Source organism: Schistocerca nitens, chromosome 4 (assembly GCF_023898315.1).
Source record: "Schistocerca nitens isolate TAMUIC-IGC-003100 chromosome 4, iqSchNite1.1, whole genome shotgun sequence".
Taxonomy (NCBI): domain Eukaryota; kingdom Metazoa; phylum Arthropoda; class Insecta; order Orthoptera; family Acrididae; genus Schistocerca; species Schistocerca nitens.
In genome coordinates this window covers 802,115,110-802,219,403 of record NC_064617.1, presented here as the reverse complement: position 1 = coordinate 802,219,403, position 104,294 = coordinate 802,115,110, and the positions used below count along the sequence as shown (strand labels likewise).

General features: G+C 43.3%; 1 protein-coding gene across 1 annotated transcript; it reads right to left on the bottom strand.

Annotated features, from left to right (window-relative positions):
• Window positions 1-1,492: 1,492 nt before the first annotated feature.
• Window positions 1,493-97,166, bottom strand: LOC126252581 (mite allergen Der f 3-like). The gene is made up of 7 exons (XM_049953482.1): window positions 97,086-97,166; window positions 87,109-87,312; window positions 81,691-81,809; window positions 61,106-61,241; window positions 44,990-45,106; window positions 37,446-37,601; window positions 1,493-1,636 (listed from the first exon to the last, which is right to left on the bottom strand). Exons 1-7 carry the CDS (start codon window positions 97,164-97,166, stop codon window positions 1,493-1,495), a joined length of 957 nt encoding a protein of 318 aa, XP_049809439.1.
• Window positions 97,167-104,294: the final 7,128 nt, after the last annotated feature.

Genomic DNA, 104,294 nt, shown 5'->3' with positions numbered 1-104,294 from the left:
TGTTCGGTGCAGTGTGTTCACACACACACTTGTACTCTGCCCAGCATTAAAGTCTGACGTTAGTTCCGCCACAGTTCGTCGCCTGTCCTGTTTTACCAGTCTGTCCAGTCTTCGACGTCCGTCATCTGTAATGATGACTGGCGCCCAAACCCACGACACCTGGACGTGGTTTCACCTCGATTTCGCCATGTGTTGAAGACACTCAGTCCGCAGCTCGTGGTCGTGCGGTAGCGTTCTCGCTTCCCACGCCCGGGTTCCCGGGTTCGATTCCCGGCGGGGTCAGGGATTTTCTCTGCCTCATGATGACTGGGTGTTGTGTGCTGTCCTTAGGTTAGTTAGGTTTGTAAGTAGGCTGATTATGTTTTCTTATTGGTAACGCCACGTAGCGCTCTATATGAAAAATCACTGGCTGTGCTGTGTGCAGTATGTGGGTAGTTTGCATTGTTGTCTGCCATTGTAGTGATGGGCAGCGGCAGCTGGATGTGAACAGCGCGTAGCGTTGCGCAGTTGGAGGTGGGCCGCCAGCAGTGATGGATGTGGGGAGAGAGATGGCGGAGTTTTGAAATTTCTAAGACTGTCATGAACTGCTATATATAATATGACTATTAAGGTAAATACAGTGTTTGTTCTCTATTAAAATCTTTCATTTGCTAACTATGCCTATCAGTAGTTAGTGCCTTCCTTAGTTTGAATCGTTTATTTAGCTGGCAGTAGTGGCGCTCGCTGTATTGCAGTAGTTCGAGTAACGAAGATTTTTGTGAGGTAAGTGATTTGTGAAACGTATAGGTTAATATTAGACAGGGCCATTCTTTTGTAGGGATTATTGCAAGTCAGATTGCGTTGCGCTAAAAAAATATTGTGTGTCAGTTAAAGCACAGTCTTGTATAATTGTTCAAAGGGGACGTTTCATAGGTTTAAGTAGTTCTAAGTTCTAGGGGACTGATGACCATAGATGTTAAGTCCCATAGTGCTCAGAGCCATTTGAAGACACTCACTATAGCACCCCTCCAACATCCGAAAAGTCGTGCCATTTCAGAAAAGCTCGTTCCGAGCCTCCGGACCATCACAATTCGCCCTCAGTCAGATACATCACGCGCCTTCTCCATTCTACACACGGACAGCACTCTCACTGATACTACAGGCACCGTGCGTGTGTCTGACTAGCAAGCATTCGTCGCTAGGTGGCGCTGCTATCGCCTGCGCGGGTTTATATCGATAGGAGGTCGGTGGTCATAATGTTCTGCCCGATCTGTTTATGCAGACAGTGGCTGCCTTACTACAAAGTCCTCCACATACTTTTTTAGTTGTTTTAATAAATTCATCTCTATAAGCAGGAAAATTTGAGTTTTATTGTAGCAGGAAAAAGGATGTACAGTATAAACGATTACATCAACAGAGACTTTTAAATTCAGTGAAAAAGCGGGGAGGTTGGGTGAAGAGGCCACAGCACTGCTTTCGCGCACTTGCTGCGTCACCCAGTGCTGCACTTTTCTCACTGTATGTGCTGCATTATCCAGTCAACATACGAGGCGACACGCGTGAAGACGGCCGGGAAGTTGCGCCGGGCGCAGCCATATGAGAACGACGTAAGCCCCACCAGCACGCCGTCGACGAACAACGGGCCGCCCGAGTCGCCCTGCAAACCGAACAGTCTTAGCTAGAGCCTGAAAACAAGTGGCTGGACACATAACTGGTTATGGGGAAAATCAGTGAGCGTCTATACTTCAGAATGCCAAATACTTACTTTTCTTCTTTGCTTGTCGATTCAGCTGATACCAAGTCAGGATGCAGTACATTACTTAACGGCATGTGGTCCATATCAAGTGTATCTGTATAGATTAAACAGTTAACACAACGATATCTGTTCGTGGAGTCATATGGGAACAGCTGATCTCATCGTTACAAACTGTAATACGTATCTAAACGAATCGACCCCCATAAAAATTTTAAGATATCACTGGCGGTGGACGACATATAAAGTACTAATACGCCCCCCTCCCCTGCCCTCACTCATCAGTTCTTGCACACTATATTGTATTTTGTGCGGTGGGCCATTGACACTCTGTTGTATTTGAGAGCTGCTGTCAGTGGTTATACTTTCTTTTGTTTTTGGTTAACGTCCTTTGAAGAATTGTGTAGTTAGGGATCGTTGAATACCTCCATTAGCTTCCGGCTGTTGTTGTTTTCAAGGTCAATGATATTGTGCCTTTGTTAGCTGTTGTTATTAGACTATCGGCAGGGACAAAGAATTTATTACTCTTGGTTGTTGTGCCTATGTATTTTTGCTTGAGAGGAATTCGTTTGGCATCTGTTACACTGTGGTTAGCGTTGCTGTAGTTTTTATTTAAATATTCGTGTGATTTAATTTCGGTGTCAATTAGCCTGGGACCTATTAAGTCTGGAGTGCTGACGATACGTCGTTGTCATTCCACTGTGTACAAGTCTGCCGGTGTTAGTAATATTCACGAGGACCAGATTACGTCCCCGTATAAGCATATCTGTCGAAGGGGTTTGCTTTTTGCTGCAAGTATCTCCTTAAACTGCGTGTTAATAAATAGAAATAGCTAGACATTGCTTGTGATTAGATTGCAGTGCATTCAGAATTGAGAGGGCTTAGTTCACCAATTTTTTCTAATAGACCGCTAGCTATTGGTGCTCATATTTATCGTTTTATCACTAAGTTTGAGCAATTTTTTTTTGCTTCAGTAGGTTTTCCAGATTAGGTTTAACAGGGGCCATTTGTTTTTAAATTTTTAAGCAGGGCAATCACTGAGGTATCCAGCCGAAGATGAATTCTGTTGCAATGTTAGAGTTGTTGTGATAGTTTTTTCTCTTTTTAATGTGTCAGTGGTTGTTATTTGTAGTCCATGTTTAGCGGCCTTAAGAGAATTCTGAATTGTAGTGGAGCTAATTCCCAAAATATATCATAGTGGTTGAAGTGTCTCAGTTGCTGTATTTTCTTGTTGTCTCCATATAAGGTTATACTTCAAAAATGTTAAAATGTGTGTGAAATCTTATGGGACTTAACTGTGCAACACCCCCGTTTAAATTCCTTATTGGGTTTTGTGTAATTTACCGAAGCCGCCAAACAGTTAATATTTATGATTAAATGACCGTGTGCTTAATGGATGAAAGGCTATCGGTTCTTCTGCTGTGGTTACGGGAGTATTTGAACCGAGTGCGGCTGTTCTGAGACGGAATAGTTAATGATTGAAAGTTTGTCTATTATTGAAGGCCATCAATGTTGCGATGTACAAACTGATATATATTTTCTACTAACACACAAATTCTGAGGCAGTTGCTACCTTCGCCTTACACGTCAAATTACGGTTATATCTTTTATTGGCTGCTGATTGTAAGTACTTCGTCACACGCAATGATGATGGTTAACATTCACAACAATCCTCACTGCAGTCCATGGTTGTTGCTGACCGACGCGGTTGATGCGAAACACGCAATTCGGTACTTCTCACTTTTGGTTTCATATCACTCGCGAATCGGTATCGATGACGGTCAACCCCACGACGATCAAGGGGACGCGCTAATGTGTCATACTCCGGTGACTTTACCGTTTACTACTCACTCGACTACCATTCTTGCCCGTCTCTCCAGTACCACTTCTCACTCGACACTCGTCTCACTGCCTCCTGAAGCACTCGACAATCGACTCCTGTCTGCTATCGACGTGGGCGTCGGATACTAGCATCTATGTTCGTGGGATCACGGATCCCTTACAACTGCTAAGGTCATCAGTCCCTAAGCTTACACACTACTTAACATAAATTATCCTAAGGACAAACACACACACACCCACGCCCGAGGGAGGACTTGAGCCTCCGCCGGGACCAACCACACAGTCCAAGACTGCACCGCTAATGGGGCTGGCCTTCTGGCCAGCGCAAGGGAGTGGAACTATGATATTTGAAAGACACATCCCATGTCGTGGCTGCGGGAGAAGTGCAACTGGTTCAATTTCAACCATTAAGCGCAGACAGCTTCCATTTATATGCTGTTGCTGTTGCTACAACTAGTATTTTAAGGAATTCAACATAGCGAATTCAGCTCAGCGTCCATTACAATTTGTCACAATTGTATACAGATTCTGCAGAAGGCAGCACAGTCTATACTTTTGTATATAACACTAACAGATGGCGCAAGAGTCTCTTACTCCCCAACATCCTCCTCAGCCTGGTCTGTCTCAAGCGGGAAGACAAGCTGTACTGGTCGATAGATCTTCATGCCGTCTGGCTGCTAGGGAATAGTACACCTTATTTTATTGTCTCAGACGTACCACATCTTCTCCACCACTGTTTTCTCCCGCAAGAACCATGGTTTGGTATCCTCCCTGAAGTAGAACGATTTCTCCCTCTGTTGGTTTTCTTCTTGAGTGATATCCTTCGCCGGCCGGAGTGGCCGAGCGGTTCTAGGCGCTTCAGTCTGGAACCGCGCGTCGCAGGTTCGAATCCTGCCTCGGGCATGGATGTGTGTGATGTCCTTAGGTTAGTTAGGTTTAAGTAGTTCTAAGTTCTAGGGGACTGATGACTTCAGATGTTAAGTCCCATAGTGCTCAGAGCCACTTGAACCATTTTTTTATATCCCTTCACCCTCTTAGCAACAGGAGGTATTAATTTTCCCAACTATGACAAATGTCCTTGTTGACCTTTTGTGTTATTCAAATATCCTTGGCAAGATCCCTCCTGGTTGTTGGTTCTGGTACACATCGAATGGTTACTAGTTTGTCACCCTTTAGGAAGTGAGCTGGCATCGATGCTGTATCACTCTCTCCTTGAGTGAAGGGTCGCGAGTTTGTTGTGGCTTCTTTTTCCACCAAAATGGTGTTTAGACGCTCTTCATCCAGCTGACAGCGACTAAGTATCTTTCTCATGAAACGCTCACAGAGCCTATCATGCGTACCCACCAGCCTCCTAACCAAGCCGCCTGCAAGAGTGTGTAATCGCAGGTGATTCCATGGTAGGCATAGTAGTAATATACGAATGTCCACATGGTGGAGAGTTTTGAAGAACTCAAGCATCTTTGTGTTTTCTGCATGAAATATTGTGACATTGTCTGAGTAAACAGTGAGTGGTAGGCTTCTACGTCCTTTAAAGCGTTGCATGGCCATCATAAGCTCAAAAAATGGCTCTGAGCACTATGGGACTTAACATCTGAGGTCATCAGTCCCCTAGACTTAGAATTACTTAAACCTGACTAACCTAATGACGTCACACACATCCATGCCCGAGGCAAGATTCGAACCTGCGATCGTAGCAGCCGCGTGCTTCCGGACTGAAGCGCCTAGAACCGGTCGGCCACAACGGCCGCCCATTATAAGTCTACCGGTGGAAATATCAGTGATAAGTTCAACGTGAATTGCACATGTTACGCCGCATTTGGGACCATGTACGACTTCTTGATTTGGTGGCCAATTTTGTTCTACAAAGGTGTAACCAAATCAATTTCTGTTGCTGCGAACGGTCTTATGTTTGAACTCCGTCTACAGTTAGTGGAGCCTCCATTTCTTCATATTGACGACTGTGTATTATCTTGCAGGGCAGGCAAGAGTGAAGAACTCTGAACAGCTTGTCCTCAGGAAATCCATACAAAGGCAGTTATGAGAAGTATTCGTAAGCAGGAACTAAAGTTTGCAATGTTGAGTAGTGTTTTGGTGACGGTGAGCAGAGTGATATTTTGGCTCCTGGCATTAGTGTAAGTGGATCTGGGATGTCCAGTGGCCGTAGCTGCCTGTCTTCTGAAAGCCATGGACCACACCACCAGATGCCAAGTGTTACTAGCAGGCTTGGCTCCAATCCCCATTTGAGATGATCTGTAGAATTTTGAGTTCCAACATTGACTGGATGTAGTGTACATCAGTATGTCTGGGTGAGTGAGTGTCTGGCCTTAAGTTGTAGGCAGCTACAGGTAAAAGCCGAGAGTGACATTAACAGTTGCAGATGGCCAAAGCTAAGGGTTGTTCGGAACTACCAAGACTCTGAAGATAACGAACACTCTAATAACTTAAAATGAGACGAGAAAGATAAGGATTATATGGGAGTCCAAGAAATGCAATCTTATGTACACAAGCACCAACTTAATGCAAAGTATAACTAGACTCTACGCCATAAATGTTTACATACTATAAATATCAAACATGGCTGTCTTACAAGATAGGCATAATATCAGATAATGACACTGCACAGTAGTCATTATAACGAGTAGCAATGGAGATTATATTATTATTAAATACGCCATGATAATAAGTTTCTACATTAAGTATGCCATACCAGAAAGTACTCTACACTTATAAATGAAGCAGTACAGTTACTAGTATATCAAATTAATTTAACATGTTAACCTTGTCGGCGGTATCTTATTGAAAGTGCGATAAACACACGTTCTTGTCTATTCAAATCATACCTTTACGTTTAAAAAAGAATAATAATCAGTGTCAGGAGACAAAGCATCAAATGAAGTTGCATGTAACACATATAAATTAATTGTAGATTTGTTAGTGTAGACATTGTGGTCTAGTTGCTATTAAATTTACATTTCCGGTTCATTTCCATAACATTTCAACTGCACACGATGTGTCAAAGTGTTGTAAGAAGTTCTTTATGTGGTGGGCAGCTACTTGAGATCTCATTGGCTAAAGTTTCGGATATTGTTGGAGGTGGTAGTGGAACATACGCTCTTGGGAGCTGGTGAAATGCAAGGGTGGAGCGTCATGAGGTGGCTACGCAGATGGGAATGTGGTGCTCCCCATACATTTCGCACAAGTTGCAATTACCTTTCAAAGATCTGATTTTTGTTGTGGCCACGTCTAAGACGTAAGAAGCAGCGGTCGATTTTCTTCAGGGTATCTACTGTATTCTAGTCTTTAAACTTGCTACCTTTCTGCAGCATTGGCCCCAGTGCTATCTTTCTTCGCAGTATACATGGAAAGTGTCTGAATTTTGTTGTATCTTCTTCTTGCCAGCCTTCGTTTTAACTTTTACATGAAAGGCAGATGCGGTACGTACGTAATTCTTCCGTGGAGCAACATCTTCACGTATTTTGCGTGTGGTTCTGGCTCCCTCCCCCTCTTCGCTGAGAAACTCCATAAGCTGTGTGAGATTCCCATCTTGGAACTTCTGTCTTCGTGTGTGGACAAGCCAGTTTCTGGAAATTTCTCACAGAAATGCATGCAGCAGTTTTGGGGTAAGCACAGTTGCATAAGAATCCACATTCTCGCCCAGTGCTCATAGCGCTTGAATCCATTTATGACACTCAATGTAGATGGTGTTGAGAACCTCTGGACTGCTTGGAATAGAAGCATTAATGTTCTCCAAGAAGTCAAGGTGGCTTTATATAATTCTTTCTTGTCGCCGTATTTGGTTTTTAAAATTTGCTTCGCTGTAATAGCAGTCCCATCGACCAAACCTCCGGGTTCCCAATCTAAAGACCCACGGAGGAATCTGTGCTTATTCACAAGCTACACCACGGGGTTTTCATTTGTGAAGTCTGTGAACTGCTCCTAGAATCGTGGCCATGCTTCTGTGTCACCTGAGGAAGGATGCAGTTTGAGTTGATGTCCACGTAGGGGCGTTGGTGAGCTGTTGAGGTTGACAAATGGTTGTCATCTCTATTTTTATCCCCTGAACGTGCTCCTCCTAAAATCCCTTTCGCCTGTCGGATGACACGTTTACATTTGACGGCCTAGTCTTCACAAGTTTCTATGTCGCCTCGTAATCGGCACTGATCAGCTCTTACAGTGTTCCTGCAGGCGCTCCTGGCAGTATACAACTTTCTCTGAAGGCGTAGAAACATCTAACACGTTTATCTGGCTTACCAATCGAGTGGCGTTTAAGGATAGAGTGGTCCGCTTGCAGTTCGAGCAGGATCGTAGCTGATGCCTCCGCAATGGCAATTTTTGCTTGATTGCCGCGAGGGTGCATCTGGCCTTGTCGCGGCCGGCCGTTGTGGCCGAGTGGTTCTAGGCGCTTCAGTTTGGAACTGAGCGACCGCTACGGTCGCAGGTTCGAAGGTTCGAATCCTGCCTCTGCCTCGGGCATGGACGTGTGTGTTGTCCTTAGGTTAGTTAGGTTTAAGTAGTTCTAAGTTCTAGGAGACTGATGACCTCAGATGTTAAGTCCCATAGTGCTCAGAGTCAGTTTTGAAACTTTGTATAGTTTAAATAGTACGCCAAATGCACAATATTGCTCTGCCACCAAGAAGCATGAATCAAGTGACACCATAAACAGCAGGATCAACCAGTAATGTCCTTGTGAGAGTTGTACAGCAATGCCGCGAAATGTCTGCGTGTGCCGAATGTAGCGTGGCGTGATCATATTTCGAGATTTAAGTCGCTCAGAATCTTCGATGTCGACTTGAACGTATAATAGCACTTAGTCTCTTTATATACTCCTGGGTTTCGGCACTAAAATATTGTTACTCACTAATATTTTAAGGTATTTAACGCAGCAACTTCAACTCACACATTTATTCACAGTGTCCATCACAGTTCGTCACAACAATACACATAAGCTGCAGAAGGCAGTACAGTCCACAGCTCTGTACGCAACACCTATAGATGGCTTAAGAGTCTCTTATTTCCCAAAATTTACGTTGATAACGATCCAATTTGTGAGTTAGTGGATTCTGGCAACTTTGTAACGACGTTGATTCAGGAGTGTGTTATTAGAAGTAGTCGTTGCAAACAGATAAATAATGAACCGGACTCAATGCAAAAGCAGCAGTTAGCAACACCCAAATGGAGATCAGACTATTTCTGTTATTGGCTCGGACGTTATAAGGAAAATCGGGGTGGTCGCTGACTAGGCAGACAGAATTTATTATTTTAGATTTCCTCAAAATCTCAGGTTTTCTTGTATGAGCATGATCGTGGTGAAAATGAGTAAATACAAGGATATATTCGAGAGGTGGATGGGAAGGCAACACCAATAAGTAAGATGTCACTGAGAAATTTGGAGCATTTGTATAATCAACAGAGGCTGCAAGGTCACAACCTTTGTGCATGCTTTAGTGACGTCTTGATCGCACAATTGCGAATCACTTCGCTTTTGGAAAATAAAATAGAGCTCGAAGGTCAAGTTCTAGTTAGGAAGACAATGTATCCATTATCACCAACACTAAAGGAGCTTAAAATGCACTTTGAGAAGATGTTTGAGAAGGGGTCATTACACTGTCACCTAATACGTCGCCGATATTTTTAGTCCTCAAGCCAGTGGGAAGCTCAAGACCTGTTACAGATTATAGAGAACTTAATAAAAAGTAATTTTTAGATCTATTCCCTTTCCTGGTCTCCATTCGTGTTTTGCCTGCTTCAAGAGCAAAAAAGTGTTTACAATACTTGATCAGATCCACTTACATATAGAACTCTAGGGAAGTACTGCATTTAAAACAGAACGAAATTTACTTAAATTTTTAAGGACGCCTTTTCGTTTAGTCAGTGAAACGTCAGTCTTGTCACAACTTATGGATTCTATTTTTTCAGATATTAAGTTTATGTTCCACTGTCTTGGTATTCTGGTTGCCTATAGTGCTATTATGGATGAACTTTGGGATCATTTGAAACAAGTCTTCGACAGATTACGAGTGCTGAGTTGATGTCAATCCAGATGTGGTCAACATTACACAAAGATCGATTCTGTTTTGGGGTTGCATAATCTCCGCGGAGGGAGTAATCATTGATCCAGAGAGAGTGCTAGTAGTTCTCAATTGTTCTAGGCCTATAGATGACACAGCCGATGTCAGTTTCATTGGTATGATAGTTTTCTGGAGAAACTTTTTCCTCAGTTTTCCCAAAATTCATGGCCACTGAAACACGTTAGGTGAAAGGGACAGCAATTTGACTGGGGTTAATCACAAGAAGCTGCCTTTCAGGCATTGAATGGAGCGTTGGTTTCTGCTCCAGTTTTAGCATCATCTAATTTTGATAAAAAATTCATTGTACAGGCGCATACATGCATGTCTGGCCTAGAAGCTGTGTTATTGCCGTAAGGAGATCAAGGTAAATCAGTGGTTGCGTAAGCATCGAGGGGATTATCTGATTCAGAGATGAACTGTTCAGTTTATGACTTAGAGGCTTTGGTGGTTCTTTTCGCTCTGGAAGGGGTTCTTTATTATATTGAACATACCACCTCTCAGCTTGAGACTGATAACCAGGCGTTGAGCTGGGTACTGGGCATGCCTCGTAAGACCAGGGGACTAGCATGATTGGCTACCCAAATATTGGCATCTAGTTTTGAGGTTGTGCACATTAAGGGCATTGAAAACTCAGTTGAAAATGATCTTAATAGATTGGTTAATCAGTCAAATTCTGCAGAACGGGATATGTTATCAAACAAACCTTCTCATAATGAACGAGTTAATTTCATTTTAACGGATTTTCCATCACTGTATATACGCCGGACGGTGTGGCCGAGAGGTTCTAGGCGCTTCAGTCTGGAACAGCGCGACCGCTACGCTCGCAGCTTCGAATGCTGCCTCGGGCATGGATGTGTGTGATGTCCTTAGGTTAGTTAGGTTTAAGTAGTTTAAGTTCTAGGGGACTGATGACCTTAGATGTTAAGTCCCATAGTGCCCAGAGCCATTGAACCATTGTTTAGTCCCATAATGCTCAGAGCCATTCCCTACGGGCTCTGCGTGCAACTCCGCTGATAAACATTGACTGACGCCGACAACAAGTCAGAACCATGGAGTACAACTTCACTGTTTCGCTTCCTGGGCCAACTTGTCACAAGCTCCTCCGCTCACCGCTAGAAGAAGCCTCGCCAAAATGCACCGCGGCGCCACCAGAGCGGCCGCTGCCAACAGGGGAATGATAGCACACGTAAAATCAAATCAAGCTATCACACTCGATATCGAGCTCAAGGACATTATGGATAGAGTTAACTGTGTCAAATTCGAGCTGTTAGTAAGCCAGCGCAAAACACTAAGATCGGTTGTGTGACATGCAGCACATTAGAGACACCTTTTGAAATATTGTGTGTGGACTTTGCAGAAGCATCGCCTAGAACTTAATATTCACAAGTATATTGTGTTCTGGGTCGACACGTTTTCCAGATTCGCTTGGTTGTTTCACATTCGGGATGCTACTGCACAAGCAGAGTTGCAGGGTTTACAACAGACGTATGCTGTGTTTGGGCTCGGCAGAGCTGTCGTTAGTGGTAAAGCAACTTACTTTTGCTCCAAATTATTCAGAAATTTTTATTTTGTTTTGGGCATTAACCACACTGCACCCAAATGAAATGATACAATTTCAGGGACTTTACTGGTGTCGTACAGATATGATTTCATGTACACTACTGGCCATTAAAATTGCTGCACCAAGAAGAAATGCAGATGATAATCGGGCATTCATTGGACAAATATATTATACTAGTACTGACATGTGATTACTATTCAAGCAATTTGGGTGAGAAATCAGTACCCAGAACGACCACCTCTGGCCGTAATAACGGCCTTGATACGCCTGGGCATTGAGTCAAACAGAGTTTAGATGGACTGTACAGGTACAGCTGCCCATGCAGCTTCAACACGATACCACAGTTCATCAAGAGTAGTGACTGGCGTATTGTGACTAGCCAGTTGCTCGACCACCATTGACCAGATGTTTTCAATTGGTGAGAGATCAGGAGAATGTGCTGGCCAGGGCAGCAGTCGAACATTGTCTGTATCCAGAAAGGCCCATACAGGACCTGCAACATGCGGTCGTGCATTATCCTCCTGAAATGTAGGGTTTCGCTGGGAACGGGTCGTAACACATCTGAAATATAACGTCCACTGTTCAAAGTGCCGTCAATGCGAACAAGAGGTGACCGAGACGTGTAACCAATGGCACCCCATACCATCACGCCGGGTGATACGCCAGTATGGCCATGAAGAATACATGCTTCCAATGTACGTTCACCGCAATGTCGCCAAACACGGATGCGACCATCATGATGCTGTAAACAGATCTTGGATTCATCCGAAAACATGACGTTTTGCCATTCGTGCACCCAGGTTCGTCTTTGAGTACACCATCGCAGGCGCTCCTGTCTGTGATGCAGCATCAAGGGTAACCGCAGCCATGGTCTCCGAGCTGATAGTCCATGCTGCTGCAAACGTCGTCGAACTGTTCGTGCAGATGGTTGTTGTCTTGCAACTCAGGGATCGAGACATTGCTGAACGATCCGTTACAGCCATGCGGATAAGATGCCTGTCATCTCAACTGCTAGTGATACGAGGCCGTTGGGATCCAGCACGGCGTTCCGTATTACCCTCCTGAACCCACCGATTCCATATTCTGCTAACAGTCATTGGATCTCGACCAACGCGAGCAGCAATGTCGCGATACGATAAACAGCAATCGCGATAGGCTACAATCCGACCTTTATCAAAGTAGGAAACGTGATGGTACGCATTTCTCGTCCTTACACGAGGCACCACAACAACGTTTCACCAGGCAACGCCGGTCAACTGATGTTTGTGTATGAGAAATCGGTTGGAAACTTTCCTCATGTCAGCACGTTGTAGGTGTCGCCACCGGTGCCAAACTTCTGTGAATGCTCTGAAAAGCTAATCATTTGCATATCAGAGCATCTTCTTCCTGTCGGTTAAATTTCGCGTCTGTAGCACGTTATCTTCGTGGTGTAGCAATTTTAATGGCCAGTAGTGTATATAGACTGAAGCGCTGAATTAAAATTTGTACCAAGGCCAAGAATCGAACCCATGTCTCCTGCTTACTAGGCAGGTGCGTTCGCCACTAAACGACTTTGGCACAGCGGTTCACACTACTACACAGGTTACTCTGGTACACCTTCCTCCTCGATACAAATTCTCACGGCCGCACCAGTCTACTTCAAATCCTCCTTACACATGAACAGAATTTCAGAGTCTCTCCATGTTCTGGAATAGCAGCTCAGAATCGACAGTAATCTGTATGAGACCAGTAAAGTCTCTGAAATTGTGTCATTTCATTCGTATAAGTACCTGCGCTTGGGCTTCAGGCTGGATCCTTCATTTACATTCGATTCCGAGGTGGTTTTCTAGAACATGGAGAGCCTTGGCAATTCATGTGTAAGGCAGAATTTAAATTAGACTGGGGTGGCATTAAGAATTGAGATCGAGGAGGGAGGCATACCAGGGTAATCCGTAGAGTTGTGTGAGGCGCTGAGCCAAGGTGGATTAGTGGCTAACGCAACTGTCTAATAAACAGGAGAACCAGGTTGGATTCTCCGCATTGGTACAAAATTTCAGTCTACGTACATAACAAAAACCACTTCCTAATACCCAAACTCATTACATGCCAGAAGAGTTAACCAGAATATTCAGTGGGCATTGGTTGCTTATCATCAGGACAGTGAAAGTAAGCGGGATGAGAAGCTGCACTGGCTCATATTTGCCTTTGACACCGTCAGGCATTAAACCCATAACGCTACTAATTCTCAACTGCTTTTTACTTTTAAAGTCAATTCAGTCCTCAGTAATCTTTTGTGGATACAGATTTGTTGCCCAATCGGATTACTGTCGAAAGAATGCACAGCAGTGGAAGACAGCTAAGACCAGCTTCTATAGAGAGCATCGACAGCGAGCTAAGAAATACAGTGTGGGACGTCAGGTAAATCCGTGTCGTGTGGGAGGCGTGGTGTCCGTTAAGAATTATCAGGTAATGAGTAAAGCTGTCAACAAGATCACGAAGAACTGCTACCAAGGCCGGCCGAAGTGGCCGAGCGGTTCTAGGCGCTTTAGTCTGGAACCGCGCGACCGCTACGGTCGCAGGTTCGAATCCTGCCTCGGGCATGGATGTGTGTGATGTCCTTAGGTTAGTTAGGTTTAAGTAGTCCTACATCTACATCTACATTTATACTCCGCAAGCCACCCAACGGTGTGTGGCGGAGGGCACTTTACGTGCCACTGTCATTAACTCCCTTTCGGTCGTGTATGGTTCGCGGGAAGAACGACTGCCTGAAAGCCTCCGTGCGCGCTCGAATCTAATTTTACATTCGTGATCTCCTCGGGAGGTATAGGTAGGGGGAAGAAATATATTCGATACCTCATCCAGAAACGCGCCCTCTCGAAACCTCGACAGCAAGCTACACCGCGATGCAGAGCGCCTCTCTTGCAGAGTCTGCCACTTGAGTTTGCTAAACATCTCCGCAACGTCATCACGCTTACCAGATAACCCTGTGACGAAACGCGCCGCTCTTCATGGGATCTTCTCTATCTCCTCAGTCAACCCGACCTGGTACGGATCCCACACTGATGAGCAATACTCAAGTATAGGTCGAACGAGTGTTTTGTAAGCCACCTCTTTTGTTGATGGACTACATTTTCTAAGCACTCTCCCAATGAATCTCAACCTGGTACCGCTTTAACAACAATTAATTTTATATGATCATTCCACTCCAAATCGTTCCGCACGCATACTCCCAGATATTTTACAGAACTAACTGCTACCAGTGTTTGTTCCGCTATATATAATCGTACAATAAAGGATCCTTCTTTCTATATATTCGCAATACATTACATTTGTCTATGTTAAGGGTCAGTTGCCACTCCCTGCACCAAGTGCGTATCCGCTGCAGATCTTCCTGCATTTCGCTGCAATTTTCTAATGCTGCAACTTCTCTGTATACTACAGCATCATCCGCGAAAAGCCGCATGGAACTTCCGACCTTATCTACTAGGTCTTTTACATATATTGTGAAAAGCAATGGTCCCATACCACTCCCCTGTGGCATGCCAGAGGTTACTTTAACGTCTGTAGACGTCTCTCCATTGATAACAACAGGCTGTGTTCTGTTTGCTAAAAACTCTTCAATCCTGCCACACAGCTGGTCTGATATTCCGTAGGCTCTTACTTTGTTTATCAGGCGACAGTACGGAACTGTATCGAACGCCTTCCGGAAGTCAAGAAAAATAGCATTTACCTGGGAGCCTGTATCTAATATTTTCTGGGTCACATGAACAAATAAAGCGAGTTGGGTCTCACACGATCGCTGTTTCCGGAATGTTATAGGGGACTGATCACCTCAGATATTAAGTCCCATAGTGCTCAGAGCCATTTGAACCATTTTTTGAACTGCTACCAAGGGTCAAGGGACTGTTTGAAATAATCGGCTTCTTGACACCTATCAGAGTTCAGTTGATTGGAATAAAGCAAGGTAATGTAGTTCGCCCCCATATTTCATAGCTGAAAGTGGACGCGAAATCAATCAAGTTGAGAGTCCTTGAGAATTGTGTGACAAGTGGTCACACAGATAGCGAGAGGGGTTCGTGCCGTATGTCACTACCCACAAGTTTTCCTTTCACCTTCAGCTATGGTGGCCTACAGTTAATTTAAAAGGCCCACTGCTTCAAACTGTGGCATACTGGGTAAGCGAGCGATGCTCTCTAGCATTACACAGAGGAGCGCTGGTGAGTTGGACGGAGCCTTCGTGGTGGTAAGAGTGGTGGGTCATCGACACTTTACTGTCTTTGAGAGTTGCTGCGACTGGATTTCTTAGAGTCATTTGAAGAACTGTGTAGTTAGAGATCACTGATTACCTCGTTTAGCTATCGGCTATCGACGTTCGCAAGTTCAGTGTGTAAGTAGGCTGTTTAGGTTTCTTTATTCGTAACGCCACCTCTGTATAAAAATCACTGGCTGTGCTGTGTGCAGTCTGTGGATGCTTTGCATTGTTGTAATACTCGCCATTGTAGTGTTAGGCAGCTGGCTGTGAACAGCGCGTAGCGTTGCGCAGTTGGAGGTGAGCCGCCAGCAGTGGTGGATGTGGGGAGAGAGATGGCGGAGTTTTGTAATTTGTCATGAACTGCTATATATATTATGACTATTAAGGTAAATACATTGTTTGTTCTCTATCAAAATCTTTCATTTGCTAACTATGCCTATCAGTAGTTAGTGCCTTCAATAGTTAGAATCTTTTATTTAGCTGGCAGTAGTGGCGCTCGCTGTATTGCAGTAGCTTGAGTAGCGAAGATTTTTGTGAGGTAAGTGATTTGTGAAAGGTATAGTTTAATGTTAATCAGGGCCCATTCTTTTGTAGGGATTATTGAAAGTCAGATTGCGTTGCGCTAACAAAATATTGTGTGTCAGTTTAAGCCCAGTCACGTGTATAATTGTCAAAAAGGGGACGTTTCATATGTCGACCCTTAGCCTAGGATACCTCACTGGAATCTTCTGATTTTTTCTTGTAGTTTGTGTAATTAGTGTAGCTTTTGTTTATTGCTAGCGCGTAATTGTAGAGAAAATCTCCTTTGTAGTTGCAGTCTTTCATTGTTGTACAGTAAAACAGTTGTGGCGTGCATGTAGATTTGCACAAAGTATTTCGCAGCTGTAATTAACTACATATTATTTTCAGTGCTATGTTAATGTGTTCTCTTATTTTTGCTCTTCAAATTGTGCTTTTCTGTGTTATCGTGTGAAATATTGTGACAATAATGGCGTGTGAAAAACGTAACACTAGGCTCCAAAGTAAACTGAGAAATAATAGTGACGACGAGCGTAGCTTGCCAGCACCACTGTGTAATGAATTAACAGACATTCAAAGTAGTAATTTGGTAACTGTGCATAGGGAAATGGAGCGGGCGTCAAATAATGGCGTAGACAGTGAAACAAGTGGTGAACAGGGAAGCATTATCGATCGATCGGTCGGCAATAGCTCGCCTCAGGAATCCGAAATGACACGACACGATCTCGCAAATACTGTAGATTCAGGTTTTGGATCCTCACCGTTTTCTCAAATAAGTCAAGACACATTTTCTGCTTGTCAAAATGTGAACGTTTCCGGTGCAAATTCACTGCCGAAAAGCACTGAGGAACATGTTCCAGACACCAGTGCATTGTTATTACAATTAATACAACAAATGGGACAAACACAACAAAGGCTTCAAAAGTTAGACACAGTGGAACAAAATCTTAAAAAGTTAGATACAGTGGAACAAAATCTTAAAAAGTTAGACACAATGGAACAAAATCTTCAAAAGTTAGACTCATTGGAGCAAACTCTTGAACAAACACGTGAGGATTTAACTACTGAGTTACATCACATTGAATCGAAATGTCAAAAAGTCTGTAATGACGTAAAAACACAAATTTGTGAGCATTTCCAACCTATTTTTTCGCGTCATGAAAATGCACTACAGAATCACGAAGCAGCCATAAAAGAACTGCAAACTACTGTTCACGAAAATCATGAGACCTTGCAAGCTAAATTTGACTCAGTTGCATCTGCCGATTCGGTTACGCAACTTGCAAAAACTCAGGAAAACTTAAAGGACACAGTAGATACTCTGAAACTTGGTTCAGAAAAACACACTGAGGAAATAAGTACACTATCGGATAAAGTAGCAGAACTTTCAGATCAGTTCACTAACTTATCTACAAAGGTATATGATGATCTGAATGACACAACACCTGTAGCCTTCACTGACACTGAAGAGTATGAAGAAATTAGAAAATTCAAACAAAATCAAAATGAAATCAATACACAGTACAAAAGAGAAATCCGCGAAGTACAAGATCAGCTGACACAGGTAATACAAGAATTACGTATTTCAGAGGACACTCGCACCCCAATACGGGAAGAGGGACATAGAAATACGGAACAACCACAAAATAATAACACAGGACACTTGGGAAATTATGAAAGAAATTGGCAAGGCACACCGAATTTTGAGATGGAACCGCCGACACGACGTAACAATGACCGATATGCTACTCGCCGACACGATGATTTTGACTATAAGCTGTTCATTACTACACGTAAATTCAAAACGTTTAAGAATTCTGCCAACAACATTCATCCACAAGCGTGGCTCCATCAATTCTCTCATTGTTTTCCTCCCAACTGGTCGTTAGAACACAGATTAGAATTTATGTGTGGCTATTTAGAGAATGAACCAGCTGTAAGAATGCGATCGGTCATTCACGATTGTCACAGTGAAGGAGAATTTTACCATGCCTTCCTCTCAGCATATTGGTCTCAAGCTACACAAGACCGAGTAAAACATAGCATTATAATGATGAAACATTTCGAACAATCTGAATTCTCCAGTCTTGTCAAATATTTTGAAGACATGTTGCACAAGAATCAGTACCTGTCAAACCCATACAGCCCCTCAGAACTCATCCGCATTTGCTTAATCAAATTACCTGAACATTTACGACATATTATTTTAGCAGGATGTTGCAAAGAAGACATTGAGGCTTTTCAGGGACTGTTACAAGAACTGGAAATTGACACTGACAATCGGGGAACGCGGAAACAGGAGCACAACAATTACAGATCACATCCGTCGCAATTCCGCGATGAAAGAAATAATAACTGGACGTGACAAGGCTATTCTCACAACACAAATCGTGACCGAAACAGACACCACCCGTATAACAACCGTTGGCAGAGTAGTAATAATTACAGGGAAAGATCACCTCTCCGCGGTAATGACTATCACAGAGACAATCAGAGAAACAGACAATATGGTAACCAGAACTATTATTATCAAGGGAGACAGAATAACTTCAGACGCAACAGTTCGGCGCACAGTTACGATTCAGGGAGAAAATCTCCACCACGTGACGGACAAGGAAGAAACTACGGAACCTACCGACATGACGACAGACGATATATTCGTAACGACAGACCTGAATTGCATCAGAACTGGCGGGATTTAAACAGGGCAGGGCCTTCTCGGCAAGGTGAATTTGTAGAAGTTAGGTCTCCTAATCCCAATAACGACGCGCGCCAACAAAGGGACAGACAATGACTCGCATCGCAGGCAGCCACCTGCGCCGGCTGGCTCAGCGAAAAATAACATAGACGCTAACCTTGAGAAAAATTCCAGTATTCTTTACCGATGTATACCGCATGATAATTGCATTCAAGTTCAAACTCTGAGTACTATGAAGAGTAAAGGATTTCACCACATTTCACATGTAAAACCGTTTATTGAGAGATAATCTGCTTTTTAACTTTGTCTTTACCATAAAATTTTTCACTTTACATTACTAGTATGCTTTGTAAGACTTAAGAAACTGTTAACATGCAACAATGTTTGAAGTTAAATATCCAGTCAAGAACCAAGAGAACTTATTTAAACAGAAATTACGAATGCATTGTTATTGTGAACAGACGACACAGTGTTATTGTGTGTGTGCATTCTTGCTTGTTTGTTGCACGATTACGTAACGACTATAAGGCTCACATACTTAGAACATTTACCAGTACTGCTAATGAGATTTTAATGCAACATTTTGGTTTATTTGAAAATACATTCTGAATTTAAAGTACTTTCTGTGAGATACCAGATGACACAGTGGTTAGTTTATTTGACAGCTACACGACTATATCACGACGCTACTAATGTGTGACAGAATTTACCTTGTTGTTTTTGCGGTGTATCTGTTTTATATCTGCACAGTTTTTTCTGAATTATTCTGGAAAGTAAAACATGTTTTAGTAATAACTTTTGTGGTATAGCTACAATGAGACAGCCTTTTCCGTAGCACAACAATACGTTACAGCACAGTACTTTCTTCATCACGGCAATAAGCGTAATAACTAAGATATCTATACACAAAGCATTTCACTTTTGTTTATGATGAGGTAAGTACATTGACTTCTGCAGAACTTAGCTTTTGGAGGACGATAAATACGAGACTTCCACAGAGATTATCTTACAATATGACTCACAGTTTAGCGCTACAGTACACGTATTTGAGTGATTAATTTTGTACTTAAAACATTTATTTTTTATAGATATTTGAAGTACAATGATACAAAGGTTTTCCGTGATACATTTCATTCCGTTGCTGTAATCTGTAACACCTGAGGGTATAATTACATTAATCCTCAGGGGGGTACACGTTTACTTTGTGTACCATGTGTTTGGCAAGCACAAGGAGCCCTAGCTAATATGGTATTTGCTTACACAACTTTACACATTGGTACCATATTTCTCTAACACATAATTACACAGCTATCTGATCATTTAACTGAGAGAGACAAACTTTTTTACTACGTCAGTGACAGATGTTTACGTAATTACACAGTTGGATAACTTCACACTTACGAAATTGTATGTTGTTTGTACTTTGTGAACTGTTCATATTTTTTGGAACAATTGTGATACTATGAGAGCTTTGAATGATATATTTGGTATGGGATCATGATTTTTAAAGTACGTTTGAGGCAGATGACACTTTTGACATGAGCAGAGAATTTTTTTTGGTTTTGAAATTACTGGAGGAAGCTACAACGATTTTGAGAGTTGACTGAGGTGTTATGATATTTTTACGACGACGATGTGTATTATGCTACTGAGGTATGTTTATGGTCAATAAGCTGATGCTATATGAGTTATTTGAGTATGCTACGTATCTGTTATCATAAAATATTGAAGAAGTGTCGACGTATAAGGTAAGGAATAATGAGTAGTGGTTAGGGACTCACTCTGGTTTGTGAAACAGGTTGTTGGAAACCGAGAATCGTACTTTAAGAGTTATGAAATGCATGTAAATGCGTGAATGTATTACAATGCCAACGAAAATTTTTTGGACACTGTTATATCAATAGGATTTTGTTTCTACAGATTTGTAACGCAAATTCTTGCCCTGTGAAATATTTTTGTATGAGACTGTCACTGTAGTGGAAACTGTTGTCGTAAATATTTCGGTAAGAAAGGTAAGTGACCTTGATGTAATGCATCTTGAGCGGCCACCTGTGCCAGCCACCTGGAGAAACAGCCATTAGGTGAAAAAAAAGAGGCCATTAACCTCGCTATTGACATTCCTTTGTAGAAAGCATCGCAAAAACGACACGGTCGAACTTGAAAACATATGATTACACTGTTGTGCTCTTAATTTATGATGTTTACAGAAATGCCTAATGAAATGACGAGAAATATTTTTACATCTGCACACCTGATTATGACAAGCGTTTTTCTAAGAGAGTTGAGAGAATTTCTACTAACTTATGAAATGTCACATGACTATTGAATGATATTTTTATGCTTTGTTTTTCATAGTTGCTTATTTCATTTGATATCTAGTTTCCAGCTGTGTTGCAGCATTAGTTTTATAAAATAAACTTAGATGCATTTGCTAATGTGAACACTTTCTGTCAACAGATCTATTACATAATTATTTTATGATCCACATTCTTCGAAAAAGGAGCTCTTCCCTAGCTAATATGGTATTTGCTTATACAACTTTACACATCGGTACCATATTTCTCTAACACATAATTACACAGCTATCTGATCATTTAACTGAGAGAGACAAACTTTTTTACTACGTCAGTGACAGATGTTTACGTAATTACACAGTTGGATAACTTCACACTTACGAAATTGTATGTTGTTTGTACTTTGTGAACTGTTCATATTTTTTTTGGAACCATTGTGATACTATGAGAGCTTTGATTGATATATTTGGTATGGGATCACGATTTTTAAAGTACGTTTGAGGCAGATGACACTTTTGACATGAGCAGAGAATTTTTTTTAGGTTTTGAAATTATTGGAGGAAGCTACAACGATTTTGAGAGTTGACTGAGGTGTTATGATATTTTTACGACGACGATGTGTATTATGCTACTGAGGTATGTTTATGGTCAATAAGCTGATGCTATATGAGTTATTGGAGTATGCTACGTATCTGTTATCATAAAATACTGAAGAAGTGTCGACGAATAAGGTAAGGAATAATGAGTAGTGGTTAAGGACTCACTCTGGTTTGTGAAAAAGGTTGTTGGAAACCAAGAATCGTACTTTAAGAGCTATGAAATGTGTGTAAATGCGTGAATGTATCACAATGCCGGCGAAAATTTTTTGGACGCTGTTATATTTATAGGATTTTGTTTCTACAGATTTGTAACCCAAATTCTTGATCTGTGAAATATTTTTATATGAGACTGCCAATGTAGCGGAAACTGCTGTCGTAAATATTTCTGTACGAAAGTTAAGTGACCACCTGCACGTAATGCGTCGCGGGCACCCAGCTGTGTCAGACGCCTGGAGAAAAAGCCATTAGTGTGTGCCAGAGGCACAGGTAGAAAAAAAAGGGAGGCCATTATCCTCGCTATTGACGTTCCTTTGTAGAAAACATCGCAAAAACGACACGGTCGCACTTGAAAACATATGATTACACTGTGGAGCTCTTAATTTATGATATTTACCGAAATGAAATGATGAGAAACATTTCACATCTATTGTCTTTCTAGTTGAAAGATTGTTTACTGCACTATGAAATGCCATATGGCTAGTGAATGACGTTTCACGCCTCGCTTTGCCTATTTTGTTTAATATCTAGTTTCTAGCTGCACTGCAGCACTGGTTAAAATAAAATTTTATAGATGTACTAATATAAATATTTTCTGTCTACAGATCGAGTAAATAATAATTTTTTTTAAAAAAATGGAGCACAAAAAGACATTTACCTTCACAGGAACTGCATTCATAATTTTCTTTTCAAGTACTTGGTAATTTATTTCATAGAATAAGTTTTTGTGGTGCACCACTTTAATTACATAGACATTAAGATGTGAACAGACATTTCCCTTATCTGCATTGTTGTCTTTAGTGTACTATTTTTTCTGCTTGAGCTTTGTCATCTTTAGATGCTGCTGCTGTTTGCCATGCATAGTGCTACTAAATTTCACTTTGTATTATTCTTTTAAGCCAGTTTTACTACTGATTTATTTTTCTTGTTTGCTGCTCATTGCCTTATATTAGTTGTAATTTATGCTGCTTGCTTTGCCTATTGTATTTTTTATCATTGCTGTTTGTGTTAAATGTTTTATGCTGCTGCATTGCCTCGTCCCTTAGTTTAGCACCTGGGCTCAGTAGATTTAAGTTAGCTTAAGAGGGGGTAGACTATATAAGAAACTAACTATGATGAATTGGAAGAAATGCATTGAGAAGATATAAGAAAATGGTTTGGCCAAAAAAAAGCTAGTGTACAGTGGAGAAAAACTATTTTGAAAGAGGATGTGAACAGAATACAGAAAGCCGGCTTAGATAGTACTTTTGGGAATAATGATGAACAAAGGGAGATATCCATGCAAAATACTGCAGTAAAACAAACCCTGTCCTTTCCTTGTATTATTCCGCTATATGTTTGTGTACCCTTGTGTATTTATGTTTTTCCTGTATTTATATGTTTATCTGATAAGACTTATGTTGTAGAATTTCTCTAATACTAAGCTACATTCACTATGATGAGGAATACTGTTATCCTCAAATATAATTGGCATTAATAATATGTTATTTACTTTGTAAAGATGTTTAGACATTATTTATTCTGTTTTGTTTTAATGCTCATGTGTGAAGTTGATGTTTCAAAAGTTATTCTGATTTTTTATGTATCTACTTATCTCATAATTCCTGTAACATTGATGTATATGTTTATTTCTATTCTGTTGTAAAGCCTGTACTACAAATGTTATCTGTATTGTTATGTTCTTTAATGATGTATTTTGTACCTTTGTAATTGTATTCTCATGTTATAATATTGTAATTGACACCAGTTCTTCAAATTAAGTATCATTTCACTGCACACGTTTCTGTTGGTCATAGTATATGGACAATATGTGAGAAGTAGGGACTGTTAGTGTTTGCACGTGTGTTAATAATTCAGCAAGGGACTGGGTAACAGCATTGCTGGTTCTAAGGACAGTTCCAAAAACTTTGTGAGTGCACAAGTGGTGGTTATGGACTTGCTATATTATCCGCAAGACTCTTCAATGGTGATTGTGCACCTGCACAATCACAACAGATGGCTGCTGGCCATCTCTACAAGGACTACAGTGGGTCTGCATCTTTGATGACCCACCAGTACCATTATCTCTACAAGGACTACAGTGGGTCTGCGTCTTTGCTGACTCACCAGTACCATTATTTCTACAAGGACTGCAGTGGGTCTGCAACTCTGGTGGCCCACCAATACCGTAATCTCTACCAGGACTACAGTGGGTCTGCTCTGTGATGACCTACCAAACGATATTCTTCAAAACTTCGATTGACTCCGCTGTGGGTTTGCTCTGTTGTGGCCCATTACCTGTCAGCATGTCAAGAGTCAGCACTGTCTTTCCGTTGGAAGGACAACACTACTTCTTCAAGACTGCATGGAAATCCACTACTTCTGTGTGCAATTTCTTTTACTAATGAGACTTTGTGAAAAAAACTGTAATTACTATTATGATGAATGATCAGAGCTATCTTTGGACTGTGAGAAAATTTTAGCTTTTGACCAACATTGTATCAATAAGTGTGTGCATTTGATTTCTTTGTTATTGTAATTAAGATTATGAAAAATTTTAACAAATATGTATTGCCCAGTGCCCAAAACAATTTGTAAAATTTTTTGTGGGGAGCATGGGGGCTATGTAAGTAGGCTGTTTAGGTTTTTTTATTGGTAACGCCACCTCTGTATAAAAATCACTGGCTGTGCTGTGTGCAGTCTGTCGATGCTTTGCATTGTTGTAATACTCGCCATTGTAGTGTTAGGCAGCTGGCTGTGAACAGCGCGTAGCGTTGCGCAGTTGGAGGTGAGCCGCCAGAAGTGGTGGATGTGGGGAGAGAGATGGCGGAGTTTTGTAATTTGTCATGAACTGCTATATATATTATGACTATTAAGGTAAATACATTGTTTGTTCTCTATCAAAATCTTTCATTTGCTAACTATGCCTATCAGTAGTTAGTGCCTTCAGTAGTTAGAATCTTTTATTTAGCTGGCAGTAGTGGCGCTCGCTGTATTGCAGTAGCTTGAGTAGCGAAGATTTTTGTGAGGTAAGTGATTTGTGAAAGGTATAGTTTAATGTTAGTCAGGGCCCATTCTTTTGTAGGGATTATTGAAAGTCAGATTGCGTTGCGCTAACAAAATATTGTGTGTCAGTTTAAGCCCAGTCACGTGTATAATTGTCAAAAAGGGGACGTTTCAAGTGATGTGTATTTCTGCTGGTGTTAGGTTTTGGTAGGGGACTACGAACAGGATCTAAGCATGTATCTCTTGGTAATATGTTGTGCTCACATATTTTTCTTTGTGAGGAATTCACGTCACGTTTGCTAAGCTTGGTTGGTGTTGCTCTAATTGTTCTTTAAATACTAAGTGTGATGCCCAAGCTATTATATTGAATGGACCAATTTTCTTTCGTCAGTCATACGACTACACCGCCGCCTGAGAGATCGATCGGACGGGTGGGATTCTCTCGATAGACGGAACAGAAAAACCGCTCTGCTAGCCAAAGAGTACACAGCCAGTCACAGTACTTATGCTCGCCGCGAGGCGCCGCTAGGCCACTTCATGTGCAGCAGGAGTGCAGTACAGTTGTGCCAGTCTACAGTTCGAAGCCGCGCTCAGTGGTCAGCCAACGCCGATGTTAGGCAGTCATCTTCTGCAGCTCAGTCATTGCTGCCGTCAAGTCTTTGTAGCCCAGTGCAAAGTTAGTCTTCAAATTCACCGGATTCGACATTCAAGATTACGAGAGATTATTTGGTCACTGCAAGATTTGTGACTTGTACATTAGATCATTCTACAGACGCTTAATCTAGTCGCGTCTTCTATAATTGTCAACTAACAGATCATGGACTACAACCAAGTTAAGTAATAAATACTTTCTTATTTTGTACTCCTGCTAATTAATTTTGTTTTCCTGTTGTAGCTACCAAGCAGTCATGGCATAGTAGAACCCACGTTTCCATCTCCTTGGCTACCTCATATTTGCTCCCTCATGTTGATGGACTCGGTTATGGTGGAAGATCGAGAGCCGTCACTAAGTGATCCGCCGATTAGCCTGGACCTATTAAGACTCACGTGCTGGTGATATATCATTGTTATTTTACCGTGTATAAGACCATTGTTGTCAGTATTATTCACTAGGAGCAGCTTCGATTCCTGTATAAGGAGATCAGCTGAAAGGGCTTGCCTTTGGTGGCAACTATTTCCTTAAATTGCCTGTTAGTAAGCAGAAATATGGTCACATTGCTCGTGGTTATATTGCAGCGCATTCGGAATCGAATGGGCTCATTTCACAAATTTTTTTCTAATGCTCGTACGTCGCTAGGCCTTGTTGGTCATATTTATTGTTTTATCACTAAGTTTGCCTTTTTTTGGTTCTGCGGGTTTCCAGTTTTTACTGGGGATCGCTGGTTTTTGAAGTTTTCAAGTATGGCAGTCACTCTGGTATCCAGATGAAGTCTGTTGTTGTATTTGTGTTGTTACGATTGTTTTCCTATTTTTAATCTGTCAGTGGCTGTTATTTAAAGTTCATATTTAGGGGCCTTGAGAAAATTATGAATTATAGTGGAGCTAATACCCGATATATCATGTCAGTATATAATAATGTCATGTGACTAGGGCCTCCCGTCGGGTAGACCGCCGGATGCAAGTCTTTTGATTTGACGCCACTTCGGCGACTTGCGCGTCGATGGGGATGAAATAATGATGATCAGGACAACACAACACCCAGTCCCTGAGCGGAGAAAATCTCCGAACCTGCCGGGAATCGAACCCGGGCCCCTAGGATTGACATTCTGTCGCGCTGACCACTCAGCTACCGGGGGCGGACATCCTCTCAGTTAAAGCGACTCATTTGCTGTATTTGGTTGTTGGTCTCCGTAGCAGTCTCTACTTCTAAGTATATGAAGCCGACCAGTGTTGCATATCGAAGGATGTTGTGAAACACATATGCATCCTATCGGGTGAGAATCACAATACGGTCAGTCGGTACTGCGGGCCTTATGAGGCATGTTCGGACGGAGTTTAGTTTTAGTTCAGTTCGTGAAACGCGTGTAACCTTAAGCCTTGGAGAGCGATAACTGCTGTGTGCCTTAGTTGGCTGGTCCCTATCTTGAGAGCGATAAGCCTCAGCCCCTCACTCAACTATTGCTCGTTCCTCATGGGACTGAGCAGAGATATCATCACCTAAGTAACTAAGCCATCAGGGGCATCTCAAACCTACGAGACTGCCTAAGTCGACTGTCTGTGATGTGACTGTCAAGTGGAAACGCAAAGAAATCACCACATCCAAACCAAGACCAGGCAGGCCTGCTGTACTGACGGACAGAGACCGTCGGGCACCGAGGAGGGCAGCTGTAAAAAATTGCCTAAAATTAGCGGAAGGAATCATCCGTGAGTTCCATAGTGCCACCAGCGGTCAAGCTAACATAATGACTGCTCGGGGAGATAAAAAGAATGGGGTGCAACGGCAGAGAAACACACCATAAGCTACACGTTTCCTTAGTCAGTGCAGAGCAAACTTGAGGTAGTGGAAAGAGCGACGCCACTGATCAGTGGCTGAGTGCCGGTCGTTGTGGCCGAGCGGTTCTAGGCGCTTCAGTCCGGAACCGCGCTGCTGCTACGGTTGCAGGTTCGAATCCTGTCTCGAGCATGGATGTGTGTGATTTCCTTAGGTTAGTTAGGGGACTGTTGACTTCAGATGTTAAGTCCCTTAGTGCTTAGTGCCTTTTGAACCAGTGACTGACTGTAAACGACTGGTTTGGAGTACTGATTCAAGATATGCCATGTGGCGATACGGTGGCATGGTTTGGGTTTGGCGAATGCCTGGAGAACAATACCTGCTGTTATGTGGAGGGTCAATAGTGAAGTATGGTGTTATGGTATGGGGGTGTTTTTCGTAATTAGGGTGTGGTCTTTTATGGCGGTTAAGGCAATGCTAAATACGAAAGGATACGAACACATTTTGCTGTGTAGTGTACTGCATACAGCAAATAAACTGTTCGGAGATGATGATCTTTTGTATCAGCATGACAAGACACACTGTCAAAACGCAGCATCTGTGAGGAAATGGTTTGCGGACAATAACATAACTGAACTGGACTGTCCTGCCCAGGGTCTGAACTTCAACCGTAGCAACACGTTAGGAATGAGACTGCGGGCTTTCAAATAACGACGCACCCTCCGACTCAGTGTTGAAATATTAAAGGTTTTGGTGGTGGTGGTGGTGGTTAGTGTTTAACGTCCCGTCGACAACGAGGTTATTAGAGACGGAGCGCAAGCTCGGGTTAGGGAAGGATTGGGAAGGGAATCGGCCGTGCCCTTTCAAAGGAACCATCCCGGCATTTGCCTGAAAAGATTTAGGGAAATCACGGAAAACCTAAATCAGGATGGCCGGAGACGGGATTGAACCGTCGTCCTCCCGAATGCGAGTCCACTGTGCTAACCACTGCGCCACCTCGCTCGGTTGAAGGTTTTGGCTGCTTTCGTTGTCTAGGGGCTCGGATGCGTAGTTTCCGCTTTACCGGTCAAATACTGCTGAATCTACAGTATACAATAAGAATACACACATGAATTGAATGGTCGCAGGTTTCTATCACTCGGCAATTGCGAATTATGAACGTAACACATAAATTTATAAGTGAAAGATTGCAATTAAATAAAATCTGCAGGTACTATATTAACGACTTTAAATGATGAGTACGATAGTAGAAGTACTTTTGAGAATGCGGTATATTTCTGCAAAACACGTATTGGTGTCGATGGTCCAGCAATTAAATAAATTATAACTTGAGTAACAGGGAAACAATAGATTCCTACTTCAGGTAATTAGTTATGAACAACAACATAGCTCGCGAGATATTCACTTCTGAACGCATACTACGACTTCACTGCAGAAGCCACGGAAATCACACAAGAGCACAGGTCGGCACTCCGAAATATTTCTATCCTCCGCAGCCACGCGAAAACTGCTCCACTGTCCAAGTGCCGGCCGCGGTGGTCTAGCGGTTCTGGCGCTGCAGTCCGGAACCGCGGGACTGCTACGGTCGCAGGTTCGAATCCTGCCTCGGGCATGGGTGTGTGTGATGTCCTTAGGTTAGTTAGGTTTAAGTAGTTCTAAGTTCTAGGGGACTTATGACCTAAGATGTTGAGTCCCATAGTGCTCAGAGCCATTTGAACCATTTGAACTGTCCAAGTCTTTCCGCCGACTGTGCGTCCGTCGCACCGGCGCGTCCAGCAGTTCACGTGTCGTGTGCCGTACCGTCCGTGCCCTGTGCCGTCCTGCCCAGAACTACCTCGTGTCCTCTCCAGAAACCATGCTCTCCTCCCACTTCCATTCAGTCACCCCATTCACGAGCGCTGTGATTGGCTAGAGCGCTCCCGCCATAACTTCAAGCGAACGCACATTAGCCGGCCGCGGTGGTCTAGCGGTTCTAGGCGCTCAGTCCGGGGCCGCGCGACTGCTACGGTCGCAGGTTCGAATCCTGCCTCGGGCATGGATGTGTGTGATGTCCTTAGGTTAGTTAGGTTTAGGTAGTTCTAAGTTCTAGGGGACTGATGACCATAGATGTTAAGTCCCATAGTGCTCAGAGCCATTTGAACCATTTTGAACGCACATTCACAAACATATGAAACACTTTCGAAATACCGGATTTACATTTAAATAACTTGAAATTAAAAAGGTATTCCTACGGCTGGACCATAAACACGCTCTAACACACATTATTAAATACATAAACAAATTAAATATACATATATCAAAGGAATAGGAATAAAAGCTAGGCCAGTAGCCGCAGGTCTCTGTGCTTTCTAAAACATAGTAAATATTTAACCAATTTTTTCATGAATAGCATATATCGGATATAAACAAAGACATAGATGAATAAATACATTTATAAGCATGCTGCTACCGTTTTTTCGTGTAACTGTGGAGTACTTATCGCCTGACGCGATCGATAGTAATCGGCCACTTTGACCTCCAATAACTCATGTACTATTCAAGTTACATGCCTTTAATTTATACCAATTTAGGTTTACATTAATAGCTTTCTAGAGACACGTCGACCGACGAAATCGGATAAAGCGTTTAAATGTAGGAAATTCGTTGCTGGGTGTTACTTGTATAATTTACTGTCATATACTAAACTTTAAACTAATAAAGATATTGAAATTCTGATTACACCATCAGAATCGTCGTGCAAATAATGATGCATCTGGCCACCATTAATTTCTATACGAACTGTGAAATGTGTACCATTAAGGTTTCACAAAGTCCGCCATCTTTGGCAGTCTCGGCATACAAGTCTCTTTCATTGACACAGCGTCACCATGGAATTCCCAGGCACGCGGTCGGGCTGGACCCTTCTTGCTTCAGCCAACGTCCGGCAACTCGTGGTTGCTGCCGAGCCGCAGCTCTGACGAGCGTCCTGTGCGGCCGAACCATCTCCGAACATATAATACTTCCAGGGCGCCACTACTCGCCCTCTACCTCACAATATGCAAGGTCCACTTTTCTCCAGACCGCAACGTCCAACATCACTATCATCTCTGATTTCGGCTCTTGAGGAAGAATGGGCCACCATTCCTCCACAGATGACACTACGTCAAAGAGTCCCATCAAAGTGCAAGGCGCCATAAAGGCGAAGGGTGGATATAACCTATATTAATATCCACTAATATATGGCTGGATACTTTTGATCGAATAGTTTATACACTGCCTAACAGGAAAAGTGCAGCACCCAGGACACCTCGTCGGATGTCACAGTACGTTTGTGCCCATACACGTCATCAGTGGGTAAGTTAAAGATTAGAGTTGCATTTCTCACTGACAAGTAAAATGGCCACCAGAGTGCATTAGTGCTGTTCGTTTAGTATTGCTACCAAGCATGATGATAGGGTGTGTAAGGGCGTGAACAGCGTCATATGTTGAATGATCACTGAGATAGTGTTATCATCGCCTGACAGAGTTTGAGTGGGGCATCATTGTGCGTCTCCATTTGCCCAATTGGTCGAATCATGCAGTATCCTGGTTTGTGGGAAATTGGGATGTGACAGTGACCTGGTTTTGAACTTCAAGGAAACAGCAGGGTAGGCCTACTCGTTGGCTAGTCCAGCGGCCGACCACGTCTGAGCACCACATGTGACGATCGCAGAACTGTGCTCCAAGTTCATCGTAAGCCCTTCAGACCTACGCCTGCCATTCCAGGACAAGTAACTGACTCTCCGCAACAATCTGTACCGTTCAGCACCATTGGTCGAAGACTATGCAAATACTGTCCCTTAAGTATGCTGTCGTTAACACCACAACACAAAGGGGTGTGACTGAAGTGCTGTTGTGAATGGGAGGCAGGGACTGCTGATCAGTGGTCGACACCACTGATCAGCAACCTTGCTTCCCCTTCACAACATCATCACTATGAATCACGATTCTCCACGACCCCACATGAACCTCGCCAGTGGGTATGGCAGCGATATGGGACTGCTTTCCCATTCTCCCAATATTATGGAGAGGCACAGAGATGTTTCTCCAGGCATCATGATATGGGGAGCCTTTGGGTACGATTTCTCATCACAGCTGGTAGTGACTCAGCGAACTATAAGAGCCCAATGGTATGCTGCTAGTCTCCCACCAGTGGTGCGGAGTGGCACAGAATGTTGCAGGAATGCCATTACTTGCTCTCAGATGGTATGTGCAGATGTGGAGGGGTTTCAATGTGCTTGATGCACAATATGGCGATCCTCCCTTGTGGTGATCAGATGTGGTCAGTTGGAACCTTGACAATGATTATGCCTGCCATCATACATTACACCATAGGGCCACAGTAATATACACTACTGGCCATTAAAATTGCTACATCACGAAGATAACGTGCTCCAGACGCGAAATTTAACCGACAGGAAGAAGATGCTGTGACATGCAAATGATTAGCTTTTCAGAGCATTCACACAAGGTTGGCGCCGGTGGAGACACCTACAACGTGCTGACATGAGCAAAGTTTCCAACCGATTTCTCATACACAAACAGCAGTTAACCGGCGTTGCCTGGTGAAACGTCGTTGTGGTGCCTCGTGTAAGAAAGAGAAATGCGTACCATCACGTTTCCGACTTTGATAAAGGTCGGATTGTAGCCTATCGCGATTGCGGTTTATCGAATCTCGACATTGCTGCTCGCGTTGGTCGAGATCCAATGACTGTAGCAGAATACGGAATCGGTGGGTTCAGGAGGGTAATACGGAACGCCGTGCTGGATCCCAACGGCCTCGTACCACTAGCAGTCGAGATGGCAGATATCTTATCCGCATGGCTGTAACGGATCGTAGAGCCACGTCTCGATCCCTGAGTCAACAGATGGGGACGTTTGCAAGACAACAACCATCTGCACGAACAGTTCGACGACGTTTGCAGCAGCGTGGACTATGACTCGGAGACCGTGACTGCGGTTACCCTTGACGCTGCATCACAGACAGGAGCGCCTGCGATGGTGTACTCAACGACGAACCTGGGTGCACGAATGGCAAAACGTCATTTTTCAGATGAATCCAGGTTCTGTTTACAGCATCAGGATGGTCGCATCCGTGTTTGTCGACATCGCGGTGAACGCTCATTGCAAGCGTGTATTCGTCATGGCCATACTGGCGTATCACCCGGCGTGATGGTGTGGGGTGCCATTGGTTACACGTCTCGGTCACCTCTTGTTCGCATTGACGGCACTTTGAACAGTGGACGTTACATTTCAGATGTGTTACGACACGTGGCTCTACTCTTCATTCGATCCCAGCGAAACCCTACATTTCAGGAGGATAATGCACGACCGCATGTTGCAGGTCCTGTACGGGGATTTTGGATACAGACAATGTTCGACTGTTGCCCTGGGCAGCACATTCTCCAGATCTCTCACCAATTGAAAACGTCTGGTCAATGGTGGCCGAGCAACTGGCTCGTCACAATACGCCAGTCACTACTCTTGATAAACTGTGGTATCGTGTTGAAGCTGCATGGGCAGCTGTACCTGTACAGTCCATCTAAGCTCTGTTTGACTCAATGCCCAGGCGTATCAAGACCGTTATTACGGCCAGAGGTGGTTGTTCTCGGTACTGATTTCTTAGGATCTATGCACCCAAATTGCGTGAAAATGTAATCACATGTCAGTTCTAGTATAATATATTTGTCCAATGAATACCCATTCATCATCTGCGTTTCTTCTTGGTGTAGCAATTTTAATAGCCAGTAGTGTACTAACGCCCCATATATATGGATACGGCATCATTCGACTAGTTGGACAACTGGAGACCCACAATGAGGCCCCTTTGAAACTCAGTCACATGCAGATAACGCTGTCTCTCACCAGTACACAGCATTTCCGTATCCTTCATAGTGATCACAGAACATCTGATGCTGTTCATGCTCCTTATACGCCCTATCATGCCTGGTTAAAAACACTAAACATGAACAACACTTATGCACTCTGATGGCCATCCTATCTGTCTCAGAGAATTGAAACTCTAATTATTTACATACCCATTGATGGCATGTATTTGTGCAAAGTTACATTGCCATCCAATCACGTGTTATGGCCGTTTCAGTTTTTCTGTCAGGCAGCGTATATCTCGCACTTGTTATTATATGTTTTCCTTGTGTGAGATGTTGGTTAAGCTGTTTTGTGTATCCCTAAGATACAACACATCTGTTTCCTGGAAACCAACAAGGCAGAGAAACTCCCATAAGATCATTCAAATATAAGAGGGACTATGTCACACAACATTTAACGTCTTATTAAATAAAAAGTACTAGAAATGGTCCAATTAAACTTGAATGTAGGGCTACCGCACTTTACTTGCATATAATATTTAAGGGATCTATCAAACTAGTAAGGAAACTAGTGGCTACCATAACAATTTGATTTACTACCTTAACACATCAAACAAAGAGTGAACCAACTATACAGACATTTAATTAGTGCACAAGAGATTGCAAGTTCGACCTATCACTTTGGCACAGGAGGGTGGATTCATAAAAACAGTATGAAACTATGTCACAAGTATGGTCAATGATTGTGAAGAGAGGTTACTGATTTAAAGAAAAATCATCAAAAAAGAAGCGTGCACACAACACTTTCTCCGAATATCAGATCTGCTAAATGAAACCCTGATGCAAATGAACAAGCTTTGTGCCCCTCTGACCTTGGTGGCTGCACCAGCAGTGCATTATTATCACTCTTAAGACGTGCGAGTGTGGAAGATGGCTGCAGTAGCGGCTGGAAAGTGTGAGTCCAGCTCGCCCTCTGTACGTTGCTCTAAGTCAGAGGCATCTCTCTCTGAAAATGTCCTCAGCAGCTGTGTCACCTCAATCTATCTGCCGCAAATATTCTCTGACTTTACTCTAAGAAACATAGAGGGTTCTGCCAGTGTCAGAAGCTTGCCCTCTAATTGCACCAGATCTTGCAAGTTCTGACCAGAATAAGGTGAGATATGGGGCCGGCCGGGGTGGCCGAGCGGTTATAGGCGCTACAGTCAGGAACCGCGCGACCGCTACGGTCGCAGGTTCGAATCCTGTCTCGGGCGTGGGTGTGTGTGATGTCCGTAGTTTAGTTAGGTTTAAGTAGTTCTAAGTTCTAGGGGACTGATGACCTCAGAAGTTAAGTCCCATGGTGCTCAGAGCCATTTGAACCATTTTTTTTTTGAGATATGGGGAAGAAGGCAGAAAATCTTTCCCATTAAATGACAGATTTCTAACCATGGAAAACCGAAAGTTTTGCACATATCCATGCCTGAGAACTCGCCCCTTCTATCGATGTAATTACTGTGAGCCAATCTCAAAACCCCTTACTAGCATCTGAACAAGCATTCCTGTGCGACACAGCAGTGCTCAACGGCTTGTCCCACATTCTGAAGCTATGTGTTTTCACCTGGCCTTCATATCTTATCTGGCTAAAAAAGATTCCTTTCGACTTCTCGCACAAAGCAGTTTTTTAAGGTACACAGTACGGCCTGTTTGATGCTTCTGCTGTGCTCCCAGGCCCGCATCTCGTGGTCGTGCGGTAGCGTTCTCGCTTCCCACGCCCGGGTTCCCGGGTTCGATTCCTGGCGGGGTCAGGGATTTTCTCTGCCTCGTGATGGCTGGGTGTTGTGTGCTGTCCTTAGGTTAGTTAGGTTTAAGTAGTTCTAAGTTCTCGGGGACTTATGACCACAGCAGTTGAGTCCCATAGTGCTCAGAGCCATTTGAACCATTTGTGCTCCCAGAGATGGCTTTCAGCACCAAACAACATTAGGACACTCCGGTTCACCTACGTTAACTTCCCTGTCATGAGCCAGCTAAAAAACCACCAAAGCTGCAGAAATAACAGATCTCCCTCACCGTATTAAGAGGAAAACAGAATGAGGTGTAACTACCAGTGGAGTAATTGGCAGCAGTGAATACTGACTGCATTTTTCGAGCTGCGATAAAGGATTGACTATAACGACTATCGGGATCTGCATATTACATTATAAAAATAGTTTATGTCTCAGTTTGGGTGTATACTGCTACTTAAGATTTGACAGCAATGTTTTCTATTGACCACAGTATGGCGTTGTACATGTAGTAGATTTTGAAGCATTCTGTTGATATTCAGTCGGTTGTATCGGTCAAGTCACCGTATCGGCGAAACATTTGATCAGCTGGATGAGACAATACAACGTCTCGACTCTCGCTTTGTCTAAACATAAACTGCAAACCTTCTTCTTTTAATATCCTGTCCAAGAAGTGCGCAGACCTAGTTTTGTTTGTCTCAACACTTTTCATTGCTTTTCGCTTGATAATGTCTTCTGTCAACGAATCCAGTGTCTTGATCACTGCTGCACCAAACCCACTCATCAGTACATATAACAATGGATGTGTGTGTTTTCCGGTTTTCTGACAAGGTTAGATGCGTCCGTCGACGATTTAGCCTCATGTGACAATCTTTTCATCTGACGATAGTATTTACACTAACGCCCCCAATTATTAGCTGAATATTAACCAGTGTTTGTCTTTCACTGCAATTGTTTGCCTCTGTGGCACCCTGTAGTACCATGGAAGTTGTTCCCTAATGTGGTGACGGATGTTCTATCGTCATCTAGTTCTAGTTGTTCTATTTAAGTGTTTTCCATGAATTATTTCCCTTGCCAAGTCTGTGGCGCAGTTCCTTATTTTTATTTATTTTTTTCAAACTAAGTCACCCACGTTCCGACATAGCGCCTGAACGCTTGGAGCAATATCAACTAACCTTGGTAAACACATGACTTAGTACCAGGAGACAGTTATCATAAGGATGAAATAGATGCTGCTATTGCCCCTATGTCTGGGAAGGTGATTTGGTGACATATGAGAGTGACATTCGAACGCCTGGAGCAGCTATGAAGAAATCTACTGAAAAGAAATAAAATGTTGAGAATTGACATCCTTAGCTCCTGAATGGCTGCGAAGCAGAGATGAAGTGTGTGACATAGAGAAATAATCAAAACGAGCGACATTAGAGTGGAATCCATTGTTTTCGGAGCCACTAGGCTGACTGGTGATATCCTGATGCCATTTGACCCCATGGGCCAGAGGGATGGGGTGGCGGTAGGAAAGAGTAACATCTACAGTCTGGAATATTTGGAGCTACTTCAAACATGCAAATAAACCAAGTTTGTTTTTATACCACAGACAAATTCAGTTTCTTTTTCTATCTAACATACCGAGAGTTATTCATAAATTAACCTCCTACTGACTATTAAAAATAAACAGATGCCTGCAGCTTCATCGCAAGTGTGTGGCTGGAAACGGAGACTGAAGGTCACGTTTCGTCAGTCAGCGCTATGTTGCGATCGTCCGTGTGTAAGTAGCAAGTCAGTGAAGTGGACAGTGTTGCTGCGTCTCCCGACAGTTGAGATATACGGTCTGTCATTCGCTTCCTGCGGGCAAGAAGGAGGCAGTACCACCAAGATTCATCGACGGCTGTGTCGTGCGTTTAGGTTCGGTTTATGAATAATAGCATTGTCCGGGGATTGCGCAAAAAAAAGTGAATCAGGTCGCACATATGTGCGTGATAAAAATGGTAGAGGGAGAGATTCGCATGTGACTGATGGAGTTGTGCAACATATTGACAAAATTGAGAGTGAGAGATGCTGGTTCAGAATTCCTGAAGTTTCTGCATGTGTGCCTCCTATTTCGAGGACAACACTGTCACGGAGAGGTGTTTGCCCGTGCCGTTCCTTCGGCACTAAGATGAAGAGGGGGAGGAATTTTTGGTCATAATCGTGACTAGGAACGAGACGTGGGTGCAGTACTTGAACTCTGAAACTAAGGAACAGTCTAAGTAGTGGATGGTCACTCATTTTCCCAATAAGCCCAAAAAAGTCCAAGTAGGCTTTACCGAAGGGCAAAATGATGGTTACAGTTTTCTGAAATCACGAAAGAATTCTAACAGAAATTTAATGAGAGTAACGCTCTTGCGAAAGACGTAGATCTGTCCAAGATAAACGGTGCAGGATGACTACCGAAGGAATCATTCTCCTTCACGACAGTGCGGATCCCATACTGGTGATCGAACGATGGCAAAACTCAGACTTTTCTGCTGGAAGACTTTACAACATCCTCCATACAGACGGTACTTGGCTTCAGCGACTTTCATCTCTTCCCCACGACGACGGCTCGGCTAGCTACCCAGTACTTCGAGACGGACGGCGAGCTGGGGGACGCGGTCAACAAGTGGCTGAAGAGCGGGGCTGACCTGGCACGCGCCCACGCCGCCCTGGGCCACGCCGGCGCACAGGTTGGTGTCGTGCACTCGGTCGCCCACGGTCTTGTACACGCGCCGGCACTCCTCCTGGTTCACGATGCACAGCTCCGCCTTCTGCAGCCGCTCCGACGGCTGGTTGTCCGCCTCCTGTGGCCAAAGCATTCACTGTTTGTAGTTACCATTACCTACGTCTATGAACCACCCCCTCTCCCGCCCCCCCCGCCCCCCCCCCCGCCCCCCATGAACCATGGACTTTGCCGCTGGTGGGGAGGCTTGCGTGCCTCAGTGATACAGATAGCCGTACCGTAGGTGCAACCACAACGGAGGGGTATCTGTGGAGAGGCCACACAAACGTGTGCTTACTGAAGAGCGGCAGCAGCCTTTTCAGTAGTTGCAGGGGCAACAGTCTGGATGATTGACTGATCTGGCCTTGTAACACTAACCAAAACGGCCTCGCTGTGCTGGTACTGCGAACGGCTGAAAGAAAGGGGAAACTAAAGCCGTAATTTTTCCCGAGGGCATGCAGCTTTACTGTATGGTTAAGTGGTGATGGCGTCCTCTTGGGTAAAATATTCCGGACGTAAAATAGTCCCCCATTCGGATCTCCGGGCGGGGACTACTCAGGAGGACGTCGTTATCAGGAGAAAGAAAACTGGCGTTCTACGGATCGGAGCGTGGAATGTCAGATCGCTTAATCGGGCAGGTAGGTTAGAAAATTTAAAAAGGGAAATGAATAGGTTAAAGTTAGATATAGCGGGAATTAGTGACGTTAGGTGGCAGGAGGAACAAGACTTCTGGTCAGGTGAATATAGGGTTATATATACAAAATCAAATAGGGGTAATGAAGGAGTAGGTTTGATAACGAATAAAAAAATAGGAGTGCGGGTAAGATACTACAAACAGCATAGTGAACGTATTATTGTGGCCAAGATAGACACGAAGCCCACGCCTACTACAGTAGTACAAGTTTATATGCCAACTAGCTCTGCAGATGACGAAGAAATTGATAAAAATGTATGATGAGATAAAAGAAATTATTCAGATAGTGAAGGGAGACGAAAATTTAATACTCATGGTGGAATGGAATTCGATAGTAGGAAAAGGGAGAGAAGGAAACGTAGGAGGTGAATATGGAGTGGGGGTAAGAAATGAAAGAGGAAGCCGCCTGGTAGAATTTTGCTCAGAGCATAACTTAATCATAGCTAACACTTGGTTCAAGAATCATGAAAGAAGGTTGTATACATGGAAGAAGCCTGGAGATACTAAAAGGTATCAGATAGATTATATAATGGTAAGACAGAGATTTAGGAACCAGGTTTTAAATTGTAAGACATTTCCAGGGGCAGATGTGGAGTCTGACCACAATTATTGATTATGAACTATAGATTAAAACTAAAGAAACTGCAAAAAGGTGGGAATTTAAGGACTCCCCACCACGTAAACATGTCTTGATAAAACACGCACAGTTGGTGAAATGCACACAATCGATGAAAAGCACACAGTTAAAATCCTCCTATCGTCCATGCAAGCTGGTGGCGAACATGACTTTTGAAGGTTCTATTGGTTTGCCTTGTGAAGAAGGTGTGGCATGTGTTACATGGAATCTGTAAACGCAGTAGTTGTTGTCTAAGGGAGTTTTAGAGTTGCCTTTGTGGATTTTGTGTTTGAGGCCGTGTGTGTTTTGAAATTCAAAGGCCATGTCGGTTTTGTTCAATAATTTATTGATTTTGTTTCAGATGTTTCCTAGATAAATAGTAGCGGCAACGTTTTATTTCCTTCTTTGTTTCGTCTTCTAGTGGCAAAACTATTAATCCGTTAAAGATTCTTCCACACAGTGCTTAACGGATTAATAAATTTGCCTATAATTGTGGTGTTCCAGAATGCAGGGACTGAAAAAAAGGTGAATGTCGTCCAGTAAATAACAGAATAAAGGAGACTCATTCTCCCCATGCTGAGGACTAGAGATCAGAAGTTGCAAATTTTTTAAATGCCAAGGTGTCAAATACGTTGTAGTGCTTCGAGAATTTCCGTGTAAATTCTAGAACCACTTGGCCTTCCTCCGTCTCGAACCCACGATATTTTAAATAGAAGTGCGAGAGAGACGAATCCGACCTACTGCGCATAGCATGTTTATGTCCGCAGGTCTAAAAACACTCCCTAGCAAAATGTGGACGCGGCGGCTGAACGGCGGCCGACAAGTACGTGCTGTACGATCCATAGGGTTTCAGTGTATGTGTAGAGAAGAGCCTGTGCTATTCTTCGCTGGTTTAGTGGCTGTGTTGATTGTTAAGGACAAATGAAGAAATGAGATTAGACTTTTAAGCAATTCATGTGTTGTACTTGCTATAAGCAAGACATGTTAATATTTTCTGGTGGTTATTAAACCAGCCCTGTTGCAAAATTTATCCCAATAGAGTCTAATGTTTGACGACTTGGTTGACTCGCACGAGTTCGAATATTTATATGAGAAGTGGTGAATTTGTTTTGTGTGGAAGTTTAAATATACCATGACTGAACTAAAAGCATTCTTCGAGTATCAAATTATTTCAAGAGTAGAGAGAGAATCTGATAAATTCCCTTAACCAGCATTATTTTTCGGAGAAGAAGGTTTTGGAGATCGACGTGGCCGGCTATCCAGCGAAGAAGATCGGCTGTGCATACCAAGTAAGTCAACCTATGGCAGAGAGGTGGGAAGTTTGCAAACCAGCTCCACATCGCTTCTTGCCATCAAAAAACGTTAGAACGTTCAGAGGTCTGTTCTTCCAAGGTCACCTGATCTCTTTGTATGTGACTTACATGTGTGTGTTTGTGGGACGGGGGGAAGCGACATTGCGAAAAACTCAGTCCATGTTCCTCCATTTCCAACAACTTTGAATGAACTGCAACACCACACGGCAACCTACAGTTTAACATGGACTCTGAACCACGGTGCAACTCGACATTTTTAATACATACAAACATTGGTAGAGGTCAAAAAAGTGACGAGTGACAGACAAAAATACTGAATCCGACGGGGATCGAACGCCCCGTCCTTAGGTTTCTTTTTCTGGTACTTAACCATTCAGCCAACAAACCACATCTGAACACATATACTGGAGGGAAAACTTGTAGCTAGGAAAACCAAGGGGAGATCAAGGAATAAAATAATAGGTCATCTAGAGATAAGTAAAGGTCAGAAATATGAAGAAATGAAGAGGATGGCACGTAGTAGAAAAGAGTGGCTGCAGCGAGACATTATGTTTAGGCGTAAACGGTGATGTTACTCAAAAAACGAGTTGAAATAGTGAGTGGAGGAAAAGAGAAACCAATAAACCTGTGATGTGATGTGACCGACGCTGTAGTGCACTAGAGCATTCGAATCTATCACAATGTCTAAAAGCGAGCACCATGTACTCGTGCAGTTGTTATGCTCTTCCGTCCGAAGACTGATTTTATAGAGATTTCCACAACAGTCTAGTCTGTGCCAGCCAGCGCTGTGCGTCTCTGCACAACTACTGCAGCCTATACAGGGTGAAAAGTATGCTGTGCACCAACGTCTGCGTGAGACCGGGTCATTTAGCAGATTACCTGGACAGGGACGCCGTCGCACGGTAAGAACGCTGCAAGTTGAGGAAGCTGTCTTGCAGCATGTGGAGCGGGATCCTTTAATCAGCACTCGTGCAATTACACGTAACTTGGGGACGAATCAGACGAATGTAAGAACAGTCCTTCGAGAGCAATTGTTACGTCCATTTCATTTACAGCGTGCCCACAACCTGGAACCAGTTGATTATCCACCCAGAGCACAGTTTTCGCAGTGGTTCCTGGGACACTGTGAAATGCATCCAACATTTCCATCCTCTGTGTTGTTTACCGATGAAGCAACATTTGGGCATGATGGAGTCTTCAACATGCACAATTCGCATGTTTGGAGTGATGATAACCCACATGCCACAGTTACTAGCGCTCATCAAATGCGGTTCTTTGTTAATGTGCCGAGCGGTTCTAGGCGCTTCAGTCTGGAACCGCATGACCGCTACGGTCGCAGGTTCGAATCCTGCCTCGGGCATGGATGTGTGTGATGTCCTTAGGTTAGTTAGGTTTACGTAGTTCTAAGTTCTAGGGGACTGATGACCTCAGATGTTAAGTCCCATAGTGCTCAGAGCCATTTGAACCATTTTTTTTTGTTAATGTGTGGGTCGGTGTTGTTGGGGACTGTTTAATTGAGCCGTATCTGCTTCGTAGGCCATTAAATGGCAGGCGCTATTACAATTTTCTCGCCAGAGCACTGCCAGAATTGCTGGAAACCGTCCCGCTCCCTACAAGACAACGCATGTGGTTCCAACATGACGGGGCGCCGGCACATTTCAGTCGTCGTGTGCGTCGATTCCTGGACCGACGGTTCCCAGAAACGTGGATTGGCAGTGGTGGTCCTATACCATGGCCGGCTCGATCCTCAGATATGTCCCCTCTGGACTTTTTTGTTGGTTTAATTAATTTGTCGCCAGAGAAATCTTCCTCTACCGGTTTAAAAACTCCTCATAGGAAAACATGACATGAGGGTAAAATATTTGTTTTGATGTCCCCTACAGCCTCCCAGAGCTTGTCGGTTTAAATACTTTTCACCCTGTATAGGTCGGAGCCTGCTTGCTGGAGCCAAGCCTTGGTCTTCCTCTACAATTTGTTGCCCCACGCAACATTGCATTACCAAATGGACGACTGGTTGAAGTCTCAGGATGTGTTCTATCAATAGTCCGCTCTTTTAGTCAAGTTCTGCAATAAATTTCTTTTTTCAGCGATTTGGTTCAGTGCAAGACATTCCAAAAGATACAGTCACCACCGCAAAATATCATTTATTTAAAGTGATTTCGGCACATGCAATAGGCCGTCTTCGAACTGATGCACCATTTGCTGGTGTTAGCGACGTACTAAGTAGCTGTCTGTTGTCAAGACGGGAGCAGTTCATTAATTAAAACTTCCGGGCTGAATTGCCGTGGTCCATATATAAAACTTATTCTCCTTCGTGACGTTTCGTTGCCTACGGCGGGCAACATCTTCCGAGGTGAGTCGGCGACAGGCTGCTAGACAACAACCATCGGCTGGAAAAGTTTTTCTTCCATTTATTCATAGCATCACGGACCGTATTGGGAAAGTTTAAGATCGGTGAAAGACACACGACACCCCTTAGCTATCCCAGGTGTGTATAAAATTCCGTGTAGCTGCGGCATGGTTTATATTGGAACAACTAAAAGGAGTGTTAATACCCGCCTGACAGGCCACAAAAGGAACTGTAGATCGGGACAAATTGACAAATCAGCTGTAGCGGAACACGTTTTCAAAGACAAATGTGATAGCTAGGACCTCACATTATTATACCCGCCTGTACCGAGAAGCTATAGAGATTTACAAGCACGAAAATAATTTTAATAAAAAAGAAGAAGGATTAAAACTAGACAAGATATGGCGGTCGATTTTGCACCAACGAAGTGACAATCGATTACCTGTAATCGAGAGAGATGTCACTAGACAGAGATAGTTTTAAAGTCGAAAGCACATGATGAGTGGTGGCGCCATCTAAGCGCTTTATATAAGCGGGACCTCCAGCGCCTAGCAGCCAGTCGCCGACTCACCTCGGAAGATGTTGCCCGAAGTAGGCAACGAAACGTCAGGAAGGAGAAGAAGTTTTATATATGGACCACGGAAATTCAGACCGGAAGTTTTAATTAATGAAGACGCCGGCCGTGAAAGCTTACATGTTATGACGGAAGCAGTTATCGTCTTAACAACACGCAGCTGGTCAGCACGTCGCTAGCACCAGCAAATGGTGAAATCCATCTGTATGTGCCGAAAACGTTTATTTTAAATAAATAAGATTTTGCGATCGTACTTGCTTATTCATAAGAATTATCACAAGTAAGATCGCTAACACTGCAAGCCATGTTGGTTAAAAATTCAGAAAAGCTTTCCGAACATTTACATTTACATTAGATGTTAACAAATTAAAGATTTTCAGGAACGCTTTTCTTGCAAGTCTGTATACTGAGGTGACTAAAGTCATGGGGTACCTCCTAATATCGTGGACATCCTTTACCCTAGCGTAGTGCAGCAGCTCAACGTGGCATGGACTCAACAAGTCGTTAGAAGTCCCCTGCAGAAACAATGAGCCCTTCTGCCTTTATAACAGTCCAGTCTATAACTGCGAAAGTGTTGGCAGTGCAGTATTTTGTGCACGAAATGACCTCTCGATTACACCCCATAAATGTTCGACGGGATTCCATGTCGGGCGATCTGGGTGGCCGTAGCATTCGCTCGAATTGTCCAGAATGTTCTTCAAACCAATCGCGAGCAATTGCGGCTCGGTGACATAGCGCATTGTCATCAACAAAAACTCCATCATTGTTTGGGTAAGTGAAGTGCATGAATAGTTGCAAATGGTCTCCAAGTAGCCGAACAAAACAGTTTACAGCCAGTGAAGACCTACTTTCATGCTCATAAATTAAGGATAATTTCAGAATGTGGTGCCACAGAAGGTGGCACTATAGCGAACTGGCGCTAATAGAATAGGCACATAGGGAACACGCACGACACAGATATGTAAGTCCACGGTATTGATAATAAATTGAGAAAACCGTCCCGAAACACATGTGCTACAAATCGCCACTGTTTCCTGCGCTTGTACCCCGACATCAGTATGGGATATGATCACCATGCACACGTACACAGGCGGCACAACGGATTGGCATAGTCTGGATCAGGTTGTGGAGCAGCTGCTGGGGTATAGGCTCCCATTCTTGCACCAGTGTGTGTCGGAGCCCCTGAAGTGTCAACATGTCCACACCACTACATTCGTGGTGGGCCTAATAGATGTTTGCGAACGCACACGCTGTGCCCGAACTCGTACGGGACTTGGTAGATTAATCTGCCGCGAGTAATGAGTATGGTGGGCAAACATCTATTAGGCGCACTACGAATGTAGTGGTGTGCACATGTTGGGAACGTGCATCTCACTGGGAGCGTGCAAGGGATAAGTCCCTGCAGGCGCACTATTCTCTGCGCCCTCGGTGGCTCAGATGGATAGAGCGTCTGCCATGTAAGCAGGTGATCCCAGGTTCGAGTCCCGGTCGGGGCACACATTTTCAACATGTCCCCAATGAAGTATATCAACGCCTGGTTGCAGCTAGGTTGTCAATTTTATTATCACTTCATAATAGCCGATACGCCTAAAGTACTGCATAGATAAATACCGTGATCTACTAACAGCAAAATGTAATGGGAAGAAATGAAAGTGCCAAATGAATAGACAACTTTCACGCTCCGTTATTCTTGCCTTGGGGAACAGGCTACAGCCCCATCTCATCCAATGTTTGGTTGCTACTCCCCTATCGTATCTCGTGACATTTATATTTGAAGCCTGGTTTCTGTACACAAGTGGTAAATGAGCTTTCACTCCTTGCACTCTATTCCTACTACCCTCAGAAGAGTGTATTTCAGTCAACATTGCCGGAAGCTTTCTTGAAACCTCGGGGAACAGAGGGTCGCAGACCTTGTCGGCTTACCTGCAAGAGCCCCCATCCGACGACGGTGGCGACGGCGCCGTCTTGCACGGACTGCCCCTGTTGCGGCAGCGTCGCTGCGGCCACCTTCACTCCGTCCAGCGGGAACGGCTCCGCAACCTGCAGAACACGCGGTGTTCACCTCCGATCCAGCCATCTATACATTCCTACATGGAGTTCGGTAAATACCATTATCAAGAACACTAAAGTTACACAGGGTGAACCTACATTCTCCCTACAAAATTTCAAAGGTCGTTTATGAGTATTTCGGAATAACTTGGTCTCATCATCGTACGCCAAGTATACAATGGCAATGGCTCTGCCTGTCCCAAAAGCTCCAGCGTTCACCTCCGTTGTCTGGCTACCATTGGAACTTCTGTCGAATAACCGTCGGCGGGTATAAGGCCGTTTGAGATCCGTGGAACGGTGAACCTTGAGATGTTACAGGTAGATGGAATAAGGTCCAAAGCCACGCGTGGAGTAAGAAATCCCTCTGGCTACTAAAGGATCTCAGGTTAATTTTTGAACTGAAGAGGACGCAGAAAGAATTTTATTCCAGATTACATATTTAAAATAAAATTTTATAACAATTTTAGGCACCATCTTGATTTTATTATTGTTTACACTGATGGATCTAAGCAGGGGACTTCATTGCCTGCTCACTCGTGTTCCCCTATGTTTCATCATTTTTCAGTTTACTATGTAGAATTATTTTCTATCTTGGGCGGACACGTCAGCAGATGCGATAATGTCAAGGAGAGAAATTCCTAATGTGCTCTCATTCCTAAAGTGCCCTTATTGCTAGTGGAACAGATGTACCCAGCGGATAGGATGATCCAAAATACGAGGGTTGGAACTTTAATAGTCGCAACTATTTATTTACAGCTCGTATAAAATAGATACGTGATTCAAAATTTTACTGACCTTAAAAGTAGACACCAGCATTGTGTATAACCCGTTACCAACGATGTGAAAGTCTTAGGATACTCTTAGCGGTGCCAATTGTGTTGATAGTTCGAGCGGCGCGATCTAATGATCGACGTAGGTCGTGTTACAAAACTGAACAGCATAGAGACAGAAATGATGACACTTTCTGCAGGACTTGACCATCATTTTGCAGGACAATGCTCAAGTACGTACAGTGCAAGCTGTTACTGATTTGTTTGACTGATGGGGCTGCTAAATGCTATACCACCTGACTTAAGCCCTCGTAAGTTCAACTCGATTTCTAAACTGAAGGAAACACTTCACGGCATTCGCTTCAAATCTGCCACGAATTCGTCGGGAAATAGACCGCGCTGCTCGAGCTATCAACACAACTGGCACTGCTAAGAGTATCCTACGACAACCACATCGTTGGCAACAAGTTATACACAATGCTGGTGAGTACTTCGAAGGTCAGTAAAACTTTGAAACACATCTATTTTGTACAAGCTGTAAATAAATAGTTGCCACTATTTAAGTTCCAGCCCTCGTACCTAAGATGCTTTTCTTTTCTTGCTAAGGTAGCAGAAGGAATTAATTTTCTACCCAGTCTCAGGGCACAAAGGGCTCCTGAGAAATAAACTGACACACCTGGCAAGGAGGCTTGTTCCCTTCAACTTGATGATCTCTTTTTAGTCCTGTGGGCAAGCACTGCATATCTAGACCAGAAGGCCATGTGTTGGTGGGAGGTTCAGTGCCTGGAATGGACCAGCACAGAAACTGCAGCTACAGCCCAGCTGTAGCTTTCCTCATCCTAACCACAATCATGCAAAGAAGTAGCCCTTGCAAAGCAAAGAGTGGGACAATGTCCCTTGAGACATTGTTTTCCCTTACTTCGGGAGGAAGCCCAGATGGATCCTCACTGTGAAGAGAAATCCAATGTCCCACTCTTAGACTTGTAGTGGCCACTTCTTCAGCTGGTTGTGGCGGGAAAGAGATTAGGCTTGGTTGCACTGTGGCTGTGGTTTCAATGACCGCCCTACCTCCAATGAACCTCCCATTAACACATGGCTTTCTGAGTCGCCACTGACTGCCCAAATGGTGACCGAACAGCGAGCGGGAAATTGAAGGGAGCAAGCGTCCTTGGCAACTGCAACAGGAAGAACATCCGAAATTTTATTGCTGCTGTTCGGATTCATCCTGTGAAATATCACGTAGCAGTCAGTCATAAGAAGCAATGTCTCATCTCATCACACTGAAAGTTTTGATAATTACTACTGCATTACTTTATATGTGTGTACTACCTATCCTGGCCACACAATGCTGTGTCTCAGTCTGGTGAATTGGAAAAGAAACAAGAGAGAAAGCACACATTTGCAATACCTATGAGAATTGGATATACATCCTGATCTTTTCCCTTCCTGTTTCTGTCCATCTCTTCCTTCCTCTCTCTTTATGTATCCTCCTCTTCCTTCCCCCTATCTCCGTCAACCAATTTCTACCCCCTCTCTCTGTCCTTTTTTCTCGCCTCTTTCTCTCCATCTTCTCCTGCTCCCTCTTCCTCCCCCTCTCTCTGTCCAGCACCTCCTATCCCCTTTTTAAATTCGTCTTCTCCTCCCACTCTGTCCATATCTTCCTACCCCTCTCTACCCTTCTCACTGACCATCTCCTCCTTTCCACTTTTCATGTTCATTTCCTAGCTCCCTTCTGACCAATCTCTCTGACCTTAAGCCTCGTTTATCGTTACTGAATTTAGATTCTGTAGCAGTATTCTAATCATAATCCGATTAGTCATAAATACAACTTCCCTGTTTGCTGTTTGCAGTTGCTGACAATATTCTATATGTATGTATGTATGTATGTGTTGTGTGTGTGTGTGTGTGTGTCCAAACGTTTTTTGCAGTAACATGTGAAAATTTGAAATAAATTGATGGAGTACTTTCTTTAGATTTCCAGTAACAATGTTTTCCCACTATATATTACATAAATATTTTTATATTATATGTATATTAAATATATATATAGCAAATATTGATCCGAATGTCCATTAAAGTATTCTGAAAAAGTTGGAAGTGCATCGGGCAAACATTCTTCGAGATTCTTGGTGACGTTTTCCCTTTATGCATTACAAATTATGTATGTACTACATACATTAAAGATGACATAAAGACATGTCCATATTCAGGTGCAGCGTTGTGACAAAATTTCCAAGTGACTGTTGAAGAGCTTTCGGAGATTTAAGATTTTGAACAAACCATCTTTTACAGTTATATATAGATTTCCTTTATAATTATTACATATATATGTTTATCAGTAGGTATATAGAAAGACGCGCACGTTCGAATGCAATATCAAAGATATGTACGATTTTGACCAAATGAACATTTACCTTTTCATTTACATAGATATAAATATTCATTTCTTCAAAATCTTAAATCTCTGAAAGTTCCTCACTGATTGCTTCGAAGCAATATATATATATATATATATATATCTGGATCTCTTCCACATTTTTTGGCAAAATCAATTCCGCTTCATATATTATATATGTTTTCGTATATTAAATATGTTTAAAACATATGTAATATAGGTCTGTCTGATTGTTCATTATAGTACCAGGTGAAAATCTTAAGTACGTTGGTCAAGTAACTTCTATGTGAGATATGTGTTTATATATTATAAGAAAGCATTCTGGTAGGTATATGAAAACACTATGTGCTTGAATGTAACGTTGCGTCAAAATTTCAAAGCTGTTCGTGAATAACTTTCAAAGATATATGATTCTGAACGATTTGGAACTAACTATTGTGGGATCATTTTTCGGAGTAGACCCGCAACATACGCAAATTCACAACATTCAAATGAGAGACCCACCCTCACTGTATGTAATTAACTGATCTTAAATATATGAGCAATCGTTACTTGCAGCAATGTAAAATTGGACTTGCATGCTATTTGGGAGTGAGGAAATGTTATGGAAGCAAAATGTACGACGCGGCCAGTGAGCCGAACCCCAGGGCGGCTGGGTGCCCGTTCCACTTCTGTCTAGGGACCATGAGGGGTGGTGGTCACACAATGGCCGAGGGCTGGCAGAGCTTTCTCTCACGGCCTGGTGAGCCGCAGTATGAATTCTGCAACTGAGAGAGCTTCCTGTAGCAACCACTTGCGAGAATGTTATATGAGATGGACTGAGGAGAACCTTAGCAGAAAGCGCTATTGTCTGAAGAACGCCGGCCGGTGTGGCCGAGCGGTTCTAGGCGCTTCAGTGTGGAACCGCGCGACCGCTACGGTCGCAGGTTCCAATCCTGCCTCGGGCATGGATGTGTGTGATGTCCTTAGGTTAGTTAGGTTTAAGTAGTTCTAAGTTCTAGGGGACTGATGACCTCAGATGTTAAGTCCCATAACGCTCAGAGCCATTTTTTTTGTCTGAAGAACGTAGACACGACTTTTTGGATGGATACCGGAGACTGCTATCGGGCAGGTGAAAAGAAAGCCGCGAGTCTCTGAATGTGAGACTTTTACGCCAGAATTTTTGTAAGAACATAAGGAAGACGGTCATTGGTTCATCTGAAGCTTTTTCCAGAGTGACAGAGCACGGCAACGCCGAAAGGAACCTCCTTTTTTGGATGAAGAAAGAGACAGAAAAAGCGAGGAACGACATTTATTCCAGGAAGCTGTTAGGAAGAAATTCACTGTTTCAACAAGTTAAACGTAGCCCACGGAATGGGGCCGGGGCTCTTAGAGACTTATTTTTAGGGGTCTGAGCTCGCAAGATATAGACTCCAGCCCATCAGTCTAGCTTGTAACGAAAAATGCGATAAAGCGAAGCTTCCTTGAAGGACGTCGTCGCACAGTAAATACACATTTCAACTTACTCTCCTCTCCTCCTGGTCTTTTTTGCAAGACTTCTACTTAAATCTTCATCACAGATCTTCAACTTATAACACCATCTTCGAAGGTAGATCACTGGTGCTGTCACAGATTGAGGTCACAGTGTTTCTGCCGCCAACAGCTACAATATGATGCTACCGAGTAGGTTCTGCGTGAGATGTGGGGAAAGTCAAATCAACTTACATCTTTCAACGTCTTAGAGGTAGGCCCTAACGACTTATCTTGCAAGTCATGAAACTTTTTCTTCCAAATTCCACAACAAGTGTGAGATACTATCTTCCATAATTCTGTGTGTTCCTTCAGTAATTCTATCATTTACTAACTCATTTCACGACCATCACTTAGTACTTCTACGATTTATTTTCCGTTTTTCCCCCAACCCCATGTCAGATGAACAGATTTGCATCCGCACATGTTGCCGCAAGTAACTTTTTACCGATATGTTGCCACAGGGTGCGTTTATGAAATATTATTCAGAATGAAGTATTTTTGTCATAATTATGAATTGTGCAGATGATAAAAAAAAGAATGTCAATATATCCAGTTTCATTCAGTTTTACATTCATAATAAAAGAAAACTATCTACAAAACCAACATTTACATTTTTATTCATGTAGAGTAGGTGCGAACAGCTTGTTTGCAGGACACTCCTCCTCCTCTTAAACTGCTTTACGACTAGGGTTACCATAATACAAATGGCAACTAAAACAAGCAGAAATATTTATATTTTCAGTAAACTAGATAAAAAAGGGGTGACAACATATCTCAAAGAGAAACTGGAAACATTTAACTCTGGGTAAGAGCATGAAGAGGAAATTTGAATCTACTGTAGAAGAATAGTTGAAAAAACGCTGAATAGACATGAAGCTAGTGGAACAGTCCATGATGGGAGGGGCCCTCCCTGGTGTCTGTAAATAAAATTCTGAAGCAAAAGCGACTGGCGCGCAATCATCGTACCGTTGACCTATACTTTCTGATGGACGATTCACGTAGCATCACGCAGACACTTCCGTTGGTAACACAGGAGTCCGATGCGAGAGGCTGCTTGGCTCCCACAGATTAGGCAAGTGTGTGTCTCCTCGAAACAGGGGTTCGTCGAAGCCACGTTTATACACACTCGTTTCACAGCTACGTTGTAGCTGCAGATTCCGTTTGAAACTTACTGCCGTTCTTGGCCCGTTTTCTCCACCTGCTACAGTCTTCGGCGAGCTCCTCCCACTTCTTGCAGTCAATATTAAATACATTTATGTCACAACTGGCGCAATCTTTAAAGCGCAGTGCAAGTCTTTCTGGCGGTCTCTTGGCAAGTGCCATCCCAGTGATCAGTGTGTATCAGGGAAGAGGGGTGTGGTCCATACAATGTTAGTGTCCCAGCCATCGCAGGTAAAGTTCCTTTAGAGTGGCTGTGGTACTCGGTTGCTTCGCGGAATTCAGGACCATCTCGTTTGCCACGTGATCCCTCCATGTTATTCCCAGAACATTTCGTGAGCACGGCAGACGAAAGTTGTTGCACTCACGTTCTTGCTTAGCATATTATATCTAAATCTTGGCTCCATAAACGAGGTTGCTTAGGACACCACCTTCATAAACGAGTGTCTTTTGCTGTCAACGTAAGGAGTTTGTTGTCTCATTCTCTTGTACTGAGCTTCTTAAAACTGTTGACCTTTGCCGGCCGGAGTGGCCGTGCGGTTCTAGGCGCAGGTTCGAATCCTGCCTTGGGCATGGATGTGTGTGATGTCCTTAGGTTGTAGTTCTAAGTTCTAGGGGACTGATAACCACAGCAGTTAAGTCCCACAGTGCTCAGAGCCATTTGAACCATTTTGTTGACCTTTTTGCCAACTCTCTCGTTTACCTCTTAATCGAAAGAGAGATCTTCTGACACTAACGAGCGGAGACACAAAATTTCTCGACGACATTCAACAGGAGGCTTATTGTTGTGACAGGCAAATCCGTGTATCCTTGCGCCATAGCCACGATCTTCTATACATTAACAGGCACAGAGAAGAGACTGAACGCAGTAGCAAATTTATTAACAAGATTTTAAGGTCGTTTTGTGTACGTGCTATGGGTACTTCATCGGCAGCGAATATAAGGTTTTTGCAAGTAAGTCCTCATGGTAGCGCTTCGATCTGAGTAGCGAGTGTACTGAGTTTGCTGTCGACTTGGTATTTAGACCGATTCTCTGGTCTGTTTGGCTGAAAGCTACTTTTAGAAGTAGCGAGAAGCATATACCAACTAAGGAATGAGCCAGTAAACATCTTTGGCGAACTCCTCTTTGCACAAAAAACCAATCGCATATGTTTCCACCAAATATTAAGCACCCTCCATGTCGTCATGAAAAGCCCTGATCATCCTCAGGAGTTTTGGAGGACACGCTGTCTTCACTCATAAAGTAAACAATCCCGCCCTCCTTACTGTATCAAGTGCCTTATTTAGGCCGATGAAAGCAATGAGCCGGCCGTTATGATCGAGCGGTTCTAGGCGCTTCAGTCCGGAACCGCGCTGCTGCTACGGTCGCAGGTTCGAATCCTGCCTCGGGCATGGATGTATGTGATGTCCTTAGGTTAGTTAGGTTTAAGTAGTTTTAAGTTCTAGGGGACTGATGACCTCAGATGTTAAGCCCCATAGCGCTCTTTTTTTTTTTTTTTTTTTAGGAATGGTAATAAGGTAAGTATAGAATTAAAATTTTAAGTCTCATCGTATGAAAACAATTCCGAATAAGACTGCTGCGAATTCGTCATGAGGGACCAGAGACAGCTTCTCGCGATGCGTTTGTTTACCGTGAGAAGCGCTACAGAATGCCCACAGAGACAGTTATGTTATACAGGAAATGTATCTGCAGTTGCGAATATAAATGGAAATGCCGTGTGGCTTGGGCCTCCCGTCGGGTAGACCGTTCGCCTGGTGCAAGTCTTTCGGGTTGACGCCACTTCGGCGACTTGCGTGTCGATGAGGATGAAATGATGATGATAATGACAAAACCACATCCAGTCCCCGAGCGGAGAAAATCTCCGATCCAGCCGGGAATCGAACCCGGGCCGTTAGTCATGACATTCCGTCGCGATGACCACTCAGCTACCAGGCTCGGACGTTGTGAATATAGGCAACCTCCAACTTTAGACTGTAATGACAGTATTGAAATTTTGTGCCGGACCGGGACTCGAACCCGGATTTTCCATTTGTCGTTAGCAGTAGGCTTAACCATTTCGGTTACCCGTACACGCTTCACAGCCAGACCCAAACTTCCAATGTCGTCGTCCATGCGTCATTAACCTGCACGCGTACACTTACTATAATTCCCGTACGGGAGAGACAGTTTAATCGAAACCTGGTATCAGCCCGTTGCCTGGTATCGGCGGGTAAATAAGGTACTGAAATGCCTTTGTTTGTAAGAACTACGATGAAACGTTCTTTTGGACATGTACGCATTCAGGGATATACGAAATGATTAAGGCTACCGCTCGCGACATGCGGGAAATCTGGGGTCGAGTCCCGCTCCGGCATAAATTTTCAATGTCGTCACCCCATTCTACAGTTGGAGTTGCTCGTATTCGCGAATACGTTAACTATATTTCACAACGGCTGTAGTCTCCTCAGTGTCTGTTCCTTTGGACATGCAAGCATGTCCAAAGAGTCATTGCATTGTACTTTATACAAACACAGGCATTGCATTATCGTATTTATCGTTTTTCCAAATGTGAAAAACAGTTATGAGGTACAACACGGTCAAATATCTAGGATTTTGCTAATATCAAGTGTTCCATGATAAAATAGCTTCCATTTAGAGGTACAACGTGGTCCACGACTGACGAAGTGTGGCTTAACCGCCCACACGTTATGTAACTGGTTTTAAAAATACACACAATTTTCCTCACTATAAAACTCTATAACTGAAGAATTAACAGAATTCTCAAAATAGATTTAATATAGTATACAACACCATGGGCGATTCAAGAAGTCCGTCAAGGGGGGGGGGGGGGCTAATGATGGAAACGCGGGGGTGGTGGGGGTAATGATGGTGACGCGGGGGGGGGGGGGGGGGAAATCGAATATCGCTTAAAAAAAGAAGAGTTGGGGTCCTCCATCCTCCACCGACAAACTGGTAACATGTGGTGTCGCTTAAAGTAGTTTTTGGTAACTGTTTTGGAGTTCATGGTAAAAGCGTGTCTACAGAATGTGCGAGCCCGGGAAAATAGTACGATTTGATCCAGATGTCCGGCGATTTCGAAACCATTCCCTCGAATTGCGCAGAGTGTTCTTCAAACCAATAGCGAACAATTACGTTCCGATGACATGGCGCATTGTCATTCACAAAAATTCCGTCTTTGTTCGGGTACATGAACTCGATGAATGGCTGCAAATGGTCTCCATGTAGGCGAACATAACCATTTCTAGTCAATGAACGGTTCAATTGGACCAGTAGACCCAGTCAGTTACACGTAAACACAGCGCACGCCATTATGTAGTCACCAACAGCTTCCAAAGTGCCAACCGAGCGAGGTGGCGCAGTGGTTAGTACACTGGACTCGCATTCGGGAGGACGACGGTTCAATCCCGCGTCCGGCTATCGTGATTTAGGTTTTCCGTGATTTCCCTAAATCGCTCCTGGCAAATGCCGGGATGGTTCCCTTTTTGAAAGGGCACGGCCGACTTTCTTCCCCATCCTTCCATAATCCGATGAGACTCATGACCTCGTTGTTTGGTCTCTTCCCCCAAACAACCCAACCCAGTCCTACATAGTAAGAGAGTAAGCCAAGCCACCGTGTCTTGTTGACAGTTTGGGTTCATGGCTTCGCGAGGTCTGCAACCTGCTCGAACCTTCCCATCAGCTCTTATGAACTGAAACCGAGGCTCATCTGACCAGAACACGGTTTTCCTGTCGTCAAGTCTCTAACCGATATGGTCACGAGTCCAGGAGAGGCGATGTCGTGCTGTTAGTAAAGGCACTCGCGTCGGTCGACTGCTGCCATAGCCAATTAATGCAAACTCTCGCCGCTCCGTCCTAGCGGATACGTCGTCGTACGTCGACATTGATTTCTGCGGTTATTTCACTCAGTGTTGCTTGTCTATTAGAACTGGCAACTCTACGAAAACGTCAATGCTCTCGCTCATTAAGTGAGAGGCCGATGCTCGCTCTCGTTAAGGCCGTTGTCCGTGGTGAGAGGTAATGCCTCAAATGTGGTATTCGCGGTACATTCTTGACACTGTGGATCTCGAAATATTGAATTCTCGTAACGATTTCCGAAATGGGATGTCCGATGCGTCTAGCTCCACCTACATTCCGTGTTCAAACTCAGCTAATTCCCGTCATGTGGCTGTAATTACGTCTAAAGATTTTTTACACGAATCACTTCAGAACAAGTGACAGCTCGACCTGTGCACTGCCATTTTATAGTTTGTGTACGCGATACTACCGCCGTCTCTATGTTTGCATATCGCTACCCCATGACTTGTCACCTCAGCCTATGTAGGACTCGTAATATTTATAAACGCTGCACAAAACACAACCCAGTGTCTCAGAACAACAAAAACAGTAGAAAATAATGGAAACTGCTTATGATGTCTGTAGTGTGCTTTCCTTCATGTAAATGTAAAATCTTTCGCTGGACTGAAACACCAACCAGAACACATGATACGTTCCTAGGTACACTGTGCTCCAGGTGCAACACTATCCCCAATTATCCCCTGACGATGTACCAATCTTGCTGCGTAAAGGTCGTAGCGTGGGACGGCATGTGTACCCTGATTCTTGAAACTCCTACATATGTTGGTAATAAATCAGTTTACATCACCTTCAAAAAACTATTCGTAGATTCACGTTTTCGAGAGACAGAGTTACCCTAGAAGACATTTCGTGTATTTTGACTCAGGAGGAGAACACGACACGTGACATTACCCACCTTTCGAGAAACTTCACTCAGTTGAAGAGGAGTCAAAATAAGCGAACACGTTTCTCCGCTTATCCGCAGATACTTGACTGCTTCTTAGGAAAGTATTTGACGTTATTTACTTTTTAGAGCACGTTAATATCCGACGAAATGACAGTGGATAGCGTAGCGGCGTCTCACTTTCTGCGCCCCGTGTTCGAAACCCGATTATTGTGTCATTAATTTCATTTTTTCGTTAATCTACGCATGTCCGTACAAGACATGAATTTTTATTATTAAGTCAGGGAATACAAGGCCGTTGTATTAATTGTAAAATTACGACGTGGTTTCACGGTAACTGTCACATTTATCATACATTATATGAGTTTATAGTGTTTTCAGGGGTTATAATCATTTTAAATTCTCGTATTTTATATTTCATTCTTATATCAATTCTTCTATTAATTCAGGTATATTATTCCTTTGTTTATTTTTGAGGAAGATTTGGTGCATTCTCTTCGATGATACCGATCGGAAATTCCGAACACTACTACAACCGTTCGGAGGCACGTTAACCACAGTGACATTTCTTCGTATGAAATCTCACTCGTGAAAGAAATGTCGTAAACATTGCTGAAGATTTCACGCATTGGCAATAATTTCGCGGCAAACCACGCATCACGGATCACTTTACCGAACACTGGCGCTTACAAGTGAGTGAAGTGTTATGAAACGATGCGTGTATAGTGTGTACAGTGACTGATAGTGAGATATAAGTGAACAATGTGGCATTACAGTATTTAATTAGTTATTTGTAAAAAAAGTATTGTATACCAGGAGTAAATCTAATGATTGTCTCCAACTAGAAGACTGTAAATACGTGTATACGAGTTAGCGTATTTTAAATTGATCTAAATTTGTAAATACTTTGACACGTCCTATATCCTTGTAAAAAGAGACCTACAGATGAGTAAAGCTACTACTATTACTACAATTCATTATGAGTCAAGATACATTAAAGAAATTTCAGCGAAAATAATTTCGTATAATTTTCTGGTTCATTTACTTTTTTAAAATCATCAACGAGAAATAAAGTTAGTAGACGAATAAGGACAATGTTGTTTTAACATTCACTGGAAAACATTCATAGTTGGTTGGTTGTTTTGGGGAAGGAGACCAGACAGCGAGGTCATCGGTCTCATCGATCGGATTAGGAAAGGACGAGGAAGGAAGTCGGCCGTGCCCTTTGAAAGGAACCATCCCGGCATTTGCCTGGAGTGATTTAGGGAAATCACGGAAAACCTAAATCAGGATGGCCGGACGCGGGATTGAACCGTCGTCGAAAACATTCATACAGTAATGTTGTACGGACATACGTAGACGAATGAGAACAAAATAATAATAATAATCCGGCTTCGAGCACGGGACGCATAACTGTGAATTCGCGAAGGTAGCTACTTTGCTACCGCTGCGACTAAACTACTTATCCTCTAAATCGGCACATAAACTACGTCGAAAAATTTGCCCGTCGTTTTCTCGGTCAGGTATCTACGGACAAACCGGGACATGTTTATTTTGATCCTTCTTCCACTGAGCGAAGTTTCTGGGAAATAGGATTATGGTTCAAAATGGTTCAAATGGCTCTGAGCACTATGGGACTCAACTGCTGAGGTCATTAGTCCCCTAGAACTTAGAACTAGTTAAACCTAACTAACCTAAGGACATCACAAACATCCATGCCCGAGGCAGGATTCGAACCTGCGACCGTAGCGGTCTTGCGGTTCCAGACTGCAGCGCCTTTAACCGCACGGCCACTTCGGCCGGCCTAGGATTATGACATTTGCAATGTTCTCCTCATCATTACTCCTTCTACTCCATTGATGAATTTCTCAGTAGAACCAACTGATTATATATATATACATATATATATATATATATATATATATATATATATATATATATATATATATATAACTTCTGCAGAATTTCAGTGTAGTAATGTGTTCTTTGTAAATAAGTGTGTATGTGTGTGTGTGTGTGTGTGTGTGTGTGTGTATGTAAGAACAATCTAACTTCTGCACCATTTCAGTGCAGTAATGCGTTCATTGTAAATAAGTATTATAGTAGTTGTTTTACACGTTTATTACCTTATCAATAAATAAATAAATAAACTTTTTTTCTTCACTTAAAACGTCCGGGCTGATAGGCCGTGGTCGAAGTATAAAACTGTCTCCTGACGTTTCGTCTCCGACTGCGGGAGACATCCTCGTAGGTAAAGCGGCGAACTGCAAAGAGAACTCGAGGAAGCGCTGATTATATAGGCAGTACAGAGGGCGCCACTGTCCATCACGTGGCGTCGGCTATGAGATTGTCTCTGGTAATGCCAACATTCTCGATTGAAAGTAATCGATCGTCACGCTTGACGTGCAACGCTGACAACCAAATTTTATTCAGTTTAACACCTTCGTCTTTCCTGTTAAAATTATTACGATGTTTATCAATCTCGATAGCCTCTCTATACAAGCGTGCATAATAACGCGAGGTTTTTGATATGACGCTCGTCTCGCTGAATTTTATTTCATGATCACCTTCCTGGTAAACATGTTCCGCTACGGCCGATTTATCCGTGTGACCCAGGCGACAATTCCTCTTATGTTCAACAAGACGGGTGTTCACACTTCTCTTTGTGGTACCGATATAAACCTGTCCACAGCTACTCGTACAAGGAATTTTATATACCCCCGGTGTAGCCAAAGGGTGCCGTGCATCTTTTGCCGACCTTAAAAATTCTTTTATTCTCCTAGTAGGTCTGAAAATAGTTTCCACCCCATACTTGCCTAAAACTTTCCCAATGCGATCTGTGACCTTGCTAATGAACGGAAGAAAAACTTTGCCCATGGACGACTGTTGTTCGTCGTTACTCCTGATTCTCTGCCTAGAGCGAAGTACTCGATCTATATCCTTGCTAGAATAGCCATTCTTCACGAAAGTTGACCGTAGATGTTCAATCTCATCTTTTAAATAAACAGGTTCACTCCTGATTCTCTGCCTAGAGCGAAGTACTCGATCTATATCCTTGCTAGAATAGCCATTCTTCACGAAAGTTGACCGTAGATGTTCAATCTCATCTTTTAAATAAACAGGTTCACAAAGTTTGTGCGCCCTGTCTACCAAAGGTTTCATTACATCTCTTTTTTATCTAGGGTGGTTCTTTGAATCTTTGTGTAGATAACGGTCAGTATGTGTGGGCTTTCTATGCAAGATTCCGACTATGAAGATTTTAAGAATGACAAATCGACCGGTGAAGGCGTCTTCATTTGGCTCCAACGATAAGAAGCTGCTTTGTAAAACAGAAGCGTACCCACCTAGACTTTATGGCTTACCCAAAGTTCATAAACCTGGGATTCCGTTGAGGCCAATTGTCAGCGCTATAGGCGGACCAACACACTAGTTAGCTAGACACCTTGCCTCAATGCTGCAGCCTTATGTTGGTAGGACGGACAGTAATATTAAAAATTCAGCTCATTTCATTGACAAGTTAAAGGAAACGAGCGTGGGCCCGGATGATATCCTCGTCAGTTTTCAGGTTGTGTCGTTATTTACCATGATTCCGGTAAACGAAGCTATCTTATGCATAGCGGATATTTTTCCCACCGATATTGTGGCATTATTCCGACACGCCTCACCACAACCTACTTTCAATACAATAGTGACTTTTATGAACAGATTGACGGGGTGGCTATGGGCAATCCTCTCAGTCCTGCTGTGGCTAACTTATTTATGGAGACTTTTGAACAACGGGCGTTGCAGACTGCCACTAAGAGACCTGCCAGATGGTATCGCTATGTCGATGACACGTTCGTAGTATGGACACACGGAGCAGTGGAGTTGGATGCCTTCCTGACACATTTAAACAGCATTAATCCGAAAATCCAATTCACTATGGAGACAGAAAGGAATGGGCAATTGAACTTCCTGGATGTGTCTGTGATTAAACGACCGGACGGAACGTTGGGCCATAAGGTGTATAGAAAGCCCACACATACTGATCGTTATCTACACAAAGATTCAAACCACCACCTTAGACAAAAAAGAGGTGTAATGAAAACTTTGGTAGACAGGGCGCACAAACTTTGTAAACTTGTTTATTTAAAAGATGAGATTGAACATCTACGGTCAACTTTCGTGAAGAATGGCTATTCTAGCAAGGATATAGATCGAGCACTTCGCTCTAGGCAGAGAATCAGGAGTAAGGACGAACAACAGTCGTCCATGGGCAAAGTTTTTCTTCCGTTCATTAGCAAGGTCACAGATCGCATTGGGAAAGTTTTAGGCAAGTATGAGGTGGAAACTATTTTCAGATATACTAGGAAAATAAAAGAGTTTTTAAGGTCGGCAAAAGATGCACGGCACCCTTTGGCTACACCGGGGGTATATAAAATTCCTTGTAGCTGTGGACAGCTTTACATCGGCACCACAAAGAGAAGTGTGAACACCCGTCTTGTCGAACATAAGAGGAATTGCCGCCTGGGTCACACGGATAAATCGGCCGTAGCGGAACATGTTTACCAGGAAGGTGATCATGAAATAAAATTCAGCGAGACGAGCGTCATATCAAAAACCTCGCATTATTATGCACGCTTGTACAGAGAGGCTATCGAGATTGATAAACATCGTAATAATTTTAACAGGAAAGACGAAGGTGTTAAACTGGATAAAATTTGGATGTCAGCGTTGCACGTCAAGCGTGACGATCGATTACTTTCAATCGAGAATGTTGGCATTACCAGAGACAATCTCATAGCCGACGCCACGTGATGGACAGTGGCGCCCTCTGTACTGCCTATATAATCAGCGCTTCCTCGAGTTCTCTTTGCAGTTCGCCGCTTTACCTCCGAGGATGTCTCCCGCAGTCGGAGACGAAACGTCAGGAGACAGTTTTATACTTCGACCACGGCCTATCAGCCCGGAAGTTTTAAGTGAAGACAATACCGGCCGTGAAAGTTTACATTGTATGATCAAACTTTTTTTATTTTAAATTCAGTGCGTTAGTATTTGTAAAATGATTCTTTCATATAGTGTTCTTTAAAAAATGACGATCATTACACTTGGGACCTGAGGAATGGTACATTAGCTTATTTGTCTGAGTTGTAAATATTTGTCATGTATTGTTGTTTTTATGACATGTTCTACATCCTGGAGGTCCTTCTCATTACGGATCAATTGGAATGAAAGTAAATCTAATCTAATCCGGGTCCGTCACGTCAAACTGATACATCTATGCTTCAAGATCATCATAGAAAGACACCGTATAATGAAATCGCCGTCGACGCGAAATTGAGCATGAACTTGCCTTTATTTTGTCAGAAATTTGCTAATTGCTCCGGAAGCAGCGCGCATTCTGTAGCGGGCACATCACGCCACAGGATAGGCCTACCTTAAGGATGCATATGTCGTGCAGCAGTGAGTCGCTGTCGTAGCCCGGGTGGACGACGGCCGCCTGCAGCTTGTGTCGCGTGCCGCCCTCGTGAAGCCGTGTTGTGCCGGACAACACCGACAACAAGGTCATGTCCCTGTGGTCAAATTCACGATCAGCAGTCATCACACTTTCCGCTAGCAAAAAATAATCGTAATCATGTCCATAGGCACGTTTTGGTTTCTTTCCTGTTCACTAAAAGAATCAGCAGAAGGGTGTCCCGCAAGCCAGGACAAATTTGAACTTTGCGCTATTTTGTCGTAGGACGGTTGGCAGACGTGGTTTTTTCATGTCTGTTATCTGCAATCCTTTCCATTAGTAGTCTGACAGCTTCTGTAAGGTGGGCATTGTTGTTTGATGCTTATTTTCTTCGTGGAGCAGATGGCAACTGAGTAACGTATCCAAGCGATAGAAAGCTATTACAACAACAGTGAAAGTCCCACGACAACCGTTCGTGAATAACATGTGACACTCGGAAGTAATGCTGCTCCAACCGAATCATAAGTTCGGAAGTTGATCCGGAAGTTTGAGACATGGGTTCTGTTTCAAACGTTAAGAAAACAGCACAACCGCGTTCCGTTCGAACACAAAAAAACATTGCTGTCGTGTTTGACCATGTGGGCGTAAGCCCCAAAAAATCGGTTCGCCGAAGAGCTCACAACTGAATTTATCACGACGTTCACTGCATGAAATCCTTTTAAAAGACCTGAAAATGCATGTGCACAAGTTTCATTTACACAAGAGTCCAAACCTGCAGATCATGGAAAGAGGATCTTGGCTTGTCAAGTGGAGAACAAGAACTTCACAAACAGAATAATTTTCTCAGATGAGGCGCACTTCCGTGTCAGTGGGTGCGTTAACAAGAAGAACTGCAGAATTTGGGATACCGAAAATCCGCGAGTGACTGTGAAAGACGGATGCATCCACAACGGACGACAGTGTGGTGCGGGTTTTGGGAAGGAGGAGTGATCCGTCTGTACTTTTCTGAAAATAATGAGAGAGCTACCGTCATTGTGAACGGCGTGCGTTACCGAAACATGCTTTATGATTGGTTTTTCCCTCTTACTGATGAAATGAGACATGTCACACATCCCGTGAAACTATTGCTCTGCTGAATGAAAAGTTTTCTCAAAAAATTATCTCTTTGCGTGACAACGAGGAATGGTCTGCCAGATCATGCGCTCTCACGCATTGTGACTTTTTTTGTGGGGATTTGTGAAATCAAAAGTGTACGTGAACAAACCATAAACAATACACCAATTAAAGAATGAAATTAAAAGGCTTTAATCCAACCAGATATCTGTGAACGCCTCTTCGAGAACTTCAGTGAACACACTGCTTGTTGACGAACGCATTGGCTTGTCATATGTAGGATATAATTTTTCATACATAAATGGGAGAAATTACCTTATGTGTTTGTAAAAAAAGTACATTTTCAACAAATTTGGCATGTTCTATACCACTTTAATATTCGACCCTACTTCTCGGACACCCTCTAAATAAAGTGTGCAGGAGTATGCACACTATGTGATCAAAAGTATCCGGATATCTGGCTGAAAATGACTCACAAGTTCGTGGCGCCCTCCATCGGTAATGCTGGAATTCAGTATGGTGTTGGCCCACCATTTGCCTTGATGACAGCTTCCACTCGCGCAGGCATACGTTCAGTCCGATGCTGGAAGGTTTCTTGGGAAATGGCAGCCCATTCTTCACGGAGTGCTGCACTGAGGAGAGGTATCGATGTCGATCGGTGAGGGCTGGCACGAAGTCGGCGGTCCAAAACATCCCAAAGATCTTCTATAGGATTCAGGTGAGGACTCTGTGCAGGCCAGTCCATTACAGTGATGTTGCTGTAGTGTAACCACACCGCCACAGGCCGTGCATTATGAACAGGTGCTCGATCGTGTTGAAAGATATAATCGCCATCCTCGAATTGCTCTTCAACAGTGGAAAGTAAGAAGGTGCTTAAAACATCAATGTAGGCCTGTGCTGTGACAGTGCCACGCAAAACAACAAGGGATACAAGCCCCCTCTATGAAAAACACGACCACACCATAACACCATCGCCTCCGGGTTTTACTGTTGGCACTACACACGCTCTCAGATGACGTTCACCGGATCGTCACATTGTGCACCTTTCGTCACTCCACATGTTTTTCCACTGCTCAATAGCCCAATGTTTACGCTCCTTACACCAAGCGAGGCGTCGTTTGGCATTTAACGGCGTGATGTGTGGCATCTGAGCAGCCGCTCGACCATGAAATCAAAGTTTTCTCATCTACGGCCTAACTATCATAGTATTTGCGGTGTGTCTTGATGCAGTTTGTAATTCCTGTGTGATGGTCTGGATAGTCGTCTGCCTATTACACATTACGACCCTCTTCAACTGTCGGCGGTCTCTGTCAGTCAACAGACGAGGTCGGCCTGTACGCTTTTGTGCTGTACGTATCCCTTCACATTTCCACTCCAGTATCACATCGGAAACAGTGGACCTAGGTGTGTTTAGGAGTGTGTAAATCTCGCTTACAGACGTATGACACAAGTGACACCCAATCACCAGACCTCGTTCGAAGTCCGTGAGTTCCGCGGAGCGACCCATTCTGCTCTCTCACGATGTCTAATGACTACTGAGGTCGATGATATGGAGTACCTGGCAGTAGGTGGCAGCACAATGCACCTAATATGAAAAAAGTATGTTGTTGTGGGTGTCCGAATACTTTTGATCACATAGTGTAGGTGCACGTACAGGTACAGTCGGCGACAAAATTAGTGAGATCCCTCGCCTCACCGTTATGCCGAACTGCAGAGCATTTTTAGATAATATTGGAGACTATACTGCTAAATTCTTTTTCTGTAGAACAAAGTATCCAAAACTGTCACAAATTAGTAGGATAATACGTGCTTTAGGCTTCCAAACGGTCTGTGTCTACATTCAGTCCACAGTGATACTGAAGTAGCTTTGCAGGATAGACTACAATAAAAGTATAAACATGTAGAAATAGGGATGGATACACAACGAAACCCAGTTAATTTATCATTCACCGCTACAGTCAGTACAATTGACAGAAGAAAAAAGCAGGCATTAACAACTGTGCAATTCTAAAACTTTTCCATCCTTAGATCCAAAGGGTACAGAATCAAGTTAGCGACAAAACTTATGGGGTAGAAGTTGTCTTAGAATTTCTGTAACGATAGTCATTCTGCCTGTTAGTGGCTCTTTACAGAAGAGGTTAAAATGTTGTTTCCAGTGAGATTAAAACAGAAAACTAATGCATTCTTTCATTTGAAGTGAGGACACTTTACCTCTAAACTAGTATACTTATACGTGGAACCAGCGCATCGTTGTTGTGCAAGAGATAACCAAGACAGAGAATTCGCAACGTAAAAGGCGAAGTCAGCAGGAGTTCCTGCTGGAACGAGCTTTCTGGATTCAGTAAAATAAATCTGCTATGTCTGTGTCATCCTTTAAGTAAGAATAATTTAGAATATTTAACCTAAATGACAAGAAAATATCGGGTGAATTTACCAGGATGATTCTGATCCAAACCAAGAAGTAAACCAAGTGTCACGTAGTTGCCAAACATGTTCTACAATGTTGCCAATTCTCCATTAGAATAGCGTCAGGCGGAGGAATACGGCAGCTCAGCCGATCTGAATCTCGAGCTGGCTGGGATCGCGAAAGCTCACCCTACGAAGAAGCGATGTAACTTGCTCTCAGTCTATTGACAGGGAGCAGATACTCCTAGTATATGGCAATGAGTTTTATTCGCATTTCTGTTACTATGATTTGGGTCTAAATCGTAGTTAAGGATAATATCCAGATGTACCGACTGCAAGTCGAACATAATAAATAAAGGGGAGGAAAACTTATTTTGGCAATTCTCTTTTTTGGTAGCGATGTGGGTGTCTTAAGCAAACTGCACCCTGAAAACCTCATTCAGATGTATAAGTAAATGACATTTATTTTAATATTATATACTTAAACAAAAGTCATTCATTCTATAAAAACCAAAGAGATGAAAAGTGTCTTCTAATCGTAAAGATTACAGTATAGCCACTTTGTAAATAACAGCGAACAGCACCTGATGAATTAGCTTTGCGATTTTCAGAAACTTAAGTCAGAGAGGAACCAAAGTAACAAGAAAAGTACGATAACACTATGTTTGTATTTGTAAGAAGTACCATGCGATGTTCCTTCGGACATTCATGCATCGTACGTCTTACAAACAGAGGCACAGCAATATCGTACTTAGCCGCTAATATCAGGCTAGCGAATTACGATAAAAACACCTCTCCTGCAAGGGATTAACAGTAAGTGTACGAGCACATGTTAATGACGCATGAACAATAACATACGGGAATTTGTGTCTGGCTCTGAAGCGTGCACTGATACGTAGCTGAAATCGTTAAGGTGACCGCTCGTGAAAAGCAGAAAATCTGGGTACGAGTTCCGGTACAGCAAAAATTTTCAATCTTGTCATTCCATTCTACAACTGGACTTTGCACATATTCACAACTGTGAATACATATGGTTGATCTAGGCGGGTGTGGAACAGTTTATTTGTTATCTCACAGATAGTGCATTTTAATTGTCGTTTATTTCTCGGTTGTTTGCTCGAGGCTATCACAACATTCATACATACACTGTCGAGGTGTAATTGTTAAAATGGTCAGCTATTTTAAATGTTACCACTCTTGTGGTCAGATCTAACTCATTGGAGGAAGCTAATGGCAATTTCATTTCATTTTGGAGACCTTTGGCAACGCTAAATAACGCTCTCAATATACTTACTGCGCATATCAATTTGTCTCATGAGAAAATTTCTCATCGGCTCTTGCTTAATTAAAAATCTGAATGTCACATAAATGGGGTAAAACCAGAAGGACAAATCAGAATGAAGACTAGACACCTCACTCTTTATACCACCATGGAATAACTTAAAAAATTTTAGCACTGATAAGGCAACGGTTTACATCTACATCTACATCTACATACATACTCCGCAATCGACCATACGGTGCGTGGTGGAGGGTACCTCGTATCACAATTAGCATCTTCTCTCCCTGTTCCACTCCCAAACAGAACGAGGGAAAAATGACTGCCTATATGCGTCTGTACGAGCCCTAATCTCTCTTATCTTATCTTTGTAGTCTTTCCGCGAAATGGAAGTTGGCGGCAGTAAAATTGTACTGCAGTCAGCCTCAAATGCCGGTTCTCTAAATTTCCTCAGTAGCCTTTCCTCTAGAGACTCCCTCCCGAATTCCTGAAGCATTTCCGTAACACTCGCGTGATGATCAAACCTATCAGTAACAAATCTAGCAGCCCGCCTCTGAATTGCTTCTATGTCTTCCCTCAATCCGACCTGATAGGGATCCCAAACGCTCGAGCAGTACTCAAGAATAGGTCGTATTAGTGTTTCATAAGCGGTCTCCTTCACAGATGAACCACATCTTCCCAAAATTCTACCAATGAACCGAAGATGACTATCCGCCTTCCCCACAACTGCCATTATATGCTTGACCCACTTCATGTCGCTCTACAATGTTATGCCCAAATACACTCCTGGAAATTGAAATAAGAACACCGTGAATTCATTGTCCCAGGAAGGGGAAACTTTATTGACACATTCCTGGGGTCAGATACATCACATGATCACACTGACAGAACCACAGGCACATAGACACAGGCAACAGAGCATGCACAATGTCGGCACTAGTACAGTGTATATCCACCTTTCGCAGCAATGCAGGCTGCTATTCTCCCATGGAGACGATCGTAGAGATGCTGGATGTAGTCCTGTGGAACGGCTTGCCATGCCATTTCCACCTGGCGCCTCAGTTGGACCAGCGTTCGTGCTGGACGTGCAGACCGCATGAGACGACGCTTCATCCAGTCCCAAACATGCTCAATGGGGGACAGATCCGGAGATCTTGCTGGCCAGGGTAGTTGACTTACACCTTCTAGAGCACGTTGGGTGGCACGGGATACATGCGGACGTGCATTGTCCTGTTGGAACAGCAAGTTCCCTTGCCGGTCTAGGAATGGTAGAACGATGGGTTCGATGACGGTTTGGATGTACCGTGCACTATTCAGTATCCCCTCGACGATCACCAGTGGTGTACGGCCAGTGTAGGAGATCGCTCCCCACACCATGATGCCGGGTGTTGGCCCTGTGTGCCTCGGTCGTATGCAGTCCTGATTGTGGCGCTCACCTGCACGGCGCCAAACACGCATACGACCATCATTGGCACCAAGGCAGAAGCGACTCTGATCGCTGAAGACGACACGTCTCCATTCGTCCCTCCATTCACGCCTGTCGCGACACCACTGGAGGCGGGCTGCACGATGTTGAGGCGTGAGCGGAAGACGGCCAAACGGTGTGCGGGACCGTAGCCCAGCTTCATGGAGACGGTTGCGAATGGTCCTCGCCGATACCCCAGGAGCAACAGTGTCCCTAATTTGCTGGGAAGTGGCGGTGCGGTCCCCTACGGCACTGCGTAGGATCCTACGGTCTTGGCGTGCATCCGTGCGTCGCTGCGGTCCGGTCCCAGGTCGACGGGCACGTGCACCTTCCGCCGACCACTGGCGACAACATCGATGTACTGTGGAGACCTCACGCCCCACGTGTTGAGCAATTCGGCGGTACGTCCACCCGGCCTCCCGCATGCCCACTATACGCCCTCGCTCAAAGTCCGTCAACTGCACATACGGTTCACGTCCACGCTGTCGCGGCATGCTACCAGTGTTAAAGACTGCGATGGAGCTCCGTATGCCACGGCAAACTGGCTGACACTGACGGCGGCGGTGCACAAATGCTGCGCAGCTAGCGCCATTCGACGGCCAACACCGCGGTTCCTGGTGTGTCCGCTGTGCCGTGCGTGTGATCATTGCTTGTACAGCCCTCTCGCAGTGTCCGGAGCAAGTATGGTGAGTCTGACACACCGGTGTCAATGTGTTCTTTTTTCCATTTCCAGGAGTGTATTTAATCGACGTGACTGTGTCACACTACTAATGGAATATTCAAACATTACAGGATTCTTTTTCATATTCATCTGTATTAATTTACATTGATCTATATTTAGAGTTAGCTGCCATTCTTTACACCAACCACAAATCCTGTCCAAGTCATCTTGTTGATGATGAAATGATGTTGATGAAACAAATCAAACATTTCGAGACGAAACCTAAATCATTTCTTCATAAAGCATTTAGGTTCTGAAATCACCCCTACACAGCTAACAAACAGCAAATACGTATAACTCAAAATCTCTTCGAGTTGTTTTAAGCAATTTGGCAACCCGAGGTCGCAGTGGGGAATGTCCGCCACCTGATACTGTCGTCGTACCAGTCCCCGTGCGATGCAATACCCAACTAGCATCTTACAGTTTAATCTAACTACTCAGGAAGCAGCAATGATATAGTTTCGGGAAGAGATTAAGAAGATAACTAAGGAGGCCACAGCTTTCAAGAAATTAATCATGACAGTTTCCATAGAATCAGTACGATTTAATCTTAGTTTGACAAGCCTTACTACATGGTAGTTGTCCAGAGAAACAGTGGTTAATTTCGATAGCATATTTCTTTCTCAAGAGTGACATTTGGGGCCCTTGGAATTGGCCAGCCTACGTTGCTGGTGCGGAAAAATTTTTAAGAACTCCGTGTTCCCGTACGTGGGCATTGAGTTACATCAGCACTTCCCTGAATCTGTATCTTACAAGAAAGTGCCGCAACAGGACGTTCTCTGACACAATCGGAACTTCGCTTGTTTGTGTTTTATGTGTGTCAAATGAATTTCGCGTTTAGAGAGGCCTGGTGTACAGGTTGAATTTTGCAAGTATGTTTCGTTTATGTGTGTGCCTACGAGTACCAATATGATTTCCACATTTGCTTAAGTGTGGAGACTTGTGTTACCAGTACACTTTGCGTGTCACTGACTCTCATATGCCAACGGACACACGGTTTCTCTTTTTATATGGGCTGCTTATCATCCTATGGCTAACAGTGTTATCTCCGTTTTGAAAATGTTATTATCGACTGCTTTCGATTAACAGAGGTCAGGGTGACGTGCAGGAATGGACATCAGTTTCAGCTGAGGAATTCTTTTTTTTCCTTTTTTTCTTTTTATCAGGAACGCCCACAACGAGACCGAGGTAAAAATGTCGTGTATCCTCTCCTTACATTATTGTTATATTTGGTATCTTTAATTTGGTAGTTCACTCATGTATCGTATCGTCAAACCCGTTTGTGAATTTACGTTTTATTTTCTGTGAGAAGTATGGAATGCTTCAGTGGTAGGAGACAGTTTAGTCTCCAGGGTGTCTTTGCTTTCAGAAAAGTACGAGCCGGAATCGATTCTTAACGGGAGAATGTTTTGGTATTCATGCGATTGTAGCGAAGATAGTAAAGGCCTCACTGGACAAAACTTTGAGTTCTAGAGCGAAATTGCCGCTTGCATTTTTTTGCATACAAATTTTGTTGTTTTGTTTTGTCGGCAGCTGGTTTAAGCCACTGGTGCGCTGAGCTAGCCAGACGGGATCCCTTTCGATGTCTTTCTTTCGGAATACAGTAACTCCCGCTGTCATCTTTGTGCTTTTATTGTGTGGTTTGCGCGATGGAGGTTCGGTGTCCGCACTGAAGCATAGAGAATTTCCTTCTCACAAACGTCAATTACATGGGCTGATTTTGAAAGTAAAAAATTGGAGGTATCAAATATACTTTTAACTTAATTTCTTCTCAGGGAATTTAATAGTATTTGATTGTTCCTGAATTTATCAGTCCGGTTGTTATCTTATCATTGCATTGTTCTATACTTCTATTTAAGTGTCTATGATTATTCATGAACACCGCGAATAATTTTCAAATTTGAATTGAAATAATTTTAAAGAAGATACTGTCATTTCCTTCCACAGATGCACTAGTAAAAGTATCAATAATAGAGTCTAAGAATAAATTCATGCGTAGGAACTTGTATTAAAGTTTTTTTGTGTATTTGTGAAGAGGGTTGCAGAATGGGGTTTAAAGAAGCAGTTTCGGTATTTCAGTGTTGCCTGCGCCAGTTTACAGTTATAATCGCGGTGGTACCACAGCCGCTTGAATAGCGTCAAGAAGGTAGACGCCGTGTCGAGATAATCCCTCCGACAGACTCAGGCAACGCTTCCAGCCTGTAATCCGTGTTTTATCTACGAGTATCCGCGGTTGCCTTCAGTGGCACCGCCGGCCAGTTTGTTCAAAGGCCTCCGTGGCTGCTCGCACCTGTCACGAACAGCGTCGGTACGCGACTGTTTCAGGACAAGCGAGAAGCTTTACTACAGACTTTGGAAGCTCTGATGTACCTTTAATCAAACCCCTAACACATACAACACTGGAGACGGAAACATGATCACTGAATATAGGCAATATAATTTTGTTGTTTTCCATTCTATGGTTCTTTATGTTTCTATTAAACTAATGACAAAAATTATTATCTATTTTTGTTCTGTGCATTTTTGATAAGTCATCGTAAACCTTGTTATGTTAGTAAGTAGTTTATATCAATTTTGTAAATTCTTGTCAAATATAAAAATGACGCCAGTTTTCGCTCAGAAGCAAGCCTGCAATGTCATACACAGGCTCATCAATAAGTAATACTTTGTTATTACCTCAGAAACAAAGTTTCCCATTGGTTATTTTGTTGCTTGGTAGCGTACAGATCTCTTTCGAAGAAGAGTTTACTTCTTTTAATATGCCTACGCTTTGATAATCTAAGATCACTACCAAGGGAGCAGTGTTAAGAAAATAATTGGCATGTTACATGTCACTAGGAAATCTTTGTTCCGTCTGAAAATATCTGTGTTTTCTTAACTGTGCTGAGAGAACGGATAAGTTATATGTAGTGACTGTTTGAGCCAAGTACAATATTTTTCTCTTCTGTGAAACGGCTCAGGCATTCAGAGTTGTGCCTGGGAGGGCCGGTCGCTTCAGAACACTGGGGACTTTCCTAAGCTTATCTAAGAACTCTAAGAACTCACAGGATGCGTGTTACCGTTCTTGTTTGTCGGCAGGGAAGAGCGCGCCCTTTGAGTTAAGGAATATCCTTTGAGTCCCGGAAGTGTTCGCAAGCGTGACGGATCATCTACTCTCCCTGCATTTCACTGAAGTATGGGACTCCACCATTATGTGCTTCCGAAATGTGAGAACTTTCCGTATTCTGGGAGCTCCAGCAGTCACTCCCTCCTTTCTGCTTTACCCAATGAGCGGGGAGATAGCAATCGGTGTGCCAACCTTCAGACAATTAAGGAATACACAGCGGGTGATATTTAAGAACTTTGGCAGTTTCTCCCCCGCGATCTGTGCTGGAAAGAGTAAACCTCGGTTGTCATCGCGATAGACTCATCCCTCAAAGACATGGTGTCCTGGAGAGAGAGAGAGCGTAGTGTAGTGAGGACAGCGAGCAGCGCGTGGGCGCACGAGGTCCGATTTTCGTTCGCCGAGACGCTGGTCTCCAGCCTTCGAAGGGCTTGCTGTCTGAGTAAGTGTAGCAATTTCGCTGCAGTGCAATCCTTTTTATCTCATAGCAACTCGCACCTGCGTGCACTTTAAATCGCAACTTGTATTGCATTTATGTTAATTCAGAATTGGGATGTAGCATTCAACAGTTTCCTTTAATTGCATTTATGGGCTGCTCAGACCTATTGGAACGCCACCTGCACTAGAGCTAGCAGTCTTCCTTCTTATTAGTTTCAATTGCTCATAAATAATTGGGATAATGTCCGCCCCGATAGCTGAGTGGTCAGCGTGACGGACTGCCGTCCTAAGGGGTCCGGGTTCGACTCCCTGCTGGGTTGGGGATTTTCTCCGCTCAGGGACTGGGTGTTGTGTTGTCTTCATCATCATTTCATCCCCATCCGGCGTGCAGGTCGCCCAATTTGGCGTCGAATGAAATAAGACCTGCACCAAGGCGGCTGGACCTGCCCCATAAGGGGCCTCCAGGCCAATACGCTAAACGCTCATTTCATTTCACTGGGATAATATCCATAACGATTTGTGTGTTATTCAAATAATGACAGTTAATTGCCGCGCGGTATAAGGCGTCCTGCACGGTCCGCGTGGCTACCCCCGTCGGAGGTTCGAGTCTTCCCTCAGGATGGGTGATTGTGTTGTCCTTAGCGTAAGTTAGTTTAAGTTAGATTAAATAGTGCGTAATCTTGAGGACCGATGGCCTCAGCAGTTTGGTCTCATTAAGACCTCACCACAAATTTCCAGATTTCCACAGGTAATTGTCTGGTTTGATAAGTCGATCTTACTTTTGAAGAGTCTTGGTTAATAATTAGTTTAACGGTGTAGCACACCCAGCTTCATGACTCTTTGTGAATTTCTTGTATAGTTAAGATTTCGCGATTTTTATTTGAAGCTAGCGTTTCCTTATTATACCAGTTTTACAAAAAATCCTATTTTTATGGGTATCGTTGACCTTATACATCAATGAAATAAACTGGATTGATTAAAAGTGTTCCATTGAGAGTACTTCGCTCAACTTCTTGACCTTGAACAGGCGACCCTTCATTATTGAAAATTTTATAAATATGCCCTGTCACATTTATTTATTTTAATCTGTGCTTTCATTGTGCCGGTGATCCTTTGCAAAACAGGTACCCGCTCTGAGATCAATGTGAGGACTTTTCAGTGCAAAGATTTGAGTGTTATACCCTGTATGAATAGTTTTTCAACGAGCAGAGATCTCTCTTTTTTTATTTCCTTTTTTTGATGAGTTCGTGAGAGTGGCAGGCACATTTCACGACCGCTGCTGAACTTCAGAAAGTTTCATTGCGAAATAAAACTAGTATAAAAAGATCGTATCAAGTAGCATTACATGTCAGGTGTTTCTCGCTTTTATTTACAAAGCGTCACCAGATGTTATATTGCAGTCGTTACGATCAGAAGATACTTCTCATCTCTTTGGTTTTTACAGAATGAATAACAGTTTTGCTGAAGTATATAATATTAAAATAAATGTTATTTTCTCATAACGCTAATAGCGTCTGGGAATCGCTTCCAGTGGATCAGTTTTTTAGTTGGCAGTTTTCTGAAGATAGAAAAACAAAAATACTTACGGAGCTCTGTAAAAGGAGAATTGCAGAAATCATTTTCCCTGCGCCTTATTTGTGATTTTCGAGTTGCAGTGGGTGCATGCGGATTTTATTCGTAGCTACCCTTTAAACGCAGGTCATAGTTACAGAGATACGAATAAAACTCATTGGCCCTGTTGCTAGTCAATGCAGTGACAGCCGGCGGCACCACTTCTTCGTTGGGTCAGCTTCCCAGTGGCAGCCATCGCGAGGTTCACATCGTCTGAGCAGCCCTATTCAGCCTGTCGCTAATCCAATAAAGAACTGGAAAAATTGTAGGACACGTTTAACAACTAAGTGGCTCCAGATTTATTTCCTGATTTGGTTCAAAATTATCCTGATAAATTCGCTCGATATTTTCTTGTCATTTAGATTAAATATTCTGAATTATTCTCACTTCCGGGATAACATACAGGTAGAAAAGTTATGGTAATGAGTCTAGTGTGGTGTCACCGCCAGACACCACACTTGCTAGGTGGTAGCTTAAATCGGCCGCGGTCCATTAGTACATGTCGGACCCGCGTGTCGCCACTGTCAGGATCGCAGACCGAGCGCCACCACAAGGCAGGTCTCGAGAGACGTACTAGCACTCGCCCCAGTTGTACGACGACATTGCTAGCGACTACACTGATCGAAGCCTTTCTCTCATTTGCCGAGAGACAGTTAGAATAGCCTTCAGCTAAGTTAATGGCTACGACCTAGCAAGGCGCCATTTGTACCATTGCATGTATCTCAAGATAGTCTCACTTGTATAATCAAGAATGCTGTATACCAAAGGACGATATAAAAGTTAAGTGTTCTAGTAGCTACGTTCTTTTCTTTATCACATTCATTACGAATCCTGTTCCAGACTTCGCGCCAGTCGGCGTGTGTGTACGTGTGCCCTTTCGGCTACCCGTCACTGTGGACTGGCTGCCTTGTCAGTCCACTACATCTAGGAAGCTCGTACCATCAGAAATTGCAGCTTACTTCGCCATTTACGTCGCGAATTCTCTTTTTTCGCCATAATTGGGACAACAAAAGGGCGCTGTTTAACACAGTTGTATGCCAGTTTAGTGGTAAAATCTTCGCCCTTCACGCGTTAGTTTTCTGTTGTAATCTCGCTGGAGACAAGGTTTTTACCTCATCTGTGAAAGAGACACTTGCAGGAAGATCGAAAATACGTCAAAAAAAAAAAAATCTTAAGACGACTTCTCTCCCATAAGTTTTGTCGGTAACTTGATTCTTTTCCATTTGAATCTAAGACTGAAAACTTTCACAATTGCGCACTCGTTAGTGCCTGATTTTTTTGTTTCTGTCATTTTTATTGACTTAATTGTAACACAGAATGATTTGTTAACTGGATTTCCTAATCTATCAATCACTAGTGCTACATTTATATACTTTCCTGGTAGTCTTTCCTGTAATCCTACTTCAGTATCACCGTGGACTGAAGGTAGACACAGACCGTTTGGAAGTCGAAAGCGCGTATTAGCCTGCTAATTCGAGACAATTTGGGATACTTTGTTTTATTGAAAAAAATTTTTCGTAACGTTATCATGATCAGTTGTAATTCATTTGTATTAGCAGAGTACATACTAAACTGCGTTATTCGTTAGTTTATTGAACACGACATATAAGCATAACAGAGAAGTAAAACAAGAGCAGTATAGTTTCCATATTACCAAAAAAGTCTGCAATGTTCGGACAATTTTTCGAGTTCACGTCTATAGACAATATGTTGGCAGTATTTCGTCTCCTTCCTTGTTATGCTGTGTTAGCAGACTATATATATGGGTCGAGGGCTTAATATTATTATTGAACTCAAAACAGAAACAAGAGTTTGGTCACTATAACGCGGCTGTTGGCCACGAGCGTAAACAAACGAGGCCGTAGACATGGGGAGGAGCGTAGCTGGCTGAACATACCTCGTCTACTATTGCAGCGGTAGCAGGCAGCCCGTTGTCTATGGTCCAGCGAAAGCACAAAGGATGTAACAGTCATAATGATCGCCGATGCCTTCTGAAGTTTCTGACGTTGTGAGGATCATACTCGAGCCCTGTAGTGGACCAGCATTCATCTCTTCACCCATTTCAGAATAAGGAAAGGAAATAATGAGCCATGCACAACCTAAGGTAATGCGAAGCCCACACAGCATTTGGTAACGTCTATAGCGCATTTTATTGCTGAGATAGGCAGTGTCGTAAACTTGGAAGTTCAGGCTCTTCCTCTGCATGTCTCTTACGCCACCACAATTCAAAAACTGCCGCGTTAAAATGTCCGTTTCGAAGCTCCACTTCAGCATCGCCTCCTCAGTGTTGCCATGACAACGTTTATTGGAACCGAATCATATTATATTCTTGCTCCCGTCACTCTGCTAGCAGCAGACCTCACATACTGAAAACTCTCCACAGCTGCCCACAACTTCCCGCCTTCATCTGAGGCATTTTCTTTTATAGTGCTGGCTTGTGACGTCGTTCATACGGCGTCAGCCAAATCCTGCGTCAATATTACGAAGTGTATTATGAATCAAATGATCATATGCACAGTCTGCAATGTCACTGAAAGCAAATTTCAAATATGATTCAATGAATAGATGGAGAATTCGGGGACCCTCATTTGCTGGTAGAGTTTGCATGGAAATCATGATTATAATGTATGGATTACATATGGTTCGACACGGAAACAGATATAAACCCATAAAAACGGACATGAATGTGACTTTCACTCTGCAGCGGAGTGTGCGCTCGTATGAAACTTCCTGGCACATTAAAACTGTGTGCCGGACCGAGACTCGAACTCGGGACCTTTGCCTTTCGCGGGCAAGTGCTCTACCAACTGAGCTACCCAAGCGTGACTCACGCCCCCTCCTCACAGCTTTACTTCCGCCAGTACCTCGTCTCCTACTTTCCAAACTTCACAGAAGCTCTCCTGCGAACCTGGCAGAACTAGCACTCCTGGAAGAAAGGATATTGCGGAGACATGGCTTAGCCACAGCCTGGGGGATGTTTCCAGAATGAAATTTTCACCTTGCAGCGGAGTATCTTACTGGCAGATTAAAACTGTGTGCCGGACCGAGACTCGAACACGAACCTTTGCCTTTCGCGGGCAAGTCACACAGTCACACAGTTTTAATCTGCCAGAAAATTTCAAAAACGGACATGTTTGCAAAAATGTTAAAATCGCAATCTAACAGAATGTGGTTAATATATACCAACGATTCTTTTGTATCAATGTTTTGATTAATTCATATCAGTTGAAACATCGTCTTTTGGATGAAATAAATTATCCGTAACAACATATTTCGCCTTTATATATGGATTACGGTACGTCACTTGTTTCAGAAGGCTTTTCAAAGAAAAATACTGGCAACTAAGTTAAGCAGTATTTTCAAATTTGGAAATTTGTGGTAAGTTCTATGGGACCAAACTACTAAGGTCATCGGTCCCTAGGCTGCTTACACACTACTTGATCTAATTTAAACCAACGTACTATAACGACATCACACACACCCATGACCAAGGGAGGACTGGAACCTCCGACAGGGGGAGCCGCGCGAACTGTGGCAAGGCGCCCAAGACCGCACGGCTACCCCGCGCGGCAGTATTTTCATAAAACGCTTTGCAGAACTGATGCATAGAAGCTGTTACTTACAAATCCCATTATGTCACTACGGAAAAGACGTGGTTGTAACTGCCTTCTGGTTTGAGAGGGCATTTGATATTATTTCAGCGATAACACGGCCGAGTTAAGTTTACGAAGAACTTGGAAATATGAGTCAGCTAATCAATATGACGTTGCACCTCCCTCCCCCTCCTTTCACCAGGATGCATACATTGACTGGATTGGTAAGGGTTTCATAAAGCAGTTGTATGCTCTTCTGAGACAAATTCAACAACAACTGTTGTAACTGGTCTTGACATCGTCGATACTAGTACTGGGCTGGAATTGACGTCCGAGCTGGTCGCATACCTGCTCTATCGGGGACAGATCTGGCAATTTTGCTGGCCATGAGGGTACCTCAGTATCAGACAGACGGGTCATAGAGACATATTCTACGTGTGGACGAGCACTGACCTGTTGAAAAATAGCACCACGATACTGCCGCACGAGAGTTGGGGTACGCGGAAGCAGGATGTCCGTGACGTACCGCTCTACAGCCAGAGTTCCCTCAACTATTCCCAGCTGTGCCTTGAAGTCATACCCTAAGCCTCCCCACACCATGTCGCCCGGAGTAACGACGCTTTGCCTCTCCAAATCCTTGGAATGTTGAGATTTCTCCCGAGACCGCCACTACACTCGCCAACGAGAATCCTCTGGAGTACTGCAGCGCTACTATTCGTCGCTGAACAGTGTGTGGCGCCATTCATTAGCAGGCCGAACTTGCCGGACACGGTACCTCTTCGAATGCGGCAGTGTGTGTTCTGTTAACGGCAGCCTACACATGGGACAATAATGCACCAGTCCGGTTGCTCGTAGTCTCCGGGCAATGGAGGTGGATGAGACTGACTGTTGCAGGAAGTCCACTACTTGTTCTCGGATGACAGGCATGTATGTGAAATGATTACAACGTGCTTTGTGCACAGTGCTGCGATCTCCCTTGTCGTAGTTCGAAGCGGTCGCCCGGAATCTTGACGACGAGTATTCTTGCGCTCACGTTACCATATAGTCCAACGTCGTCCCACTGTCGATCCGAATGCCCTACAATTCTGAGGATGATGTCCTACACGATTACGCGGCATCTCCGTGTCCTCCCGAGTGATCACTCAGCATCTCACGCTGTACGCGCCCCTTTTATACCTAGCCTGGCCTGGTAACAACACTAAACACGACAATGCAAGTGCACTTTGCTGGCCGTTCTGCGTGTCACAGAGAATTCTTTCACGAGCTGCGACATAGTCGCGTATATGAACAGTGATCCAATGCTGTCAAATTTTTTTTTTATTCCAGTCTTTGATCACAATATCAATTCTTTTGACGATGACCGGTTTCAGTCAGTAATGACCATCCTCAGATCTACAATATAAAAATATATACACCTGGTGAGCAGTGTGTCTTTCAACACAATACAGCATTACGTACCACAATACACTATCATACAAACATGAAAGGGAAGCAGTGGTTGGGAAGGGAGTGAGACAGGGTTGTAGCCTATCCCCGATGTTATTCAATCTGTATATTGAGCAGGCAGTAAAGGAAACAAAAGAAAAATTCGGAGTAGGTATTAAAATCCATGGGTAAGAAATAAAAACTTTGAGGTTCGCCGATGACATTGTAATTCTGTCAGAGACAGCAAAGAACCTGGAAGAGCAGCTGAACGGAATGCACAGTGTCTTGAAAGGAGGGTATAAGATGAACATCAACAAAAGCAAAACGAGGATAATGCAATGTAGTCGAATTAAATCGGGTGATGCTCAAAAATGGCTCTGAGCACTATGGGTCTTAACATCAATGGTCATCAGTCCCCTAGAACTTAGAACTACTTAAACCTAACTAATCTAAGGACATCACACAACACCCAGTCATCACGACGCAGAGAAAATCCCTGACCCCGCCGGGAATCGAACCCGGGAACCCGGGCGTGGGAAGCGAGAACGCTACCGCACGACCACGAGCTGCGGACTCGGGTGATGCTGCGAGAATTAGATTAGGAAATGAGACGCTTAAAGTAGTAAAGGAGTTTTGCTATTTGGGGAGCAAAATAAGTGATGATGGTCGAAGTAGAGAGGGTATAAAATGTAGACTGGCAATGGCAAGGAAAGCATTTCTGAAGAACAAAAATTTGTTAACATCGAGTATAGATTTAAGAGTCAGGAAGTCGTTTCTGAAAGTATTTGTATGAAAGTGAAACATGGACGATAAATAGTTTACACAAGAAGAGAATAGAAGCTTTCGAAATATGGTGCTAGAGAAGAATGCTGAAGATTAGATGGGTAGATCACATAACTAATGAGGAGGTATTGAATAGAATTGGAGAGAAGAGAAATTTGTGCCGCATTTTGACTGGAAGAAGGGATCGGTTGGTAGGTCATATTCTGAAGCATCAAGGGATCACCAATTTAGTATTGGAGGGCAGCGCGGAGGGTAAAAATCGTAGAGGGAGACCAAGAGATGAATACACTAAACAGATTCAAAAGGATGTAGGTTGCAGTAAGTACTGGGAGATGAAGAAGCTTGCACAGGATAGAGTAGCATGGAGAGCTGCATCAAACCGGACTCTGGACTGAAGACCACATCAACAACAACAAACAGGGAAATGTACAGATAAAATACGGTAAAACGTACCTTTTCTACACCATGTTCTAAAGTGATAAGGTCGTAACGGCATCGTCAAAACATATACACTCAGCACAGCATCGTCACATAGATTTAAAACAAGATGTAGAATAGGCCACATCGTCCCCACAGTCATTTTTGCGACTGGCTACTGAAGGACAGGAGCTACCAGAAATATGTTTGCCTACATCCTACATAGATGTCGCCACTGTGGGCTTAGATGTAGTCATCTTTTACGTAAGACGCATAATCTGATAAAAACACATTAGGTCAAATACAAGTAGCAGACTTTTAAATATTGATAACTATTACAGAAACCAATTGTGAGACAATAAAAGAAGAATACATTTACCCACATAAAAATATTAAAAGGAAACATATAATAGGTCTGACACTTTGTTTGATAACGTACTACGATAACTAAATAATGCCTCGTGTATTTATACCTAGCCTTCTTTGATGATTTATGTTGACAACAGTAAGCATTTGCCTTACTTCCATACATTCGTCGCTCTAATCCTGTAACTGATTATGTTCTACCTATTCATGGATTGTATGGCCAGACTACATAATTTTATTTATTGACTGTTAATATGTTGTTTAAACGTTTTCTGTGGGAGTCATGTCACGATGTATGTAAAGCCCTCTAGTGGTTTAAGTTCTTACGATCGGTGCGCGCCTACATAAGGTCCTGGCGACCGACCCAACAGAGGGCGCTGATCATTGATCTATCTTTTCTTCAGCTGTCATATAGACATTTTATCTTCCATAGGTAATTTATAGGTTGCAACAGCAATGTATTACATATATTAAGTTTTGACCGTAAATTCACCATAAAACTGTCAGACCCATTATCTTTATATATTTCCTTTTAATAATTTTATATGGGTAACTGTATTCGTCTTTTATTGTATCACAATTGGTTTCTATAATAGTTAAGTCTGCTACATGTTGGCTGATGCCAGCCCGCCCCCATTTAGGGGGAATCGAAACTCAATAAAGGAAAAAAAAAGTTACATGTGTTTGACCTAAATTGTACCACGCCACAGTCGAACCATCTATTTTGTATGGATCGACCTCTTGGGGTACTATGTGTGCCAACAACTACAAGAAGTTACAGGTTGTACAAAGTAGATGCCTACGATGGATCACAGGAGCCCAGTGGTGGATCCGGAATCATGACATTCATCGAGCCTTAAGCGAATCTTACCTTTCAGACAAGGTCAAGGAGAAGGCACGAACCTTATTTCGGAAGTTGGACATGATACGCGACAGTACACCACAACTCACCACAGTAGGTACAGTAGAACCCTTACGCAACCCAAAATATAAAGTACCGAAGGCGATAGTATTTGAGCCTCCGTAAATGATATCTCTACGTAATTCTCCATAATTTAAGGACATAGAGTCCTTTAGCACTTCTACACACATGTTTTCAAATACACACCAAAAGCAGCGAGTTAAAGGACCCTTCTGTGTGCCCAAACTAAAGCTGAAAGAAGAATAACAAATAAAGCGAAAATTTTTACCCTTTCCATTGCCTACAGAAGTAAAAATCAACGAAGTTGATCAGAATTCAGCACCACCACCACACACGGGGAAACAAAAATGACCTAATGTCTTTTTATGAGATTATGTGTCTTACGTAAGTGATGACTACATCTAAGCCCACATTAGCGACATCTATGTAGGATGTAGGCAAACATATTTGTGGTAGCTACTGTACTTCAGAAGCCAGTCCCAAAAATGACTGTAGGGAGGATGTGGCCTATTCTACACCTTATTTTAGATCTATGTGACGATGCCATTACGCCCTTATCACTTTAGGCCATGGTGTAGAAAAGGTACGTTTTACCATATTTTATCTGTACATTTCCCTGTTTGTATGATAGTATATTGTGATATGTAATGCTGTATTGTGTTAAATGACACACTGCTCACTAGGTGTATATATTTTTATATTTCAGATGTGAGGATGGTCATTACTGACTGAAACCGGTCATCGTCAAAAGAATTCATATTGTAATCAAAGACTGGAATAAAAAACATCTGACAGAGGATTGTAACTCTAATCAATTAGGTATCCGCCGATGCTATGTACTTCCGACCATGTCTTCTGGACGCATCACGATTTTTTCTTACGCAGTGTTTGAGCCGCGGCAGGCTGCGAGACGCATGGTACTCACTGAAGGCGAGAAGCGATGCAGTGGGCCGCGGTGACCGCCCAGTACTGGTTGAGCACGACGCCTCCGCACGCGTGGCGGAACGTGGACAGGTCTTCCGGCCGCTGCACCTGCACCGACAGCTGCAGACATTGCCAAGTTTACTGTGACATCAGGGCCAACAGCATGTAACACTCCTTAGGCTAATGTACCACTTTGTAACATCCCCTCTGCGGAATGACAGACCCCAACTTATAACGTACTGGACCCCTTGCACTGTCTGGTACGGTAAGCGGTAGATTTACAGGTGTGCGTGGCAGGTCCTGTTTGTGACTTACCTGCACGGTGGCAATGTAGTCAGCCGCCGCACTTCCTTGGCCAGTGATCTTACCTGCCCTTACCTGCAGTTCAGCTGCTTGTATGTTATTCGGCACTCTGTGGATTCTGGACTTAGCAAATACGCAGAACTAAGGTTTTGGAGAGGAATTCTGGTGCTACTAAATAATGAAACGCAGCTCTGATAAAAGCAATTATATTCTAGAGGCACGCTGGCCTCAAAATCCTTTGATACAATTTATCATAAACAAATTGCAAAATCGTAGTTTTCCCTCCAGAATTCAGCCAGAAGCGGTCAGATGGATATGCCCCTCTAAGTGGGTTTAAGACAACTGTCGGATACCGACTGCCTTTGGTTGTTGTCTCAATCAGGCTAATCCCAATTGTAATCGTTTTAATATCATTCACTCAGCTGCACGCCGGTATTTAGTGCACAAGGCCAGGATCTTGTATTACCGGATGCCACGGAACGCAGTCTTTACTTACACTTGACACCCCCACATAAAAATAAGCATGGTCATACTCAATTGGTCATAATGATCATTGGCAGAGAACAAAAACAGAACTGCAACAACAGGAGCGTCACAGCAACTGACTTACCGTGTTCAATGACTGTCGTGTTGTTGCATGCACTAAGCTTTGCTCAAGTAGCTATTTGCGTCTATACCTCAGTATTGTCACATATTAAGATAAACATTCATTCAGAGTCAAAATAACTTCACCACCTATGCGAATGTTACTTTGTAACGGTATTATTCAGATTTACCAAAAAAGCAAAGCTTAGTTGGTAACCTTGCGGGAGCGCAAATGCCGGCCATCCCTACTGCTCGCCGGTCTAACCGCTAGTCCTTAACAGTGGCGAGCTGTGCGCTCCTTCTTCCCCACTAAAACGCTTGTGACGTCAGCCACCGTCTCTGCCCTTAAAACAGACACATTTTACCTTATACTTTCCCTGTGGCTTTCTGCGCAAATACACTTTTAATTTACACTCTTCTGCAAATTTTACTCTCGCTCTCTGTTCTAATTTAAAAATTTTTCAAACGAACTACTTTTTTAACCTTTGGCAGCTTCTGTTCGGACCAGTCCTCCTCCTTCATCCCCAAGGGGTGTACGCCTGTGGATGCTGCGTCGTGTTTCTAAGCTGCCCCTGGCTTTTCTGTGTCCTTCCGCCTTCACGTTTTTGCAAGTCACCGTGCTGGCCTAGCGCGCCCGACTCGGCTCTTATCATAACGCTTCAGCACGCTCTGGCCCTCCATCTGTCTGGCATCCCCCTGCATTCTAATCGGAGCTCGCTTAATTAAAAAGGCTACAACTTTAGTTTCATTGCCCATACAAGAACCGGGTTTCTTTCTGAAGCCTTAGGTATCACATGAAGTTCTTAAAAGCATTGCTTATCTGAAGCGTGGTCATTCGTGCACAGCACAGTGCCACGTTTCAAGCAGGTCGATCACAACAGCACACAACAAGCCCAGACCGCAGCATCGCCTACTCATTCAATTTCCAACAAACTTTCCGGACTTCACAGCTAGCTCCATCACTATTGCATTCACCATGTGCTTACGTGAACGGTAGAATAAACTGTTAACAATTCTACAATATTATTTATTCATTTCCTGCGAAAAATGTATAGTGCCAAGTACATTACACTAAATTAATCACACACCTAATAATCATACGAGGGCGTGCTAAAATTTTTTAAAATAAAGCAAATGTTAACATTCTACATCTTTATTCTTCATATCTACATATTTATTTCTCAACATAGTCACCCTGGCGACGGATAAATTTCTCTCAAAGAGAGGCCAGTTTGTTGATACCGTCACTGTAGAACGTTTGGCTTTGTTGACGGACCAACAGCCTCACCTCAGCTTGCACCAGTCCGTCACTATTAAAGTGAAGTGTTCTAAGGTGTTCTTGTAAGTTATGGAATCAGATGGGACTCGGATGGGGCTGAGTCGGATCTGTATAGAGGATGATCGATGGCAGCGAACGTTAAGGTGTAGGAGTGTTGCAGATGTCTCAGCGCTCGTGTGTGATCTGGCGTTCTCATGCTGGACGAGAGGGTGGACGAACTCTTCAAATTCGAAACTCGATTACAGCACACTGTTTTTCAAGCAACGACATAGTTGCGTTACACGCCGCCACGTTACACGCTACAATTTGGAGCCCTCTAGCGGCAGAAGGCTGAAAATATTTAGATATGACAAATAAACAACGTAGAATGTTAATAACATTTATTTTATTTAAAGACCTTTAAGATTTTTCTCATAAAAATGCAGAGGAACTACTTTTCAGCAAGCCCTCATAACTACAATATATACAGTTGTGGCAGTCAGCACTGTTTGTACGAATACATGTCCTTTGAATGAACAACATTGATGTGAGAAATCACAGTTCTACTGGTGCTTTGTTCAACCTGTTACTACTTAATCTAAATGATGCGGAAAATTGAAGAAAGCTAACTAAAAGACAGTAAGAGAAAAGAATACGTAGAAAGTAGGAAGAGGTATGAGTTAAGTCGCTTTGTAGTCTTGGAATGTACACAGAGTCCACACCCCACTGTCAGTTGCTCACATTCAGTTACTATTCCGCTTCTAAGAGGTCCTAAAAGTGTGGCTCTACAGCATTTTGTCCACTTACACGACTGTTGTTGGTACTAACTTAGAAACGTTGTAATACTATAGAAAGATACAATCGAATTTTGCGTTGATGGTGTTATAATAGTAGTTATTATTATCAGTATTTTATGGAGATTGTCAGGAAGGCAGATCCTGGAATGGAGTCGTCGTGCTATACATTTCTGGCCACCATTTTCTTCATTTGTAAGTTTACTTATAGCTGCGTTGTGTGTATTCTTATCGTTAATATTATTCTGCGTATATGTGTACTTTCGTAACTACTTTGGTGTTATGTCTTACCTTGTCTTAATCTGTGCTGCTTCAGCTTCTGTTTTTGTATCAGTATGCGCTGCTTCATTTTCTCTATCATCATTGTTTTCGTTTAGTGTTTAGGTTATGTTTGGTCTGGCTGCGCGTTTATACGGCGTCTTTCTTTCGCGTATGATCCCTTGTCACCTGGCCTGAGTATGCGAGGTGCAGTGTAGTGTTACACAACTACAACATCTGTAAGAGAGAAGTGGGAGTGAAAGAAGAGGGAAAGTGTACGGTGATCTTTGCCGGGACACCGTGTGGAAAAGGATAGTCCGCTTTTTCGGAAAGGGATTGAACTTCGTCTGCATACAACGGCTCCATTCCACTCGGGTACGACAGTTATTCAAACCTGACTTGCAGGGTTTAACTAAAGATTTAAGTTACGAGTGGTTGTTGGACTTAACTGACCAACCACGAGAGCGCTCTGTGCAGTCAGGTTGGAAAGTATTAGGGTAGGCCAGCAGTGAGTTTAAGACTAGCCTTCATGCAGGCGATATCCGTACATTACGAGCAGTTATTTCGTTTAGTCAAATGTGAATTAAAAGTTTCTAGCCGTCACGGTTGACAACACGTCTATCTGGATCGTGCTAATTTATGCTTACGCACTGAACTGAAGAAACGTGGAAACAAATACCGTGTATTGTTTTGTGAATATTATGATCGTCGCATGGTTATACTCAGACTCCGCGATGGTTACTGCAGTTAATGATTTCAGACTGGCTCTCAGATAGGGCTGATTGCCAAAATGCATCTGCGTTATTTTGGTTTGTATTATAAAATAAAATCTTAAGTCTTTACTGTGCCATCGTAACAGTATTCTCATGTAAGCCACTGAGAAGTTCGGTGTCTTTAGATCCATGTCAATAGGCATGGCCTACAGAGAAGAAATTCGAGACAGTTCTAGAAGAAACGTGGTGAGCAAGCCTTCTGCTGATGACCTAGGATTTATCTCTGAGCTTCATTTAACGTAGCTCTCCACATCCTGTCTCTCGCAAACTACAATCTGCGTGTTAGTGTGTTCGACGTAGTAAAAACGTCACTGCAGGAACGTTTCTTCTTGTTCAGTTATTTGATAAGAGAGGAAACCTACAGTATGAAGAACCAAAATTCAGAGGAAAGCAGTAACGAAATCAAGAATCGCAGATGGAAGCAATATCTATGATCTGGTGAAAAGAATCGATCGCATATCTAGCAATGAATATGGCTTAGGGGTAACAAAATAAAGACAAACGCGACGAAAAATAGGTGAAACTGGAATTACGAAGTGCTTAACTTCCTCCTGTCTATGAAATAAGAGTACACATCATGGGCGTAGGAAGGTTTCCTTCAGTAAAAAAAACTCTTATGGTATGAGTTACTTTTTTGTATCCCGCCTGGATAGTCGGCGCGTGGGTCTGATCCTGTGAACTGCTTCTGTAATATAGGCCGAGAGTGAAGGAAGCGAGTAGGAGCAGGAGAGTGAAGCACTTCGGTACTGCATGTAGCTTTAACACTTTTAATAGAGTCAAAAACACAAGTAAATATCAAATGCATACATAACTATGGCTAGGATGAGCACGTGGGTGTGAAGCCGTAGTCAATGTCTAATCCTGTGAAGTTAGGAAGACTGTTCTGTATAATCTCAAAGCTAACAAATACTCGTTGCTGTCCAAACTTTAACTGAAAGTAACTAATACAAAGTCTCAATAGCAAGCTAGCCCAATCGGTAGTCGAAGCGATGTTTCCAGGCCGTCTGCTCTTGATGAAATGGGGATAAATCAAGACGGCACTCGCAGAGCTCCACAGCGTCGGCCAGAGGGCGCTGTGGTCGGCGTAGCTAGTCTTCTCTCGTAGTGCCAACTTACGAGAGCGTGCACCTACGTTGTGGCATCGTAACTATCGACGCCACATTGCTGCTTTGTAAATGAGGAGGGAGCTAGCTTCTGTGAAGTTTGGAATGTGGGAGATGAGGTACTGGCGGAAGTAAAGCTATGAATGCGCGTCGTGAGTCCTGCGTGGGTAGCTCAGTTGGTAGAGCCCTTGCCCACGAAAGGCAAATGTCCCGAGTTCGAGCCTCGGTACGGCACACAGCTTTAAACTGCCAGGAAGTTTCATAAGCGCGCACACTTCACTGCAGAATAAAAATTTCATTCTGGCCTTTCTGAACATTCTACTCTTAGAGAACAAGCTCACCGACCATAGACTCCGAAATGCGCACCTCCATACCATCTCCAGACTCCGAAATGCGCACCTCCACACCATCTCCAGACTCCGAAATGCGCACCTCCACACCAACTCCAGACTCCGAAATGCGCACCTCCACGCCATCTCCAGACTCCGAAATGCGCACCTCCACACCATCTCCAGACTCCGAAATGCGCACCTCCACACCATCTCCAGACTCCGAAATGCGCACCTCCACACCATCTCCACCCCAGACGGGCCCACTCGTCTCCTGCACCCTTTTACGGCCGCCGCCCGACTCCTCGACTTCGCGAGCTGCTGACGGCTCTACGACATTTCTTTCACAGTCAGGTGTTTCGGCCAGTCAGGCTCCAGAGCTGCAGGTAGTCACAGCAATAGGTCATTTCCTGTTGTGAAGGGCTTTTGCCTGCAGACACTTTCAGGAGGTTGTTTCCTGAAGGGCACTAGGAAACCCTTGCCATCGTGTGGGAAACACTCGCCTTTAAATCGGTCAAGTCGGGCAAGGCCACCAACCTTTTAGCTGGATTAACGAAACGCAGCCCCTTCCTTTAGGCTTGAGAATAGTCGCAGTCCCACGACACTGGGAAACGGGAGCAGGGGTTCATAAGAGCAGCAGAACTAACCGGCGGGTGCGGTAAATAAATGATATGTTACAAGTCATAGTAAAAATAATGGGTAAAGACAGAAGATAATGAAAAATTCGTGCCAGAAAAAGGGATTAGATAGTGGGATATCTCCGGCGGCATCTGGAAAAGCTTGGCGCTGAAAAGAATGTTGTTGTTGTGGTCTTCAGTCCGAAGGCTGGTTTGATGCAGCCCCCCGTGCTACTCTATCCTTTGCCTCTTCGTCTCCGAACAACTACAGCAACTCACATCCTTCTGAATCTGCTTACTGTATTCATCTCTTCGTTCCCTCTAGGATTTTTATTACCCACTCTTCCCTCCACTACTAAATTGGTGAATCCTAGGTGTCTCAGAATGTGTCCCTTTTTCTAGTCAGTTTATCCCACAAATTTCTTTTCTCCATAGTTTTATTCAGTACTTCCTCATTAGTTATGTAATCTACCTATCTAATCTTCAACAGTCTTCTGTAGCACCACATTTCAAAAAATTTTATTTTCTTCTTGTCTAAACTTTTCTCGTCCATGTTTCACTTCCATACATTGCTACACTCCACAAAAATACTTTTAGAAAAGACTTCCGAACATTTAAATCTATATTCGGTGTTAACAAATTTCTTTTCTTCATAAACGCTTTTCTTGTCATTGTTAGTCTACATTTTATATCGTCTGTACTTTGACCATCATGAGTTATTTTGCTGCCCTAATAGCAAAATTCACCTACTACTTTAAGCGTACTGGAGGGGGAATATAGTAGAGGCAGACCAAGATTAGAAAGAACAAAGCAGATTCATGAACATTTTGGGTATAGCAGTTTTGTAGAGAAGGAAAGATCGGCTCAAGTGAGGGAAAGACAAAATATAGTATCTAACCAGACGAAATTCTGACTTCTCTATGGACTATCTGCCTGACAAAAAAAGTAAAGCATCCAGAAGACACGGTCAGATGTCAATGTAACTTCGTACACATACAGACCACAGCGGCATGTAAACAATGACACTTACAGTTCTCTTTGTCAGGTAACTCCGTAAGTCTGATAATAGCTGAAACGTTTGTCGGACAAAAGTTGAATGGGACAACATGGACCATAATACGGCGTTGGTTTTCTGTTGCTAGGTGCGGCCACGTGAGAGATATGAAGGTCTACTTTTTTATAAAATGTCATGCTGTAGCTTGGTACTTATTTTCTGATAGCGACTATTGAGACGAATCCATTTATGTGTAACAGTAAGGTCTTTGAATGTCAACGAAGGTCAAAAAGGTGGCGTGAACGTCCATTTACAGAAGGTGTTCGAAGTGATGACCGTTGGTATCAATGCAGTGCTGCAATCTTCTTATCATGGATTGAGTGGTACTCCTTATCGAAGCACATGCTCTAGCAATTCTCTCTCACATATTGTGCAAATAGTAGATATTCGCCGAATACGGCGTATCCACCTAACGTGTCATTAACGAGGCTATATTCACAAACCATGGAAATGTTAATTTCCATAACACGCATTATTGGGCAACTGAAAATCCATGTTGGCTGCGGCAAGTTTCACACCAAACACCGTGGTAGGTGAATGTGTGGTGTGGGATTCTGGAGGACAGAATTATAGGCCCCTATTTCATCGAAGGAAATCTTAATGGTAGGAAGTACACCACATTCCTGCAAGAAACATTAGATCTGTTATTGGAAGAAATACCTTTAGGAACAAGGAACAGAATGTGGTATCAACAACATCGGTGACAGGCACATTTTTCGCTGATGGCTAGAAATGAGTTGCAGAGACAACTCCCAAATCGTTGGATTGGACGCGGAGGAGATGTGTCGTGGCCGGATCGTTCGCAAGGCTTGACATCTCTGGATTTTTTTCTTGTGGGGACTCGTAAAAGACATTGTTTATAAAGACATTCCAACTACACCTGAAGATATGCGAAAGAGAATTGTCAGAGCATCTGCTTCGATAAGTGCTGATGTGATAAGGACTACCACTCAATCCATGATAAGAAGATTGCAGCACTGCATTGATACCAATGGTCATCACTTCGAACACCTTCTGTAAATGGACGTTCATGCCATTTATTTAACCGTCGTTGACCTTCAAAGACCTTACTCTTACACATCATTGGATTCCTCTCGACAGCCGCTATTAGAAAATAAGTACCAGACTATAGCATCCCATTAAAAAAAAAGTAGACCTTCATATCTCTGACGTGACTGCACCTAGCAACAAAAAACCAACGCCATGTTATGGTCCATGTTGTCCCATGCAACATTTGTCCCACAAACTTTTCAGCTACTATCAGACTTTCGGAGTTATTCTTGGTGTCAATAGCCGGCCGAAGTGGCCGTGCGGTTGAAGGCGCTGCAGTCTGGAACCGCAAGACCACTACGGTCGCATGTTCGAATCCTGCCTCGGGCATGGATGTTTGTGATGTCCTTAGGTTCGTTAGGTTTAACTAGTTCTAAGTTCTAGGGGACTAATGACCTCAGCAGTTGAGTCCCATAGTGCTCAGAGCCATTTGAACCATTTGAACCTTGGTGTCAATAGTTAGTGACTCTCGCTGTGTAAGGAGCGCGAACAGCGTCAGATAGTGAGTGATCACTGTGAAGGAAACGTAGATGCCGTGTACTCGAGTGTGGGTGCACCTGACGTAATTTGGGCCGGCTGGAGTGGCCGTGCGGTTCTAGGCGCTACAGTCTGGAGCCGAACGACCGCTACGGTCGCAGGTTCGAATCCTGCCTCGGGCGTGGATGTGTGTGATGTCCTTAGGTTAGTTAGGTTTAATTAGTTCTAAGTTCTAGGCGACTGATGACCTTAGAAGTTAAGTCGCATAGTGCTCAGAGCCATTTGAACCATTTTTGAATATAATTTGAAAGGGGCTGGCTGGCTGGTTGGCTGGTCAAATCGTACATTATCCGAGTCTGTGGGGCGTTCGAATGCGACGATGGCCCAATGCTGGGTTGCATGGGAACGTTAGGGTGGACATACTAGTCGTCAAGGTTCCGGTCGACCCTCTGACCACCATACGGCGCGATTGACGTACTGTGCACCAAGCACTTCTCAACCCCTTCGTGTATGTGCCTGTCACCCGACAACAAAACGTTCTGTGTCATCCTGCACCATTGGTTGGAGGCTAAAAGAAGACAAATTAGAGAATTACTGTCTCAAGGGTAGGCTGCCGTTAATGCCCCAACTAAAATAGCAGCGTCTGAAGTGGTGACTTGGCCAGGAAGCAATGACTGCTAATGAATCGCATCGTATCGTGTTCTGATCATTGTCAGAGAGTATTGCGGCGATCTGGGGAGAGTACCCATGCTTCGAGTGTTCTGAAGAGGCCCAGCAGTGTCACTCCCGGTGTCACGGTATGGGGAGCTATCGGGTATGAATTCAAATCACAGCTGGTAGCGATTGAGGGAACTCCACCGGTAAGACAGTATGTCACGGACATCCTGCATGGTGCCGTTTTTCAGTAGGATAATGCTTCTCTTTGTATATCTCAAAAACCAGGGCAAGGCCGACCACGTGTGGGATCGGAAAGAGAGAACCGTTATATGTCTGTAAGGGCACGATGGTAGCGCCTTAATGTTGTTGCTGTTGTTGTTGTGGTCTTCTGTCCTGAGACTGGTTTGATGCAGCTCTCCATGCTACTCTATCCTGTGCAGGCTTCTTCATCTCCCAGTACTTACTGCAACCTACTGCGCTTTAATACTGCACGGCAATTGGCATCCGACGTCGCAGTATCCACTGGATGTGTTTCATCGAGGCAAACGGTGTGCAGAAGGTTTCGGAAGAACGGCCTTTATTTTCGGAGACATGCTAAATGTATACGTACGACGTGTCTTCACAGAAGGGAACGTCTAGAGTGGAGCCGTCAACATGCCACCTGGACAGTCGAATAGTGGGCCGATGTTCTTTTCACAGATGAGCCCCGATTTGGTCAAGGGAGGGATTCTCGACGAATTCACATCTGGAGTAACGTAGAACACGATTTCGGGATCCAAACGTTGTGAAAGAGACTGATATAGAGAAGGATCACTAACAGAGAGAACAGGGATTATGTTGACAACTCGAACACCTCTTCATGAAATTGTATAGGGGTATCGGCAAGGTTTAACTGCTACCAGGTATCATGACGAGATCTTGGGACCTCCTATGCGGTTGTTGCGAGGTGCTGTGGGCCCATACTTCGTATTGACAGATCTCAAAGAACCAACACTTCAGAACAGCTCTGCAGGAAGAATGGGCGCTACTGCCTGAACATGAGATTGATGGCATCATTCACAGCAGGCCAGTACTGTTGATAGAGGTGCTCAAACCCCATATAAGCACATTAACCATCTGTCGAAATATGAGTGCAAATCCTTTAAGATGGAAAAAACAACAACATTTGTATCTACCGTTTTGCACGTTGCATTTGCTTGCGTTCTGTATTCTTTGCATTGTTTGTACTTTACTATCAACTGTTTATACTGTTTTGTGGCAAAATAAACGCAACGTTAGAAAATTTCCGTTTGTTGCTTTAGTTTTGTACATCTGTATATAACGTTTGAAAGCCCCTGCATCAAACTTTAGCACTGGCAGATCACGTCGGACGGAACAAAGTTTCTCAGCGTCGTTAGGCTTCCTTTAGTATTCCCCTATCCTTGAACGACGAGATTTCACGAAACTAACAGGGGCTACTAACCTGATGTGCTGCATTTGAATTCTACCTACTCCGATAATTTGATAGAAAGAGTTTCAACAAAAAACCTTAAGAATGATTGTCTCTAAGCTGAGAAATATATTTCAGAAGCGAATCAGCAACTGTAATAGGCACGGTCTACCCTGTTTCGCAAGGAGCATACGTATGACTGGAACATAGGCAACACGCACTGCATTCGCTCATAGCAGAGAGCCTGCGTCCTGCCGTCTCTCAGGAGCATATCCAATACAAAAGTATGCCTAGCGTTGTCAGGAAGCCTCAGTGAACGTTTTGTGTCTAACAAAAGTTGTTCTCCATGATATGATCTATACCCCTAGACGCTTGTGCAAAGATTTTTAATACACAAATATATACAAGGTGATTCAGCTACCCCTGCCTACGGGCTTTATGCAACATCCAATGGCTTCAAATACCTTGTTCTCTCACTGGCCGCTGTGGCCGAGCGGTACTAGGCGTTCAGTCCGGAACCGCGCGACTGCTACGGTCACAGGTTCGAATCCTGCCTCGGGTATGGATGTGTGTGATGTCCTTAGGTTAGTTAGGTTTAAGTAGTTATAAGTTCTAGGGGACTCATGACCTCAGATGTTGAGTCCCATAGTGCTCAGAGTCATTTGAACCATATTCTCTCACTCACTATTGCAACTTATAGTCCTACATAAAAAATAAAGAGAACATTTTTGTAGGAAATTTAATGGAGTTAAATTTTGTTCTGGGATATGTTTTCGGCAGAGGCCATGGTTTTCGAGTTATTCAAGAAAAACGTACGTAAGTGACCTTCAAACGTGTTTCTCTTGAATAACAAGAAAACTGTGGCCTCCAAAGGAAGCGTTTCCAAGTACAAAATTTAACTACATTAAATACCGTACAAAAAAGTGCTGTTCCTATTTTCTGTAGGACTAATAGTTTGCATGTAGTGAGAGAGAGAATATGAAAATCTCACGTATGGTTTTTGAAGACATTGCAGGTTCCATAAATCCCATAGGCACGGGCAGCTGAATCATCTTCTATGTCTTACGTAATAATTTTCTGCGGTAACTTATCACTTAGAAAAACAGTATTGATTCCACAAAAGGGAGCAGTAAGAATTATATGTGGTGTTCACCCACAGTGGTTTTCAAAGAATAACGCATTTTAACTGTACCATCACAATACATATTTTCGCTGGTGAAGGCTTAAATAAGCCATCGCAATTTGAGATGACTGGGGATGTAATACCCACAACAGTAGTGGAAAAATGACTTTTATTACACCGTATTAACGCTTTCAGTGGCCAAGAAAGGAGTTCAATAAGCAACAACAAAATACTTGATCATTTGCCCAATAATATAAAATGGCTGTCGGGTGGCAAAACATATTTTAAATATCCTAAAATCTTTTCTCTTACCCATTTCCTTCTATTCCATGGACGAATGGAATGTAATAACTAGAAGCTTGTAAAAAAAACTAGCTTTTAAGTGTAGATATATGAGTAGAGCTAACAAATAATACTAATTATGTGTATGTTCAAATGTGTGTGAAATCTTATGAGACTTAAATGCTAAGGTCATCAGTCCCTAAGCTTACACACTACTTAACCTAAATTATCCTAAAGACAAACACACACACCCATGCCCGAGGGAGGACTAGAACCTAGGCCGGGACAATTATGTGTAGATATCCTGTAAATTGACTCATTCCGTATCATTTCGATAAAGGAATCGTTTAAATGATCTATGGAAAGCATAAATAACTAACTATCTAAGCTTATTTCCTCTGTACGTTCGTTTCTCTTTGCGGGCATTATATTCTGCTGCAACATACACTGAGTGCATATCTGCAGTATCCTGTAACGAATAATGCTATATTTTCAACAGCCAGTCATGAACTGTGAAACAAGCTAAGTTCTACTGAAGGCACGTCACAGAGGGCTGTGTATTTTCTCGAAGGTAACGCCACCACTCTCCTCGCAGGTAACACTTTATATCGAAACTGAAGCAATTCATAAACGTCCACTTCATATAGCTCGTTTCTTCAAATTATGAGTTGCCAACTATGTTTTTATGTGTCGGAGTATGGAGTGATCTGACGGTAAAGTAATGATCTTAATCTGTGATTCTGCTTAAGAATAGGCAAAAATGGGACTTGAATGTATTAACTACTAATCCCTATAGCTTTTTTTATAATATCACTGATGCTGGTGTAGCACCCCCATCAGTGCAATGGCCACACTGTGGTTAGTTAAAGTTGGAGGAATTTCGCCCTGAAATCATGTTAAACAATTTCTTTATACTGACGCAACGGACCCACGCAGCACAGTACGGCCTTAAGAGAACGAAATCAAGTTGAGTAGAACCTCATATAATTCTTAATCTATTGCCTGATATACATGAAAGTGACCTGTGAGGCTTGAACTAAAAGATTTAATTTAAACCTCGGGATTTATTACAGTTACTTGTACATGGATGAAGTATAACTGCTTAACAAACAATGATCTTACAAGCAAGTGTTCCTTACGAAGTGCAGCTTTGACAAGTGATCAGCATAGTGGTGCCACTATGGGAACAAGCGAAATGCTCTTATCAGTTTGTGCTTGATCCAACATGCTGCAACAGAGATAATCGCTGGTGAGGGATAAGTATAACAGATAAATTTGTTAATACTCATTCGCAGAAATCCGTGATGCTCACGAAGTTAAAACTTCGTTAACCAGTTTGCAATGGACTGTAGAAGGGTGAGAAAAATTGACGCTAATTACAGTCATTGAAACAAACTAACAACACACGTGGCAAAAACTTCAGTAATTCGGAAAGAGTTCGATACAAAAAACTGTGAGTACTAACAAGCTCTGATTGCGACAGAACTAACGATACGCTAGCAAGCAGCTGCATTGTGTCTCGTGGTACAGCTCCACAGCGTGTCCCCATCGGCCAAAAGCATCTCCAACGCATCCAGCCTGTACCACATCCAGTCTTCAACTGCCTGTTCGTCGCTCTACATTCGTTAGAGGGCCCACTTTCTTGACGCATGTTCTGGCCAATCACAGCAGTTGCTTTTGGATGCAACACAACAGCCGAATCGGCTCGCGTCCAAAGCGCGCGTTATGGATTCCGTGTCCGCCCCAGGATTGGTACCTACGCCCTCCTCAGACACACGCTAAGCATTTAGAAAAACTTCCTCTCACTTGCACTTAGAATGTACTCCAGATGCTAGCAAATCGGATTCACTGTGACCAACCCTGAGGGTGAATGGGAGATTGATGAGACTAAGTGGTCTCCTTAAACCCAAATTCAGCAGCATCAAGATAGTCTCGGTAAGCATGATGATGTGTTTTTGCCATGAAAGAATTTGTGTACGAAGAGACTGCGAAAACATTAGTCTATGCTGCAGAGCATGTGGGCTGCCATACCGCAGATTCTTACATACAACACCAACATTCACATGCGATTTCTGAAAGAGAAACTGGCTGTGTAATGTTTCCCTGTAGACAGAAACAGACGACATTACTCCTATCTACAACAAAGCTGAGACTGATTTTTTTCACAGATTTTTATATTTAATTTCAATGCAATGTTGAAATAAGCCAAAAACAGAAAGACTTGATTTACCACGTAAGGCCGCGCATTGTCATGATAAAGTCGCCACCCAGTCTGCGAAAGTTTTGGTCGTTTCATTGCGATGTGCTACCACAGTTTAACCAATACTGACGTGTAGTGTCCTATTGTAACGGTAGTGTGAGGGGGAACTGCATGCTGGTAAATCATTCTATGACAGTCAAAAACTGTGATCACCATCACTTTCCCTGCAGATGAAACAAGTTTCGACTTTTGGTGTAGAAGAACATGACAATTTCCACAGTTTTCTGGCTCGTTCTTCTTGAGGATCATAATGCTGCAGCCATGACTCATCATATGTAATAACTGATCCAAAAAACGTATCCCCTCCATCAGCAAAGATATGCAGCCCTCGCGGCTTGGCTCCATTCGCCACAGGCACGTTACTCAACGGGCCCAAATACGGATCATATGGAGATGATCATGTATAATCGTAAATACACTGCCATATAAAATTCTCAATACTTCACTGCAGTTACGTAATATTATCCTCTGATCATCACGGTCAATCACAGCATCTGTTTGATGTTGACTTCAGTGACAGCAGACACGTAGGCCTTCTTTGACGTCATTGAACCGCGTAAACAGTGCACGAGGTAGTGCATCACTGTCCACTAGCTGCAGCTTTCCGTAAGTTTCAGTGGCCCTTTGGTTTAAATGAACACAGAATTTTATTGCGCTGTACCGCTCCTCTCACGTCACTTCCATTGTTTGGTGTGCGAAATGCAAAGAGCGTCTAGAAAAAGAGCATTACTACGAACCTACCGATACGAGAGTGCTGCCGCCTATGGACATTATACACAGAAACCCGTTCCTTTCGAATATTCGTGGCATAGATGGGGAACTATCACGGTAGCTACAGGAAAGAAGCGGTCTCAGCCTTTGTTGATCAGCCCTCGTGCTTTATGTGGTAACACTGAAATGCTGACAATCTGCATATCCAAGCACGCAGTACACTTGGTGCCAGCTTGACTGTTCATGGTGTTGCAGTTTTGATGGCCAGCAGTGTAGTTACAGAGGAGACCACCAGGTGGTGCTGGAGGAGCGCCGCCGCCGCCCTGTACCCACCTGGCTGGGGAACTCGTTCTCTGCGGCGTCCTGGCCGCCCACCACGAGTCCGTGCACCGGCACCGACGCGTCGCCCACCATCTCGCCGCCGCACCGTCGCCCTCCTCAGACGCGTGGGCAGCAGGCGTCACCTGCCGGCACAGCCGACGGCCGTTACGCTCTCACTCATCTGGCGACTCTGCCTCTGGCACAGCGACAACGATGGCATTCGTCAATACGTCAGCACCAGTCGCTACTCGTATCGTCAAATTAGACATACTGTGACTTTCCCTTGTCTAGAAGGAAGGACTGTGGTTGAATTTCACACAGATCACCACATACAAGAGTCGTCGGCGCATCAGAAAGGATTAGGGCCTGGTGCAAGGATCGTCTATCTGACTGAATAAAAAATATCCACCACGATCAAACAAAAACTACTCATTGGATTTACAATTAATTTTATCATCTCCGAGCTAGCAATGATGTGGGGATTTTCCCGTACGACAATTTCACGAATGTACCGAGAATGTCAGTTATCCGGTAAAACATCAAACCTCCGCTGCAGCCGGAAAAAGTTCCTACAAGAGCGGGACCAACGACGACTGAAGAGAATCGTTCCACGTGATAGAAGTGCAACCCTTCCAGAAATTCTGCAGATTTCAATGCTAGGCCTTCAAAAAGTGTCAGCGTGCGAACGATTCAACGAAACATCATCGATATGGTCTTTCGGAGTCGGAGGTCCACTCGTGTACCCTTGATGGGTGCACCACACAAAGCCTTACGCCTCGCCTGGGCCCGTCAACACCGACATTGGACTGTTGATTACTGGAAACATGTTGCGTGGCCTGATAAGTCTCGTTCCAAATTGTACTGAGCGGATGACGTGTAGGAGTATGCAGATAACCTTATGAATCTATGAACCCTGCATGTCAACAGGGGACTGTTCAAGGTGTAATGGTGTGGGGCATGTTCAGTTGGAGTGATACGGGACTCCAGATACGTCTAGATACGACTCTGACAGGTGGCACGTACGTAAGCATTCTGTCTGATCACCTGCATCCATTTATGTCTATTGTACATTCCGTCGTACTTGGGCAAATCAAGCAGGACAATGCAACACCCCACACGTCCAAAATTGCTACAGAGTGGCTCCAAGAACACTCAACTGAGTTGAAACACTTCTGCTGGCCACCAAACTCCCTAGACATGAACATTATTGAGCATATCTGGGATACCTTGCGACGCGCTGTTCAGAAGAGATATCCACCCTCCCGTACTCTTACGGATTTATGGATAGAGCTACAGGATTCATGGTGTCAGTTCCCTCCAGCACTACTTCAGACGTTAGTCGAGTCCACACTACGTCCTGTTGCGGCAATACTGCGTGCTCGCGGGGGCCCTACACGATATTAGGCAGGTGTACCAAACCATCATACTTTCACAGCAGTGGACAGGCTTTTCAGGGAATATAGCATCCTTGGTGCGCCACGATTAGATCCGCCTCAGCTGGATGGAGTGGGTGTTGAGAACGTCCTGTAAATTGTAGATTTTTTTTTCAAGTCATCAGTTTTCTGACTAGTCTGACGCGACCCTACACAACTTACTCTCCTGTGTCAATCTCTTCATCTCAGAGTAGCACTTGCAACATACATCGACAATTATTTGCAAGATGTATTACAAACTCTGATTTCCTGCATAGTTTTTACCCTGTTTCAGCTCCCTCTAGAACCATGGAAGTTATTCCCTGATGTCTTAATGGATGTCCTTTTATCCTGCCTCTTCTTCTTGTTAATGACTTCCATGTATTCCTTTCCTCGTCAATTTTCCGTAGGATCTCCTTATTCCTTACCTCATTAGTTCAGTTAATTTTCAACATTAACTGTAGCACCACATCTTAAATGATTCGATTCTCTTTTTTTCGGCTTTCCCACAGTCCACTTTTCATTCCATACAATGCCATGCTCCAGGCGGACATTCTCACAAAATTTCTTCCTCAAATAAAGGTCTATGTTTGATACTAATGCTTTTCCCAGTGCTGCTTTTTATATCCTCCTTCCTCCTCTACTCATAGGTTATTTTGCTGTCGAGGTAGCAGAATTCCTTAACTTCGTATATTTCGAGATCACCAACCCTGATGATACGATATCACAGTTCTCATTGCCGCTACGTCTTATTACTTTTGTCTTTCTTCGATTTACTGTCAATCTGTTTCTGTGCTCGTTACACTGTTCATTCAATTAAGCAGATCATGTAATTCTTCTTCACTTTCACTGAGGACAACAAAGTCATCAGAGAATCTTGTCATTGATATTCTTTCACCTCGAATTTTAATTCCATTCTTGAACCTTTCTTTTAATTCCGTCATTGCTTCTTCACTGTACAGACTGAACAGAAACAGCAAAAGAGTACAGCTCTGTCTTACACACATTTTAATCCGAGCACATTGTTCTTTATTCTTCCACTCTTACTGTTCCCTCTTGGCTTTTATACTCGTTGTATATTACCCGTCTTTCCCTGTAGGCTACCTCCATTTTTCTCAGGAATCCGAACATCTTGCACCATTTGACATCGGTGAACGTTTTTTTCCAGGTCGACGAATCCTATGGACGTCTCTTGATTTTTCTTTAGTCTTGCTTCCACTACATCCACAACGTCAGTATTGCCTCTCTGGTGCCTTTAACTTTCCTAAAGCCAAACCGACGGTCATCTAACACATCTTCAATTTTCTTTTCCGTTCATCTCTAAGTTATTCCTGACAACAACTTGGATGCATGAGCTGTCAGACTATATCGACCATTTTTGGAACACTCGCTACATGAACCAATTTACAGTTTATGCACGATGGTGTCCCTCCTCATTTCAGTTGGGAGGCAAGAGACTATCTCATTGTTGCGTATCTCGGTTAGTGAATCGGTCGTGCAGGATCAGTTGTTCCGCCCACCAGATCTCAGGATCTTAACCTCCTGCATTTCTACCTTTGGGGCCACCTGAAGGAGCTCGTATATAGTGTTGCGACTGAGGATGTAGAACAACTACAGCAGCGAACTGAAAATGGCTGTGCGGCTGTGCGTGTGTGTGTGTTTTCTCCACATTTCCTCTTAAACCATTAGATCGATGTCAGACAAACTTGGGATGCATATCACTCATTATCTGGAAAGAAACTCGGTGGGGGTAAGAATAATCTACCTCTGAAAGGGATAGGGGTGGATGTCAAACAGAAGCGTAAGTAATCGCTCCTAAATATACAGGCTACTTATTCATCCAGAATTTGAGAATTAGAGCACTTAGTGACTTGCAACAGACTTTTCACATAATTTAAATCATTTACTAAACTTTATTTCACTGACATCCCCAGCAAAAAGATGAAAGGAAAAAAATTAACGCTTCACTACATTTTCGCTTCTCATGCTGGGAAAGTGTCACATCAGGCATCACGTTTCAATTTATTTCTTCTTTACTACTAACTCAATTCGTAACACATTTTGTAGACAGTATCCACACATGCCACCGAATATACATGCAAAGTTATATCTTTTTTAACCCTCGACGCAAACACAGGGGTGTTATAAGTTTAACGTGTGTATCTGTACATGTTTGGCTACGTAGCTCAACGAAAAGTCCGATTTTAATGCAGTTTTTTTAAATTTTTTTATTTGAAAGCTGGTTTAATCGGGAACGTTGTTAGCTATGTTCCACGAAGGTCTGTTCAGTCGTTTAAATTTCATCAGCTAAATTAAGTAAAAATGCTTTTTGCCAGCGCTCTCTCTTGATATACTCTACGAGGTACATAAGAACAAAGTACGTTAGCAGTACCAGATTGGAGAGCTCAAGATTGAAATAAAAGTCCGCGAGAACACATGTTTATCTGTTACGGTTGACCAACAATGATGATTATTGTCGCTTAAAGTCGCCCGTTTCAGCACCTACAAAGTAGGAAAAGGGTGATTGTGACTCAACCGTAAAATATAAACATATGCTCTCGCAGACTTTGTAATTCTTTCTGAGGTCTACAGTACAGCACTAAATCTAATGATTTTTGCCCTAATAGTTTACGCTGCCTAGTGGAAGGCAGCGCAATGGTGGCTCACTTCCTTCCGACTTGATGTAGGATGATCGCCACTCCTTATTGCTTACATTACCTAAATTAGCTGAATACATACTAAAACATAGTCAATGAATGTATGTGTGAATTAAAAAAAAGGATCATGTAAATCGCATAAGTAAACAAAAAAAATCTACGAATAATAATTGCAGGCTGAAACTCGAAACCGTACGTGAGATACTGCATTCCCAAAATCTTGCAACTGTAACAATATTTTCGAATATATATCTACTGTCAGAATAGGCAGATTCCGGTGAGTCAAGATCTCGCATCGCAGTTCCGTGTTTCGTCCCGGAAAGTATTTGTGTGAATGTGGGGATAAGAGTGTCGATCGCACCGTATCTGCTAGTGAAATACAATGATTAAAAGGCATGGAATAAAACTTAAATTAAAAATTTAAAAAAATGTCATCCAAAAACTCTAAAAAGAAAAAAATAATGTACATTCCCCCATTAAGTTTAATATAAATAATAATATTTTAATCCAAGCGTCGTCGAGTCGGAGGGATCGCTAAGTAAATAAAATAAAAACAAAATAAATCTGAATTAATTTACTCCGAAAAATTGACAATATAGACATAAACGTCAACGACGTCTGCTCTAACGCGAACACTCGTTCACGATTTCATGAAGCGTGCGTTAGTACGCTGTCATCAAACCGCTGCAGAACGTAGACCTCGTAAGACAGATTAATGAATGAAACCAAGTTCGTACGTAATTGTTAGGCTAATTAAAGACGGACTGGTTTTCACACGTTGTATAATAAGTAATTTTAACTTCACTAGTTATCTTGATGTGTGGATGCGGGACGCGCAGGACTGGAAGGGATGAGGCCAGACAGAAGAGCCTTATACTCAGCAAAAAGGAAAGTGTGGTGCTCTAGAAAGGATAGCTGTTCTTATCTTTTTTTTTTTTTTTTGTTTACTTAGTAGTCCCCCTGCGCGACTACTCTTGGATCAAAATATTATTATTTATATTAAATTTAAAGGGACAATACGTATTATTTTTTTACTTTTTAGTGGTTTCATGGGTCGAGGATTTTTAAATTTTTAATTTAAGTTTTACGACGTATAGTGCTAGGGATATGAAGTCATACACACAGAGATCCGTGAAAAATTAGGTTTCCTTAAAACGGAGCACAAATTATCCAGTATTTGATAATGAGAGAACTTAGTGACTTCCGACAAAGTTTAAACATAATTTCAAACCTTTTTAAATTTTTGCTCTCTTACGTGCTTAAAGTCTAATATTTAACACATGAACCCACTGATAAATTAATCAGAAGTTTGAAGCTAATTTTTACAGAGGAGTACGATTATTTAAAGAATCGATAGTTTACTGGTTACTCGCTTTCTGGGAAGAAGAAGAACCAACAATATCCCACAGAGGTGGGAATGATATGGGGCTAAAGACTGAAGAGTAACTCAGAAGCACTAGGAGCTGTTTCAGCCAAATTTGTTGGATGCATTACTAACTGTTTGTATTAAAATATTGTGGAAGTAGATTTGCCGACTACCATTATAGGTGTGGGTGGGTAAGAAGTGGTGACATAAAAAAATGTTTGGTATTTATTTCCTGAATTTAATTAACTTAGAATATTTAAAAAAAGTATGAAGTGCTATTTGACTCTTATTTGCGTTGTACGCTATGTTAACAAGGCTCGTGCACAGGAAAGAGCATTTACGGATCCTCCGCCGGGCGGGGTAGCCGCCCGGTCTAGGGCGCCTAGCCACATTTCGCGCGGCTCACCCCATTGGAGGTTCGAGTGTTCCCTCGGGCATGTGTGTGTGTGTGTGTGTGTGTGTGTGTGTGTGTGTGTGCGTCTGGTTGGTTGGTTTAAGGGCGGGAGAAGGGACCAAATTACGAGGTCATCGGTCTCTTGTAACTAATAAAACAATGCCACAAGTGTGAGAATAAAACGGACGAAACATATAACACAAAACGGAAAGAAAGGAAAAGCCACAAAAGGGAAGGGAAGGCAACGAACACTAAAAGGAACAAAAGAGGACCTGAAAACAGAGAGACGCTAGAAACAGAAGAGAGTAAAACATGAAAGCAGTTTACAGTGGCTGGCCAACCACAAGAATAAAAAGGGAAAGCTAGCCACTCTGCAACACGTTAAAACCTCCACCCTAAAACCACTGTGATTGAGGACACAGTGGGACAAAGGACATGCACTAAAACAGTCTACATAAAAGTATAAAATACACTCTCATGGATAAAACGTAAAACTAAAGCTGCTGTGGAGGCATTGTCGCCCAACATCGAAGGCAGGGTGCTGGGAAAGTTAAAAGTCTGCCGCAGAGCGGTTAAAAGTGGGCAGTCACAGCGACACTGAGGTGGATCCTCGCGACGGAGTAGTTAACCATGCATTAGCCACTTATGGCCAATGCGGAGCCGGCAGAGGACGACTGATTCCCTGCAAGAGGCCGGTATGGAAGACTTCCACACATTCATAGTCCCCTTAATGACACGCAGTTTGTTGTGCGTGCTGTTATATCATTCCGTCTCCCAAAGCCAGAAAACCCTGCGGCGTAAGACGGAACGCAGGTCAGCTTCAGAGATGCCTATCTCCAGAAGCGGTTTCCGCGTCGCCTGTTTGGGCAGCCTGTCGGCAAGTTCGTTGCCGGGGATTCCGACGTGTCCTGGGGTCCACACAAACACCACGGAACCGCGGGACTGTTCCAGGGCATAGATGGACTCCTGAATGGACGCTACCAGAGGGTGGCGAGGGTAGCACTGGTCGATAGCTTGTAGGCTGCTCAGGAGAAATGACTCGACATGGCATGTGCGGATGTACTCAAGCTCACGAAATATGGCCGCCAGCTCTGCAGTGAAAACACTGCAGCCAACTGGCAAGGAGTGCTGCTCAATATGTCCTCCATGAACATATGTGAAGCCTACGTGACCATCAGCCATTGAGCCGTCGGTGTAAACCACTTCAGAGCCCCAGAACACGTCAAGAATTGAGAGGAAGTGACAGCGGAGAGCGGCGGGGTTAACGGAGCCCTTCGGGCCATGCAAAAGGTCCAGACGAAGCTGCGGCCGAGGCGTACACCATGGAGGCGTACGTGAAAGGATCCCAAGTAGAGGTGGTAAAGGGAAGGACTCCAGTTCGGAGCGAAGGGA

Excerpts from the sequence above, each read along its gene's own strand:
- LOC126252581 (XM_049953482.1), bottom strand. The coding sequence starts at position 97,166 with ATGGTGGGCGACGCGTCGGTGCCGGTGCACGGACTCGTGGTGGGCGGC. Across the intron at positions 61,242-81,690 it reads TGCATCGCTTCTCGCCTTCA|GGACATGACCTTGTTGTCGG; the intron begins GTGAGTACCATG and ends ATTTGACCACAG. Across the intron at positions 45,107-61,105 it reads ACGACATATGCATCCTTAAG|GTTGCGGAGCCGTTCCCGCT; the intron begins GTAGGCCTATCC and ends CGTGTTCTGCAG.